Here is a 105,937-nt window from a genome sequence, read left to right as displayed (position 1 = left end):
AACTTAACGGCCTGCTCCCAGTTGGCTTGTTAGCTCAATTGGTAGAGCGCTGCACTAGTATCGCAGAGGTCAGTGGTTCGAGTCCCGTACAGGCCTGAATTTTTTTCAGGTCTGATTTTCGCTATTGCTTAAATAGCGCTATCTACTGCGAGGATCGTGCATCATACGTAATATATCACTATAGGTGAGGCAAACGGTAAATCTGGTACATTCACTATAAAACAACGGTCGGCTACACAAACAGATTGTATGGGCCCCCTGTGGTCTGACACGTAGCCGTGAACGAGATGTTTAGCTTTGACGACAACTCCAAACGAACCGCGTTCGACGATTCCAATTTCCTTAAAATCTTCATTCCGAAATTGCGGTAAATCAGTCACCTTATTCACAGTTGCCTACTTGGTAAAATAAGGCAACTTAAAAGCCATCTTCAAATCGGAAATTATGAATTATTTACCTGAAACCTTTGACCGCCATGCATGATCAAATGTAAAATGAAAGAGTGGCGGGAAAACACGTCACCAGAACTTTAATGATTAACGAATAGAAAGAGTGTTTTTTTTTTGGGAAAAGAACGAAAAATTTTACGTTTAACAAAAACGACTTCTCCTCGACCATTAATGGTCTATTCTGCTCAAAATTCAGTGCAGGAGACTCAATCGCGAGAATTTCTCGAAGTATAAGGACCGCGAAAGGTTATCTCCGCTACTGTCGCGTGACGCCGGTCCTGTATTTGTACAGGAAACCATCACGCAACACACCTCGCGAATGGCTTCTAACGACACGACACGTTGTGGATATAAACTTGGCTTATACGATAAAGAAAAGAAAAATCTATACGAATGTTGAGCATAATTTTCATGGTCGTTGCACGTATATCTAACACTGCAAGCTGTTTTTTCTTTTCTAGGCAGATAATTTTCATGATCAGTGCACGTAACAATAATAATAATAATAATAATAATAATAATAATAATAAGTAGATGCTTATAGGGTGCAATTCTAATCTGAATGCGCCTAACAACAGATTATTATAAGTATAAGTAACTAATTAACAGTAATGTTTTTTAAACAAAAATGTCTTAAGCTTAGTTTTGAATGTTTCTACTGTTTCCGCTCTTTTAATATATTCGGGAAATGAGTTCCATAGTTTCGGTGCAGATACTGAAAAAGCGCGTCCACCATAGGAATTGGATTTAATAGGTGGGATGCATAACTGTAAGCGAGTTGATGATCTCAGTGTTCTTGATGGGTGGTATTCTTCTATAATAGGTTCTAAATAACTAGTAGATTGCTCATTTAAGATCTTATAAGTTATAAGTAATATCTTAAAATTAACTCTTGCTTCGATTGGCAGCCAATGTAGATTCTTTAAAATACGTGTGATATGGTCAGTGTTTCGTGTTCCGGTTATCATACGAGAAGCGATATTCTGGATCCTCTGTAGTTTGTCCCTTTGATACTTTGGTATTCCATATAGAATGCTATTACAATAGTCTAGTCTAAAAATTACAAGGGAGTTGACTAGCATCTTCAAGGTATCATTGGGAAGGTATCGACGGATGCGTCCAATGGATCTTATAGCAAAAGTGGCTTTTTTGCGTGTTTAATTGATATGATCGTTAAAAGATAGATTTTTATCCATTACAATGCCAATATTCGTAGCTTTTCCTTTGATTCCTATTTCACTATTTGTTAATGTTACAGTCTCCAACAATGACGGTTGCGTCTTGAACCGGGAGGTGAAATGCAGAATTTCAGTTTTATCTGGATTGCTCTTCAGCATGTTCTGAGTGTACTATGCTAAAACATCATTTACACATGCTTGAAGAATATTTACAGACTCGGCAGAATGCTCAGGATCTTTAATAGTGCTGTAGATTTAGGTATCGTCGGCGTAGGACATACAATTTAAGTCATGAGTAAGTATAACTTCTTGAAGAGGTGCCAGGTAGAGAGTAAAGAGTAATGGGCCAAGTATCGAGCCCTGAGGTACTCCATATTCTAAGCATCGCGGTGAGGATGTAGAATCACTAATAGTCACTTGCTGGAAGCGATCAAGTAGGTACGAGGAGAACCATTGAAGAACAGTTCCAGTGAAGCTAAAGTATTTCCTTAGTCTCGTGAGCAGAAGATGATGGTCTATGGTATCGAACGCTGCTGATAGATCAAGTAGAACCAGAATTACTTCGCCTTGAGAGTCAAGTATCCTAAACATATCATTACTAACTCTAAGTAGAGCAGATTCTGTTGAGTGATGTTTCCTGTATGCAGATTGTAACGGGAAGGAAATAGTCCATGGTAGTTCAGACTTTTCAATTATCTTAGAGACAAATGGAATATTGGCTATGGGTCTATAATTGGCAAACAAATCAGGCTCAAGATTAGGGTTCCTCAGTTTCGGACGAACCAGTGAGGTTTTCAAAGAAGTTGGGAAGACTCCAGTTTCAACGGAGGTTTTTAGTATGTATATTAGATTTAACCACATATACAGAGGACAATTTATGTTGCATACTGAAGGAGTCGTCGTACCAAATGTACTTAAGTGGGACTCAAGGGCGCTTTAGTTTACTGAAGGCATTGTCACATCCACCTTCAGAAAAACAAATTCCTCCTGTAAAGACTCTTAATGTGACTAAAACAAGGAAGTATACTCCTGAAGAAAGAACTGATAGTGGAAATCAGGTGTAACATGATATAGCAATGTAGGAGTTGTTGGCTTGTTATCTAATAACCTGTTGTTTATCCCTTCTAAATTCTAATTGACAGGACCTTAGGAAATTTACAGAGAATGTAGACTTGAATGCTCGAATAAGTTTTTAATTTCACGAAAATCTGGTTTGACTGTACAAAAGGAAACAAACGTAAACAAAACGAAGCGGAATGAAAATACTACAGTGACAACATACTTACAAGATTTGTGGACTCGAAGGAAACGTAAAGAAAACATTCATGAGAAAAACAGACATTTAGGACCGAACTTTGACTTCTGGAGGTCCGAGCACATGGTTTATACCATAATATGAACAATACATGACGTAAATTACCAGTCCCGCGCGGACTGAACACGGGAAACGTTTTGTAACTTACAGAGAACAGTATGGAGAATATGCATACTGATGTTAACATCAGGTATACTGGGTCAATACTATTTGCAATATCAGATTCCCTTTGCAAAAGTAAAGCCTAAGGAGAAAGTTGCTAAGTTTCTATTGAACGTTTTCACGTGACCTCACATTTTTCGCGGGAAAGTTGAGTCGCCGTGTTGGTGTTCCACATTTTTCAACATGGCGGGATATCCTCTCTCAGATTATGCGAACACGCTCGATCCCCACGTGAAAATACGTTATTTAGAGAAGATTTCTTGTGTTGGAATCGATCCTCTCTTGTTATCAGACAAAAAATACGATCAGAGTGCCTGCCTCTGGTCGAATCGATGGATTTATTGTTGTTTTTGGTGCTTGACACGAGTTATTACAGTAAGGACCATTTTAAGGCGTATAGAAGTCTACAGAACATGGTTGTAAACATGAAAGTGTTGCTATTGAAACTTTTGAAAAGATCATGAAGGAAAAGCACATCAACTTTCAGGTAACTAAATGTGGCACGTTTATCAATAAACAATATCCATGGTTACATGCTACACCTGACTTTTTGTGTAGATGTGATTGCTGTGGGAATGGATGTGGGGAGGTCAAATGCCCCTATTGTTTAAAGGATACAGACTTGGAGCAGTATATTAACAAATACAACTCTTGTTTGAAGTCAGAAATGGAGATACAAGTCTGAAAAGGGAACATGCCTACTTTTACCAAATCCAGCAGTAAATATTCACTGCTGAAAAGCTTTATTGTGACTTTGTTGTTTGTGGTTTTCGTGAGCAAATTGATCTCTTCTGTGAAAGAATTTTTCCTGATGTCAGCTACTGGCACTGTGTTGTTTCCAAACTTAATCACTTCTGGAGATACTGTGTGCTACCAGAAATTTTGGGAAGGTGGTATACTCAAAAGTGAAGTTTGTCTCATTCATCTCCTGATGCCAATTCTGCTTGTTTTTGCAGACTGGGAACTAGAGGGCCCGTGGTAACATGTACAAACCAAGCATGTCCCATCTCTACTTTTCATTTATCTTGTTTGAAAATTACAAAAGTACCTAACAAGTGGATTTGTCCCCTGTGTCTAAAAACACCAGCAGCCAAAAATGAAAAATCAAAATGCAAACAGACGAGAGATATTTTGGATGAAGCTCTCAAATTAGATTTTATCTGCACATGCAAACAGAAGCCACTGTGTTCAGATAAACTACTGAAATGCCACAACCCATTTTGTCGAGGTAGAAAGTTTTTTCATTTGCCCTGCTTATACTTCAAGCAGATGCTGAACAATGCAATGACAACTTGGGAATGTATGGTGTGTAAATCAGGAGAAAAAACTGAACAAAGGTTGTTACAAGGGGGTAGCCAGGGCAGGGGGGTCCTGGGGTGCCCGTGACCCCCCCTTGGTAGGCCTTCTTTAGAGCAAACAACCTACAATATTCAGGTGGCGAAAACGCCATGACAATATCTTGGCCGTAAAAGCAATTGTTGAAAAGCCCACTTTTTTAAAATTTGTTTTTTTTGTAAAGTATTATCGTCAACGGCTCCTGTACTTAGTTAATATGGGCCTTCATGCCTCGATAATACGACTGAGCCAGCTGATACACGCGGGAGGGCAGCGGTGTAAATGGTGAGTAGCCTCTGTAACCCCCTGTTGTATCTCAGGAAACTCAAGGACGAAATTATAACCAAACCCGCAATGAACATGAACATTCCAAGATCTTTTTTATCCTGTTCTATCTCTGCGCAGGCGCATCCATGTACACGTAACACAACCATGATGTAACTTAATACAATGTAACACAAGTATAACAAAACAAGGTCACGATATAACATCTCCCCTTTTTTTTTTTACGAAAAATAGAATGTGAAAATACGCAATACAAAAAAAACAAAACAAAAGTTTTTAAGTCAATTACAGCTATTACTTCAACTCGTAATCTTTCAAGTGCCTCGGGGGCCTACGGGTTGTCCGAGTAGGATAACGCTTTTCCGCAGGTGATTCACATAAAGAACCCGGTTGAACTACCAGAGTGTCATTGACATTAGCAGAATCAAAATTCTCTGGCAAGGAAGCAGGTTGAGAATTCATAAGGGGGTCAGCAACAGACATTGATACTGTTGGTTGCTTGTTTGGAATACGAGAATCTCCAGAGCTGGCTAGAATGGATTCCTCCAACGTTGCTGTAGGAGGGATATAGGCAGACGGTATAGTTGAGTCGCGAACAATCTCACTGGGCTGATCTATGTTGGGAGATACATCAAGCGGCATAGACTGGTATTCAGATGCTAAAAAGCCACGCGTCGAAGCCACATCTGCAGGGCGTCTCAACAGCTGGTCTATGTGTCGTTTCCACAGATTACCTGCCACCTTGACCATATAATGACGAGAACCAAGGACCTCAGTAACGACTCCACGCACCCATTTTCCTCCCCTTCCAAAATTTCGAGCCAGAACAGAATCGCCGGCATTAAACTTGCGGAAGCCTCTATGTGCAGTGCAACTCAGCATGGTAGAGTATTGGCGAGCTTCGACATGTTTTTCAACTGAAGGTGTCAGCAAGTCCAGCCGGTTGCGCAGTCTCCGGCCCATGAGAAGCAGTGAGGGTGGTTCGCCTGTGGTAGAATGAGGAGTGGTCCTGTAAATCAATAAATAATTTGCAATAACAGCATCTACATCTGCATTGGTAAGGTGGGCTTGTTTAATGGCTGATTTCAAAATCTGCACGACACGTTCTGCTTGACCATTTGTAGATGGCTTGTACACCGCTGAAGTACGGTGTAGTAGTCCAGTGCTGGCACAAAATTGTTCAAATTCTGTAGAAGCGAACTGGGGCCCATTGTCTGACACGATAATTTCTGGCAAACCATGCCTGCTGAAGATGTCACGCAAGGTGGTCACAGTTGCTTTAGCTGAGGTAGTAGACATTTTGACTACCTCTGGAAATTTACTGTAAGCATCTACAACCACAAAGTAGGTACAGCCAGAGATTGGCCCCGCAAAATCCACATGAATGCGAGACCACGGTCGTGCTGGAAAGGTCCAGGGATGAATTTGAACTGGGGAAGGATTTGATCTCATAGACTGGCAAGTGCTACATGAAGAAACAGTTAATTCAATGTCAGAATCCATGTTGGGCCACCACACATAAGATCGTGCCAAAGCTTTCATTCGAGAGATCCCGGGGTGAGTGTCATGCAGTTCTTGCAACACATTCTCTTGGAGCGATGGAGGAACAATAACACGAGCACCCCATAATAAGCAACCATGACGTGTGCTTAACTCGTCTTGTCTTGTTTTAAATGGTACCAGACTGGGATCCACTAAATGTGGCCAACCACTAATGACGTAAGTGTACACTTGGGATAAGACTGGATCCAGTTGAGTCTCCTTGATCATCTGACTGGTCTCATTAGTGACAACTTCAGTGTCCAAAAAATAGCATTCAACATTTTCACATTTAGGGGACCATGTCAGAGGCAAGGGAAGGCGAGACATACTGTCTGCATCTACATGTGCTACACTGCTACGGTACTCAATCTTGTAATTGTATGAAGCAAGGATAAGAGCCCATCTTCGAAGTCGAGCTGCAGCATGAGCGGGAACCGGTCTCTGAGGACCCAAGAGAGTCAGCAAAGGTCGATGGTCGGTTAAAATTGTAAAGGAGCGACCATAGAGATACTGTCGGAATCTCTTTAGTCCAAAGATGATACTGAAGGCCTCCTTTTCTAGCTGAGAATAGTTTTGTTGAGCAGGAGTCAAAGTGCAAGAAGCAAAAGCCACCGGTCGAAATTGTCCATCAATTTGATGAGACAGGACTGCTCCAGCGCCATAAGATGAGGCATCACATGAAAGAAAAAGGGGCAAGGCATGATCATAATGTACCAGTGTCCGTGAGTTCAGAATGAGCTGCTTTGCTGCAACAAATGCATCCTCTTCAGCTTTCAACCATCTCCATGAAGTACCCTTTTTTAAGTAATTGGTGTAAAGGCGCTAGGACTGTAGAATGATGAGGCATGAACGGGGAATAGAACATTATGAGTCCCGAGAAAGATTTCAAGGCCGTTACATCTTTGGGCCTGGGAGCATCCCGAATAGCTTTAAGTTTATCCTGAGTGGGGTGTAGACCTTCTCCATCAATCATATGTCCCAGGTAGACCACTGATGATTGAAAAAACTTGCACTTTGCCTTGTTTAATCGGAATCCAGAATTAAGAAGTCGCTCTAACACCAGCGAAAGTGTGTGAAGGTGGTCCTCTGCATCTGTGCCAGCAACAAGAATATCGTCCAAACGACTAACAGCCTTTGGTACATCCGACAACAAATTATCCATGATTCTCTGAAAGATAGCAGGACCAGAATGAATGCCATTCGGCAATCTTTTGAATGCAAACAACCCAATGTGAGTGTTTATGGTAAGGTAAGACTGGGACTCTTTTGCAATCGGTACTTGATGATAGGCCTGCTTTATATCCAGGACACTGAACACCGTGCAACCTCTTAAAGCTGAATGCATATCCTCAATCTGAGGCATAGGGTAGGTTTCAACACGGGCACTTGCATTGTATGTTACACTAAAATCTCCACAAACGCGGACATCCTCTGAGTCTTTCTTGCCAACGACTACAATTGGAGCCGCACTGTTCGCAGATGTCACTCGTTCGATCACACCATCTTTTTCCATCTTAAGCAGAGCACTCTCAACTTTTGACTGTAATGCATAAGGAACGGGTCTGGCTTTATGAAATTTGGCTTCTTTACTTTCATTCAATATGACAGGATCCCCATTATAACATCCAAGTTGAGGTTGAAACAATTCACTGTAATTCTCAAGGACTGATGCTAATGTCTGGTTTCCTAGGGTTTCTGGTAGTGTAGAGGGATGGCATTGCAAGGGTTCAACGTGATTCAAACCTGGCAACTTTTTCCAATCCAGCTTGACATCTGTAAGCCAGTTTCGACCAAATAAGGCACCAGTCCCTTCGCGTACAATTAGCAAAGGCAGTGCGTGTTATGATCCCATGTACTCAACCTTCACATGCGCTTCCCCTAAGGGACGCACAGTCTCACCTGTGTATGTCGAAAGCACAACATTTGTAGATTCCATTTCAACGTCTGGGCAAACTTGTTTCACGAAAGTAATCGGGGCAAGAGACAATGCACACCCAGTGTCTAACTGCATCAGACAATCCTTGTGTTCAATCTTCAGCGGTACAGAAATGTCAGATCTGGACATTGCATGAACATCAGACACCACATACAACTCCTCTTCTTCAGATAATCGTCCCTGAGGTTGCTCTTCTTCAAAATCCATAACATTGACTCCCCCTTTCTTACACACTCGAGCAATATGTCCTCTTAACTTGCAGTGGCGACACACAGCATTCCTAAATTTGCATTTAGCTCTTGCATGATCAGAATTACCGCATGAAAAACAAGCATAAGAAGCTGCTGGCTGGGAACTGGACGAAATCTGGCTAGGAGGCGGCCGCGAAGTAGATGGTGTAGTCGAGTATCCACGAGAAGTGGAAGGTAAGCCTGAGAATTCCTTCTTCACTGAATTAACTGGTTGAGGCAATTGTTGCTGTTGAACTTGCAAAGTTTCTTTAGCCGCGATTTCGTCGGCGATAGCAACTTGGAGAGCCTCTTGAAATGTTCGATCTTCACTCAATAGTTTTTTTCGAGTCGAAGGGTTTCGAATCCCACACACAAACTGATCGCGGAGCGAGCGGTTCAGAAATTCGCCAAAATTACATGTGGCGGCCAAATGTCTTAAACGAGCACTGTAAACCGACACGCTCTCATTTTCTTCTTGACAACATCGATGAAATCTGTAGGATTCGGCAACTTCCAACCGCTTGGGCTTGAAATGTTGTTGCAGTAGTTCACATAATACCTCAAATGTTTTTTCTTTTGGGTTCTCGGGGCTGCATAAATCGCGAAGAGTGCTATATGTCTTCCTACCAATTACGGAGATCATCACGGCGACCTTTTTCTGACTAGCTGCCCGAACAACAGCCGCAGTGGCATCAGCAGCACATTTTCCAATATCGTTTGCTACAAAAAACTGGTCAAGTCTTTCATGGTAAGCCGTAAAAGACTCAGAGGAAGGATCAAATTCACCAACAGAACCAAACAACGGTGAAGCCATGGCGAGGAATTGCAAACGCACCAGCGAGCAGGTGCGTGGAAGCGTAAACGAACGAAACGAAGTGGAGTAAGATCATCCGGTGTAGGAAATAGCACGAAATAGCCATATAACACAAAAGGATCCCATCCTCGTCGCCAAAATGTTGTATCTCAGGAAACTCAAGGACGAAATTATAACCAAACCCGCAATGAACATGAACATTCCAAGATCTTTTTAATCCTGTTCTATCTCTGCGCAGGCGCATCCATGTACACGTAACACAACCATGATGTAACTTAATACAATGTAACACAAGTATAACAAAACAAGGTCACGATATAATACCCCCCTTTGAAAAATCCTGGCTACGCCCCTGTGTTATGACTCTTTCAATACATCTGACGATAGTGTAGTGATAACTGGTGTTTCAAAGTGCTCTTCAGAAAAGTCAGCATCACTTGCAAAGCTGAATGATGGGCATTACCAATTGATTTCGTCACCCAATGGCTGGCTTGACTGTGATATTATCCATGAAGTACATGTTTGTCTAAGAAACATTAATCCAGATGTGGAGGGCTTTCAGAGACCAACTTTGGGCCCTGTTAGAAACTTCAATCAGGTTATTGGGGAATTTATTCAGATTCTGCATACTGGTAATGCCCACTGGGAATGTGTAAGCTCAGTAGCGTGTGAAGATGGCACTTTCAACTTGTATGACAGTTTGTATTATAACATTATTCTAAATGAAGTACAATAGCAGGTACTCAATCTTGTTGGACGTTCAAATTTTACTAGCATTCAAGTTGTCCCTATGCAACAACAGACAGCAGTGACTGTGGAGTATTTGCTGCCACCTTTGCTGCATGCCTTGCTTATGGTATATACCCTGAAACAATGCAATTTGATGTCCCTAAATTGAGAAACCATTTATATCAGTCTTTCAAATCTGGTGTATTGAAAATGTTTCCTAAATTTTAGACTGCTTAAGGTACATCTACAGTTAAAAAACCTTTTGGAGAGAAAGAATACCCACTTAATTATAGTGAAAATAAAATAGTTGCCCGATGCAATGGACCTGCATACTTGAATGCCCAAGATGGAGGGTAGGGACCCAGTCTACGTTGAATAAATCTCAATCTTTCGCAGCTTCTCCTGAAACGAAGTGCTGGCTGCAGACCCTATCGCGTTCTTAAATATCATCAGTTAAGTCCATCTCTACTTATCGCACAGATCCACATTCTTCTTCGCTCAGAAGTAAGTTCTTCGGTGTACTCTCCTTGAATATACTGAACACGTGGGACACGAAAAAACATTACTTTTTCGACGTTAGACCACTTCTTCCCTGTTTTGTTCCCACAGCTGATGACAAGGCAAAGGACCGTGATAAAGAATATATAAATATTACACTATTGTCTTCTCAAAACCGTAAAATGTGCTTCAAATGTTTCCTCTCACAATACTCACAGCTGATTATCATGGAACACCAACATGGCGGATGAAGTCGGTTACCATGACGATAAAGAAATTTGGTTACGTGAGTGAAAACGCTCTATTTCTTCTTGTCAGATTTCCTTTTAAACAAGGAAAAAAATTACTCTGCTTGTAGAGGTACGGCTTGTGAAGGGAATACAGTAGACAAACACATACGATTTCTCTCCTCTTTTCTTTGATGTTCAACCTTTGACAAACGTATGGGCAAAAATCTTCTCATTGACAGGAACTTTCATGACCAGTACATGTACATGTTTACTGTGAAAAAAAAAAATGAAACAAAAATAATACTAAATACAAAACAGAAAAAAAAGTCAACGAAAAAAAAGGTGACATAACGGCAAATCCAGTTTAAGTGAATTACTGTCTAGAGCCCATCTGTCTGAGGAGGGACGTTGCTGACAACCCTTAGTCATCATCACCCAGCGTCAGCTTATCGAACTGGAATTCACCCAGTCCTGGACCAACACGTTTCAAGTTGGTGACGAAGTCAGAGAACTGCTTGATGGATTCCACTTGCTCCTTAAGGAACTCACCCTCAATGAAGTCCATCATCTATCCAGAGATAACAGATGATAATAGCAGTTCATAAACTACTGAACTGAAATTAAAAAAGCCCTGCGAGGGCTACTGTTAGGGAAACTTACGCAGCAAAATTACTGAGCGCCCAGCCACATAGAGAAATACAAAGCAACGGAAAAACTTCGCATCAGACATCTCTCAAAATTCTTTGACACATCCAGTTTATTTTTCCAACAGATCCTGACCATTATAGATGAATACGAAAGTTATCAAATAAAATGTTTGCAGCTCTCATTTAAGAATAATTAACTTCAATATATTATTAAAGGTTGCTTTGAGTGTACTGTCCAATATATATGCATTGTTAACATCGAAGCGCGAGGTAAAGATGGCTGGATATTGGCCAAGTTCCTTTTTTGCATTTTTATGAACCGGGACGAAGTCAAGGTCCATAAAAATGTGGAAAAAGAATGGGGCTAATATCCAGCCATCGTGACTGAACAAACTTGGTTGATAAAGGATTTATTATATTGCAAAAAGATTTCACTTTATTACGAATTAAGATTGACTTGTTCACTTAGATAGCCAGGAAAGAAAACCAACTATGTTTGTAGCACAACAAACTCAAGAGAGTCGTTTCTGTTTTCTTTGTTTTAACTAACTTCTGCCACTTTTTTGCGTTTACATCGCCGAAATTGAAGAATTATGAACGTAGTTCTGATTCAATTTTTTTTTTCATGCGTGGGTTCAATGCTGGCAATCCTAAGTGGGCAAGATGGGCCCATCTTGCCCACTCGAGTAGCCAATCAGAACAGAGGATCTGCTTCATCTTGCCCACAGGCACTGCGAGTGATGTAATACTTGATCCATCAAATTTTCTTGGAAATTTCAAGTTATTTGAAGTTAGTAAAACAAAGATGTGGGGTACGGAATTTTGATGATTAGACTAAAAAGCGGGAGGTAGATGTGGATTTCACGTCAGCACGGCTTATGAAATAGATTGCCCAAAAATGTTATTACCGATTTTTGAAGTCCAGTGATGGCTTTCACTGCCCATACAAGAATAAAGATCAGAAGGGGTTGATCATTGGAGATATTGAGCTTTAAAATACCCTAATTTTTGGACTTTGTCAAAACTGGAAAAAGTCGTTTACTTATTACCGAGAGGTAAGGGAAGAAATGAAAAGAAAAAGTTAAAAAAAATTCAATTTTCTTTAAGCATGATGGATATAGAATACAACCCAGTTGATTGAATTTGCAGATGGACTTTCAGTTTGTCAGCAGCAATGCAAAGTTAGCTAATTGATTATGCAAAAAAAGCAGGAAATGGGGGTTTTCCCAGGGGGACCCTATATGTCCTAGGGTATTAAATATTTTGACCAATTATTTTCACATAGCTCCTAGCTTTTGCAGGTTGATGGTGATAAGTTGTAGTTGGAGCTGTCAGTAGTCAAATGAAGTCGAACGTAGTTGAGGTTGAATTGGAGTAAGAGTTTAGAGTTTGAGTTAATCAGAGAAACTAGACGATGTAGCAGCAAGCATGATACATTACGAAAAGCTTTGTGCTTTGTGATCCAAGACTCTTCATGCCTTTCGCTTAACGAGTTTGCTTAAGGTAGTTTCTCCCTAGCGTACTAACATTGTTTTATACTCTGGTCGATTGCAGTATTCATGTATTCTGGAGCGATTCTAAAATAGCACGTAACGTTTTGAACACCGTGTGTTTGGTCCACGCTTATCACGAGGCAGTCGATGTGTTTTGGTGGTACAAATTGCAGACTTGTGTTGTGTAGTTCATAAAATGAAGAACGATTTTTTTGTGGTTTATGTGATCCGTTCTTGAATGTGTTATTTCTATCAGATCATCATTATTTTGAGTGTTTTAAAGATTTGTAGAAGACTTGAAGCATTTGATGAACGTAAGGTTCCCATGTGTGAGTTTATTCAGATTGTAGAGGTTATCACTAACTTTAACTTTTAGTGTTTCAGATTGTTTATCACACGGTCATATGTCCAGCTATTTGTTAGATGTGGTGTCCCCTTTCAACGTGAAGAATAGAAGGAAATGAGAACAAAAGTACGGAGCGTTTTTTTACATAAATAGGTTTTAGGCGGAGTTATAGTCTAATTTTGGAGTTAGAGATGGAATTAACCAGAGGGAAAATACGGGAGACTTTCTAGCAACAAGGCATGGTACAGCAAGGAAGAAGCTCTTGTGATTCAAGACTCTTTGTCTCTTCCTCTTAGCAAGTTTGCTTAAGCTAGTCTCCCCCACGGTATTCCCCCACTGTATTCTGGATCGAAGCCTCCTTCTTCAAATCAAGTTGTTATGTTTTTCTTAATGAGACTGCCTTTTCACATCTCATGTTTTGACTAGAGAAAATGCTCTTGTTGATTACAACTGAGTTTGGGCTATCTGTGCTTCCTGGTCCTTAGTATTTTGTATTTACTTTTCATCAACCGGATATCCCAGATGTACCGCTAAATCCAAAGGACTTACAGGAACAAACAGGATGCATGAAATATATCTCTATTTTTTCCGGCACAGTCTAAAATATTTCAGCTTAGCATTCGATTGGGCTCCCACGGAGAAAAATTTTAGAATCATGTCTAATTTCCTATCGACACACTTTCTAGTTTGATGGAGAATTACAGCAGTTGAAAAGCTTCTCCGATATAGGCCAGAGCCGTTCAAAAACTGTTTTACAATATATTATTTTGCCAAGCACGATGCTGATATAAGGATTCGTGAAAAAATCACCATATTACATATTTTGCCAATTTTATGCTGCATTGGCGATATTTTCAGCATCAAAACGTGCAGGGGGGGGGGGAGGGGAGGGTTGTTAGCCCCCAAAGTTCCACCAGTACTCCGGCGCCTATTTAGTGCTTTGCACTCAGCTTGTTTATTCAGGCTATAATGGTGGAACAGAAAATTAACTCTGAAAACTCTGTTCCACCATTTATGTTTATAGTGCTACGCAGTACATTATTTATTCAGGCTATAGTTTCCCCCTGGCGTCCCAATAAGTTGGCTTGCTGAGTATTTAATTAAACTGGAGCACTGATTGAGAAGAAATGTGATACCATTTAGTTAGTTTGACCCCTTTATCAAATGTCACAGATGACAGTGTTGTAATCAGCAACGAGCGGCTGGAGGTTATGTTCTAAAGAAATCTGATGCTGTGTCAGTGAGGGATATTACATGATAAGCAGGTTTATTGTTGACTTTTCTCGGGCTACAGAATTTATCTCTTGGTAAACTGTAACATCAAGGGAGTTTTAATGAATTGAGTTAAGTCATTATTCTGGCATAATTTATCTGACCTTTACTAACTAGTGCTCTTTTTCGGAGGGGACAAGTTGTTATTTACTCGTAAAGGCTTCTTTGGAATCGAGAGTACTTTTCTCTTCGTGAAATATATGATGCATTTCTCAGTGCTACGAAAGTAATAGTTTTTATCAGAGTAATAACTACAGATCTGGCTGATACAGTAACAAGTTACATGTATTCTATGGTCTATTTTCTAAAGTGACCCTCCACCTCTATTTCAAAATCAAGATTTCGAAAATTTAATAGCACATTGTATGTTAATTGGTTATATCAACTAAGTTGAAATTGTAAATTAGCCACCGTAACGACGAAGGGCTAACGCTCGAAACGTCAGCTTTTTTATTCGTTACGGTGGCCAATTTACAATTTCAACTTAGTTGATATAACCAATTATCTTATTATCCCCACCAACGCAGCACCACAGTTTCTTTAGGAACTTTCAGCCTTTATTCATTGTCAGTGTGAAGTCTGACGATTTCTTTGAGGTAAGTTCTTAGTAGTAAGAGGAAACGCCAATTATCTGTCACTCGATTTAGCCGGCCGGTCGAAAATTAGTGGCTGAAACACCATGCTTTATACCTGCAGAATGTTTCACCATGAAGAAGTTGAAGTAAAGGATAATTGTTTATTAAAAAGATTTCTTTGATAATAACATTAATGATAACAATAGTATTGACGATGACAATGATCATAATAATATAATTAACTATTATTCCACGAGCGCGCCTTGGATACAAGACAGATGATAGGCAGCGAGGCGCGTAGCGCCGAGTTGGCTACAATCATCTCATATCCAACAAGCGCGAGTGGAATAGTTGTTTTATTGAAAAAAAAAAAACACTCCTAAGATATTAGACAAATCTTCTCGACTTTATTTTGTAAGAAGAAACCGGATGTTACATTGTACAGATATTAAATTATCGTGTATTGGCTCATATACCATAATGGCTAAGCCAATAAAAAGTCTTGAATTGCATTATCCAATGATCCAGTTTTTAATATTAATTGCTATTATTAAAAACTGGATCATTGGATAATGCAATTCAAGACTTATTACATCAAGTCTTTTAAATGACGATGTGTTTGATTGAAGAGACAGCTAACATCCGTAATGAAGCACCAACTGACCAATGTTTCCTATGGATGCATCTAAATCATCTAGAAAACAAACGGGCAATGCCATCTTCCTAATGTGTTCAAACGTAGTCTGTGCTATGATGTTCATTTGTCTTTTCATGTATTTTTTTTGATGAATTCTAAATTAATAGTATAAAACATCGCGTGTTAGATCCACAACGTCGCGGTGTAAATATATTTCATCTTCAAAATCTGTTCATGTGATTTAATAATGTGTTTAATTGAGAAAACAGGCCGGGTGATGGCACACTCAGGTTAGTTTGACTTGTTATTCACAATTAAGAATGTTGTAGTTTGCAATGTGCGGTGGGATAAAAGTGGTCAAGTCCTTATGTCACTTAGGTGTTGAGGCAAGCAGCAGACCTGAAGCGTCCGATATCATATTTATTTGTACTTTGGTCGATTTCGATACTCATGTATTCTGGATCAATTCTGAAATTGGACAAAACTTTTTAAACACCTACTGTTTGATAAACTATTATCATGAGGCGGTGTGGTAGAATTTCATCTTCAAAACCTGTTAATGATACAAATTGCATATTTGTGTTGCGTAGTTCAAATTAAAGATGCTTTTTTTATGGTTCTTGTTGATCCGTTCTCAACTATGATATTTCTACAATTGTCATTAACTTATGTGTTTTATCTAGATAGGGCATTAAGCTGCTTTATTGTATGACTGTGTCTCACAAGGACTGGGAACTACCTAACTCACGAATTTGATTGGCTGAAATCAATATTGAAAGCGGTCTAGATTTTCCCATCTAGACCGGCATCTAAACCGGTCTAGAAAAAAAAAAAGGTAAAAAACCTGCATTTAAGACACGGCCATATAATAAACATCTTATTAACCGAGCTAGGTCGGTCTGTATGGGAGTATCTTGACCTCGGTCGCTGGTACAGGCATCACTGCGTTCGGTCTGTGGTGGCGACCTCGGTCAAGATTCTCCCATACAGACCTCCCGCTCGGTTAATAAGAACTAATTATTACATCGCTCAGAGCGTCCGTGGGCCACATGAAGCGAATCCTGTGTTCTGATTGGCTATCCGATCAGGAAGGAATGGGCCATCTTGCCCGCTCGGGATTGTCTGCATTGATCCCGCGCATGAGAAAAAAAAAAAAAAAAACACAAAAAAGAATAGAATTAGAACTACTTTTGTATTTCTTGGAGAATTTTGGCGATAGAAACGCAAAAAGCCGCGAAAGATAGTCACAACAACAAAAAAAAGAAGCAACTCTCGTGCGTTTGTTGTGCTACAAACACAGTTGGCTCTCTTTCTCGGCTCTCGAAGTAAACAATAAAGCGAAATCTTTTTGCTATATAATAAATCCTTTTTTAACCAAGCTTGTTCGGTCAAGATGGCTGGGTATTGGCCGGGTTCTTTTTTTCGCATTTTTACGGACCTCGACTTTGTCTCCGTTCGTAGATGCGACAAAAGAACTCGGCAAATTTCCAGCCATCTTAACCGAACAAGCTTGATTAATAACGCCTAGTTATCAGCGTAAGGCAAGAAACTTTGAACTGTTCATATTCTCTTACGTAAGGTTAGCATCAGTGATTGTTTTCTGATCGTGGACTTTATCACTGATTTAAGCCTCTGATGCGGTAGATTGTTTATCACACGGTCATATATGCCACTACCTCGCAAAAATCACAGGTGTGGTGTCAACCTTCAAAGTTAAGAGAGCACAACCAAGTGAGAATATAAGCGCCTAGCTTTCGATTGATAGTGATAAGTTGTATTTGGAGTTATCATGAAATCAAAAGTCAGGGGTTGAAGTTGAATTGCAGTAAGACTTTAGAGTTTGAATTAATCAGCGAGAGAAACCAGACGTTTGCAGCAGCTAGGTGTGATATATTAAAGAAAAATCTTTGATCTATGTGATCCAAGGCTCTTCTCGCCTTCCACTTGACGAGTTTGCTTAAGGTACTTTCCTACTAGCGTCCCAACATTGTTTTGAACTGCAGTCGATTATAGTGTTCACGTATTCAAGACAGATTCTAAAATAGCGCCTCCTAAAATCTTTCAGCTTCGCATTCGATTTCGCTCCCAAATTTCCTATAGATATGCTGTCCAGTTTAACGGAAATTGCTGCAGTTGAACTGCGGAGCTGTTCAAAAAATGTTTTACAACATATTATTTTGTCAAGCACTTTTGTCATTATTTTGCTGATATTAGGATTTGTGAAAAAAATCACGAGACTAAATACTTTGGAAATTTTAAGCGATATTTCGGGACCAAAACGTGGAGAGATCGGCTGTTTCCCCCCAAATTTTTGTTCTAAGGGGGAGGGGGCTACAGCCCCCATCGTCCCTCCATGCTCCAGCGCATAAATGGCGCCTTGGACTCAGATTTGGCTGATACAACAAGAAGTTACAGGTATTCCATGGTCAACTCGTCTTTCTAAACTTAGCATAGACCCCGCGCTTCTGTTCAAAATCTAGCCTCCAAGAGGCTGATAGCACACTTTATGTTAAGTTTGAGAAATTCTTTGAGGTAAGTTCCTATCAGTAAACGGAACCACCAATATATGTCACTTGATCTAGCCGGCTGGTCAATGAATAATGGCTGAAATATGACCAAGCTTTGTACCTGCAGGATGTTCGAGCACGATTAACTTTTATTTAAAAGAATTCTTTGATAATAACATTAATGACAATAATAGTACTGTTAATGACAATGATGATAATAATATAACTGCTATTGGTATTTACCGAGACACTGGATAGCGTTTAGGGCGCGCTTTGTTTGACCACTCAAGTTTCGATTATTTTTTGATATTCACCTCTTGGAAACGCACACGAAATTTGCGCCCGAAAATATCGTAAGCGTTGCAGGAATAAACGAGTTAAATTCATCTTTTTGTGCTATATTAAAATAACTTTTAAATTCTAGGGTGGATATTTACTCCACCCCTTCACAGCTCGTTAAACATCTACCACCTCCACTTTGGTGAAAACTTGTAAATTATAGACTACGAGTAGTCCCTCCATCTCGGCGAAGTCTAGCACGCGACTGAAAAGAGATCAGCAACCTTGTTAACTCTGTTAATAAAACGAAATTACCTTATATCTCATTCACGCGAAAAGTAGGGGACATGTTCAGAGAAAACATTTTAAACGACATAAAAGAATATATTTTTTACTTTGGGACTTCGATAATAGGAGAAAATCTTGAGAGCCAGGATGACGGAAAAAACAAAATGGAATAGTCTTCACCGTTTCTTGTATGAAAACGACAGGAGTAATTAGGACTGGGCTCTAGAGACTTCCTCGATCATTATTCGGGATACTGATTCCCATCCAGTGAGGGCATTACCCTGTGTATGACCACTGGGACACTTTCCTACCCATAACTCCACAGTAACCCTGCCTTGTGGGATGTTTTCACAGCATCCCTCAAATGATCTGTGGTAAAGCAGACTTGGATTCCTAGACGGCCAATTGTTGTACAGAGCAGCCTCAATTGCCATTGGTCCACTGCATTCATTTCCATTAAACTTGAAGAACCACCGGTTACATTGATCACTGCCATAGACTCTCATATTTCCCTGGAATGAGACTTTAATGGCTGTATCAGACTGCAGCTTGTTGAATGAGCAATCCTGGAACAAATGACAAGAAGACAGTATCAGTGCAAAAAACTTTTAAAATAATGGTACACATTAGGGAAAAATTCAATGACCTTGTACTTTTCCTGACTGCTATGAAGCAATGAATTGAATACAAATTAATTTTGTTAACTTCCATTTTAAAATTTTAAAAATGTTTATTTAATCCAACTCTCAAATTTTTTTTATGGTATTTTCTAGATATTTCTATACCTTGATCTTTCCACTATCTCTACTATCACGATTTTTTCACACACACTGTTTCCAGTTGGTCTGTGACACTGCACTATTCACACTTTCTCCTTTCTCTCCCTTAGGCCCCAGTCCTCCTTTCACACCCTTCATTCCTGGCGGTCCACCACTGCCACGTGACCCTTCATTGCCTTTATCTCCCTTTATTCCCATCATTCCAGGTGCACCATTTTTACCACGTGACCCCTGATTTCCTTTTTCTCCTCTTGTCCCTGTCATACCTCTCGGTCCCTTGACACCAGGCTCTCCCTTGGCTCCATCTTTTCCCTGTTGTCCTTGCAACCCCGGGGACCCAGGAATTCCCGGCATTCCTGGTATGCCATTGGATCCTGGAATCCCTGAAAATCCCCGAGCAAAGATGGATTTCTGGAAAGAAAAAAAAGGCAATTAGATCGACGTGAAAGATTGAGTGTTGAGTTACAAAAATACAAAGACTACGCTTTCATCCCTACAAACCTGTTTCGTGATTGCTCACTCATCAGGGGATTTTATAAAATAACATCATAGAATAAAAAAAAATACTTAATACTTAATACTGATCACTCTCACTTACACAATCATAAATTCTGGCAAAACAGTTTTTGCACTGAATGGAAAATTAACTGTGTGTTTGTAGAGGTCTAACTGTTGTTGGGTGCCTTAAACAAGGGGTCATCACACGTTTTCTAAGCAATTTCAGGTTTTTTTAATTTGTCATCACATTTTATTCAAGGTGTCCTAACACCTCCCCTGTGAGTAAACACATTGCCTTGTGTGAGGGAGGCTTTACCCCTACCTCCCCAGTCTAAGTGGTACTAATGCAATCACAACAAATGATTAAACGGATGTCCATGCGGCCGACTTTCAAAATTTTAAGGTCAGATTTTCCGTTCCTTTCCGACCTCGATGGACCTTCTGGAGCTCAAGATGAAAAGTGAATATGCTATCGAATACTCTGTTTGAAAATTAATGGATATCAAAGTCTTAGAAGCGATGGAATAAGTTTCCGAGTCAACGACATTCCGCTTCTTCGATGCGATGCGAATTATGGCTATAAAGTGAAACCCGAACTATACTACTTTAAGTAAGGTCCAGTGACAATTTGGCGTTTCCACAGCCCGGTAAATTAAATATCATGGTTACACTATGGTATGTCCGTAAAGTGCTGTTTGATTGAATGTGTAAAATATCATTTCTCATTTCATGTTGTTTTTCTATGGGAACCAATTATCCAATATATTTTCTTTTCAGTTTTGACCATAGGTAGCACGATTAACAATTGGACCCGTAAGTTATAGGGCTAAACATCCCTTTCATCGCGGCTGGTCTCTCTCGCGTGATCATTGCGGGAGACGAGTTTTTCCACCCGAACATGCACGACCATGGCTTATGCGCAGCTGGAGTGCGCAGTGGCAATAGCGAGAAAAATCCTCCATACACAGAACAATTATTCAGCTAATAGGTTGTATGGTAAACAGGGGTAATGAAAATTAAAGAAAGAGGCTTCACCGAAATATAATTACTTTATTTGCGTATATATAAAAAATGTAATTTAAAAAACTTTGAAACATTTATTGGTATCCGGTGTCACGATCCGACGCTTGTCAACGAGAGAAAGCGTAGGAAAAAAAGCCCAGAAAACGTTTAAATGAACATCAGGGCTGGTTTGGCACACAGACTGTAGTCAAATGACTGTCACGACGATCTTTTGTGTGTTGTTTCCTTCCATCGACGATCAATCTACGAAGATTGACCCCTGTTTAGTTTTCAATGGCAACGCAAGTCACTGTGATAAAAATGTAACTCTTTATGAAATCATATCTTTCAACAGATGTTCTAAAACTAATGATTGATAAAGGATTTGTCTTGCACTTGGCTTGGCAGACATGAGTGGTAAAAGTCTTTTTTCAGTTTTTAAATTTGTTAGTTTTTAAGAGCTCTAGAGTTGATTTGGTGGCAAATAGTGAGATTTTGGATCCCAAAGCCTTCGATTGCGACACCGCAGGCATTACTTTCTTGGAGCGGGTGGGGATATGGGACCATACTTCCCTATAAAATTTTTCAGTAAAAAAATAAATTAGTAGCTAAGACGTGCATTGCATTATTCTGAGCGAGACTTCCCACTGGCTGTTGGAAAATGTTCGAAGCGAGCACAAAGGGAACAAGGAGTTCCTTATAGGTAGAAGGAAAATGAATTTTATGGGTACTTAATTAAAGCAGTAGTTTGCCACGTCAACAAAACAGTTTTAGTCAAAAACATTAAATGCGTAAGAATAATAGTTTCAGCGCAGGAGCATAAGATTGAATTAATTGATTCACGCTCAGATCAATGCACGAGACTTGAGAGCTACGAGAATAAAGCACAAAGTTTACCTGACATGGCTCTTTGTCAGCGTCAGCCTGAGGATTCTGTTGTTGAGGACTGGTAGTTGTTCCCATTGAACTTACTCCTGGTTTGGACAAAAAATATAAAAAAGCAGCGAGCATTAGAAACTTCGCCATTCTCCGATGGTTACTTTGCGCGAATGCTTTGTGTTGGCTGTAAAATATCTTCTTATGTATGTGCCTATTTATATCCTGCAGAACTTCGTTGAATGTTAACTGTCTGTTACCTTGCTAAAATAGGAATCTTAATCAGGAAGCGACGGAGCTAAATGATAAGAAAGTCTGAAATCACTTGAAATCCCACACCGTCACGAGTAAACAGCTTAACTCTGATATCCTTTCAGCTTAGCACGTACTGATAAATCTTTCATATAAATTCAGGGAAAGTAACCAGAAGTAACTGGGCCACGTCATTTTCTTATTCTAATCAAACGTGACATATTGAGAAAGAACAGAAGTTTGATATGCATTGTGAAACATTTGTGAAACATACATCGTTGATATGCATTATAAATTAAATTCTTGTGGTTATTGTTGATCAGTTCTCGAATGTGATGTTTTTTTGATTATCTTCATTTAATTTGTTCTTTTTCCGAAAGACTTTAAGCCTTTTAATTTTATCAGCGAAGGGTGTACATCTGTGAGTGTTTTCTAATTAGGGAGGTTATCATTGATTTAAGCCTCTGGTGCTTTAGCTGTTTATCACACGGTCATATTTGCCGCTATCTCACAGAGAGCACAGGTGTGGTGTCACTGACTCCTAAGGTTGATAAAATAACCTTATCATATAAGGAGCAAAATTACTGAATTGTGATTGGTCAAGACGGAGGGCATTTTTTCTTAATTTTTGTAATTGCCCCGGGCAAAATTGCTTGAAAATGATTGGCTGAAAATCGCTTAGCAACGGCTGCCAAGGTAAAGAAATTTCTGTTTGTTTTGTAACAATGGCGTCCCGTTTTGTGCGAGATCAGTAAGAAAACACTTTGCCCCTTATATTATAAACAAGTAATCACATGGTTCCTCGTAAAAATAAGGATTAATATCACTTGTGATTTCGGAAGTTGCAGAAATTGCCCGAGTCGCGCAATTTTGCCGATACTCATAAAGAATGGAGAAACAAATTTACTTTTGTATATCAATCAACGAGAGACAACAATTTAAGACAGTTTTCATTTTGATTATTGCATAGACTTATAGTAACCAAAAAAGAACTGCACAAATTTCGATTAACTGATGATTCAACTTGTACCTTTTGCCCTTTCTCCGAGACAAAATCTTTTTATTATGAAGCGTTAAGGTGGTTTAACCGCGTAAACGAGACCGAAATTGAACTTTCTAACGAGCAAATTACCTTTAATGAAATACCCGACTTTCATCAATTATCAGAATACCCAAGACGCAGACTACACTTATTTGTTATTCTTTTGAAACAGTATGTCCACAGTTGTAAGTGTCTTGAGAAAAAACCGATTTCGAAAGAATTCCAAAATAAAATTTTGATGCAATGGCAAATAGAGAAATGTGCTCTTCACTAATTTTGCTTCTCCCCTTCGAAAAATCGATACTTTAAAAAGGAGGTAAAGACTCGAAGCGATATATCTATAGCTATACGTAAGCTCTACTGTAATAATGTAGGTTGTAAGTAACTCGTAGGTGCCTTTTGATTGATCTTCTGTAATTTTTTATTCTTTTTACTTGTTTTTTCCTTTCTTTTATTCCTCTATGCTGTATTGTACTGTATTGTTTTTTTTTTCTTCTTAGTTGTATCACGTTTTTTGTATTAGCCAATGTAATGTAAATTGTATATGTATGTGTGTGCATTAAAAAAAAAAAAAATATATTAAGGAAGAAGCCTGTGTGATCCAAGACTCTCGGTACCTTCCCCTTATGCGCCGATCAAGTGATGGAAACTGTATGAGAAGATAATTAGTTTTAAACTAATCAAAATAGTGGTGGATTTCGTTTATCTATTACATAATCAAACAATCTGTATGCGGCACGTGTTTTTCACCCATGTATGGCCTTGTTCCACGTGCCTGTGATACAACTTTGTTAATGTCTTTTTGTTCAGATATGCGAGGAGCTGTATTTAGGATTTAACAAAAGCGTTGTAACATAATTGTTAACTCAAGTGAATAAACCGTGACCTAAAAAGGAAGCATAATACAGCTTGTTCACGTTTTCGACATAGCTTCAACATCCCCCTCCCCAGAAAACTTATGGAATTTTACCGTCATCCATGCCCGGGAAGGGGAACTTGAACCTTGCCTGGCTGGGTTGGGGAATTTGAACCAGAAGCTTCAAGTATTTCCAGCGGATTTATAAAATATGGTGGGGTGATAAGTAAACAGTTCATTTTAGCAAACGAATGGCTAATAAGAATTGGTCTACAAGGTCTAGGTTTTAAAGCTTGGTCAATGTGTAGAAAGTAATAGTCGCTGATTTTTCCTCTTATAAAAACATTGGGTGCGGCATGTGAACACAATTTTTGCTAAGGGGGCCGGGAATTTGAACAAACCAGTCTTCCAAAGTTCAAATTCCCGGGGAGTTGTTGAAGCATCGAATTAATTGATGTATTTGAGAGATACTCCAAATAGTTCCCCTAACATCTCAATGTCCTCTGTCCTTTGGTCGATTACGGTAATCGTGTTTGTTGAATCAATTCTGAAATAGCGCAAAACTTTTCAAACACCTTCTTTTCGATGCACGCTGATCACGAGGCGGTGTGATAAACTTTCATCTTCAAAATCTGTTGACGTGTTTTAATGGCACAAATTGCAGACTTGTTTTGAGTAGTTTATTAAACTAAGAATAACATTTTTGTGGTTCTTGTTCATCCATTCTTGAATGTGATGTTTCTATAATTATTGCTATTTTAAGTGTTTATTTTTAAAAGACTTGAAACCTTTTTATCAGCATTAGGTTTTCATTAATAAATGTTTTCTAATTATGGAGGTTATCATAGATTTAATCCTTTTATTAAAATGCTTCAAATTGTTTATCACAGGTCAAATGTGCCGCTATCTTGCGTGGAGCACAGGTATGGTGTCAACTTTGAAGGTAAGAAAACACCACCAGGTGAGAATATAAGCACGTAAATACCTTTTTGTTGATAGCAATTCAGTAGGCTTAGCTGGAGCTGTAGTCTAAAGAAGTTGTTTTACGATTTAGATTCAGAGTTGAATTAATCATAGAGGAAATGTACAGTTGTAGGCTTTCGGATCCGAGACCGTCTTGATATATATATCTTATTAACCAAGCGCGAGGGCCGTACTGGGAGAATATCGGCCCGAGGTCTTGACAGTAAGGACCGAGCGCAGCGAGGTCCGTACAAAAAAGACCGAGGGCCGCTATTCTTCCAGTACGGTCCCGAGCAAGCTTGGTTAATAAGAGATTTATTATACGACTGAAGTTCAAAGGGACAGAAGTGCGGTATTATTCGGGACAATTCGGGACAGTGCCAGGTCCAATACTGAGAGAATATTGACCGGCAATATAGCATTTTGATTGGTTAATTTTAGTTATTGGCCCTCGGACTGCCCGAGTCGTGTAATAATTTCTGCTTTACATATTTGCCCAACCAAATTTCCCCCTAATATCTCACATCTTTTAACCTTTCAGTCAATAAGGGGATGTACGTATTCTGGATCGAGCATTAGGGACCTTAAGCAACCACGACGGCGACGGCAACGAGGACGTGGAAAAACAAGAGATCTAATTGGCAGAACAATAGCTCAGCACGTGCGTTTTGAAACTTTGTACATTTCTTAGCCGTCCAATGCAAAACAACAACGTGAAATCGCCAAAATTTGCGTCATCTGCGAACCGAAACCGCGACGGCAAATTATTTTAATTTTCATTTGGAACTAAACGCTACTTTCATACGTCATGCTGAAGTTGAGCTGTGGCGCCATATGAGACAGTAAGCTCCTGCAGCCATGTTTGAAATTCTAACTAAGAGTAGAAATTCATTTTTTAATCGGAGTCTTCCTTGGCGTTGCCTTCCTGACTGCTTAAGGTGCCTATTAACTAATAAAAAACGTGCTAAACACCATTTGTTTGCTCTACGCCGATCATGAGGCGGTGTCATGATTTCATCTCTAAACTCAATGAATGTGTTTTAATGTTACAAACTACAGATTTGTGTTGAGAATGATATTTTTGTGGTTCCTGTTAATCTTTTGTCACATTTGATGTTTCTACGATTATCATTATTTTATGTGTTATAAGCATTTTAATAAGTGTAAGGTTCACACTGTGAGTGTTTTCTGATTACGGAGGTTATCTCTAATGGTCATGTGTGCCTCTATCTCACACTGAGCACAGATGGTTCAGAAAACACAACAAGTAGGCATATAAGCAGTGACGGATCCAGGGGGAGGGTCCGTGGGGTCCGGACGCCCCCTATCAGACCTGACGCTTACAACTTTGAGACTGAAATTCTTTCATCGACAGGATCGTATATCAATTTTTAACTGGCTGATTTTTTTAATGAATCCAAGTAAACGGTAAGCGGCCAAGGCCGCATTATAACGTGCAACCGCGACTGGTGGAAGGGGGTTTGGGGGATGTGGGAGAGAAGTAATCTGCCTCAAAAGAGTCCAACAGTCCTTTCTGAACAAAAGTTTGGACCCTCCCAATCAAAACTTCCTGGATCCGCCCATGATAAGTGTGTATCTTTTTGGTTATAGGTGGAAGTCAGGTACGGAAACAGTGGGACAACCTCTCTAATGCTTCTAAAATGCAAAGAAGCTCATACTGTCATCATGTTGAATAACACCAGTCGAGAAGTTTTATTGTTTATTGTTATTGTTTTATTACAGAAACAAACTTCAACTCATTCAGGGAAAAAAATGAACAAACAATCCTAAATAACTATACAGTATGAATTAAAACATGTAAAAAAAAGTTTAATAGAGCAGAAGTTTTAAATCGGAGTAATGGAATCCTATTTTTGAGAAAAGTTCTTGTGACAAAAAGTAACTTTGATTTATTGGGGATGTGGGAAATATGAGAAAATTATGAAAACTGAAATAATGGCTGAATGAAAATGGAATATCCTACTGCATTTTTCAGAGAAAATAACATGGCTGATTAGGACTGGGCTCTAGACACTTCCTCTATCATTATTATTCCCATCCAGTGTAAGCATCACCCAAGGAACGAGCACCGCACTGCCCTACTCATAGTTCCACAGTAACCACGCCCTGTGGAATGTTTTCACAGTATCCATCAAATGATCTGTGATGAAGCAGATTAAGACTCCCAGATGACCAATCGTTGTACACAACAGCCTCAATTGTCATTGGTCCACTGCATTCATTTCCATTAAACTTGAAGAACCACCGATTACAATGAGTACTGCCAGAGACTCTCATAGTACACTGGAATGAGACTTTAACGGCTGTATCAGACTGCAGCTTGTTGAATGAGCAATCCTTTTACCAATAACAAGAAGACAATCTTACTTCAAAGAATTATTTTTAACAATAGCAAGACGGGGAAATAAAATGACCTTGTACTTTTCCTGCCTCATATGAAGTGCAGAATTGTACTAAAGTCAATTAATAGTTTAAGTTCAGTAGCATTTTACAAAATTTCTTTTTCCGATATGGTTGTTATAGAATGCTGAATTTATGTTTCATCGCATGCCTGTAGATATTTCTTCACCTTTATTTTTTCATTATTGGCAGCATTATTCATATTTTTCCACACACACTGTTTCCAGTTGGCTTGTGACACTGCACTATTCACACTTTCTCGTTTCTCTCCCCTAGGTCCCACCTCTCCTTTTACAATCTTCATTCTTGGCGGTCCTGTGACACCACGTGACCCTTGATCACCTTTATCTCGTTTTAATCCTATCATTCCAGGTGCGCCATTTTTTCCACGCAAGCCTTGATTTCCTTTTTCTTCTCTTGTTCCTGTCGTGCCTCTCGGTCCCTGGACACCAGGCTCTTCTTTAACTCCATCTTTTCCTTGTTGTCCTCGCGACCTCGGGGTTCCAGGAATTCCAGGCATTCCTGGTATGCCATTGGATCCTGGAATCCCAGAAAATCCTCGAGCGAAAATAGATTTCTGTAAAGAACAAGGAAAATTTAGTAATTGGCTCGACTTACTAGATATTCATTGATATTTACTTGCCAGCTGAGGTAACACAGTAGTTTCTTCGAGAAGTAATCACTTGGTAAACTTCAGGAGACAGCTGGGAGCAGTAAATGATCTCACAGTGTAGCGTAGACATCCCCGAAAGAAAATATTTATAGCACTATTCTACTTTGTCTTTAAAAAGCTATTATTGATAAGGGATTTGTTTTGCCCTTAGCTTGGAAATGAATACTTATATAATTAATGAGGTAAACATACGACGATCGCAATTCTAATTTGGTAAATAATCGTCATTAAGACATAAGGCGTACCTCCCATGGGTTTTTGTCAGCGCCAGCTTGAGCATTGTGTTGTTGAGGACTGGTAGTTGTTCCCATTAAACTTACTCCTGGAAAGAAAGACACCAAAACAGCCGTCATAAGAAGTGATGCCAGACTTTGATGATTGCTTTACCTAAAAACTTTGTTTTCTCTGTAAAATATCCCCTTCTGTAGGTGCGTATTTATATCATAGAGAATTTCAACAGATGTAGGATGTCAGTTACCATGTTTTAAAAAGAATTTTGATAAGAAGGCGCCGAAGCTAAATGATAACAAAGTTGTAAACTGCTCGAAAATCAAATACAGCCACGCGGAATGTTGAGAGAACACGAGTGTCTTCCCATTATTCCAAGTGACTTTATCACGTTATTGAACCCAGAAAATGCGTTCTCTTGCTTTCGTGACATAGCTAGTCACAAGCGAGCTCTGTAATCTGATAAAACATCCGCTTGGAAACTGAAATGACCAATCAGACAGTGCGTACTATGTTCATTATGTTATCATTAGCCATATGATCATGTGGTTTGAATTGAGCAAACGAGAATTTAGGGATACGATAGACCTTCGCGGGTGTCCTTCACAAAAAAAAAATGTTTTATGCGCTATTTGAAGCTTAACCATCATAAATGAGTATAGTCTCCTTCGCAGCCGTCTTTCGAGATGTCGCGCAACTCTCCCTCGAAAGAAACGGCTGCTCACATTTGAACCACATTCCTTTCCCGATTTTAGCCAATCACAGCCACAGTTCCATTTTCTGGAACTGTCGCGCGCGAAATTTTCTAAAGATGACTCGACCAATATTACTTCGCGTTTTATCGTTCCACGATCTCCTGAGATTACAAAATCAAGATGGTGGCCGTTAATGAAGCTTTTCTTCAAGCATCGTCAACTTTCAAAATCGCAGAAGCTTGCGATTCAAAAGTTTGTCGTCCAGAAGCAAGATGCATTAGTAAACCTGCCCACAGGCTCTGGAAAATCTCTAATTGAGCTCTTCCTATCGTGTTCGTGTTTGTGTAATAATATCGGTGGTGACGTAATCTAATTAGTATGAAGCACGTAGGTAATGCTGTGTAATGTACATAGGGCGAGTGTGCGAGAGAATAAAGGTAGCGTGGCAATGCGGATTCCGTGTGGTCGATAAGTTCCCTACAAGATACTAAATTTGGCGACGAGTGGTAGATTTTATACAAACATCTTCGGCCGCGATTTTCGAGGCTTTTGCTCGGATCGTTGAAGGCACCGGTAAATTTTGGATTCCGGCAGCTCTACTTTGCCCCCGACGCTCATTTCCGGCATCATGCACGCGCTTGGCTCTTGGCCTCCCTTGGAAAGATTCAAGCCGTGAATTTCCCTCCTCAGCTCTAGAACCTTTTCAGTTGCTCGTTGAAATTTCAGCAGCCGCTTCTAACACACAGCTTTGCATATAAACAACTTGCTGCTCGCATAGCAGCTAATATCGAAGTCCAACGAAGATCTGATTAGTTCCACAAAGTTATGGGTACTATTTCCGAAAATAAATACTCTTTCTTGGGCTGCTGAAGGCGAAGAATATATGAAACACTTTAAGATTTCCTCCACAACTTTTTACGGCGTTTCACTCTCCATAGCATGCGGCTGAAAGGAAATCTCACATAAACTTCGCGCGAAAATTGCATCACTCGCAGTACCCTGACTTAATTGGTTGTTTGAAACACAATGGGTAAGGAATGTGGTTCGAATGTGAGCAGCCGTTTCTTTCGGGGGAGCGTTGCGTGACATCCCGAAAGACGGCTGCGAAGGAGACTACCCCCCGTATAAATACAAAAGTTATCAATGCACTATTCGGAAAAAAATCATTGGATTTAAATTGATCTTCTTGTTAAGCGAATGGGGCGCGTCAATCCGAAATGGACGATGTTTCTTTGAGCGAATTAATAGCATATCAAATCTTACCGCACAAATAAAGCTTCTGTACCATTTCAATCCTGAAGAGTTGGTGTTAAAACTGTGTGGGAATTTTTTGATATTCTTACTGGTTACTTTGCAATTTATTTGGCAAGTTTGATAATGACAATTTTATCGATACGCATTGCGTCGGAGGCCATTTTGTAAAACGGAATTCCCCCAACCTGTTTTGTGGGTTGGTATCTTGGGAGTCTTAGGACTTAATTTCAAGGAAATTCGTAAGGTTTATTTTATACCGGCATGATTTATCTGACGTTAGCTAGCTAGTGCTCTTTAGAGGAGACAGGTTGTCATTTCCTCGTTAATTTTTACTGTAGCCTAAGTCTTCTTAGGAATTACGTGAGAGAATTTTTCTCTACGTGAAATATATAGAGCATTTATCAGTGCTACAAAGGTATTGAACAACTGAAGATTTGGTTGATACAGTTAGAAGTTACATGTATTCCATGGTCAACCCGTTTTTCTGAAATGAGGATAGTGACCGTCCGCTTATACTTTCAAAATCTAGCGTCCAAGTAGTTAATTGCACACTGTCTATTACATGAAGGTTTGACAAATTCTTTAAGACAAGTTCTTATTAGTAAACGGAACCACAGATTTTCTGTCGCTCGTTCTATCCGGCCGATCAATGAATAATCGCTGAAATACCAAGCTTTGTACCTGTAGAATAATTGATTACGAACACAGTTGAAGCTAAGGATAGGCACTGCCTTCGTAACTGTTTATTCAAAACATTTCTTCGATAATAACATTCATGCCAATAATAGTATTGATAACAATGATGATGATAAAAATATAATAATTGTTAGTATTTACAAGACTATGGATAGCGTTGAAGGTGCGCTCTGATTGGCTACTTAAATTCGGAATATGTTTTCGGTATTCACCTCCTAACCACGTGCGAGGAATTTGCACCCGAAAATATTGTTTTCGTTGCAGGAATAAACGAGTTAAAATCATCCTTGTGTGCCATATTACCTCACTTTTCTGGTATATACTAAAACAACAGTCAGTGCCGGTGGCTGGGGTGGATGTTTACCTCGCCACTTCACAGCTCGGGAAATATCTACCACTAGCCACCTCCTTTTTTATGAAAAATTTTTAATTAAAGACTACGGGCAGTCCCTCCTCGGCGAAGTCTATCTTGCGACTGGAAAGAGATCAGCAACCTTATCAGCTCTGTTAATAAAACGAAGTTTATCTGATATTTCATTCACACGAAAAGTAGGGGACGTATTCAGAGAAAAAATATTTTGCGACATAAAAGAATACAATATGTATTTTGGGATTTCGATAACAGGGAAAAATCTTGAAAGCTAAGATGATGAGAAAAGTCAAAAACAGAAAATTCTTCACCATTCCCCTTATAAAAACGACTGGAGCTATCAGGTCTGGGCTCTAGACACTTCCTCTATAATCATTCGGGATACTGATGACCATCCAGTGTAAGCATCACCCAGTGTGTTACCACTGAAACACTTTCCTACCCATATAACTCCACAGTAACCCTGCCCTGTGGGATATTTTGTCAGTATCCCTCAAATGATCTGTGATGAAGCAGACTTGTATTCCCTGATGGCCAATAGTTGTACACAGCAGCCTCAATTGTCATCGGTCCACTGCATTCGTTACCATTAAACTTGAACAACCACCGATTGCATTTACTTGAAGTGCCTCGAATTCTCGTGTTTCCCTGGAATGAGGCTTTAATGGCTGTGAAAGACTGCAACTTGTTGAAAGGGCAATCCTGGAACAAATGACAAGAAGAAAGTGTTAGCGCAAAAAAAGAAAACTTTCATGATACTGGTATAGGGAGGAATTGAATGACCCTGTATTTTTCCAGCCTGCTATGAAGCTCAGAATTGAATACAAATTAATTCTACAGCAATTAACTTCTCTTTTAACTCTTTTTAAACATTTTTATTACGCTAGCATTTCTAAAGGAGTCTTTTTCAGAGATGGGCTATTCAACTCTCAAATTTTGTTGTAGTTTTCTAGATATTTCTATACCTTGATCCTTCCACTACTGTCTATAATCATTCATATCACGGTCTTGCCGACCCCTGACATTTCCTAAAAGGAAAACTCACTTAAATTATATTTTTGTCGTAGTTTGCATTTAGTAGGCTTTCTTCTGATGTGTAGTTTGCAAGGATTTAATGAAAGTAGCGCGCGTACGAGTTTTTTCCTAAGGACGCCCGCGAAAGTGGAAGTAACCTAAGTCTTGATTGGATATTCGACCAAAGAAAGTCGGTGATAGTGTGACTATCACTGTGGCATTAGAGTCTAATAGATATATTCTTTTAAACTGATCCCATTATCATTCTTTACTGAATTGGATAACTTTGACATTGATGCATCCTTGTCCTTTACAAAAAATAAACATTGCTGATTTCCAAACACATACAATGTTGGCAGGTTGTTAAAAAATCACTGGATCTCGTGGTAAACTAGTTCCCCTAGTTCCTCCGTCTACGTGATCAACGCTGCGCCATCCTTTATCAAGCCGGAAATATTATTCAGCGGTCGAGCGTGTATCAGTCTTATAATCGGTTACAACGTGGCCGGGGCAAAGAGGCTGCCAGAATTATGCAGTCCGACGCAGTACACCGCAAGAGATTACATATCAAATGTATGCAGTAAACCTCGGATACAATATGTAAGTGATTTCTGTGAACGTGTCAGTTTTTTAACCATTTTCTTTCCAAAGGACTTACCGGAAAAAACAGGATGCATGAAATATATCTCTATAAAAAAAAGATAAGCGAATGCATTTCAATCGAAAAGGCCAACATTTTGAAAAAAGCGTAATGTGATTTTATCTCGAGGCCCGTCATATAGAGTTAAGTCTTTAGGTGTGCCTTTGCATGGGGCAAGGAGCATTGTCAATCACAGATCTTAAGCCAATCAAATGAGGTCAGATCAAATAGCACCAAGGTTATAGGCAAGGTCAGTTTCTCTCCTGGTCCTTCTCGCTTTCATTTCCATCGTGTTAACATCCGAACACAGATTTTCGGTGCTGTAGAAGATTTTTTTCAGGCAAGTCTAACTTTCTTCTTTCCTTCGTTTTTCTTTCTATTTTTGGTTCTTTTTTACCGTTTGACCTCAGCTGCGCAGGTTTTTCGGCCAATAGTTGGGGCATGTCTAACTCCACCCCACGTGTGCTGATTCTTGGGCATTCCTTTATTAAGCGTTTGAAGCAGTTCATTACGAATCATCCCGACGATTTTGATCTTGACTTTCAGATCTCGTCGCCTGTGCTAATACGTTGGCATGGCGTTGGGGGTAGAACAGTCGAAAAGACTTTAAAATTCGACAAACATTTCCTCCATTCCTTTCGCCCTGCTATCGTTATTCTCCAACTAGGCAGTAATGACCTCGTTACTATTTCGCCAGTGCATGTTGGTTCAGCTCTCGAAGAATTTATGACTTACACGAGTCATACGGGGTGAGGTTGATGTGCGTGTGCCAGACTGTTCGCCGAAACTCAGCTGAGGCTTTTAACACAAAGGTCGGCATGGTAACACGATACCTTAGGGTTGTGTTAGACCCTATACCATATGCCATATTCTGGGGCCATAGAGGGTTTTGGAAGGCGAAAGACAATTTTTATACACCCAATGGCGTTCATTTGAACTCTAGGGGGTCAGCATAAGCTGTATCGTAGTCTCAGAGGGGCAGTTCTGCGATCGCTGCGACTTTCACCACTTTCTCCGTCTCCGGAAGGAGTCTGTTAAGATTGCCTTCTTTTTCACATGTTTTGCCAGCTCCAATTTGTGCTCTATTCCGAGCCTTTGATGCTTTACTATTACATTCACCTTTTTTTTTTGTCAGCCTTATATATTTACCGTAAGCCGTTGTCCTTATTAGGCACGGCTACGTTTGACTCAGCTACAAAGCTGTTTGATTACACGACTTATTGATTACACGACTTATTATACTGCCGTTACTACGTACGAAACGTATGTACACCTTCTGGCTGCACACGTATACTTATTTTACTGGCTCCGGCTCCAAAGTTAGGTATTGGCTGTTACCACAAGAGTGTACAATCCTTTCCGACCGCTCAGTTTCTGGGTGTGTCCTTTGCACTCGGTATTCCGCCTTTACCTTAAACATGATATTACGTCTGGCGCTATTTCACAGGGATTTTTAAGTTCATTCCCGTCGCTACGGAGTGCATTATTTCCAGTGCTGCCCCTTTGCGATTCAATGTTAATCTTTATTTTACCGTAATCTCGTTTCTGATCAAAGAAATTTTCTTGATAAGCTATGCCACCCAGGAAGCGCGCAGATTCCTATCAATCCAACACGCAAAGGAAGAAGCGTGCACATTCCGATCAGTCCAACACGCAAAGGACGACGCGTGCACATTCCGATGAGTCCAACACGCAAAGACGAACGAAACGCACGCGAGGTTGCAACCTTTCTGAGGTTTCTCCAGACGTGGCTGTTGCCACTCAGACCCGGAGCAATGAACACAGCCAGAACTTGATCTCAGTTGATCTGCGAGCTCTGTCCACCTCCATCACGACGACCATTTCACAGGCGATACAACAAGCGTTGGGAACCGGAGGGACCCACAGCACAGACCCACAAGACCCCAGAGCACCTTCAATTCTTCCCGTTGAAAGTGATGGGGAGCGTTCCTCCAGCGGGGCCATTCAAGGGGAAATCACCGCTATCAGTGAAGGTCGACAAGTTCAAGGAACTGTGTCCGGGAGTGCACGAATTTCCCACGAAAGTGCCCGAGAGCCTTCTGCCAGAGAGTTGGTCACTAATTTGAGGGCTCTGCTTGAGTCGTCACTATCGTCCGCTACCCGGAAAATGTATCAGAGAGCGTGAGTAGTCTTTAACGATTTTTACAGCCATTATTTCAATTCAGCTTTCCCCTCTCTCCCCTTGACTTGCGCTTCCCTGGCCCTTTTCATTTCCTATCTAAACGCACGAAAATTGGCACCCGCCGCAGTAACGTCTTATCTCTCCGCTATTAGTTATGTGCACAAAGTAGCCGGTGTACACGATCCTACCAAAACATTTGTCATTCAAAAACTTTTGAAGGCTATTAGTCGCATGAAGTCGGCCGATATTCGGCTGCCCATTACACGATCTGTTCTCCATCAACTGGTTCGTTCGTTGCACCATACCAACTCTTCGGCCTCTCAGCGCACTACGTTTTCCACTATGTTTTTATTAGCCTTTTATGGGTTTTTGCGCGTCGGAGAGCTAGCGGCCAAAAGCCGTGATTGTTCTAGTAGCGCTGTCCAGTACTGCAACATCAGCTTTCTTGCGAGTTCAGCCGCCATCTGCAGGGTCAAGATCACACTCACTCGCTTTAAACATAACACAGACAACCGGCCCTACGACATCATTATTGCACGCGAAGATTCCCTTCCATTCTGTCCGGTCAAATCGCTTCTCTCCGACGCTCAAATCCGGGCTCTTGGTCGCTGGAAGTCCGACGCGTTCAAGCTCTACATCAGGTCGGGCACTTTACATGCCAACTAATTTCGTATTTGGGGATGAATGAATCATGATGTAGTTCAGACATGAGCTGCTACGCTCTTCCTGTTCTTACCTCCGGTGCATTCGCCTTAGCGTAATTTATCGATTGTACGGCTGTCCATTCCTAGTTTGCTAATTTTCGTTCGCCTGTTCCTTTTAGAATAACTTAACCTTTCATGCTGGACAAGCTGACATTTAATACTAGATTGCGTCCTGGATGAATCGAGTCAGGCATTGGGCTGTCGGTTCATTCTCGACTGCTTAACGACTACAGACATTTTATTCGGTTACGTTGTCTGTGTCTGGATAATGATACCCTTTCCACACTGCTTTCATCGTTAGTATGTCACTCGGGCTGTGCCCGCCTCCGCTCATCTCATTTACACAGCTTTATCGTTTTCATGTGGAACGTAACGATGGTCAGTCATGGGTTCGCATCGTTACGATTCTATTAGGTTTGTTCTATTAGGTTTGTTCTATTAGGTTTGTTACCGTTGCTCTCCAAGCTCTGCGGTCGTCTTGGTGGGGTTGCCACATTCTTGTGGCGGTGGCCGATATTTAACCCCACCTTTGCTTAAGAGATTGCGTGATGTTTATTATATCAATGTTCTTGGTGTGGGGTGAAATAAAAGCGTCGCTATTGTGGCCAATTTATACCGCATTAGCAGTAATTTTTATCTCCCGTCAATCTCGTCAGCAAACTAGCGCGACGGCACGCAGAGCTTCGGTCCCGTTTTAGGGAGATACGCGGGTTTCGTGATAAAAAAATATTGACTCAGGTTTTAGATTCCATGATATACATTTTCCCTATTGTTATCCATATTTGTGATCCATGATCTCAAAAGTTCGGATAATTTTGAACCTTGATCCGAAAGCTAGTCAGTGTGATGAGTGGTGCGTTTTGTTTTTTAAAGGTTCGGAAGTTTTTTTTTTTTTGTTAGAACGTTTTAATGCTAGAAGTACAGAAGCTCACGGAGTACATAGAAAAGTTGGTTGTTGAGAAATTAAACCGAAAACAGTTCATTCTTTAAGAATTTCCTGTGCCACGAAGTTATATAATTTAGGTGCTGAAGAAAAATTCATTCGAGAACTGGACTGGACGTAGGTCATATACCCTGTTTAAGTACTCAGGAACCCAGTTTAGAGCAGCGTGTTAAACCAGGAGCCCAATGGGCACCTGGTTAAACCACATGGACCTTGGTCATCCGCTAGCGAAACAGATAGCACGAGTATTACAAACGATGAACTTTTATAGTCAATTTTACAAAGTGAAAGTAGTGTGAGTGAAATGTTGAATTAGTTCAATCAATCAATCAATCAGTCAATCAATCATTTATTTTAACACGTTACGTCAAAGAGCTAAAAAAAACTCGTTCTGATACGAACGTGTAAGTTTAACCTGGAATATTCTTGGATTGCGATGTAAATGAAAATGTTTACTGGAAAGACTGATAATGATAACTGTAACCCTGGAAGTGAATAAACACGTCACACATGGGTTCACTTACCTTATGCATAATTAAAGAGTTTGATTGGTTTTCATAATTACCACTGTAAAGTTCACATCTGTGGAGGTTTTCTGGTTACGATGCTGCAGATTGTTTATCGCACGGTCATATGTGCCGCTATCACAGAGCACGGGTGTGGTGTCAACTTCCAAGGTTGAGAAAACAACTAAAGGAGGATATAAGCACATACCTTTCGGTTAATAGTGATTAGTTGTAGTCTAAAGTAGTTAAAGTTGAGGTTAGGTTGGAGTTGGAGTTAATTAGGGAGAAAATACTGTCGACGTTGCAGTAGCCAGGCATGATACATCAAAGAAGACGCTTTTGTCCTCTAAGCCTTGGTGTAGAGGTGGCAGGGCGTTTAGCAACGTGGGGGGGGGGGGGGTATCTTTCACACAGCCACAGGCACATTCCTACTCATTTTCAAAGCGCCGTATAGCTTTTCTCGGCTCTCGAAGTAAACAATAAAGTGAAATATTTTTGCTATATGATAAATCCTTTATTAACCAAGTATGTTCGGTCAAGATGGCTGGATATTGGCCGGGTTCTTTTTTCGCGTTTTTATGGACCTCGACTTTGTCTCCGTCCAAAGAAATGCGAAAAATAACTCCGCTAATTTCCAGCCATCTTAACCGAACAAGCTTGATTAATAACGTCTAGTTATATGCCTAAGGCAAGAAACTTTGAACTGTTCATATTCTCCTACGTAAGGTTAACATCTGTGATTGTTTTTTGACCGTGGAGTTTATCACTGATTTAAGCCTCTGATGCGGTAGATTGTTTATCACACGGTCATATATGCCGCTCTCTCGCAAAAATCACAGGTGTGGTGTCAACCTTCAAAGTTAAGAGAACACAACCAAGTGAGAATATAAGCGCCTAGCTTTCGATTGATAGTGATAAGTTGTAGTTGGAGTTATCATGAAGTCAAAAGTCAATAGTTAAAGTTGAATTGGAGTAAGACGTTAGAGTTTGAATTAATCAGCGAGAGAAACCAGACGTTGCAGCAGCTAGGTATGATACATTAAAGAAAAATCTTTGATCTATGTGATCCAAGGCTCTTCGCGCCTTCCGCTTGACGAGTTTGCTTAAGGTACTTTCTTACTAGCGTCCCAACATTGTTTTGAACTGCAGTCGATTATAGTGTTCACGTATTCAAGACAGATTATAAAATAGCACATCCTAAAATCTTTCAGCTTCGCATTCGATTTCGCTCCCAAATTTCCTATAGATATGCTGTCCAGTTTAACGGAAATTTTGGCAGTTGAACTGCGGAGCTGTTCAAAAAATGTTTTACAACATATTATTTTGACAAGCACGATGCTGATATAAGGATTTGTGAAAAAAAATCACGAGACTAAATACTTTTGGAAATTTTAAGCGATATTTTCGCATTTAAGCGATATTTTCGCATCAAAACACCAAATTTTTGTTCTAAGTGGGAGGGGGCTACAGCCCCCATCGCCCCTTCCTGCTCCAGCGCTTATGTGGTGCCTTGCACTCAGCGTGCTTGTTCAGGCGTGCTTGTTCAGGCGTGCTTGTTCAGGCGTGCTTGTTCAGGCGTGCCTGTTTCCCTCCTAAGGTCCTAATAAGTTGGCTTGCTGAGTATCTAATAAACACTGGAAGAATAACCGGTTTGATTGAGGAGATAACTGAAGTTTTACCACCTTCAGCGTTAATATCACAGATAACAGTGCTGTAATTTGAAAAACCGGCATGCGCAGGATAAAAGCGGGCAAGTACTTAGATGTTGAAAGAGGGTAGTTTTCTGAAGAAACCTGGGGCTGTATCAGTAAGGGGGTATTGCAAGATAATTGGTTTGATCAGTTGATTTGATTGGCCATCTTAGAGAGTTTCTAAAGCTGATCCCCTCCCCCTTGCTAACAATAAAGGTCTACCAGAGTTCAGAACACAACGTTTTACTGCATCAAATTTCTAGAGTGGAAACAAGAAAAGCAGACCAGGCTTACCATTGACATTCTCAGGCTACAGTTAACTGTAAATGAAGTTAAGTCATCATCCCGGCGTTAAGCTCGATACTTTGACCATTGCATTATGCCCAAAATTGCCGCCATGATTTATCTGACCCTAGCTAGCTAGTGTTCATTAGAGAGGACAAGTTTTAATTTCTTTGTTAATTTTCATTGTGGCCTTGGCCTTCTTTGGAATTAGAGAAGTTTTCTCTACGTGAAATATCTAGGGAATTTCTCAGCGCTACGAAAGTATTGGATTTAGCCGAGTAATAACTACAGATTTGGCTGATACAAGAAGTTACATGTATTCCATGGTCAACTCGTCTTTCTAAACTTAGCATAGTGACCTCGCGCTTCTGTTCAAAATCTAGCCTCCAAGAGGTTGATAGCACACTTTATGTTAAGTTTGACAAATTCTTTGAGGTAAGTTCCTATCAGTAAACGGAACCACCAATACATGTCACTTGATCTAGCCGGTCGGTCAATGAATAATGGCTGAAATATGACCAAGCTTTGTACCTGCAGGATGTTCGAGCACGATTAACTTTTATTTAAAACAATTCTTTAATAATAACATTAATGACAATAATAGTAATGTTAATGACAATGGTGATAATAATATAATTGCTATTGGTATTTACCGAGACTAGCGTTTAGGGCGCGCTCTGATTGACTACTCAGGTTCCGATTATTTTTTGATATTCACCTCTTGGAAACGCACACGAAATTTGCGCCCGAAAATATCGTAACCGTTGCAGGAATAAACGAGTTAAATTCATCTTTTTGTGCTATACTAAAATAACTTTTCAATTCTAGGGTGGATATCTACTCCACCCCTTCACTGCTCGTTAAACATCTACCACCTCCACTTTGGTGAAAACTTGTAAATTATAGACTACGAGTAGTCCCTCCATCTCGGCGAAGTCTAGCACGCGACTGAAAAGAGATCAGCAACCTTGTTAACTCTGTTAATAAAACGAAATTACGTCATCTCATTCACGCAAAAAGTAGGGGAAATGTTCAGAGAAAACATTTTAAGCGACATAAAAGAATATATTATTTACTTTGGGACCTCGATAATAGGAGAAAATCTTGAGATCGAGCTAGGATGACGGAAAAAACAAAATGGAATAGTCTTCACCGTTCCTTGTATGAAAACGACAGGAGAAATTAGGACTGGGCTCTAGAGACTTCCTCGATCATTATTCGGGATACTGATCGCCATCCAGTGGCGGCATCACCCTGTGTATGACCACTGGGACACTTTCCTACCAATAACTCCACAGTAACCCTGCCTTGTGGGATGTTTTCACAGCATCCCTCAAATGATCTGTGGTGAAGCAGATTGGGATTACCAGATGGCCAATCGTTGTACACAACAGCCTGAATTGTCATTGGTCCACTGCATTCATTTCCGTTAAACTTGAAGAACCACCGGTTGCATTTACTTGAAGTGCCATAGACTCTCATATTTCCCTGGAATGAGACTTTAATGGCTGTATCAGACTGCAGCTTGTTGAATGAGCAATCCTGGAACAAATGGCAAGAAGACAGTATCAGTGCAAAAAACTTTTATAATAATGGTACACATTAGGGAAGAATTGAATGACCTTGTACTTTTCCTGGCTGCTATGAAGCGCAGAATTGAATACAAATTAATTTTGTTAACTTCCATTTTAAAATTTTAAAAATGTTTATTTAATCCAACTCCCAAATTTTTTTATGGTATTTTTTAGATATTTGTATACCTTGATCTTTCCACTATCTCTGCTATCTTCTTTTTTCCACACACACTGTTTCCAGTTGGTCTGTGACACTGCACTATTCGCAATTTCTCCTTTCTCTCCCTTAGGCCCCAGTCCTCCTTTCACACCCTTCATTCCTGGCGGTCCACCGCTGCCACGTGACCCTTCATTGCCTTTATCTCCTTTTATTCCCATCATTCCAGGTGCACCATTTTTACCACGTGACCCTTGATTTCCTTTTTCTCCTCTTGTCCCTTTCATGCCTCTCGGTCCCTTGACACCAGGCTCTCCCTTGGCTCCATCTTTTCCCTGTTGTCCTTGCAACCCCGGGGACCCAGGAATTCCCGGCATTCCTGGTATGCCATTGGATCCTGGAATCCCTGAAAATCCCCGAGCAAAGATGGACTTCTGGAAAGAAAAAAAGGCAACTGTATCAACGTGCTAGATTGAGTGTTGAGTTAGAAAAATACAAAGACTACGCTTTCATCCCTATAAACCTGTTTCGTGATTGCTCACTTATCAGGGGATTTTATAAAATAAAATCATAGAATAAAATAAAATACTTAATACTTAATACTGATCACTCTCACTTACACAATCATAAATTCTGGCAAAACAGTTTTTGCACTGAATGGAAAATTAACTGTGTGTTTGTAGAGGTCAAACTGTTGTTCGGTGCCATAAAAAAAGGGGTCATCACACGTTTTCTAAGCTATTTCAGGTTTTTTTTAATTTGTCATCACATTTTATTCAAGGTGTCCTAACACCTCCCCTGTGAGTAAACACATTGGCAACCGCGTAGTGCGATTGCCTTGTGTGAGAGAGGCTTTTCCCCTACCTCCCCAGGCTAAGTAGTACTAATGCGATCGCAACAAATGATTAAACTGAAGTACATGCGGCCGACTTAAAATTTTAAGGTCGGATTTTCCGTTCCTTTCCGACCTCGATAGACCTTCTGGAGCTCAAAATGAAAAGTGAATATGATATCGAATACTCTGTTCGAAAAATAATGGATATCAAAAGTCTTAGAAGCGACGGAATAAGTTTCCGAGTCAACGACATTCCGCTTCTTCGATGCGATGCGAATTATGGCTATAAAGTGTTACCCGAACTATACTACGTTTAGTAAGGTCCAGTGACAATTTGGCGTTTCCACAGCCCGGTAAATTAGATGTCATGGTTACACTATGGTATGTCCGTAAAGTGTTGTTTGATTGAAGTTAATGTGTAAAATATCATTTCTCATTTCATCTTGTTTTTCTATGGGAACCAATTGTCCAATAGATTTTCTTTTCAGTTTTGACCTTAGGCTGCACGATTAAACCAATTTGACCCGTAAGTTATAGGGCTAAACATCCCTTTCATCGCGGCTGATCTCTCTCGCGTGATCATTGCGGGAGACGAGTTTTTCCACCCGAACATGCACGACCATGGCTTATGCGCAGCTGGAGTGCGCAGTGGCAATAGCGGGCAAAATCCCCCCTACACAAAACAATTATTCAGCGAATAGGTTGTATAGTAAACAGGGGTAATGAAAATTAAAGAAAGAGGTTTCACAGAAATATTACTTTATGTGCGTATATATGAAAAATGTAATTTAAAAAACTTTGAAACATTTTTTGGTATGTGTCACGATCCGACGCTCGTCAACGAGAGAACGCGTAGGAAAGAAAACCCATGAAATGTTTAAATGAACATCAGGGTTAGTTTTGACTCTAGTGAAATGACTGTCAAGACGATCTTTTGTGTATTGTTTCCTTCCATCGAGGATTAATCTACGAAGATTGACCCCTGTTTAGTTTTCAATGGCAAGGAAAGTCGCTGTGATAAAAATGTAAATGTTTATGAAATCATATCTTTCAACAAATGTTCTAAAACTAATGATTGATAAAGGATTTGTCTTGCACTTGGCTTGGCAGACATGAGTGGTAAAAGTCTTTTTCCAGTTTTTAAATTTGTTAGTTTTTAGAGCTCTAAAGTTGATTTGGTGGGAGATAGTAAGATTTTGGACCTCAAAGCCTTCGATTCTGACACCGCAGGCATTACTTTCTTGGAGGTGGGGATATGTGGCCATGCTTCCCTATAAAATTTTTCAGTAAAAAAATAAATTATTAGCTAAGGCGTGCATTTCATTATTCTGAGCGAGACTTCCCGCTGATGGAAAATGTTTGAAGCGAGCACAAAGGGAACAAGGAGTTCATTATATGTAGGAGGAAAATGAATTTTATGGGTACTTAATTAAAGCAGCATATTGATATTTCACCAGAACAGTTTTAATCAAGAATAATAGTTTCAGCGTAAAAAGCATAAGATTGAATTAATTAATTCACGCTCAATGCACGAGACTTGAGAGCTACTAGAATAAAGCACAAAGTTTACCTCACATGGCTCTTTGTCAGCGTCAGCCTGAGGATTCTGTTGTTGAGGACTGGTAGTTGTTCCCATTGAACTTACTCCTGGTTTGGACAAAAAATATAAAAAAGCAGCGAGCATTAGAAACTTCGCCATTGTCTGATGGTTACTTTGGGCGAATGCTTTGTGTTGGCTGTAAATTAACTTCTTATGTATGTGCCTATTTATATCCTGCAGAACTTCGTTGAATGTTAACTGTCTGTTACCTTGCTAAAATAGGAATCTTAATCAGGAAGCGACGGAGCTAAATGATAAGAAAGTCTGAAACCACTTGAAATCCCACACCGTCACGAGTAAACAGCTTAACTCTGATATCCTTTCAGCTTTGCACGTACTGATAAATCTTTCATATAAATTCAGGGAAAGTAACCAGAAGTAACTGGGCCACGTCATTTTCTTATTCTAATCAAACGTGACATATTGAGAAAGAATAGAAGTTTGATATGCATTGTGAAACATTTGTGAAATATACATCGTTGATATGCATTATAAATTAAATTCTTGTGGTTATTGTTGATTTGTTCTCGAATGTAATGTTTTTTTGATTATCTTCATTTAATTTGTTTTTTTTTCCGAAAGACTTTAAGCCTTTTAATTTTATCAGCGAAAGGTGCACATCTGTAAATGTTTTCTAATTAGGGAGGTTATCATTGATTTAAGCCTCTGGTGCTCTAGTTGTTTATCACACGGTCATATTTGCCGCTATCTCACAGAGATCACAGGTGTGGTGTCACTGACTCCTAAGGTTGATAAAATAACCTTATCATATAAGGAGCAAAATTACTGAATTGTGATTGGTCAAGACAGAGGGCATTTTTTCTTAATTTTTGTAATTGCCCCGGGCAAAATTACTTGAAAATGATTGGCTGAAAATCGCTTAGCAACGGCTGCCAAGGTAAAGAAATTTCTGTTTGTTTTGTAACAATGGCGTCCCGTTTTGTGCGAGATCAGTAAGAAAACACTTTGCCCCTTATATTATAAACAAGTAATCACATGGTTCCTCGTAAAAATAAGGATTAATATCACTTGTGATTTCGGAAGTTGCAGAAATTGCCCGAGTCGCGCAATTTTGCCGATACTCATAAAGAATGGAGAAACAAATTTTCTTTTGTATATCAATCAACGAGAGACAACAATTTAAGACAGTTTTCATTTTGATTGTTGCATAGAATTATAGTAACCAAAAAACAACTGCACAAATTTCGATTAACTGTTGATTCAACTTGTACCTTTTGCCCTTTCTCCGAGACAAAATCTTTTTATTATGAAGCGTTAAGGTGGTTTAACCGCGTAAACGAGACCGAAATTGAACTTTCTAACGAGCAAATTACCTTTAATGAAATACCCGACTTTCATCAATTATCAGAATACCCAAGACGCAGATTACACTTATTTGTTAGTCTTTTGAAACAGTATGTCCACAGTTGTAAGTGTCTTGAGAAAAAACCGATTTCGAAAGAATTCCAAAATAAAATGTTGATGCAATGGCAAATAGATAAATGAGCTCTTCACTAATTTTGCTTCTCCCCTTCGAAAAATCAATACTTTAAAAAGGAGGTAAAGACTCTAAGCGATATGTCTATAGCTATACGTAAGCTCTACTGTAATAATGTAGGTTGTAAGTAACTCGTAGGTGCCTTTTGATTGATCTTCTGTAATTTTTTATTCTTTTTACTTGTTTTTTCCTTTCTTTAATTTCTCTATTCTGTATTGTACTGTATTGTTTTTTTTTTCTTCTTAGTTGTATCACGTTTTTTGTATTAGCCAATGTAATGTAAATTGTATATGTATGTGTGTGCATTAAAAAAAAAAAATTAAGGAAGAAGCTTGTGTGATCCAAGACTCTCGGTACCTTCCCCTTACGCGCCGATCAAGTGATGGAAACTGTATGAGAAGATAATTAGTTTTAAACTAATCAAAATTGTGGTGGATTTCGTTTATCTATTACATAATCAAACAATCTGTATGCGGCACGTGTTTTTCACCCATGTATGGCCTTGTTCCACGTGCCTGTGATACAACGATGTTAATGTCTTTTTGTTCAGATATGCGAGGAGCTGTATTTAGGATTTAACAAAAGCGTTGTAACATAATTGTTAACTCAAGTGAATAAACCGTGACCTAAAAAGGAAGCATAATACAGCTTGTTCACGTTTTCGACATAGCTTCAACATCCCCCTCCCCAGAAAACGTATGGAATTTTACCGTAATCCATGCCCGGGAAGGGGAACTTGAACCTTGCCTGGCTGGGTTGGGGAATTTGAACCAGAAGCTTCAAGTATTTCCAGCGGATTTATAAAATATGGTGGGGTGATAAGTAAACAGTTCATTTTAGCAAACGAATGGCTAATAAGAATTGGTCTACAAGGTCTAGGTTTTAAAGCTTGGTCAATGTGTAGAAAGTAATAGTCGCTGATTTTTCCTCTTATAAAAACATTGGGTGCGGCATGTGAACACAATTTTTGCTAAGGGGGCCGGGAATTTGAACAAACCAGTCTTCCAAAGTTCAAATTCCCGGGGAGTTGTTGAAGCATCGAATTAATTGATGTATTTGAGAGATACTCCAAATAGTTTCCCCTAACATCTCAATGTCCTCTGTCCTTTGGTCGATTACGGTAATCGTGTTTGTTGAATCAATTCTGAAATAGCGCAAAACTTTTCAAACACCTTCTTTTCGATGCACGCTGATCACGAGGCGGTGTGATAAACTTTCATCTTCAAAATCTGTTGACGTGTTTTAATGGCACAAATTGCAGACTTGTTTTGAGTAGTTTATTAAACTAAGAATAATATTTTTGTGGTTCTTGTTGATCCATTCTTGAATGTGATGTTTCTATAATTATCGCTATTTTAAGTGTTTATTTTTAAAAGACTTGAAACCTTTTTATCAGCATTAGGTTTTCATTAATAAATGTGTTCTAATTATGGAGGTTATCATAGATTTAATCCTTTTATTAAAATGCTTCAAATTGTTTATCACAGGTCAAATGTGCCGCTATCTTGCGTGGAGCACAGGTATGGTGTCAACTTTGAAGGTTAAGAAAACACCACCGGGTGAGAATATAAGCACGTAAATACCTTTTTGTTGATAGCAATTCAGTAGTCTTAGCTGGACTTGTAGTCTAAAGAAGTTGTTTTACGATTTAGATTCAGAGTTGAATTAATCATAGAGGAAATGTACAGTTGTAGTCATCATACATAAAAGAAGGAGGCTTTCGGATCCGAGACCGTCTTGATATATATATCTTATTAACCAAGCGCGAGGGCCGTACTGGGAGAATATCGGCCCGAGGTCTTGACAGTAAGGACCGAGCGCAGCGAGGTCCGTACAAAAAAGACCGAGGGCCGCTATTCTTCCAGTACGGTCCCGAGCAAGCTTGGTTAATAAGAGATTTATTATACGACTGAAGTTTAAAGGGACACAAGTGCGGTATTATTCGGGACAATTCGGAACAGTGCCCGGTCCAATACTGAGAGAATATTGACCGGCAATATAGCATTTTGATTGGTTGATTTTAGTTATTGGCCCTCGGACTGCCCGAGTCGTGTAATAATTTCTGCTTTACATATTTGCCCAACCAAATTTCCCCCTAATATCTCACATGTTTTGACCTTTCAGTCAATAAGGGGATGTACGTATTCTGGATCGAGCATTAGGGACCTTAAGCAACCACGACGGCGACGGCAACGAGGACGTGGAAAAACAAGAGATCTAATTGGCAGAACAATAGCTCAGCACGTGCGTTTTGAAACTTTGTACATTTCTTAGCCGTCCAATGCAAAACAACAACGTGAAATCGCCAAAATTTGCGTCATCTGCGAACCGAAACCGCGACGGCAAATTATTTTAATTTTCATTTGGAACTAAACGCTACTTTTACACGTCATGCTGAAGTTGAGCTGTGGCGCCATATGAGACAGTAAGCTCCTGCAGCCATGTTTGAAATTCTAACTAAGAGTAGAAATTCATTTTTTAATCGAAGTCTTCCTTGGCGTTGCCTTCCTGACTGCTTAAGGTGCCTATTAACTAATAAAAAACGTGCTAAACACCATTTGTTTGCTCTACGCCGATCATGAGGCGGTGTCATGATTTCATCTCTAAACTCAATGAATGTGTTTTAATGTTACAAACTACAGATTTGTGTTGAGAATGATATATTTGTGGTTCTTGTTAATCTTTTGTCAAAGTTGACGTTTCTACGATTATCATTATTTTATGTGTTATAAGCATTTTAATCATCGTAAGGTTCACATCTGTGAGTGTTTTCTGATTACGGAGGTTATCTCTAGAATATAAGCCGCCAGTGCTTACATTGTTTTTCAAATGGTCATGTGTGCCTCTATCTCACACTGAGCACAGATGGTTCAGAAAACACAACAAGTAGGCATATAAGCAGTGACGGATCCAGGGGGAAGGTCTGGGGGGTCCGGACCCCCCTATCAGACCTGACGCTTACAACTTTGAGACTGAAATTCTTACATCGACAGGATCGTATAACAATTTTCAACTGGCTGATTTTTTTACTGAATCCAAGTAAACGGTAAGCGGCCAAGGCCGCATTATAACGTGCAACCGCGACTGGTGGAAGGGCGTGTGGGGGATGTGGGAGAGAAGTAATCTGCCTCAAAAGAGTCCAACAGTCCTTTCTGAACAAAAGTTTGGACCCTCCCAATCAAAAATTCCTGGATCCGCTCATGATAAGTGTGTATCGTTTTGGTTATAGGTGGAAGTCAGGTACGGAAACACTGGGAAAACCTCTCTAAACCTTCTAAAATGCAAAGAAGCTGATACTGTCGTCATGTTTAATAACACAAGTCGAGAAGTTTTATTGTTTATTGTTATTGTTTTATTACAGAAACAAACTTCAACTCATTCAGGGAAAAAACTGAACAAACAATTCTAAATAACTATACAGAATGAATTAAAACATGTAAAAAAAAGTTTAATAGAGCAGAAGTTTTAAATCGGAGTAATGGAATCCTATTTTTGAGAAAAGTGCTTGTGACAAAAAGTAACTTTGATTTATTGGTGATGTGGGAAATATGAGAAAATTACGAAAGCTGAAATAATGGCTGAATGAAAATGGAATGTCCTACTGCATTTTTCAGAGAAAATAACAGGGCTGATTAGGACTGGGCTCTAGACACTTCCTCTATCATTATTGTTCCCATCCAGTGTAAGCATCACCCAGGGAACGACCACCGCACTGCCCTACCCATAGTTCCACGGTAACCACGCCCTGTGGAATGTTTTCACAGTATCCATCAAATGATCTGTGATGAAGCAGATTTTAACTCCCAGATGACCAAGCGTTGTACACAACAGCCTCAATTGTCATTGGTCCACTGCATTCATTTCCATTAAACTTGAAGAACCACCGGTTACAATGAGTACTGCCAGAGACTCTCATATTACCCTGGAATGAGACTTTAACGGCTGTATCAGACTTCAGCTTGTTGAATGAGCAATCCTTTTACCAATAACAAGAAGACAATCTTACTTCAAAGAATTATTTTTAACAATAGCAAGATAGGGAATTAAAATGACCTTGTACTTGTCCTGCCTCCTATGAAGTGCAGAATTGTACTAACGTCAATTAATAGTTTAAGTTCAGTAGCATTTTACAAAATCTCTTTTTCCGTTATGGTTGTTATAGAATGCTGAATTTATGTTTCATCGCATGCTTGTAGATATTTCTTCACCTTTATTTTTCAATTATTGGCACCATTATTCATATTTTTCCACACACACTGTTTCCAGTTGGCTTGTGACACTGCACTATTCACACTTTCTCCTTTCTCTCCCCTAGGTCCCAGCTCTCCTTTTACAATCTTCATTCTTGGCGGTCCAGTGACACCACGTGACCCTTGATCACCTTTATCTCTTCTTATTCCTATCATTCCATTTTTTCCACGCAAGCCTTGATTTCCTTTTTCTTCTCTTGTCCCTGTCATGCCTCTCAGTCCCTGGACACCAGGCTCTCCTTTAACTCCATCTTTTCCTTGTTGTCCTCGCGACCTCGGGGTTCCAGGAGTTCCAGGCATTCCTGGTATGCCATTGGATCCTGGAATCCCAGAAAATCCTCGAGCGAAGACAGATATCTGTAAAGGACAAGGAATATTTTGTAATTGGCTCGACTTACTAGATATTCATTGATATTTACCTGCCGGCTGAGGTAACAGAGTAGTTTCTTCGAGAAGTAATCACTTGGTAAACTTCAGGAGACAGCTGGGAGCAGTAAATGATCTCACAGTGTAGAGTCTTTTTCAGAGATGGGCTATCCAACTCTCAAATTTTGATGTAGTTTTCTAGATATTTCTTTACCTTGATCCTTCCACTACTGTCTATCATCATTCATATCACGGTCTTACCGACCCCTGACATTTCCTAAAAGGAAAACTCACTCAAATTATATTTTTGTCGTAGTTTGCATTTAGTAAGCTTTCTTCTGATGTGTAGTTTGCAAGGATTTAATGAAAGTAGCGCGCGTACGAGTTTTTTCCTAAGGACACCCGCGAAGGTGGAAGTAACCTTAAGTCTTGATAGGATATTCGACCAAAGAAACTGTGGCATTAAAGTCTGATAGATATATTCTTTCAAACTGATCCCATTATCATTTTTTACTGAATTGGATAACTTTGACATTGATGCATCATTGTCCTTTACTAAAAATAAACATTGCTGATTTCCAAACACATACAATGTTGGAAGGTTGCTAAAGAATCACTGGATCTCGTGGTAAACTAGTTCCCCTAGTTCCTCCGTCTACGTGATCAACGCTGCGCCATCCTTTATCAAGCCGGAAATATTATTCAGCGGTCGAGCGTGTATCAGTCTTATAATCGGTTACAATGTGGCCGGGGCAAATAGGCTGCCAGAATTATGCAGTCAGAGACAGTACACCGCAAGAGATTACATATCAAATGTATGCAGTAAGCCTCGGATACAATATGTAAGTGATTTCTGTGAACGTGTCAGTTTTTTAACCATTTTCTTTTTTTTCCCTGTGCTGTGAGGAGACCAATATATCACAGACTTATTTGTTTTTCGGTGAACCAGCAACGATCTCAAGCTTAAAAAATAACAAGTCAAATATTTTGGTATAATTTCAATATATCAACAAAGTTGAAATGGTAAATTGGCCACCGTTAAGATTATAAAAGCTGACGTTTCGAGCGTTAGGCCTTCGTCGGAGCGAATTGAGGAATTGTGGGTTGTGTGTGCTTTTAAAGGCAGAAAATGGAGCTACGTGATTGGTGGCCGTATATCTTTGTTACATTTTAAACTTTGTAGACTAGAAACACAACATACCAAATAAATGTCAAAGTTGACCGCTGAACAAAATTGAAGGCGCGATCTGATCAAAGATGGCGGATTGGACAGAGCTGAATAATCAATGCTTACTTCAGTTGGTATACGGTCAACAACGCGGGCTCATGTGTTCTAGGTCTAAATTTAGCGAAATTATCGAAAAATAAGGGCTGACTTCTAAAACCGAGGAACTCTGTTTTCGTACAAGGCATTTTCCTATTTCCAGAGGTTTGAGGGAGGAAATTAATTTTTGAAAATTTTTAGGGGTGTACCAAGTTTTTGGAGGTTGTTCTGTAAAAGAAAAGCGGCAACGAAAACGACGCCTCGAAGCAACAGAATAAAAAAATCAACCATGCGAACGACTCAAAATCCGTGTTTCCGCGGTAAAACCTAGCGCATGCGCATACGTTATTCAGCTCTGTCGGCGGATTGTCCTTTTGATCAATATCAGCCTTTAGGGCATCAAATTAGCTTTTTGCCCCCAACACATATCATGTAAGTCGATAAGTATCACGCCGTAAAAGACCAATCATTTTGATGGATCTTTCCGAGAGCTGTCTGCGTTTAATATTTCAACAAGACAACGAAGAAAATCGAATCTGGTACATTGTTGACAATATGGCTACTTATCTAACAAATGATATCAAGCCAAAAGTTGCAACTGAGGCACCGCAGAGACATGTATGTAGTATCGAGTTTCTTCGTAGATTTATTTGTCAGAAAGTTCGACTAAATGCGTCCTTGATGTTCATCATCAACCGCTGCGTTTCCTCGAGAATAATCCAAATATGGCTGCAAAAAAAGGTTCTCAAAAAGGGCTCAATTTGCGCCATTCAAAGATTCTCTCCTCGTTCATGTTTAAACGATACTCTCTGGGAAATTTCTTGGAAATTTCAAGTTGTTTTAAGTTAGTAAAACAAAGATGTGGTGTACGGAATTTTGATGATTAGACAAAAAAGCGGGAGGTAGATGTAGATTTTATGTCAGCACGGGTTATGAAATAGATTGCCCAAAAATTTTATTACCGACTTTGGAAGTCCAGTGATGGCTTTCACTGCCTATACAAGAACAAAGATCAGAAGTAGTTGATCATCGGAGATATTGGGCTTTAAAATACCCTAATTTTTGGACTTTGTCAAAACCAGAAAAAAACGTCTTTACTTAAACGAGAGGTAAGGGAAGAAATGAAAAGAAAAAGTTAAAAAAAATTCAATTTTCTTAAAGTCTGATAGATATAGAATACAACCCAGTTGATTGAATTTGCAGATGGACTTTCAGTTTGTCAGCAGCAATGCAAAGTTAGCAAATTAATCATGCAAAAAATGCAGGAAATGGGGGTTTTTCCAGGGGTACCCTATATCTCCTAGGGAATTAAATATTTTGACCAATTATTTTCACATAGTTCCTAGCTTTTGCCGGTTGATGGTGATAAGTTGTAGTTGGAGCTGTCAGTAGTCAAATGATGTCAAACGTAGTTGAGGTTGAATTGGAGTAAGAGTTTAGAGTTTGAGTTAATCAGAGAAACTAGACGATGTAGCAGCAAGCATGATACATTACGAAAAGCTTTGTGCTTTGTGATCCAAGACTCTTCATGCCTTTCGCTTAACGAGTTCGCTTAAGGTAGTTTCCCCCTAGCGTCCTAACATTGTTTTATGCTCTGGTCGATTACAGTATTCATGTATTCTGGAGCGATTCTAAAATAGCACATAACGTTTTGAACACCGTGTGTTTGGTCCACGCTTATCACGAGGCAGTCGATGTGTTTTGGTGGTACAAATTGCAGATTTGTGTTGTGTAGTTTATAAAATGAAGAACGATTTTTTTGTGGTTCATGTGATCCGTTCTTGAATGTGTTATTTCTATCATATCATCATTATTTTAAGTGTTTTAAATATTTGCAGAAGACTTGAAGCATTTTGATGAACGTAAGGTTCACATCTGTGAGTTTATTCAGATTGTAGAGGTTATCACTAACTTTAACTTTTAGAGTTTCAGATTGTTTATCACACGGTCATATGTACAGCTATTTGCTAGATGTGGTGTCCCCTTACAAGGTGAAGAATAGAAGCAAACGAGAACAAAAGTATGGAGCGTTTTTTTATAGAAATAAGTTGTAGGTGGAGTTATAGTCTGATTTTGGAATTAGAGATGGAATTAACCAGAGGGAAAATACCGGAGACGTTCTAGCAACAAGGCATGACACATCAAGGAAGAAGCTCTTGTGATTCAAGACTCTTTGTCCCTTCCGCTTAGCAAGTTTGCTTAAGCTAGTTTCCCCCTACGGTATTAATGCACTGTATTCTGGATCGAAGCCTCCTTCTTCAAATCAAGTTGTTATTTTTTTCTTAATGAGACTGCCTTTTCACATCTCATGTTTTGACTAGAGAAAATGTTCTTGTTGATTACAACTGAGTTTGGGCTATCTGTGCTTGCTGGTCCTTAGTAATTTTGTATTTACTTTTCATCAACCGGAAATCCCAGATGTACCGCTAAATCCAAAGGACTTACAGGAACAAACAGGATGGATAAAATATATCTCTATTTTTTCCGGTACAGTCTAAAATCTTTGAGCTTAGCATTCGATTGGGCTCCGACGGAGAAAAACTTTAAAATCATGTCTAATTTCCTATCGACACACTTTCTAGTTTGAGGGAGAATTGCAGCAGTTGAAAAGCCTCTCCGACATAGGCCGGAGCCGTTCAAAAACTGTTTTACAATATATTATTTTGCCAAGCACGATGCTGATATAAGGATTCGTGAAAAAATCACCATATTACATATTTTGCCAATTTTATGCTGCATTGGCCACATTTTCAGCATGAAAACGTGCAGGGGGGAGGGTTGTTAGCCCCCAAAGTTCCACCACTACTCCGGCGCTTATTTAGTGCCTTGCACTCAGCTTGTTTATTCAGGCTATAATGGTGGAACAGAGAATTAACTCTGAAAACTGTGTTCCACCATTTGTGTTTATAGTGCTACGCGGTACATTATATATTCAGGTTATAGTTTTCCCCTAGCGTCCCAATAAGTTGGATATATCAACAAAGTTGAAATGGTAAATTGGCCACCGTAACGATTACAAAAGCTGACGTTTCGAGCGTTAGCCCTTCGTCGGAGCGACTAGAGGAATTGTGGGTTGTGTGTGATTTTAAAGGCAGAAAAAGGAGCTACGTTATTGGTGGGAACATGGCAACGAGAAAAACAAGAATGAATTAGTGGAATGAAAAGCGTTCGTTGATCCCTGTGGGATTTAAACTGGCGGTTTGAAAGATGAGCTTTTGTTCAAGATTTTTACAGCTTGCTGAGTATCTAATTAAACTGGAGTACTGGCCTCGGTTGTTGGAAGGGTGGATAACGCTATACACTGGATAAATCTCTATCCGGTGGATAGTGCAGTACGTTTTGGTAACACTTATCCGCTGGATAGCGATTTATCCGTTGGATAGCGTTATCTGCTCTTTGAACAACCGGAGCCAGATTGAGAAGAAATGTGATACCATTTAGTTAGTTTGACCCCTTTATCAAACGTCACAGACGACAGTGTTGTAATCAGCAACGAGCGGCTGGAGGTTATGTTCTAAAGAAATCTGATGCTGTGTCAGTGAGGGATATTACATGATAAGCAGGCTTAATGTTAACATTTCTCGGGCTACAGAATTTATCTCTTGGTAAACTGTAACATTAAGGGAGTTTTAATGAATTAAGTTAAGTCATTATTCTGGCATAATTTATCTGACCTTTACTTACTAGTGCTCTTTCGGAGGGGACAAGTTGTCATTTACTCGTAAAGGCTTCTTTGGAATCGAGAGTACTTTTTTCTTCGTGCAATATATAATGCATTTCTCAGTGCTACGAAAGTAATAGTTTTATCAGAGTAATAACTACAGATCTGGCTGATACAGTAACAAGTTACATGTATTCTATGGTCTATTTTCTAAAGTGACCCTCCACCTCTATTTCAAACTCAAGATTCCGAAAAGTTAATTGCACATTGTATGTTAATTGGTTATATCAACTAAGTTGAAATTGTAAATTGGCCATCGTAACGACGAAGGGCTAACGCTCAGCTTTTTTATTCGTTACGGTGCCCAATTTACAATTTCAACTTAGTTGATATAACCAATTATCTTATTATCCCCACTAACGCAGCACCACAGTTTCTTTAGGAACTTTCAGCCTTAATTCATTGTCAGTGTTTGGTCTGACGATTTCTTCGAGGTAAGTTCTTAGTAGTAAAAGGAAACGCCAATTATCTGTCACTCGATCTAGCCGGCCGGTCGAAAATTAGTGGCTGAAACACCATGCTTTATACCTGCAGAATGTTTCACCATGAACAAGTTGAAGTAAAGGATAAGCACTTCCTTCGTAATTGTTTATTGAAAACATTTCTTTGATAATAACATTAATGATAACAATAGTATTGACAATAACAATTATCATAATAATATACTTAACAATTATTCCACGAGCGCGCGTTGGATATAAGACGGATGATAGGCAGCGAGGCGCGTAGCGCCGAGTTGGCTACAATCATCTCATATCCAACACGCGCGAGTGGAATAGTTGTTTCATTTTTTTAAAAAAAAAAAACACTCCTAAGATATTAGAAAAATCTTCTCGACTTTATTTTGTAAGAAGAAACCGGATGTTACATTGTACAGATATTAGATTATGGTGTATTGGCTCATATTCCATAATGGCTAAGCCAGTAAAATGTCTTGAATTGCATTATCCAATGATCCAGTTTTTAATATTAAAAATATTAAATAATAAATATTATTAATTATCATTTTATTAAAAACTGGATCATTGGATAATGCAATTCAAGACTTATTATATCAAGTCTTTTAAATGACGATGTGTTTGATTGAAGAGACAGCTAACATCTTTAATGAAGCACCTACTGACCAATGTTTCCTAGGGATTCATCTAATTTTTCTAGAAAACAGACGGGCAATGCCATCTTCCTATTCTGTTCAAACGTAGTCTGTGCTATGATGTTCATTTGTCTTTTCATGCTTTTTTTTTCGATGAAATCTAAATTAATAGTATAGAACATCGCGTGTTAGATCCACACCGTCGCGGTGTAAATATATTTCATCTTCAAAATCTGTTCATGTGATTTAATAATGTGTTTAATTGAGGAAACAGGCCGGGTGATGGCACACTCAGGTTAGTTTGACTTGTTATTCACAATTAAGAATGTTGTAGTTTGCAATGTGCGATGGGATAAAAGTGGTCAAGTCCTTATGTCACTTAGGTGTTGAGGCAAGCAGCAGACCTGAAGCGTCCGATATCATATTTATTTGTACTTTGGTCGATTTCGATACTCATGTATTCTGGATCAATTCTGAAATTGGACAAAACTTTTTAAACACCTGTTTGATCAACTATTATCATGAGGCGGTGTGGTAGAATTTCATCTTCAAAACCTGTTAATGATACAAATTGCATATTTGTGTTGCGTAGTTCAAATTAAAGATGCTATTTTTATGGTTCTTGTTGATCCGTTCTCAACTATGATATTTCTACAATTATCATTAACTTATGTGTTTTATCCAGATAAGGCAATAAGCTGCTTTATTGTATGACTGTGTCTCACAAGGACTGGGAACTACCTAACTCACGAATTTGATTGGCTGAAATCAATATTGAAAGCGGTCTAGATTTTCCCATCTAGACAGGCATCTAGACCGGTCTAGAAAAAAAAGGTACAAAGAATATAAAAATTATATACACGGCCATATGATAAACGTCTTAATAACCGAACTAGGTCGGTCTGTATGGGAGAATCTTGACCTCGGTCGCTGGTATAGACATCACTGCGTTCGGTCTGTAGTAACGACCTCGGTCAAGATTCTCCCATACAGACCTTCCGCTCGGTTAATAAGAACTAAGTATTACATCGCTCACAGCGTCCGTGGGCCACATGAAGCGATTCCTGTGTTCTGATTGGCTATCCGAGCGGGAAGGATGGGGCCATCTTGCCCCCTCGGGATTGCCTGCATTGATTCCGCGCATGAAAAAAAGAAAAAAAAAAAAAAAAAAAAAACCACAAAAAGAATAGAATTAGAAATACTTTCGCAATTCTTGGAGAATTTCGGCGATGGAAACGCAAAGAGCGGCAGAAGATAGTCACAACAAAGAAAACAGAAACAACTCTCGTGCGTTTGTTGTGCTACAAACACAGTTGGCTCTCTTTCTCGGCTCTCGAAGTAAACAATAAAGCGAAATCTTTTTGCTATATAATAAATCTTTCTTAACCAAGCTTGTTCGGTCAAGATGGCTGGATATTGGCCGGGTTCTTTTTTCGAATTTTTATGGAACTCGACCTTGTCTCCGTCCATAGAAATGCGGAAAAAGAACTCGGCCAATTTCCAGCCATCTTAACCGAACAAGCTTGATTAATAACGCCTTGTTATCAGCGTAAGGCAAGAAAGTTTGAACTGTTCATATTCTCTTACGTAAGGTTAGCATCAGTGATTGTTTTCTGATCGTGGAGTTTATCACTGATTTAAGCCTCTGATGGTGTAGATTGTTTATCACACGGTCATAAAATCACGCAAAAGTCACAGGTATGGTGTCAACTTTCAAAGTTAAGAGAACACAACCAAGTGAGAATATAAGCGTCTAGCTTTCGATTGATAGTGATAAGTTGTATTTGGAGTTATCATGAAGTCAAAAGTCAGGGGTTGAAGTTGAATTGGAGTAAGACTTAAGAGTTTGAATTAATCAGTGAGAGAAACCAGACGTTGCAGCAGCTAGGTATGATACATTAAAGATTAATTTTTGATCTATGTGATCCAAGGCTCTTCGCGCCTTCCGCTTCACGAGTTTGCTTAAGGTACTTTCCTACTAGCGTCCCAACATTGTTTTGAACTCCAGTCGATTATAGTGTTCACGTATTCAAGACAGATTCTAAAATAGCACATCCTAAAATCTTTCAGCTTCGCATTCGATTTCGCTCCCAAATTTCCTATAGATGTGCTGTCCAGTTTAACGGAAATTGCTGCAGTTGAACTGCGGAACTGTTCAAAAAATGTTTTACAACATATTATTTTGACAAGCACGATGCTGATGTAACGATTTGTGAAAAAAATCACGAGACTAAATACTTTGGAAATTTTCAGCGATATTTCGGCTCCAAACGTGGAGATGGGGTTGTTTTCCCTCAAATTTTTGTTCTAAGGGGGAGGGGGCTACAGCCCCAATCGTCCCCCCCTGCTCTAGCGCTTATGTGGTGCCTTGCACTCAGCGTACTTGTTCAGGCTATAGTTTCCCTCCTAAGGTCCTAATAAGTTGGCTTGCTGAGTATCTAATAAAACTGGAACAATAACCGGTTTGATTGACGAGATAAGTGATAGCATTAGTTTTACCACCTTCAGTGTTAATATCACAGATAACAGTGCTGTAATTTGAAAAACGGGCATGCGCAGGATAAAAGCGGGCAAGACGTTCAAAGAGGGTAGTTTTCTAAAGAAACCTGGGGCTGTATCAGTAAGGTGTATTGCAAGATAATTGGTTTGATCAGTTGATTTGAACTGCCACCGTAGACAGTTTTTAAAACTGATCCCCTCCCCTTTGCTAACAATAAAGGTCTACCAGAGTTCAGAACACAACGTTTTGCTGCATCAAATTTCTAGAGTGGAAACAAGAAAAGCAGACCAGGCTTACCATTGACATTCTCAGGCTACAGTTAACTGTAAATGAAGTATAGTCATCATCCCGCCTTATGCTCGATACTTTGACCATAGCATTATGCCCAAAATTGCCGCCATGATTTATCTGAGCTAGGTGGCGTTCATTAGACAGGACAAGTTTTAATTTCTTTGTTACTTTTCAGTGGCCTTGGTCTTCTTTGGAATTAGAGGAGTTTTCGCTACGTGAAATATCTAGCGAATTTCTCAGCGTTACGAAAGTATTGGATTTAGCCGAGTAATAAATACAGATTTGGCTGATACAACAAGAAGTTACATGTATTCCATGGTCAATTCGTCTTTCTAAACTAAGCATAGTGACCCCGCGCTTCTGTTCAAAATCTAGCCTCCAAGAGGTTGATAGCACACTTTATGTTAAGTTTAACAAATTTTTTGAGGTAAGTTCCTATCAGTAAACGGAACCACCAATACATGTCACTTGATCTAGCCGGCTGGTCAATGAATAATGGCTGAAATATGACCAAGCTTTGTAGCTGCAGGATGTTCGAGCACGATTAACTTTTATTTAAAAGAATTCTTTGATGATAACATTAATGACAATAATAGTACTGTTAATGACAATGGTAATGTTAATATAATTGCTATTGGTATTTGCCGAGACACTGGATAGCATTTAGGGCGCGCTCTGATTGACTACTCAAGTTCCGATTATTTTTTGATATTCACCTCTTGGAAACGCACACGAAATTTGCGCCCGAAAATATCGTAACTGTTGCAGGAATAAACGAGTTAAATTCATCTTTTTGTGCTATACTAAAATAACTTTTCAATTCTAGGGTGGATATTTACTCCACCCCTTCACAGCTCGTTAAATATCTAACACCTCCACTTTGGTGAAAACTTGTAAATTATAGACTACGAGTAGTCCCTCCATCTCGGCGAAGTCTAGCACGCGACTGAAAAGAGATCAGCAACCTTGTTAACTCTGTTAATAATTGTTTTATTAAAAACGTTAAATTAAATTATTAAATTTTATTAAATTTTTAGCTCTCTTTTAATCTTAAGCTGACACGTACGCTTACCATATTTGTAGATTATGGTATATTGGCTGATATACCATAATGGCTAAGCCAATAAAAAGTCTTGAATTGCATTATCCAATGATCTAGTTTTTAATAAAACGAAATTATCTTATATCTCGTTCACGCGAAAAATAGGAGACATGTTCAAAGAAAACATTTTCAGCGACATAAAAGAATATATTATTTACTTCGGGACTTCGATAATAGGAGAAAACAAGAGCCATAACTGGTCCATAATTAGTCCCAATTATGGCTCTTGGAGAAAATCTTGAGAGCCAGGATGACGGAAAAAACAAAATGGAATAGTCTTCACCGTTCCTTGTATGAAAACGGCAGGAGTAATTAAGACTGGGCTCTAGAGACTTCCTCGATCATTATTCGGGATACTGATTCCCATCCAGTTTTGGCATCACCCTGTGTATGGCCACTAGGACACTTTCCTACCCATAACTCCACAGTAACCCTGCCTTTTGGGATGTTTTCACAGAATCCCTCAAATGATCTGTGGTGAAGCAGATTGGGATTACCAGATGGCCAATAGCTGTACACAACAGCCTCAATTGTCATTGGTCCACTGCATTCATTTCCATTAAACTTGAAGAACCACCGGTTACATTGATTACTGCCATAGACTCTCATATTTCCCTGGAATGAGACTTTAATGGCTGTATCAGACTGCAGCTTGTTGAATGAGCAATCCTGGAACAAATGGGAAGAAGACAATATCCTTGCAAAAAACTTTTATAATAATGGTACACATAGGGAAGAATTCAATGACTTTGTAATTTTCCTCCCTGCTATGAAGCACAGAATTGAATACAAATTAATTTTGTTAACTTCCATTTTAAAATTTTAAAAATGTTTATTTAATCCAACTCCCAAATATTTTTATGGCATCTTCTAGATATTTCTATACCTTGATCTTTCCACTATCTCTGTCATCATTCATATTTTTCCACACACACTGTTTCCAGTTGGTCTGTGACACTGCACTATTCACACTTTCTCCTTTCTCTCCCTTAGGCCCCAGTCCTCCTTTCACACCCTTCATTCCTGGCGGTCCACCGCTGCCACGTGACCCTTCATTGCCTTTATCTCCTTTTATTCCCATCATTCCAGGTACACCATTTTTACCACGTGACCCTTGATTTCCTTTTTCTCCTCTTGTCCCTGTCATGCCTCTTGGTCCCTTGGCACCAGGCTCTCCCTTGGCTCCATCTTTTCCCTGTTGTCCTTGCAACCCCGGGGACCCAGGAATTCCCGGCATTCCTGGTATGCCATTGGATCCTGGAATCCCTGAAAATCCCCGAGCAAAGATGGATTTCTGGAAAGAAAAAAAGGTAATCGGATCGACGTGGTAGACTGAGTGTTGAGTTAGAAAAAAAATACAAAGACTACGCTTTCATCCCTACAAACCTATTTCGTGATTGCTCACTCATCAGGGGATTTTATAAAATAAAATCATAGAATAAAATAAAATACTTAATGTTTAATACTGATCACTCTCACTTACACAATCATAAATCCTGGCAAAACAGTTTTTTCCCTGAATGGAAAATTAACTGTGTGTTTGTAGAGGTCTAACTGTTGTTCGGTGCCTTAAAAAAGGGGTCATCACACGTTTTCTAAGCTATTTGAGGTTTTTTTTAAATTTGTCATCACAATTTATTCAAGATGTCCTAACACCTCCCCTGTGAGAAAACACATTGGCAACCGCGTAGTGCGATTGCCTTATGTGAGAGAGGCTTTCCCCCAACCTCCCCATGCTGAGTAGAACTAATGCGATCACAACAAATGATTAAACTGAAGTCCATGCGGCCGACTTTCAAAATTTTAAGGTCGGTCCTTTCCGACCTCAATAGACCTTCTGGAGCTCAAAATGAAAAGTGAATATGCTATCGAATACTCTGTTCGAAAAATAATGGATATCAAAGTCCTCGAAGCGACGGAATAAGTTTCCGAGGCAACGACATTCCGATTCTTCGATGCGATGCGAATTATGGCTATAAAGTGAAACCCGAGCTATACTACTTTATAGTATACTATCAGCTTTTACTTTAAGTAACTAAGGCCCAGTGACAATTTGGCGTTTCCACAGCCCGGTAAATTAAATATGCGTACGATGCACGATCCTCGCAGTAGATAGCGCTATTTGTGCAATAGCGAAAATCAGACCTGAAAAAAATCAGGCCTGTACGGGACTCGAACCACTGACCTCTGCGATACTAGGGCAGCGCTCTACCAATTGAGCTAACAAGCCAACTGGGAGCAGGCCGTTAAGTTGATTTGTAATAAACCCGTGAAAGTGATAAATGAGATAGAATAAATATATGAAGTTCGTATATTTTTGAACTGCGGTATTAGATACGTATGATGCACGATCCTCGCAGTAGATAGCGCTATTTGTGCAATAGCGAAAATCAGACCTGAAAAAAATCAGGCCTGTACGGGCCTGCTCCCAGTTGGCTTGTTAGCTCAATTGGTAGAGCGCTGCACTAGTATCGCAGAGGTCAGTGGTTCGAGTCCTATACAGGCCTGATTTTTTTCAGGTCTGATTTTCGCTATTGCACAAATAGCGCTATCTACTGCGAGGATCGTGCATCATACGTATCTAATACCGCAGTTCAAAAATATATGAACTTCATATATTTATTCTATCTCAAATTAAATATGGTTACACTATGGCATGTCCGTAAAGTGCTGTTTGATTGAAGTTAATGTGTAAAATATCATTTCTCATTTCATGTTGTTTTTGTATGGGAACCAATTGTCCAATAGATTTTCTTTTCAGTTTTGACCATAGGTAGCACGATTAACAATTTTGATTTTGATTTGGGCATCGTACGCGAAATTGCTATTGTTTTTCAGTAATTATTGCCCTTTGTTGTCAAATATTTTAGCAGTGTCACAAGCCCGCCCAATTTGAAAAAATTCTCCACATTAATCATAGTTCATTCTTTTTTCGGAGTGAAATTCCTGGCGCTTATTCAAGCTGAAAGGTGCCAGAAAGAACAACTGTGCGCTCCAATATGCATCTTTCGTAATTAAAAGTTTCTCGATGTTACTTGAATTGTTTACGGTCGCCTGCACTTGATCAATGCATTGCTTAAATCATGTGGTGTTTTGTTGAAATGTACCGCTACTTCACAGGTCTTTTTCTTTGTGACCATAGCAGACTTATGGTTGCGAAATCTAACTCTAAAGTCATTTGTTGTGGAATCAGTGTATTGTAGGCAACATTTCTTGCGCGAAGCCAAATAAATGATGTTCTTAGAATCCCAGGAAAGTTTCGATCGTATCTTGTAACTTTTGCCTGTTTGAAAACTTTTAAAGTGAATTCGATTCAACCAAGAAATTGCGACAAAGATCGCATCTTGTTCTATTACATTTAAAACATCCCTTAACCTCAGCAGCCCCTTCTACAGTATTCCCTGTAGACATAAATTCAGTTGTGTATCGCTCCTTAAGCAACCCATTTTTACCTACTCATCATTGCAGAAGAAAAGGTTCAGTTTTTAGCCGATTATCATCGCTGGTTCGTTCTTATAGATCACAACTAATAATTAAGCAATGTAGGTGTTTAATTACTTCAGCGTATCACGATGATATTTAATGCTCAAGCACACAATTTCAATCTCGTGCTGATCTGAGGTAGCTGTTTCAGCGCTCTTTTGTATTAAAAATAGTTAGAGGTACACAACACAATTAAACAAAACTGAAAAGGCTTAAACGAGTTGTTTCTTGGCGATTCATAGCTAATATTTCGAAATTTCGAGACCATCAAGGATGTCGCAATATACCTTGCGCATGGTGAAAAGTTTATCGGTCGATTTTTTACTACATATTTCGTAGCTGTTCAAACAAAAACTTACGCTTCCATTGTATCAATGTGACCCGAATCAATTTCTGATAAAACAGCGGCTAAAGAACGATAACCTCTCTCCTATAATTTCTTTCTAGCGGGATGCTCGTAGTAGCCAACTCGAAAGCTTGGCTCCTTTGGCTACTACACACTCTTTCCACTCCTTTGTGTAAACTCATGTATAGTTAGAACTCTCTTCTTTTTTTTCTACTTTTTCTCTTTCTCGTTGTTGTATTTTTTAGTAGAATAAGTGTGAATAAAGAATGAATGTCATGTTTGCCCCGTGGCGGTCCCAGAAATCATTGCGCAAACTCAAGGATCGATTACTGGCAACTCATTCGTTTTTTGTCACATTTTTCTCAAGCTTTCCTAACACTTCCCCTATGAGTAAACGCATTGACACCCATGCAGCGCGATTGTCTCGTGTGAGAGGGGCTTTCCTCTACCTCCCCAGGCTAAGTAGTACTAATGCGATCACAACCGGCAAATGATTAAACTGAAGTCCACGCAGCCGACTTTAAAAAGTTTTATTCAGATAGGATTTTCCGTTCCTTTCTGACTTATGGGACTCAAAATGAAGAGTGAATATGCCATCGAAAACTCTGTTTGGAAAATAATGGATATCAAAGTCTTAGAAGCTACGGAATAGATTTTGAATCAACGACATTCCGATTCTTAGGTGCGATGCGAATTATGGCTATAAAGTGAAACCCGAACTATATTACTTCAAGTAAGGCCTAGTGAAATTTTGACCTTTCCACAGCCCAGTAATTATCATGTCTACTCTATGCTATGTCCGTAAAGTGCTGTTTGATTAAAGTCAATGGGTAAAATATTATTTCTCATTTTCCTCTTGTTTTTTTTTTATGGGGACCAATGGTCCAATAAATTTTCTTTTCCGGTTTTAACCAAAGACAGCCCGATTAAACCAATTTGACCCGTAAATTCTAGGGTTAAACATCCCTTTTATTGCGGTTAGTCTGTTGCGTGATCGTTACGAGAGACGAGTTTTTCCACCCGAGCATCCCCGAGCATGCACGACAATGGCATATGCGCAGATGGAGTGCGCAGTGGCAATAGCAAGCACTGTCCGGCAAAATCCTCCATAAACAGAACGATCATTCAACGAATTTGTAGTATAGAATACAGGGGCACTGTTAATTAAAGAAAGAGGCTTCACCAAATATTACTTTATTTGCGTATAATGAAAAATGTAATTTTCATTTTTAAGACGTACATTTCAAGCAAACTTTGAAACATATTTTGAACAAAACTGGTGTCACCATCTGACGCTTGTTAACGAGAGAAGGCAGATGAAAAAAAGCGCATGAAACTTTTAACAGAACAACAGCGCTGGTTTTGCACACAGACTCTAGTAAAATGACTTTCATTACGATCTTTTGTGTACTGTTTCTTTCCATCGAGGATTAATCTACGAAGATTGACCCCTGTTTAGTTTTCAATGGCAAGGCAACTCACTGTGATAAATATGTAAATGTTTATGAGACTATCTTTCAACAAATTTTCTGAAGCTAATGATGGATGAACGATTTTTCTTGCACTCAGCTTGGCAGACATAAGTGGTAATTTTTTTTTTAGTTCCTGGTTTTTTAATTTTCAGGAGCTCTAAAGTTGAGTTGGTGGCAAAGAGTGAGGATTTGGACCGCATAGCATTCGATTGCGACACCGCAGGGATTACTTTCCTGAAGGTGGAGATATGGGGCCATGCTCCCCTGTTAAATTTTTTAGTAAAAAATAAATTAGTTGCTAAGACGTACATTTCATTATTCTGAGCGAGACTTCCCACTGTTACAAAATGTTCGAAGCGAGCACAAAGGAAACAAGGAGTTCATTATATGTAACCAGAATTTAATCAGAAACCTTGAATGCGTGAGAAATAATAGTTTCAGCGCAAGAGCATAAGATTTAATTAATTCGCGTGAGTCTCAACCGCTCTTGAGAGCTACGAGAATAAAGTACAAAGTTTACCTGACATGGCTCTTTGTCAGCGTCAGCCTGAGGATTCTGTTGTTGAGGACTGGTAGTTGTTCCCATTGAACTTACTCCTGGTTTGGGTAAGAAAAATAACAAAGCTACGACTATCAGAAGCTTCGTCATACTAGGCCCGGATGGTTACTTTGCTTGAATACTTTATGTTCGCTATGAAATATCTTCCAATGTGTGTGCATTTTTATATCCTACAGAATTTACTTGAAATGTAAACTGTTAGTTACCAGGCTAAATCGAGAACTGAATTAAGGAAGCGACAGAGCTAAATGATAACGGGAAGTCTGAAACTACTTGAAATCACACACGGGTAAACACTTTAATTCTGATTTCCTTGTCACGTTCATTGGTCAAGCACGTATTGACAAATAATCCCCATAAGTTTAGAGAAACTACTCTCAACATCTGGGCCACGTGGTTAAGTTTCCACTTCTTATCAAACGTGACATATTAAGAAGGAAGAGACATTTGATGTGCTGTGTGACATGATCTTAGTTTGGTCTTTGGACAGTTTCACGTAGTCTGCATCAATTCTTAAACGTTTTAAACGCCGTGCGTTAGATTCACTCTGAGGCGAGATCATAGTTTTAATCCTTAAACTCCGTTCATGAATGAGTTTTGATCATCAGGTGCACATTGCAGACGTGTCTTACCAAATATCTTGTTTAACTGAAACAATAATGTGTCTGAATGAGGAAATAGCTATAGGTGATTAAGTTAGTTTGACCTAGCTCGTTATTAATATCACAGATAACCGTGTTGTAATTCGAAAAATGTGGGAGGACAAAAGCGGGAAAGCCTTCGGATGTAAAGTGTGGTGTTCCTGGAGACCTGAAGCGCGTTTTAGCGAAAAGTGCTCTATTTTCACTTCTTCCTAGATATAACTTCACGCTAACGTATGCGCATTAAACATTGGCGACATTTTGTTTGTAGTCAGTGCTCACCAGAAGGGGCTGGTGGTCGTTTTCTCGAAAACTATTGCAATGGCCTATGACTGTCTTCTAGTTAAATATATAGAGCAGTCCCAAGTGCTTCGAAAACAATGAATTTAGCAGATTGATGATCGCAAATCTGGCTGGTACAGTAGGGAATTAAATATATTCCATAGTTAATCCGCTTTTATTTAAAAATCTAACTTAATTCCGAGAAGTTAGAACACAAAATTTTCTTGAAACTTCCAGTGATGATAACAATAATTACGCTCATCAATAGTTTTAACTTAAAAGTTTTCATAATTATTTTATAAACGATCAGTGATTAGTTGTTGGCACGATTTATAGACCACTTTCATAAATGGCTGCCGGATTAATATTCTTTTGTTTAAATTTAAATTAGCCCTTCTGGCCTCGTTCTCCAGTACAAAATTCAAAAGAAAACATTATCTCAAGCGAGGCCAGAAGGGCTAATTTAAATTCAAACAAAAGAATATTAATCCGGCAGCCATTTATGAAAGTGGATAAAGGCTGATAGTTTCTAAAGAAACTGTTTGGGGCAGCGTCGGTGGGGGTAACGAAATAATTTGAATATATCAACAAAGTTGAAATGTTAAATTGGCCACCGTTACGATTATAAAAGCTGACGTTTCGAGCGTTAGCCCTTCGTCGGAGCGAATAGGGGAATTGTGGATTGTGTGTGCTTTTAAAAAAAGAGCTACGTGATTGGTGGGAACATGGCAACGAGAAAAACACGAATAAATTAGTGGAATGAAAGCGTTCTTTGATACCTGTGGGACTTAGACTGCCGGTTTGAAAGGTGAGCTTTTGTTCAAGAGTTTTCCGGCTTTCCGTGCTACCTAAGTGTAAGGAAAGACCGCAGATTGCCATGTGTTGCTTAGAATGGTTAGGTAAATTAAAATGTCTAGCGACTGGTTTCGATGTGTCCTTGTCATTCCTCTCCACGTCGCCAAGGTGTTCTCGGAATCGGTCACCTAGTCTTCTGCCTGTTTCGCCGATGTAAATCTTTTTGCAATAAGTGCAAGTTATGCAATAGATTACATTGGCGGAGGTGCACGTGAAGTGATCGGTGATCTTAATGGATCGTTTGGGTCCCGATATTTTCTCAGTGTTGTGAATGAAAGGACACGTTTTGCATCGTGCACGAGCGCATTTAAAAGTGCCTGGTTGGTCATTAGTCTGAAAAGAACTTCTGACCAAAAAATTGCCTATGTTTTTGTCGCGTTTGAATGAAATGAGCGGAGGCTGTGAAAAATAGTGCTTGTCTCTGGATCGTTTTGAAGTAATTTAAAGGTTTTAAGAATGATGGACTTAACTGAGTGGTTATGAGGGTGAAACGTGGGAGGGAATGGAATGCGGTCGGAATCTTCCTTTTGTGACGTTTGTAGTGCTGAATGTCGATCAATAAGTTGGGCGCGGTGGTAACCCGTTTGAACGACAGAATCAGGGTAACCACGTTTATCGAAAAACTGGCACATTGACTTTGATTTGTGGTGGAAATCAGAGTCATCACTACATAAACGATGAAGTCTTAGAAACTGAGAAAAAGGAATGGAATTCCTAATGTGAGATGGATGCGGCGAAGACGAATACAACAAGTAATTATGCGAGTCTGTAGGTTTGTAATACACACTAGTGCATAAACCGTTGCCTTCAATTGAAACTTTGATGTCTAAAAAGGATAAAGAATTGTCAGAAATTCCCCAGGTATATTTCAGAGCCGGGTGAAAAGAAGTGACTGCGGTTATGAATTGAATCAGCTCCTCTCTGGTAGAGAAGGTGGCGCCGATACAGTCGTCGATGTAGCGACCCGGTAGAGTTCAGGTTTGGAGCCGTTGTATTGGCTGAAAAATTGGTGTTCGACAAAACCTACAAAAAGATTGGCATAGCTAGGTCCCAGTAGCCATGGGTATCATGACCTAGCTAGCTTGTTTTACATTTGAATGATAAGGTAGCGTCACGATAGTACAGGATAATTGTTTTTACCGGTAGCCAGCGTAGATACCCTAATGTGGAAGAAATATGATCGTACCTCTTTACATTGCAAATAATTCGGGCGGCAAAATTTTGAACATATTGTAGCTTATGAACATTACAAGCTGATGTGGAAGACCATACTGACGAACAGTAGTACATCTTACTAAAAACGAGGGCGTTAATTATAGTTTCAAGCAGATCTTTGTTAAAGGCGAATCTAATGGGACCTAGTTGGGATAGTCTCGACATGCAAGATGAGACAGTCGCAGAGATATGATTGTCAAAGGATAGTGTGGGATCGAAAATAACACCAAGATCCTTGACTGTTTGAGCTGGGATGATTTCCTTTCCGAGCAGGGACAACTTAAAGTCTGGAACTTTACGAGACATTCTTCGACTGCCAAAGACCATCAGTTTAGTCTTCTCCGGATTAAGCATTAAGCAATTGTCGAAACACCAATCGCGTATACGTTGTAGATCAGAGTTCACTCTTTCTATAGGTTTGGCAGAATCATTCGCACTAAAGGATAATAGAAGTTTTGTGTCGTCCACATAGCATTGAGTTGAACAATTCTGACATGTTTGGAAGGTCGTTTACATAAATGCTAAATAATAATGCTCCTAGTACACTCCCTTGCGGTACACCACTGATTACTGGTAATCTATCAGATTTTTCCCCAAAGTCTGTTTCTTTGCACATGTTGGGGTTTTCCTGCAGTTCTTTGGAGAGATCTTCTTCGCTTGTAATGTTGTTATAATGTTGGTTACTCACCAACACATTAGCAGTTTTCAGGTCTCTATGCACAATGTCAGTAATGTCCTTACTGTGGAGGTAACGCAAGCCACTGGCCACATCTTTGGCAATTTTAGCGACGAATCCACACTCATTAAAGCTTTCCAATGCATCTTGTTTATCCACGAAACCCAGGAAAAATCAAAACATACATATTCCAACATACATATGATGCACGATCCTCGCAGTAGATAGCGCTATTTAAGCAATAGCGAAAATCAAACCTGAAAAAAAAAAAAAATCAGGCCTGTACGGGATTCGAACTACTGACCTCTGCGATACTATTGCAGCGCTCTACCAATTGAGCTAACAAGCCAACTGTGAGCAGGCCGTTAAGTTGATTCGTAATAAACCCGTGAAAGTGATAAATGAGATACAATGAAATATATGAAGTTCATATATTTTGTACTGCGGTATTAGATACATATGATGCACGATCCTCGCAGTAGATAGCGCTATTTAAGCAAGAGCGAAAATCAGACCTGAAAAAGTAGAGCGCTGCACTAGTATCGCAGAGACCTTGATGCTGCGAAGTTTGAAAGCGGAGCGATGCGATTTTCGGGTTCAAAATCGCGCGGGCGCTTGAACCCTTTCAAAACAAGGCTGCCACCCTTGTCTTCCTTTAATGCATTACATTAACGTCGAAATCAGACTTATTCAAAATCGCTCAAAAAAAAAACATTTTTGAGGCAAAAGGACGACTACGCACCACAGGTAAAGCAATTCAACGTTTATTTATCAATGATTTATGTACATAGTCAGCAATATATTACTATAGGTGAGGCAAACGGTAAATCTGGTACATTCACTATATAACAACGGTCGGCCACACAAACAGATTGTATGGGCCCCCTGTGGTCTGACACGTAGCCGTGACCGAGATGTTTAGCTTTGACGACAACTCCAAACGAACCGCGTCCGACGATTCCAATTTCCTTAAAATCTTCATTCCGAAATTGCGGTAAATCAGTCACCTTATTTACAATTTCCTTCTTGGTAAAATAAGGCAACTTAAAAGCCATCTTTAAATCGGAAATTATGAATTATTTACCTGAAACCTTTCACCGCCATGCATGATCAAATGTAAAATGAAAGAGTGGCGGGAAAACACTTCACCAGAACTTTAATGATTAACGAAAAGAAAGAGTGTTTTTTTTTGGGAAAACAACGGAAAATTTTACGTTTAACAAAAACGACTTCTCCTCGACCATTAATGGTCTATTCTGCTCAAAATTCAATGCAGGAGACTCAATCGCGAGAATTTCTCGAAGTATAAGGACCGCGAAAGGTTATCTCCGCTACCGTCGCGTGACGCCGGTCCTGTATTTGTACAGGAAACCATCACGCAACACACCTCGCGAATGGCTTCTCACGACACGACACGTTGTGGATATAAACTTGGCTTATACGATAAAGAAAAGAAAAATCTATACGAATGTTGAGTATAATTTTCATGATCGTTGCACGTATCTAACACTGCAAGCTGTTTTTTCTTTTCTCGGCAGATAATTTTCATGATCAGTGCACGTAATAATAATAATAATAATAATAATAATAATAATAATAAGTAGATGCTTATTGGGCGCAATTCTAATCTGAATGCGCCTAACAACAGATTATTATAAGAAGTAATTAATTAACAGTAATGTTTTTTAAACAAAAATGTCTCAAGCTTAGTTTTGAATGTTTCTACTGTTTCCGCTCTTTTAATATATTCGGGAATTGAGTTCCATAGTTTCGGTGCAGATACTGAAAAAGCGCGTCCACCATAGGAATTGGATTTAATAGGTGGGATGCATAACTGTAAGCGAGTTGATGATCTCAGTGTTCTTGATGGGTGGTATTCTTCTATAATAGGTTCTAAATAACTAGTAGATTGCTCATATAAGATCTTATAAGTTATAAGTAATATCTTAAAATTAACTCTTGCTTTGATTGGCAGCCAATGTAGATTCTTTAAAATAGGTGTGATATGGTCAGTGTTTCGTGTTCCGGTTATCATACGAGCAGCGATATTCTGGATCCTCTGTAGTTTGTCCCTTTGATACTTTAGTATTCCATATAGAATGTTATTACAATAGTCTAGTCTAGAAATTACAAAGGAGTTGACTAGCATCTTCAACGCATCATTGGGAAGGTATCGAGGGATGCGTCCAATGGATCTTATAGCAAAAATGGCTTTTTTACATGTTTCATTGATATGATCGTTAAAAGATAGATTTTTATCCATTACAATGCCTAGATTCGTAGCTTTTCCTTTGATTCCTATTTCACTATTTGCTAATGTTACGGTCTCCAACAATGACGGTTGCTTCTTGAACCGGGAGGTGAAATGCAGAATTTCAGTTTCATCTGGATTGCTCTTCAGCATGTTCTGAGTGTACCATGCAAAAACATCATTTACACATGCTTGAAGAATATTTACAGACTCGGCAGAATGCTCAGGATCTTTAATAGTGATGTAGATTTGGGTATCGTCGGCGTAGAACATACAATTTAAGTCACGAGTAAGTATAACTTCTTGAAGAGGTGCCAGGTAGAGAGTAAAGAGTAATGGGCCAAGTATCGAACCCTGAGGTACTCCATATTCAAAGCATCGCGGTGAGGATGTAGAATTGTAGAATCACAATCAATTTGAAAAACGGGCATGCGCAGGATAAAAGCGGGCAAGACGTTCAAAGAGGGTAGTTTTCTAAAGAAACCTGGGGCTGTATCAGTAAGGTGTATTGCAAGATAATTGGTTTGATCAGTTGATTTGAACTGCCACCGTAGACAGTTTTTAAAACTGATCCCCTCCCCTTTGCTAACAATAAAGGTCTACCAGAGTTCAGAACACAACGTTTTGCTGCATCAAATTTCTAGAGTGGAAACAAGAAAAGCAGACCAGGCTTACCATTGACATTCTCAGGCTACAGTTAACTGTAAATGAAGTATAGTCATCATCCCGCCTTATGCTCGATACTTTGACCATAGCATTATGCCCAAAATTGCCGCCATGATTTATCTGAGCTAGGTGGCGTTCATTAGACAGGACAAGTTTTAATTTCTTTGTTACTTTTCAGTGGCCTTGGTCTTCTTTGGAATTAGAGGAGTTTTCGCTACGTGAAATATCTAGCGAATTTCTCAGCGTTACGAAAGTATTGGATTTAGCCGAGTAATAAATACAGATTTGGCTGATACAACAAGAAGTTACATGTATTCCATGGTCAATTCGTCTTTCTAAACTAAGCATAGTGACCCCGCGCTTCTGTTCAAAATCTAGCCTCCAAGAGGTTGATAGCACACTTTATGTTAAGTTTAACAAATTTTTTGAGGTAAGTTCCTATCAGTAAACGGAACCACCAATACATGTCACTTGATCTAGCCGGCTGGTCAATGAATAATGGCTGAAATATGACCAAGCTTTGTAGCTGCAGGATGTTCGAGCACGATTAACTTTTATTTAAAAGAATTCTTTGATGATAACATTAATGACAATAATAGTACTGTTAATGACAATGGTAATGTTAATATAATTGCTATTGGTATTTGCCGAGACACTGGATAGCATTTAGGGCGCGCTCTGATTGACTACTCAAGTTCCGATTATTTTTTGATATTCACCTCTTGGAAACGCACACGAAATTTGCGCCCGAAAATATCGTAACTGTTGCAGGAATAAACGAGTTAAATTCATCTTTTTGTGCTATACTAAAATAACTTTTCAATTCTAGGGTGGATATTTACTCCACCCCTTCACAGCTCGTTAAATATCTAACACCTCCACTTTGGTGAAAACTTGTAAATTATAGACTACGAGTAGTCCCTCCATCTCGGCGAAGTCTAGCACGCGACTGAAAAGAGATCAGCAACCTTGTTAACTCTGTTAATAATTGTTTTATTAAAAACGTTAAATTAAATTATTAAATTTTATTAAATTTTTAGCTCTCTTTTAATCTTAAGCTGACACGTACGCTTACCATATTTGTAGATTATGGTATATTGGCTGATATACCATAATGGCTAAGCCAATAAAAAGTCTTGAATTGCATTATCCAATGATCTAGTTTTTAATAAAACGAAATTATCTTATATCTCGTTCACGCGAAAAATAGGAGACATGTTCAAAGAAAACATTTTCAGCGACATAAAAGAATATATTATTTACTTCGGGACTTCGATAATAGGAGAAAACAAGAGCCATAACTGGTCCATAATTAGTCCCAATTATGGCTCTTGGAGAAAATCTTGAGAGCCAGGATGACGGAAAAAACAAAATGGAATAGTCTTCACCGTTCCTTGTATGAAAACGGCAGGAGTAATTAAGACTGGGCTCTAGAGACTTCCTCGATCATTATTCGGGATACTGATTCCCATCCAGTTTTGGCATCACCCTGTGTATGGCCACTAGGACACTTTCCTACCCATAACTCCACAGTAACCCTGCCTTTTGGGATGTTTTCACAGAATCCCTCAAATGATCTGTGGTGAAGCAGATTGGGATTACCAGATGGCCAATAGCTGTACACAACAGCCTCAATTGTCATTGGTCCACTGCATTCATTTCCATTAAACTTGAAGAACCACCGGTTACATTGATTACTGCCATAGACTCTCATATTTCCCTGGAATGAGACTTTAATGGCTGTATCAGACTGCAGCTTGTTGAATGAGCAATCCTGGAACAAATGGGAAGAAGACAATATCCTTGCAAAAAACTTTTATAATAATGGTACACATAGGGAAGAATTCAATGACTTTGTAATTTTCCTCCCTGCTATGAAGCACAGAATTGAATACAAATTAATTTTGTTAACTTCCATTTTAAAATTTTAAAAATGTTTATTTAATCCAACTCCCAAATATTTTTATGGCATCTTCTAGATATTTCTATACCTTGATCTTTCCACTATCTCTGTCATCATTCATATTTTTCCACACACACTGTTTCCAGTTGGTCTGTGACACTGCACTATTCACACTTTCTCCTTTCTCTCCCTTAGGCCCCAGTCCTCCTTTCACACCCTTCATTCCTGGCGGTCCACCGCTGCCACGTGACCCTTCATTGCCTTTATCTCCTTTTATTCCCATCATTCCAGGTACACCATTTTTACCACGTGACCCTTGATTTCCTTTTTCTCCTCTTGTCCCTGTCATGCCTCTTGGTCCCTTGGCACCAGGCTCTCCCTTGGCTCCATCTTTTCCCTGTTGTCCTTGCAACCCCGGGGACCCAGGAATTCCCGGCATTCCTGGTATGCCATTGGATCCTGGAATCCCTGAAAATCCCCGAGCAAAGATGGATTTCTGGAAAGAAAAAAAGGTAATCGGATCGACGTGGTAGACTGAGTGTTGAGTTAGAAAAAAAATACAAAGACTACGCTTTCATCCCTACAAACCTATTTCGTGATTGCTCACTCATCAGGGGATTTTATAAAATAAAATCATAGAATAAAATAAAATACTTAATGTTTAATACTGATCACTCTCACTTACACAATCATAAATCCTGGCAAAACAGTTTTTTCCCTGAATGGAAAATTAACTGTGTGTTTGTAGAGGTCTAACTGTTGTTCGGTGCCTTAAAAAAGGGGTCATCACACGTTTTCTAAGCTATTTGAGGTTTTTTTTAAATTTGTCATCACAATTTATTCAAGATGTCCTAACACCTCCCCTGTGAGAAAACACATTGGCAACCGCGTAGTGCGATTGCCTTATGTGAGAGAGGCTTTCCCCCAACCTCCCCATGCTGAGTAGAACTAATGCGATCACAACAAATGATTAAACTGAAGTCCATGCGGCCGACTTTCAAAATTTTAAGGTCGGTCCTTTCCGACCTCAATAGACCTTCTGGAGCTCAAAATGAAAAGTGAATATGCTATCGAATACTCTGTTCGAAAAATAATGGATATCAAAGTCCTCGAAGCGACGGAATAAGTTTCCGAGGCAACGACATTCCGATTCTTCGATGCGATGCGAATTATGGCTATAAAGTGAAACCCGAGCTATACTACTTTATAGTATACTATCAGCTTTTACTTTAAGTAACTAAGGCCCAGTGACAATTTGGCGTTTCCACAGCCCGGTAAATTAAATATGCGTACGATGCACGATCCTCGCAGTAGATAGCGCTATTTGTGCAATAGCGAAAATCAGACCTGAAAAAAATCAGGCCTGTACGGGACTCGAACCACTGACCTCTGCGATACTAGGGCAGCGCTCTACCAATTGAGCTAACAAGCCAACTGGGAGCAGGCCGTTAAGTTGATTTGTAATAAACCCGTGAAAGTGATAAATGAGATAGAATAAATATATGAAGTTCGTATATTTTTGAACTGCGGTATTAGATACGTATGATGCACGATCCTCGCAGTAGATAGCGCTATTTGTGCAATAGCGAAAATCAGACCTGAAAAAAATCAGGCCTGTACGGGCCTGCTCCCAGTTGGCTTGTTAGCTCAATTGGTAGAGCGCTGCACTAGTATCGCAGAGGTCAGTGGTTCGAGTCCTATACAGGCCTGATTTTTTTCAGGTCTGATTTTCGCTATTGCACAAATAGCGCTATCTACTGCGAGGATCGTGCATCATACGTATCTAATACCGCAGTTCAAAAATATATGAACTTCATATATTTATTCTATCTCAAATTAAATATGGTTACACTATGGCATGTCCGTAAAGTGCTGTTTGATTGAAGTTAATGTGTAAAATATCATTTCTCATTTCATGTTGTTTTTGTATGGGAACCAATTGTCCAATAGATTTTCTTTTCAGTTTTGACCATAGGTAGCACGATTAACAATTTTGATTTTGATTTGGGCATCGTACGCGAAATTGCTATTGTTTTTCAGTAATTATTGCCCTTTGTTGTCAAATATTTTAGCAGTGTCACAAGCCCGCCCAATTTGAAAAAATTCTCCACATTAATCATAGTTCATTCTTTTTTCGGAGTGAAATTCCTGGCGCTTATTCAAGCTGAAAGGTGCCAGAAAGAACAACTGTGCGCTCCAATATGCATCTTTCGTAATTAAAAGTTTCTCGATGTTACTTGAATTGTTTACGGTCGCCTGCACTTGATCAATGCATTGCTTAAATCATGTGGTGTTTTGTTGAAATGTACCGCTACTTCACAGGTCTTTTTCTTTGTGACCATAGCAGACTTATGGTTGCGAAATCTAACTCTAAAGTCATTTGTTGTGGAATCAGTGTATTGTAGGCAACATTTCTTGCGCGAAGCCAAATAAATGATGTTCTTAGAATCCCAGGAAAGTTTCGATCGTATCTTGTAACTTTTGCCTGTTTGAAAACTTTTAAAGTGAATTCGATTCAACCAAGAAATTGCGACAAAGATCGCATCTTGTTCTATTACATTTAAAACATCCCTTAACCTCAGCAGCCCCTTCTACAGTATTCCCTGTAGACATAAATTCAGTTGTGTATCGCTCCTTAAGCAACCCATTTTTACCTACTCATCATTGCAGAAGAAAAGGTTCAGTTTTTAGCCGATTATCATCGCTGGTTCGTTCTTATAGATCACAACTAATAATTAAGCAATGTAGGTGTTTAATTACTTCAGCGTATCACGATGATATTTAATGCTCAAGCACACAATTTCAATCTCGTGCTGATCTGAGGTAGCTGTTTCAGCGCTCTTTTGTATTAAAAATAGTTAGAGGTACACAACACAATTAAACAAAACTGAAAAGGCTTAAACGAGTTGTTTCTTGGCGATTCATAGCTAATATTTCGAAATTTCGAGACCATCAAGGATGTCGCAATATACCTTGCGCATGGTGAAAAGTTTATCGGTCGATTTTTTACTACATATTTCGTAGCTGTTCAAACAAAAACTTACGCTTCCATTGTATCAATGTGACCCGAATCAATTTCTGATAAAACAGCGGCTAAAGAACGATAACCTCTCTCCTATAATTTCTTTCTAGCGGGATGCTCGTAGTAGCCAACTCGAAAGCTTGGCTCCTTTGGCTACTACACACTCTTTCCACTCCTTTGTGTAAACTCATGTATAGTTAGAACTCTCTTCTTTTTTTTCTACTTTTTCTCTTTCTCGTTGTTGTATTTTTTAGTAGAATAAGTGTGAATAAAGAATGAATGTCATGTTTGCCCCGTGGCGGTCCCAGAAATCATTGCGCAAACTCAAGGATCGATTACTGGCAACTCATTCGTTTTTTGTCACATTTTTCTCAAGCTTTCCTAACACTTCCCCTATGAGTAAACGCATTGACACCCATGCAGCGCGATTGTCTCGTGTGAGAGGGGCTTTCCTCTACCTCCCCAGGCTAAGTAGTACTAATGCGATCACAACCGGCAAATGATTAAACTGAAGTCCACGCAGCCGACTTTAAAAAGTTTTATTCAGATAGGATTTTCCGTTCCTTTCTGACTTATGGGACTCAAAATGAAGAGTGAATATGCCATCGAAAACTCTGTTTGGAAAATAATGGATATCAAAGTCTTAGAAGCTACGGAATAGATTTTGAATCAACGACATTCCGATTCTTAGGTGCGATGCGAATTATGGCTATAAAGTGAAACCCGAACTATATTACTTCAAGTAAGGCCTAGTGAAATTTTGACCTTTCCACAGCCCAGTAATTATCATGTCTACTCTATGCTATGTCCGTAAAGTGCTGTTTGATTAAAGTCAATGGGTAAAATATTATTTCTCATTTTCCTCTTGTTTTTTTTTTATGGGGACCAATGGTCCAATAAATTTTCTTTTCCGGTTTTAACCAAAGACAGCCCGATTAAACCAATTTGACCCGTAAATTCTAGGGTTAAACATCCCTTTTATTGCGGTTAGTCTGTTGCGTGATCGTTACGAGAGACGAGTTTTTCCACCCGAGCATCCCCGAGCATGCACGACAATGGCATATGCGCAGATGGAGTGCGCAGTGGCAATAGCAAGCACTGTCCGGCAAAATCCTCCATAAACAGAACGATCATTCAACGAATTTGTAGTATAGAATACAGGGGCACTGTTAATTAAAGAAAGAGGCTTCACCAAATATTACTTTATTTGCGTATAATGAAAAATGTAATTTTCATTTTTAAGACGTACATTTCAAGCAAACTTTGAAACATATTTTGAACAAAACTGGTGTCACCATCTGACGCTTGTTAACGAGAGAAGGCAGATGAAAAAAAGCGCATGAAACTTTTAACAGAACAACAGCGCTGGTTTTGCACACAGACTCTAGTAAAATGACTTTCATTACGATCTTTTGTGTACTGTTTCTTTCCATCGAGGATTAATCTACGAAGATTGACCCCTGTTTAGTTTTCAATGGCAAGGCAACTCACTGTGATAAATATGTAAATGTTTATGAGACTATCTTTCAACAAATTTTCTGAAGCTAATGATGGATGAACGATTTTTCTTGCACTCAGCTTGGCAGACATAAGTGGTAATTTTTTTTTTAGTTCCTGGTTTTTTAATTTTCAGGAGCTCTAAAGTTGAGTTGGTGGCAAAGAGTGAGGATTTGGACCGCATAGCATTCGATTGCGACACCGCAGGGATTACTTTCCTGAAGGTGGAGATATGGGGCCATGCTCCCCTGTTAAATTTTTTAGTAAAAAATAAATTAGTTGCTAAGACGTACATTTCATTATTCTGAGCGAGACTTCCCACTGTTACAAAATGTTCGAAGCGAGCACAAAGGAAACAAGGAGTTCATTATATGTAACCAGAATTTAATCAGAAACCTTGAATGCGTGAGAAATAATAGTTTCAGCGCAAGAGCATAAGATTTAATTAATTCGCGTGAGTCTCAACCGCTCTTGAGAGCTACGAGAATAAAGTACAAAGTTTACCTGACATGGCTCTTTGTCAGCGTCAGCCTGAGGATTCTGTTGTTGAGGACTGGTAGTTGTTCCCATTGAACTTACTCCTGGTTTGGGTAAGAAAAATAACAAAGCTACGACTATCAGAAGCTTCGTCATACTAGGCCCGGATGGTTACTTTGCTTGAATACTTTATGTTCGCTATGAAATATCTTCCAATGTGTGTGCATTTTTATATCCTACAGAATTTACTTGAAATGTAAACTGTTAGTTACCAGGCTAAATCGAGAACTGAATTAAGGAAGCGACAGAGCTAAATGATAACGGGAAGTCTGAAACTACTTGAAATCACACACGGGTAAACACTTTAATTCTGATTTCCTTGTCACGTTCATTGGTCAAGCACGTATTGACAAATAATCCCCATAAGTTTAGAGAAACTACTCTCAACATCTGGGCCACGTGGTTAAGTTTCCACTTCTTATCAAACGTGACATATTAAGAAGGAAGAGACATTTGATGTGCTGTGTGACATGATCTTAGTTTGGTCTTTGGACAGTTTCACGTAGTCTGCATCAATTCTTAAACGTTTTAAACGCCGTGCGTTAGATTCACTCTGAGGCGAGATCATAGTTTTAATCCTTAAACTCCGTTCATGAATGAGTTTTGATCATCAGGTGCACATTGCAGACGTGTCTTACCAAATATCTTGTTTAACTGAAACAATAATGTGTCTGAATGAGGAAATAGCTATAGGTGATTAAGTTAGTTTGACCTAGCTCGTTATTAATATCACAGATAACCGTGTTGTAATTCGAAAAATGTGGGAGGACAAAAGCGGGAAAGCCTTCGGATGTAAAGTGTGGTGTTCCTGGAGACCTGAAGCGCGTTTTAGCGAAAAGTGCTCTATTTTCACTTCTTCCTAGATATAACTTCACGCTAACGTATGCGCATTAAACATTGGCGACATTTTGTTTGTAGTCAGTGCTCACCAGAAGGGGCTGGTGGTCGTTTTCTCGAAAACTATTGCAATGGCCTATGACTGTCTTCTAGTTAAATATATAGAGCAGTCCCAAGTGCTTCGAAAACAATGAATTTAGCAGATTGATGATCGCAAATCTGGCTGGTACAGTAGGGAATTAAATATATTCCATAGTTAATCCGCTTTTATTTAAAAATCTAACTTAATTCCGAGAAGTTAGAACACAAAATTTTCTTGAAACTTCCAGTGATGATAACAATAATTACGCTCATCAATAGTTTTAACTTAAAAGTTTTCATAATTATTTTATAAACGATCAGTGATTAGTTGTTGGCACGATTTATAGACCACTTTCATAAATGGCTGCCGGATTAATATTCTTTTGTTTAAATTTAAATTAGCCCTTCTGGCCTCGTTCTCCAGTACAAAATTCAAAAGAAAACATTATCTCAAGCGAGGCCAGAAGGGCTAATTTAAATTCAAACAAAAGAATATTAATCCGGCAGCCATTTATGAAAGTGGATAAAGGCTGATAGTTTCTAAAGAAACTGTTTGGGGCAGCGTCGGTGGGGGTAACGAAATAATTTGAATATATCAACAAAGTTGAAATGTTAAATTGGCCACCGTTACGATTATAAAAGCTGACGTTTCGAGCGTTAGCCCTTCGTCGGAGCGAATAGGGGAATTGTGGATTGTGTGTGCTTTTAAAAAAAGAGCTACGTGATTGGTGGGAACATGGCAACGAGAAAAACACGAATAAATTAGTGGAATGAAAGCGTTCTTTGATACCTGTGGGACTTAGACTGCCGGTTTGAAAGGTGAGCTTTTGTTCAAGAGTTTTCCGGCTTTCCGTGCTACCTAAGTGTAAGGAAAGACCGCAGATTGCCATGTGTTGCTTAGAATGGTTAGGTAAATTAAAATGTCTAGCGACTGGTTTCGATGTGTCCTTGTCATTCCTCTCCACGTCGCCAAGGTGTTCTCGGAATCGGTCACCTAGTCTTCTGCCTGTTTCGCCGATGTAAATCTTTTTGCAATAAGTGCAAGTTATGCAATAGATTACATTGGCGGAGGTGCACGTGAAGTGATCGGTGATCTTAATGGATCGTTTGGGTCCCGATATTTTCTCAGTGTTGTGAATGAAAGGACACGTTTTGCATCGTGCACGAGCGCATTTAAAAGTGCCTGGTTGGTCATTAGTCTGAAAAGAACTTCTGACCAAAAAATTGCCTATGTTTTTGTCGCGTTTGAATGAAATGAGCGGAGGCTGTGAAAAATAGTGCTTGTCTCTGGATCGTTTTGAAGTAATTTAAAGGTTTTAAGAATGATGGACTTAACTGAGTGGTTATGAGGGTGAAACGTGGGAGGGAATGGAATGCGGTCGGAATCTTCCTTTTGTGACGTTTGTAGTGCTGAATGTCGATCAATAAGTTGGGCGCGGTGGTAACCCGTTTGAACGACAGAATCAGGGTAACCACGTTTATCGAAAAACTGGCACATTGACTTTGATTTGTGGTGGAAATCAGAGTCATCACTACATAAACGATGAAGTCTTAGAAACTGAGAAAAAGGAATGGAATTCCTAATGTGAGATGGATGCGGCGAAGACGAATACAACAAGTAATTATGCGAGTCTGTAGGTTTGTAATACACACTAGTGCATAAACCGTTGCCTTCAATTGAAACTTTGATGTCTAAAAAGGATAAAGAATTGTCAGAAATTCCCCAGGTATATTTCAGAGCCGGGTGAAAAGAAGTGACTGCGGTTATGAATTGAATCAGCTCCTCTCTGGTAGAGAAGGTGGCGCCGATACAGTCGTCGATGTAGCGACCCGGTAGAGTTCAGGTTTGGAGCCGTTGTATTGGCTGAAAAATTGGTGTTCGACAAAACCTACAAAAAGATTGGCATAGCTAGGTCCCAGTAGCCATGGGTATCATGACCTAGCTAGCTTGTTTTACATTTGAATGATAAGGTAGCGTCACGATAGTACAGGATAATTGTTTTTACCGGTAGCCAGCGTAGATACCCTAATGTGGAAGAAATATGATCGTACCTCTTTACATTGCAAATAATTCGGGCGGCAAAATTTTGAACATATTGTAGCTTATGAACATTACAAGCTGATGTGGAAGACCATACTGACGAACAGTAGTACATCTTACTAAAAACGAGGGCGTTAATTATAGTTTCAAGCAGATCTTTGTTAAAGGCGAATCTAATGGGACCTAGTTGGGATAGTCTCGACATGCAAGATGAGACAGTCGCAGAGATATGATTGTCAAAGGATAGTGTGGGATCGAAAATAACACCAAGATCCTTGACTGTTTGAGCTGGGATGATTTCCTTTCCGAGCAGGGACAACTTAAAGTCTGGAACTTTACGAGACATTCTTCGACTGCCAAAGACCATCAGTTTAGTCTTCTCCGGATTAAGCATTAAGCAATTGTCGAAACACCAATCGCGTATACGTTGTAGATCAGAGTTCACTCTTTCTATAGGTTTGGCAGAATCATTCGCACTAAAGGATAATAGAAGTTTTGTGTCGTCCACATAGCATTGAGTTGAACAATTCTGACATGTTTGGAAGGTCGTTTACATAAATGCTAAATAATAATGCTCCTAGTACACTCCCTTGCGGTACACCACTGATTACTGGTAATCTATCAGATTTTTCCCCAAAGTCTGTTTCTTTGCACATGTTGGGGTTTTCCTGCAGTTCTTTGGAGAGATCTTCTTCGCTTGTAATGTTGTTATAATGTTGGTTACTCACCAACACATTAGCAGTTTTCAGGTCTCTATGCACAATGTCAGTAATGTCCTTACTGTGGAGGTAACGCAAGCCACTGGCCACATCTTTGGCAATTTTAGCGACGAATCCACACTCATTAAAGCTTTCCAATGCATCTTGTTTATCCACGAAACCCAGGAAAAATCAAAACATACATATTCCAACATACATATGATGCACGATCCTCGCAGTAGATAGCGCTATTTAAGCAATAGCGAAAATCAAACCTGAAAAAAAAAAAAAATCAGGCCTGTACGGGATTCGAACTACTGACCTCTGCGATACTATTGCAGCGCTCTACCAATTGAGCTAACAAGCCAACTGTGAGCAGGCCGTTAAGTTGATTCGTAATAAACCCGTGAAAGTGATAAATGAGATACAATGAAATATATGAAGTTCATATATTTTGTACTGCGGTATTAGATACATATGATGCACGATCCTCGCAGTAGATAGCGCTATTTAAGCAAGAGCGAAAATCAGACCTGAAAAAGTAGAGCGCTGCACTAGTATCGCAGAGACCTTGATGCTGCGAAGTTTGAAAGCGGAGCGATGCGATTTTCGGGTTCAAAATCGCGCGGGCGCTTGAACCCTTTCAAAACAAGGCTGCCACCCTTGTCTTCCTTTAATGCATTACATTAACGTCGAAATCAGACTTATTCAAAATCGCTCAAAAAAAAAACATTTTTGAGGCAAAAGGACGACTACGCACCACAGGTAAAGCAATTCAACGTTTATTTATCAATGATTTATGTACATAGTCAGCAATATATTACTATAGGTGAGGCAAACGGTAAATCTGGTACATTCACTATATAACAACGGTCGGCCACACAAACAGATTGTATGGGCCCCCTGTGGTCTGACACGTAGCCGTGACCGAGATGTTTAGCTTTGACGACAACTCCAAACGAACCGCGTCCGACGATTCCAATTTCCTTAAAATCTTCATTCCGAAATTGCGGTAAATCAGTCACCTTATTTACAATTTCCTTCTTGGTAAAATAAGGCAACTTAAAAGCCATCTTTAAATCGGAAATTATGAATTATTTACCTGAAACCTTTCACCGCCATGCATGATCAAATGTAAAATGAAAGAGTGGCGGGAAAACACTTCACCAGAACTTTAATGATTAACGAAAAGAAAGAGTGTTTTTTTTTGGGAAAACAACGGAAAATTTTACGTTTAACAAAAACGACTTCTCCTCGACCATTAATGGTCTATTCTGCTCAAAATTCAATGCAGGAGACTCAATCGCGAGAATTTCTCGAAGTATAAGGACCGCGAAAGGTTATCTCCGCTACCGTCGCGTGACGCCGGTCCTGTATTTGTACAGGAAACCATCACGCAACACACCTCGCGAATGGCTTCTCACGACACGACACGTTGTGGATATAAACTTGGCTTATACGATAAAGAAAAGAAAAATCTATACGAATGTTGAGTATAATTTTCATGATCGTTGCACGTATCTAACACTGCAAGCTGTTTTTTCTTTTCTCGGCAGATAATTTTCATGATCAGTGCACGTAATAATAATAATAATAATAATAATAATAATAATAAGTAGATGCTTATTGGGCGCAATTCTAATCTGAATGCGCCTAACAACAGATTATTATAAGAAGTAATTAATTAACAGTAATGTTTTTTAAACAAAAATGTCTCAAGCTTAGTTTTGAATGTTTCTACTGTTTCCGCTCTTTTAATATATTCGGGAATTGAGTTCCATAGTTTCGGTGCAGATACTGAAAAAGCGCGTCCACCATAGGAATTGGATTTAATAGGTGGGATGCATAACTGTAAGCGAGTTGATGATCTCAGTGTTCTTGATGGGTGGTATTCTTCTATAATAGGTTCTAAATAACTAGTAGATTGCTCATATAAGATCTTATAAGTTATAAGTAATATCTTAAAATTAACTCTTGCTTTGATTGGCAGCCAATGTAGATTCTTTAAAATAGGTGTGATATGGTCAGTGTTTCGTGTTCCGGTTATCATACGAGCAGCGATATTCTGGATCCTCTGTAGTTTGTCCCTTTGATACTTTAGTATTCCATATAGAATGTTATTACAATAGTCTAGTCTAGAAATTACAAAGGAGTTGACTAGCATCTTCAACGCATCATTGGGAAGGTATCGAGGGATGCGTCCAATGGATCTTATAGCAAAAATGGCTTTTTTACATGTTTCATTGATATGATCGTTAAAAGATAGATTTTTATCCATTACAATGCCTAGATTCGTAGCTTTTCCTTTGATTCCTATTTCACTATTTGCTAATGTTACGGTCTCCAACAATGACGGTTGCTTCTTGAACCGGGAGGTGAAATGCAGAATTTCAGTTTCATCTGGATTGCTCTTCAGCATGTTCTGAGTGTACCATGCAAAAACATCATTTACACATGCTTGAAGAATATTTACAGACTCGGCAGAATGCTCAGGATCTTTAATAGTGATGTAGATTTGGGTATCGTCGGCGTAGAACATACAATTTAAGTCACGAGTAAGTATAACTTCTTGAAGAGGTGCCAGGTAGAGAGTAAAGAGTAATGGGCCAAGTATCGAACCCTGAGGTACTCCATATTCAAAGCATCGCGGTGAGGATGTAGAATCACTAATAGTCACTTGCTGGAAGCGATCAAGTAGGTACGAGGAGAACCATTGAAGAACAGTTCCAGTGAAGCTAAAGTATTTCCTAAGTCTCGTGAGCAGAAGATGATGGTCTATGGTATCGAACGCTGCTGATAGATCAAGTAGAACCAGAATTGCTTCGCCTTGAGAGTCAAGTATCCTAAAAATATCATTACTAACTCTAAGTAGAGCAGATTCTGTTGAGTGATGTTTCCTGTATACAGATTGTAAGGAAGGAAATAGTCCATGGTAGTTCAGACTTTTCAATTATCTTAGAGACAAATGGAATATTGGCTATGGGTCTATAATTGGCAAACAAATCAGGCTCGAGATTAGGTTTCTTCAGTTTCGGACGAACCAGTGAGGTTTTCAAAGAAGTTGGGAAGACTCCAGTTTCAATGGATTTTCTAACGATTTTGCTGATAAGAGGTAGTAATAAGTTCATGTTGTCTTTAATGTAATGCCATTGTATCGACGAACAGTAAACAAGTCGGCTCGCGGCATTCACGCGGTGTAAATATGTTTTATTTTTCGGGTCGAGTTTTCGAGACACCCAGAGGGTCTGAGTTTTTCGGGTCTGGGGTCTAAGTTTTCTAGGTCTGAGTTTTTGAGACACCCTTGTCATTTCCCATGGAAGGGCTATCCTAGTTGATATGTTTGACTGCAAGGCTACCAAAAAGAACGTCTGAGACTGCAAGGACAGAAAAATGATATTGATATGATTAATTAAAAATTGTTTATCATTTCATTTGTGTTAATGAAAGAAATATTACTGTTGGCTTGCATCTGTTTGAATTGAGGTACTGCTGGATGGTACCGCTGTTACTGGGAAGCGGGGGAAGATTTTAACAACTGAGGAGAGGTTATTGTAAGAGTCAAGTTGGGATGTTTCATTAAAGTTGTTTTATATTCATTTTCGTGACACTTTACATTTCATTTGTGTCTTAGATTCTCAATGTTTTGGTCGAAGTTTTAGTTTTGTGGCTGAATGATTAGTTCAGCTATGGTTTAATGGGCTAGCTGACTGTCCACTTTTGACAGTCTCATTGGAGACAGAATTGGTGTTGTGAAATGTGTCTCCTTTAAGAATGTTTTGAGTTACTTGTGGGCACCCCTTAAATCTCTGGTTGTGGGGGGTATTTTAAGTAAAACAATCCTCACACACAGGGGTGATGGTACATAATAACAATTTTATTCACTCACAATCACATAATTAAATTTAATGCAGAGCCACACTCACAAACTGGTCATTTTAGTACATTAAACCTCGCCTGCCCTCACTTCAATTGCAAAACCAAGGGAGGGAGGACCTTCAGCATATCCGAGATAACGCTGTGGAACCAGATACCTACTAACCTAGAAAGAGGCAACAGCAGTTGCTGCGTAAAGAAAGGCCCTGTACAGACATTTCCTAAAATGCTATGATGAAGTAGAACATTTTAGTCGGAATGGGGAGTGGCGAAAACCTGGCCTAGGCCATGGCCTACCCTGTGGCCTACCCTGTGGCCTACCGGTGGTCAGATTTTTAAAAGGATAGCATTGCTGGAAACCTTTCAACGTTTTCCTGAGTACTGTCTAACCAACGACTTTCTTCTGCTGTTTTGGTGGCCACATTCTGATCAAAATTTCTTAACCTTCTGATAGAATAAGGAAATCGAGGAACAGAAGCCGGTTAAACGCAACTTTTGGGCTAACATCATCATATCAGCTCTCCTTTCAAATTAGTGCAATACTGGCCCTTTCTTTGGAAAAGCAAGTAAAGTTTGCGAAATGTTTACGACGGCGATGCGTGCGTGTCCGGGGGTGCACGTTGCAAATTCAATACTCTACAGCAATTGAGGGCACTTAAAAAATTGGGCTGGCACGTAATGTTTGCGTTTTCTTACCTGGAGATGTATGCCCTCCAATACAACGCCGTTCATTACATTTTTACACCAGCACTCCACTATATGTTACCAACTGACAGCCTGCATCATAAAGCCGCCATTTTGTATATCCTATGCGACCACGCAATATTGGCCCCTCCTCTCCCCTCCCCCTTAACCTACCGTTATGGTTGAGTGCTGTGATATTTGCAGCGTTTCGTTCCCTCGGACGTTGAAAATCGTGTTAGCGACCTCTTAGTATACCCTTTTCAGAGACAGATAATTGTACACCAGCGTATTCGTTCAACTCTTACTGAGTTATTTTTATGTTCTTAAAAATCTGACCACCGGTAGGCCATAGGGTTGGCCATAGGGTAGGCCACAGGGTAGGCCATGGCCTAGGCCAGGTTTTGTCCACACCCGTCGGAATGTGATTGTAAATTAAATCTCACCTGCCCTCGTTTGAATCGTGAAACCGAGGCAACCCAGGCAGCATAATGTATTTTAACCCAACCCATGTGGCATAGATTATTTTCTATAGTTTTCAGCTTGCATTCTATTTAGACCTGTTTATAATCCTCAAATTAATTCATATACACTCTAATTATGGTATTTTTAGGATTGAGGGTCACTAATTCATCAATTGAATTACTGTCATGCGTTACCCTCCTTAAATAAAGTTATCCTCATGTTTCAAGGTCATGCTTTCCGGAAGATGCACGTGACAAAGAGATGGTTTTTAGTATGTATATTAGATTTAACTACATATACAGAGGACAATTTATGTTGCATACTCAAGCAGTCGTCCTACCAAATGTACTTAAGTGGGACTCAAGGGCGCTTTAGTTTACTGAAGGCATTGTCACATCCACCTTCAGAAAAACAAATTCCTCCTGTAAAGACTCTTAATGTGACTAAAACAAGGAAGTATACTCCTGAAGAAAGAACTGATAGTGGAAATCAGGTGTAACATGATATAGCGATGTAGGAGTTGTTGGCTTGTTATCTAATAACCTGTTGTTTATCCCTTCTAAATTCTAATTGACAGGACCTTAGGAAATTTATAGAGAATGTAGACTTGAATGCTCGAATAAGTTTTTAATTTCACGAAAATCTGGTTTGACTGTACAAAAGGAAACAAACGTAAACAAAACGAAGCGGAATGAAAATACTACAGTGACAACATACTTACAAGATTTGTGGACTCGAAGGAAACGTAAAGAAAACATTCATGAGAAAAACAAACAGACATTTAGGACCGAACTTTGACTTCTGGAGGTCCGAGCACATGGTTTATACCATGATATGAACAATACATGACGTAAATTACCAGTCCCGCGCGGACTGAACACGGGAAACGTTTTGTAACTTACAGAGAACAGTATGGAGAATATGCATACTGATGTTAACATCAGGTATACTGGGTCAATACTATTTGCAATATCAGATTCCCTTTGCAAAAGTAAAGCCTAAGGAGAAAGTTGCTAAGTTTCTATGGAACGTTTTCACGTGACCTCACATTTTTCGCGGGAAAGTTGAGTCGCCGTGTTGGTGTTCCACATTTTTCAACATGGCGGGATATCCTCTCTCAGATTATGCGAACACGCTCGATCCCCACGTGAAAATACGTTATTTAGAGAAGATTTCTTGTGTTGGAATCGATCCTCTCTTGTTATCAGACAAAAAATACGATCCAGAGTGCCTGCCTCTGGTCGAATCGATGGATTTATTGTTGTTTTTGGTGCTTGACGCAAGTTATTACAGTAAGGACCATTTTAAGGCGTATAGAAGTCTACAGAACATGGTTGTAAACATGAAAGTGTTGCTATTGAAACTTTTGAAAAGATCATGAAGGAGAAGCACATCAACTTTTATGTAACGAAATGTGGCACGTTTATCAATAAACAATATCCATGGTTACATGCCACACCTGACTTTTTGTGTAAATGTGATTGCTGTGGGAATGGATGTGGGGAGGTCAAATGCCCCTATTGTTTAAAGGATACAGACTTGGAGCAGTATATTAACAAATACAACTCTTGTTTGAAGTCAGAAATGGAGATTCAAGTCTGAAAAGGGAGCATGCCTACTTTTACCAAATCCAGCAGTAAATATTCACTGCTGAAAAGCTTTATTGTGACTTTGTTGTTTGTGGTTTTCGTGAGCAAATTGATCTCTTCTGTGAAAGAATTTTTCCTGATGTCAGCTACTGGCACTGTGTTGTTTCCAAACTTAATCACTTCTGGAGATACTGTGTGCTACCAGAAATTTTGGGAAGGTGGTATACTCAAAAGTGAAGTTTGTCTCATTCATCTCCTGATGCCAATTCTGCTTGTTTTTGCAGACTGGGAACTAGAGGGCCCGTGGTAACATGTACAAACCAAGCATGTCCCATCTCTACTTTTCATTTATCTTGTTTGAAAATTACAAAAGTACCTAACAAGTGGATTTGTCCCCTGTGTCTAAAAACACCAGCAGCCAAAAATGAAAAATCAAAATGCAAACAGACGAGAGATATTTTGTATGAAGCTCTCAAATTAGATTTTATCTGCACATGCAAACAGAAGCCACTGTGTTCAGATAAACTACTGAAATGCCACAACCCATTTTGTCGAGGTAGAAAGTTTTTTCATTTGCCCTGCTTATACTTCAAGCAGATGCTGAACAATGCAATGACAACTTGGGAATGTATGGTGTGTAAATCAGGAGAAAAAACTGAACAAAGGTTATTACAAGGGGGTAGCCAGGGCAGGGGGGTCCTGGGGTGCCCGTGACCCCCCCCTTGGTAGGCCTTCTTTAGAGCAAACAACCTACAATATTCAGGTGGCGAAAACGCCATGACAATACCTTGGCCGTAAAAGCCATTGTTGAAAAGCCCACTTTTTTAAAATTTGTTTTTTTTGTAAAGTATTTTCGTCAACGGCTCCTGTACTTAGTTAATATGGGCCTTCATGCCTCGATAATACGACTGAGCCAGCTGATACACGCGGGAGGGCAGCGGTGTAAATGGTGAGTAGCCTCTGTAACCCCCCCTTTGAAAAATCCTGGCTACGCCCCTGTGTTGACTCTTTCAATACATCTGATGATAGTGTTGTGATAACTGGTGTTTCAAAGTGCTCTTCAGAAAAGTCAGCATCACTTGCAAAGCTGAATGATGGGCATTACCAATTGATTTCGTCACCCAATGGCTGGCTTGACTGTGATATTATCCATGAAGTACATGTTTGTCTAAGAAACATTAATCCAGATGTGGAGGGCTTTCAGAGACCAACTTTGGGCCCTGTTAGAAACTTCAATCAGGTTATTGGGGAATTTATTCAGATTCTGCATACTGGTAATGCCCACTGGGTATGTGTAAGCTCAGTAGGGTGTGAAGAGGGTACTGTCAACTTGTATGACAGTTTGTATCATAACATTATTCTAAATGAAGTACAATAGCAGGTACTCAATCTTGTTGGACGTTCAAATTTTACTAGCATTCAAGTTGTCCCTGTGCAACAACAGACAAATAGCAGTGACTGTGGAGTATTTGCCGCCACCTTTGCTGCATGCCTTGCTTATGGTATATACCCTGAAACAATGCAATTTGATGTCCCTAAAATGAGAAACCATTTATATCAGTCTTTCAAATCTGGTGTATAGAAAATTTTTCCTAAATTTTAGACTGCTTAAGGTACATCTACAGTTAAGAAACCTTTTGGAGAGAAAGAATACCCACTTTATTATAGTGAAAATAAAATAGTTGCCCGATGCAATGGACCTGCATATTTGAATGCCCAAGATGGAGGGTAGGGACCCAGTCTACGTTGAATAAATCTCAATCTTTCGCAGTTTCTCCTGAAACGAAGTGCTGGCTGCAGACCCTATCGCGTTCTTAAATATCATCAGTTAAGTCCACCTCTACTTATCGCACAGATCCACATTCTTCTTCGCTCAGAAGTAAGTTCTTCGGTGTACTCTCCTTGTATATACTGAACACGTATGACACGAAAAAACATTACTTTTTCGACGTTAGACCACTTCTTCTCTGTTTTGTTCCCACAGCTAATGACAAGGCAAAGGACCGTGATAAAGAATATTTAAATATTACACTATTGTCTTCTCAAAACCGTAAAATGTGCTTCAAATGTTTCCTCTCACAATACTCACAGCTGATTATCATGGAACACCAACATGGCGGATGAAGTCGGTTACCATGACGATAAAGAAATTTGGTTACGTGAGTGAAAACGCTCTATTTCTTCTTGTCAGATTTCCTTTTGAACAAGGAAAAAAATTACTCTGCTTGTAGAGGTACGGCTTGTGAAGGGAATACAGTAGACAAACACATACGATTTCTCTCCTCTTTTCTTTGATGTTCAACCTTTGACAAACGTATGGGCAAAAATCTTCTCATTGACAGGAACTTTTATGACCAGTACATGTACATGTTTACTGTGAAAAAAAAAATGAAACAAAAATAATACTAAAAACAAAACAGAAAAAAAAAGTCAACGAAATAAAAGGTGACATAACGGCAAATCCAGTTTAAGTGAATTACTGTCTAGAGCCCATCTGTCTGAGGAGGGACGTTGCTGACAACCCTTAGTCATCATCACCCAGCGTCAGCTTATCGAACTGGAATTCACCCAGTCCTGGACCAACACGTTTCAAGTTGGTGACGAAGTCAGAGAACTGCTTGATGGATTCCACTTGCTCCTTAAGGAACTCACCCTCAATGAAGTCCATCATCTATCCAGACATAACAGATGATAATAGCAGTTCATAAACTACTGAACTGAAATTAAAAAAGCCCCTGCGAGGGCTACTGTTAGGGAAACTTACGCAGCAAAATTACTGAGCGCCCAGCCACATAGAGAAATACAAAGCAACGGAAAAACTTCACATCAGACATCTCTCAAAATTCTTTGACACATCCAGTTTATTTTTCCAACAGATCCTGACCATTATAGATGAATACGAAAGTTATCAAATAAAATGTTTGCAGCTCTCATTTAAGAATAATTAACTTCAATATATTATTAAAGGTTGCTTTGAGTGTACTGTCCAATATATATGCATTGTTAACATCGAAGCGCGAGGTAAAGATGGCTGGATATTGGCCAAGTTCCTTTTTTGCATTTTTATGAACCGGGGCGAAGTCAACGTCCATAAAAATGTGGAAAAAGAACGAGGCTAATATCCAGCCATCGTGACTGAACAAGCTTGGTTGATAAAGGATTTTTTATATTGCAAAAAGATTTCACTTTATTACGAATTAAGATTGACTTGTTCACTTAGATAGCCAGGAAAGAAAACCAACTATGTTTGTAGCACAACAAATTCAAGAGAGTCGTTTCTGTTTTCTTTGTTTTAACTAACTTCTGCCACTTTTTTGCGTTCACATCGCCGAAATTGAAGAATTATGAACGTAGTTCTGATTCAATTTTTTTTTTCATGCGTGGGTTCAATGCTGGCAATCCTAAGTTGGCAAGATGGGCCCATCTTGCCCACTCGAGTAGCCAATCAGAACAGAGGATCTGCTTCATCTTGCCCACAGGCACTGTGAGTGATGTAATACTTGATCCATCAAATTTTCTTGGAAATTTCAAGTTATTTGAAGTTAGTAAAACAAAGATGTGGGGTACGGAATTTTGATGATTAGACTAAAAAGCGGGAGGTAGATGTGGATTTCACGTCAGCACGGGTTATGAAATAGATTGCCCAAAAATGTTATTACCGATTTTGGAAGTCCAGTGATGGCTTTCACTGCCCATACAAGAATAAATATCAGAAGTGGTTGATCATCGGAGATATTGAGCTTTAAAATACCTTAATTTTTGGACTTTGTCAAAACTGGAAAAAGTTGTTTACTTATTACCGAGAGGTAAGGAAGAAATGCAAAGAAAAAGTTAAAAAAAATTCAATTTTCTTTAAGCCTGATAGATATAGAATACAACCCAGTTGATTGAATTTGCAGATGGACTTTCAGTTTGTCAGCAGCAATGCAAAGTTAGCTAATTAATTATGCAAAAAAAGCAGGAAATGGGGGTTTTCCCAGGGGGACCCTATATGTCCTAGGGTATTAAATATTTTTCCCAATTATTTTCACATAGTTCCTAGCTTTTGCAGGTTGATGGTGATAAGTTGTAGTTGGAGCTGTCAGTAGTCAAATGAAGTCGAACGTAGTTGAGGTTGAATTGGAGTAAGAGTTTAGAGTTTGAGTTAATCAGAGAAACTAGACGATGAAGCAGCAAGCATGATACATTACGAAAAGCTTTGTGCTTTGTGATCCAAGACTCTTCATGCCTTTCGCTTAACGAGTTTGCTTAAGGTAGTTTCCCCCTAGCGTCCTAACATTGTTCTATACTCTAGTCGATTACAGTATTCATGTATTCTAGAGCGATTCTAAAATAGCACGTAACGTTTTGAACACCGTTTGTTTGGTCCACGCTTATCACGAGGCAGTCGATGTGTTTTGGTGGTACAAATTGCAGACTTGTGTTGTGTAGTTTATAAAATGAAGAACGATTTTTTTGTGGTTCATGTGATCCGTTGTTGAATATGTTATTTCTATCAGATCATCATTATTTTAAGTGTTTTAAAGATTTGCAGAAGACTTGAAGCATTTTGATGAACGTAAGGTTTACATCTGTGAGTTTATTCAGATTTTAAAGGTTATCACTAACTTTAACTTTTAGTGTTTCAGATTGCCTATCACACGGTCATATGTGCTGCTATTTGTTAGATGTGGTGTCCCCTTACAAGGTGAAGAATAGAAGCAAATGAGAACAAAAGTACGGAGCGTTTTTTTATATAAATAAGTTGTAGGTGGAGTTATAGTCTAATTTTGGAGTTAGAGATGGAATTAACCAGAGGGAAAATACCGGAGACGTTCTAGCAACAAGGCATGATACATCAAGGAAGAAGCTCTTGTGATTCAAGACTCTTTGTCCCTTCCGCTTAGCAAGTTTGCTTAAGCTAGTCTTCCCCTACGGTATTAATGCACTGTATTCTGGATCGAAGCCTCCTTCTTCAAATCAACTTGTTATGTTTTTCTTAATGAGACTGCCTTTTCACATCTCATGTTTTGACTAGAGAAAATGCTCTTGTTGATTACAAGTTTGGGCTATCTGTGCTTGCTGGTCCTTAGTAATTTTGTATTTACTTTTCATCAACGGGAAATCCCAGATGTACCGCTAAATCCAAAGGACTTACAGGAACAAACAGGAAGGATAAAGTATATCTCTATTTTTTCCGGCACAGTCTAAAATCTTTCAGCTTAGCATTCGATTGGGCTCCCACGGAGAAAAATTTTAAAATCATGTCTAATTTCCTGTCGACATACTTTCTAGTTTGATGGAGAATTGCAGCAGTTAAAAAGCTTCTCCGACATAGGCCGGAGCTGTTCAAAAACTGTTTTACAATATATTATTTTGCCAAGCACGATGCTGATACAAGGATTCGTGAAAAAATCACCATATTACATATTTTGCCAATTTTATGCTGCATTGGCGACATTTTCATCATCAAAACTTGCAGGGGGGGGTGGGGGGTGAGGGGAGGGTTGTTAGCCCCCAAAGTTCCACCACTACTCCGGCACTTATTTAGTACCTTGCACTCAGCTTGTTTATTCAGGCTATAATGGTGGAACAGAGAATTAACTCTGAAAACTCTGTTCCATCATTTGTGTTTATAGTGCTACGCGGCACATTATTTATTCAGGCCATGGTTTCCCCCTAGCGTCCCAATAAGTTGGCTTGCTTAGTATCTAATTAAACTGGAGCACTGATTGAGAAGAAATGTGATACCATTTAGTTAGTTTGACCCCTTTATCAAATGTCACAGATCACAGTGTTGTAATCAGCAACGAACGGCTGGAGGTTATGTTCTAAAGAAATCTGATGCTGTGTCAGTGAGAGATATTACATGATAAGCAGGCTTAATGTTAACATTTCTCGGGCTACAGAATTTATCTCTTGGTAAACTGTAACATCAAGGGAGTTTTAATGCATTAAGTTAAGTCATTATTCTGGCATAATTTATCTGACCTTTGCTAACTAGTGCTCTTTCGGAGGGGACAAGTTGTCATTTACTCGTAAAGGCTTCTTTGGAATCGAGAGTACTTTTCTCTTCGTGAAATATATAATGCATTTCTCAGTGCTACGAAAGTAATAGTTTTATCAGAGTAAAAACTACAGTTCTGGCTGAAACAGTAACAAGTTACATGTATTCGATGGTCTATTTTCTAAAGTGACCCTCCACCTCTATTTCAAAATCAAGATTCCGAAAAGTTAATAGCACATTGTATGTTAATTGGTTATATCAACTAAGTTGAAATTGTAAATTGGCCACCGTAACGACGAAGGGCTAACGCTCGAAACGTCAGCTTTTTTATTCGTTACGGTGGCCAATTTACAATTTCAACTTAGTTCATACAACCAATTATCTTATTACCCCCACCAACGCAGCACCACAGTTTCTTTAGGAACTTTCAGCCTTTATTTATCGTCAGTGTTAGGTCTGACGATTTCTTTGAGGTAAGTTCTTAGTAGTAAAAGGAAACGCCAATTATCTGTCACTCGATCTAGCCGGCCGGTCGAAAATTAGTGGCTGAAACACCATGCTTTATACCAGCAGAATGTTTCACCATGAACAAGTTGAAGTAAAGGATAGGCACTTCCTTCGTAATTGTTTATTGAAAACATTTCTTTGAAAATAACATTAATGATAACAATAGTATTGACAATAACAATGATCATAATAATATAATTAACAATTATTCCACGAGCGCGCGTTGGATATGAGACGGATGATAGGCAGCGAGGCGCGTAGCGCCGAGTTGGCTACAATCATCTCATATCCGACAAGCGCGAGTGGAATAATTGTTTTATTAAAAAAAAAAAAAACACTCCCAAGATATTAGACAAATCTTCTGGACTTTATTTTGTAAGAAGAAACCGGATGTTACATTGTACAGATATTAGATTATGGTGTATTGGCTCATATACCATAATGGCTAAGCCAATAAAAAGTCTTGAATCGCATTATCCAATGATCCAGTTTTTAATATTAATTGCTATTATTAAAAACTGAATCATTGGATAATGCAATTGAAGACTTATTACATCAAGTCTTTTAAATGACGATGTGTTTGATTGAAGAGACAGCTAACATCCTTAATGAAGCACCTACTGAGCAATGTTTCCTATGGATTCATCTAAATCATCTAGAAAACAAACGGGCAATGCCATCTTCGTATTCTGTTCAAACGTAGTCTGTGCTATGATGTTCATTTGTCTTTTCATGTATTTTGTTTTGATGAAATCTAAATTAATACTATAAAACATCGCGTGTTAGAGCCACACCGTTCTGGTGTAAATATATTTCATCTTCAAAATCTGTTCATGTGATTTAATAATGTGTTTAATTGAGGAAACAGGCCGGGTGATGGCACACTCAGGTTAGTTTGACTTGTTATTCACAATTAAGAATGTTGTAGTTTGCAATGTGCGGTGGGATAAAAGTGGTCAAGTCCTTATGTCACTTAGGTGTTGAGGCAAGCAGCAGACCTGAAGCGTCTGATATCATATTTATTTGTACTTTGGTCGATTTCGATACTCATGTATTCTGGATCAATTCTGAAATTGGGCAACACTTTTTAAACACCTTCTGTTTGATCAACTATTATCATGAGGCGGTGTAGTAGAATTTCATCTTCAAAACTTGTTAATGATACAAATTGCATATTTGTGTAGCATAGTTCAAATTAAAGATGCTATTTTTATGGTTCTTGTTGATCCGTTCTCAACTATGATATTTCTACAATTATCATTAACTTATGTGTTTTATCTAGATAAGGCAATAAGCTGCTTTATTGTATGACTGTGTCTCACAAGGACTGGGAACTACCTAACTCACGAATTTGATTGGCTGAAATCAATATTGAAAGCGGTCTAGATTTTCCCATCTAGACCGGCATCTAGACCGGTCTAGAAAAAAAAAAGGTAAAAAACCGGCATATAAGACACGGCCATATAATAAACATCTTATTAACCGAGCTAGGTCGGTCTGTATGGGAGTATCTTGACCTCGGTCGCTGGTACAGGCATCACTGCGTTCGGTCTGTAGTGGCGACCTCGGTCAAGATTCTCCCATACAGACCTCCCGCTCGGTTAATAAGAACTAATTATTACATCGCTCACAGCGTCCGTGGGCCACATGAAGCGAATCCTGTGTTCTGATTGGCTATCCGAGCGGGAAGGATGGGGCCATTTTTCCCCCTCGGGATTGCCTGTATTGATCCCGCGCATGAGTAAAAAAAAAAAAAAAAAAAAGAAAACACAAAAAAGAATAGAATTAGACCTACTTTCGTAATTCTTGGAGAATTTCGGCGATGGAAATGCAAAGACCGGCAGAAGATAGTCACAACAAAGAAAACAGAAACAATTCTCGTGCGTTTGTTATGCTACAAACACAGTTGGCTCTCTTTCTCGGCTCTCGAAGTAAACAATAAAGCGAAATATTTTTGCTATATCATAAATCCTTTATTAACCAAGCTTGTTCGGTCAAGATGGCTGGATATTGGCCGGGTTCTGTTTTCGCATTTTTATGGACCTCGACTTTGTCTCCGTCCATATAAATGCGAAAAAGAACTCGGCAAACTTCCAGCCATCTTAACCGAACAAGCTTGATTAATAACGCCTAGTTATCAGCGTAAGGCAAGAAACTTTGAACTGTTCTTATTCTCTTAGGTAAGGTTAAAATCTGTGATTGTTTTCTGACCGTGGAGTTTATCACTGATTTAAGCCTCTGATGCGGTAGATTGTTTATCACACGGTCATATATGACGCTATCTTGCAAAAATCATAGGTGCGGTGTCAACATTCAAAGTTAAGAGAACACAACCAAGTGAGAATATAAGCGCCTAGCTTTCGATTGATAGTGATAAGTTGTATTTGGAGTTATCATGAAATCAAAAGTCAGGGGTTGAAGTTGAATTGGAGACTTTAGACTTTGACTTAAGACTTTAGAGTTTGAATTAATCAGCGAGAGAAACCAGACGTTGCAGCAGCTAGGTATGATACATTAAAGAAAAATCTTTGATCTATGTGATCCAAGGCTCTTCGCGTCTTCCGCTTGACGAGTTTGCTTAGGGTACTTTCTTACTAGCGTCCCAACATTGTTTTGAACTCCAGTCGATTATAGTGTTCACGTATTCAAGACAGATTCTAAAATAGCACATCCTAAAATCTTTCAGCTTCGCATTCGATTTCGCTCCCAAATTTCCTATAGATATGCTTTCCAGTTTAACGGAAATTACTGCAGTTGAACTGCGGAGCTGTTCAAAAAATGTTTTACAACATATTATTTTGACAAGCACGATGCTGATATAAGGATTTATGAAAAAAAATCACGAGACTAAATACTTTGGAAATTTTAAGCGATATTTCGGCATCAAAACGTGGAGAGGGTGTTGTTTTCCCCCAAATTTTTGTTCTAAGGGGGAGGGGGCTACAGCCCCCATCGTCCCTTCCTGCTCCAGCGCTTATGTGGTGCCTTGCACTCAGCGTGCTTGTTCAGGCGTGCTTGTTCAGGCGTGCTTGTTCTGGCGTGCTTGTTCAGGCGTGCTTGTTTCCCTTCTAAGGTCCTAATAAGTTGGCTTGCTGAGTATCTAATAAACACTGGAAGAATAACCGGTTTGATTGAGGAGATAACTGAAGTGATAGCATTAGTTTTACCACCTTCAGTGTTAATATCACAGATAACAGTGCTGTAATTTGAAAAACCGGCATGCGCAGGATAAAAGCGGGCAAGTCCTTAGATGTTCAAAGAGGGTAGTTTTCTGAAGAAACCTGGGGCTGTATCAGTAAGGGGTATTGCAAGATAATTGGTTTGATCAGTTGATTTGATTAGCCATCGTAGAGAGTTTCTAAAGCTGATCCCCTCCCCCTTGCTAACAATAAAGGTATACCAGAGTTCAGAACACAACATTTTACTGCATCAAATTTCTAGAGTGGAAACAAGAAAAGCAGACCAGGCTTACCATTGAAATTGTCAGGCTACAGTTAACTGTAAATGAAGTTAAGTCATCATCCCGGCGTTATGTTCGATACTTTGACCGTAGCATTATGCCCAAAATTGCCGCCATGATTTATCTGACCCTAGCTAGATGGTGTTCATTAGAGAGGACAAGTTTTAATTTCTTTGTTAATTTTCATTGTGACCTTGGCCTTCTTTGGAATTAGAGAAGTTTTCTCTACCTGAAATATCTAGCGAATTTCTCAGCGTTACGAAAGTATTGGATTTAGCCGAGTAATTACTACAGATTTGGCTGATACAAGAAGTTACATGTATTCCATGGTCAACTCGTCTTTCTAAACTTAGCATAGTGACCCCGCGCTTCTGTTCAAAATCTAGCCTCCAAGAGGTTGATAGCACACTTTATGTTAAGTTTGACAAATTCTTTGAGGTAAGTTCTTATCAGGAAACGGAACCACCAATATATGTCACTTGATCTAGCCGGTCGGTCAATGAATAATGGCTGAAATAAGACCAAGCTTTGTACCTGCAGGATGTTCGAGCACGATTAACTTTTATCTAAAAGAATTCTTTGATAATAACTTTAATGAAAATAATAGTACTGTTAATGACAATAGTGATAATAATAAAATTGCTATTGGTATTTACCGAGACACAGGATAGCGTTTAGGGCGCGCTTTGATTGACTACTCAAGTTCCGATTATTTTTTGATATTCATCTCTTGGAAACGCACACGAAATTTGCGCCCGAAAATATCGTAACCGTTGCAGGAATAAACGAGTTAAATTCATCTTTTTGTGCTATATCAAAATAACTTTTCAATTCTAGGGTGGATATTTACTCCACCCCTTCACTGCTCGTTAAACATCTACTACCTCCACTTTGGTGAAAACTTTTAAATTATAGACTACGAGTAGTCCCTCCATCTCGGCGAAGTCTATCACGCGACTGAAAAGAGATCAGCAACCTTGTTAACTCTGTTAATAAAACGAAATTACGTTATATCTCATTCACGCGAAAAGTAGGGGACATGTTCAGAGAAAACATTTTCAGCGACATAAAAGAATATATTATTTACTTTGGGACTTCGATAATAGGAGAAAATCTTGAGATCGAGCCAGGATGACCGAAAAAACAAAATGGAATAGTCTTCACCGTTCCTTGTATGAAAACGACAGGAGTAATTAGGACTGGGCTCGAGACACTTCCTCGATCATTATTCGGGATACTGATGACCATCCAGTGTAGGCATCACCCTGTGTCGTACCACTGGGACAATTTCCTACCCATAACTCCACAGTAACCCTGCCTTGTGAGATGTCTTCACAGTATCCCTCAAAGGATCTGTGGTGAAGCAGATTGGGATCCCGAGATGACCAATAGTTGTACACAACAGCCTCAATTGTCATTGGTCCACTGCATTCATTTCCATTAAATTTGAAGAACCACCGGTTGCATTTAGCTGAAGTGCCACTGACTCTCATATTTCCCTGGAATGAGACTTTAATGGCTGTATCAGACTGCAGCTTGTTGAATGAGCAATCCTGGAAAAAATGGCAAGAAGACAGTATCGGAGCAAAAAAATTTTATAATAATGGTACACATTAGGAAAGAATTCAATGACTTTGTACTTTTCCTGCCTGCTATGAAGCACAGAATTGAATACAAATTAATTTTGTTAACTTCCATTTAAAATTTTAAAAATGTTTATTTAATCCAACTCCCAAATTTTTTTATGATATTTTTTATATATTTCTATACCTTTATCTTTGCACTATCTCTGTCATCATTCATATTTTTCCACACACACTGTTTCCAGTTGGTCTGTGACACTGCACTATTCACACTTTCTCCTTTCTCTCCCTTAGGCCCCAGTCCTCCTTTCACACCCTTCATTCCTGGCGGTCCACCGCTGCCACGTGACCCTTCATTGCCTTTATCTCCTTTTATTCCCATTATTCCAGGTAAACCATCATTACCACGTGACCCTTGATTTCCTTTTTGTCCTCTTGTCCCTGTCATGCCTCTCGGTCCCTCGACACCAGGCTCTCCCTTGGCTCCATCTTTTCCCTGTTGTCCTTGCAACCCCGGAGACCCAGGAGTTCCCGGCATTCCTGGTATGCCATTGGATCCTGGAATCCCTGAAAATCCCCGAGCAAAGATGGATTTCTGGAAAGAAAAAAAAGGCAATTAGATCGACGCGAAAGATTGAGTGTTGAGTTAGAAAAATACAAAGACTACGCTTTCACCCCTACAAACCTGTTTCGTGATTGCTCACTTATCAGGGGATTTTATAAAATAACATCATAGAATAAAATAAAATACTTAATACTTAATACTGATCACTCTCACTTACACAATCATAAATTCTGGCTAACCAGTTTTTGCACTGAATGGAAAATTAACTGTGTGTTTGTAGAGGTCTAACTGTTGTTCGGTGCCATAAAAAAAGGGGTCATCACACGTTTTCTAAGCTATTTCAGGTTTTTTTAATTTGTCATCACATTTTATTCAAGGTGTCCTAACACCTCCCCTGTGAGTAAACACATTGGCAACCGCGCAGTGCGATTGCCTTGTGTGAGAGAGGCTTTCCCCCCTACCTCCCCAGTCTAAGTACTAATGCGATCACAACAAATGATTAAACTGAAGTCCATGCGGCCGACTTTCAAAATTTTAAGGTCGGATTTTCCGTTCCTTTCCGACCTCGATAGACCTTCTGGAGCTCGAAATGAAAAGTGAATATGCTATCGAATACTCTGTTCGAAAAATAATGGATATCAAAGTCTTAGAAGCGACGGAATAAGTTTCCGAGTCAACGACATTCCGATTCTTCGATGCGACGCGAATTATGGCTATAAAGTGAAACCCGAATTATACTACTTTAAGTAAGGTGCAGTGACAATTTGGCGTTTCCACAGCCTGGTAAATTAAATATCATGGTTACACTATGGTATGTCCATAAAGTGTTGTTTGATTGAAGTTAATGTGTAAAATATCATTTCTCATTTCATCTTCTTTTTCTATGGGAACCAATTATCCAATAGATTTTCTTTTCAGTTTTGACCATAGGTAGCACGATTAACAATTTGACCCGTAAGTTATAGGGCTAAACATCCCTTTCATCGCGGCTGGTCTCTCTCGCGTGATCATAGCGGGAGACGAGTCTTTCCACCCGAACATGCTCGTACATGGCTTATGCGCAGCTGGAGTGCGCAGTGGCAATAGCGGGCAAAATCCTCCATACACAGAACAATTATTCAGCTAATAGGTTGTATGATAAACAGGGGCAATGAAAATTAAAGAAAGAGCCTTCACTGAAATATAATTACTTTATTTGCGTATATATAAAAAATGTAATTCAAAAAACTTTGAAACATTTTTTGGTATCCGGTGTTACGATCCGACGCTTGTCAACGAGAGAAAGCGTAGGAAAAAAAAGCCCATAAAACGTTTAAATGAACATCAGGGCTGGTTTGGCACACAGACTGTAGTCAAATGACTGTCACGACGATCTTTTGTGTATTGTTTCCTTCCATCGACGATCAATCCACGAAGATTGACCGCTGTTTAGTTTTTAATGGCAAGGCAAGTCACTGTGATAAAAATATAATCTTTACGAAATCATACCTTTCAACAAATGTTCTGAAACTAATGAATGATAAAGGATTTGTCTTGCACTTGGCTTGGCAGACATGAGTGGTAAAAGTCTTTTTTTCAGTTTTTAAATATGTTAGTTTTTAAGAGCTCTAAAGTTGATTTGGTGGCAAATAGTGAGATTTTGGATCCCAAAGCCTTCGATTGCGACACCGCAGGCATTACTATCTTGGAGGTGGGGATATGGGACCATGCTTCCCTATAAAATTTTCACGAAAAAAAAATGAATTAGTAGCTAAGACGTGCATCGCATTATTCTGAGCGAGACTTCCCATTGGCTGTTGGAAAATGTTCGAAGCGAGCACAAAGGGAACAAGGAGTTCATTATAGGTAGAAGGAAAATGAATTTTATGGGTACTTAATTAAAGCAGCAGTTTGCTACCTCAACAAAACAGTTTTAATCAAAAACATTAAATGCGTAAGAATAATAGTTTCAGCGCAGGAGCATAAGATTGAATTAATTGATTCACGCTCAATGCACGAGACTTGAGAGCTACTAGAATAAAGCACAAAGTTTACCTGACATGGCTCTTTGTCAGCGTCAGCCTGAGGATTCTGTTGTTGAGGACTGGTAGTTGTTCCCATTGAACTTACTCCTGGTTTGGACAAAAAATATAAAAAAGCAGCGAGCATTAGAAACTTCGCCATTCTCCAATGGTTACTTTGGGCGAATGCTTTGTGTTGGCTGTAAAATAACTTCTTATGTATGTGCCTATTTATATCCTGCAGAACTTCGTTGAATGTTAACTGTCTGTTACCTTGCTAAAATAGGAATCTTAATCAGGAAGCGACGGAGCTAAATGATAAGAAAGTCTAAAACCACTTGAAATCCTACACCGTCACGAGTAAACAGCTTAACTCTGATATCCTTTCAGCTTAGCACGTACTGATAAATCTTTCATATAAATTCAGGGAAAGTAACCAGAAGTAACTGGGCCACGTCATTTTCTTATTCTAATCAAACGTGACATATTGAGAAAGAATAGAAGTTTGGTATGCATTGTGAAACATTTGTGAAACGTACATCGTTCATATGCATTATAAATTAAATTCTTGTGGTTATTGTTGATCTGTTCTCGAATGTGATGTTTTTTTGATTATCTTCATTTAATTTGTTTTTTTTCCGAAAGACTTTAAGCCTTTTAATTTTATCAGCGAAAGGTGCACATCTGAGAATGTTTTCTAATTAGGGAGGTTATCATTGATTTAAGCCTCTGGTGCTTTAGCTGTTTATCACACGGTCATATTTGCCGCTATCTCACAGAGAGCACAGGTGTGGTGTCACTTACTCCTAAGGTTGATAAAATAACCTTATCATATAAGGAGCAAAATTACTGAATTATAATTGGTCAAGACAGAGGGCATTTTTTCTTAATTTTTGCAATTGCCCCGGGCAAAATTATTTGAAAATGATTGGCTGAAAATCGCTTAGCAACGGCTGCCAAGGTAAAGAAATTTCTGTTTGTTTTGTAACAATGGCGTCCCGTTTTGTGCGAGATCAGTAAGAAAACACTTTGCCCCTTATATTATAAACAAGTAATCACATGGTTCCTCGTAAAAATAAGGATTAATATCACTTGTGATTTCGGAAGTTGCAGAAATTGCCCGAGTCGCGCAATTTTGCCGATACTCATAAAGAATGGAGAAACAAATTTTCTTTTGTATATCAATCAACGAGAGACAACAATTTAAGACAGTTTTCATTTTGATTGTTGCATAGAATTATAGTAACCAAAAAACAACTGCACAAATTTCGATTAACTGATGATTCAACTTGTACCTTTTGCCCTTTCTCCGAGACAAAATCTTTTTATTATGAAGCGTTAAGGTGGTTTAACCGCGTAAACGAGACCGAAATTAAACTTTCTAACGAGCAAATTACCTTTAATGAAATACCCGACTTTCATCAATTATCAGAATACCCAAGACGCAGACTACATTTATTTGTTAGTCTTTTGAAACAGTATGTCCACAGTTATAAGTGTCTTGAGAAAAAACCGATTTCGAAAGAATTCCAAAATAAAATGTTGATGCAATGGCAAATAGATAAATGTGCTCTTCACTAATTTTGCTTCTCCCCTTCGAAAAATCAATACTTTAAAAAGGAGGTAAAGACTCGAAGCGATATGTCTATAGCTATACGTAAGCTCTACTGTAATAATGTAGGTTGTAAGTAACTCGTAGGTGCCTTTTGATTGATCTTCTGTAATTTTTTATTCTTTTTACTTGTTTTTTCCTTTCTTTAATTCCTCTATTCTGTATTGTACTGTATTGTTTTTTTTTTCTTCTTAGTTGTATCACGTTTTTGTATTAGCCAATGTAATGTAAATTGTATATGTATGTGTGTGCATTAAAAAAAAAAAAAAAAAAAAAAAATTAAGGAAGAAGCCTGTGTGATCCAAGACTCTCGGTACCTTCCCCTTATGCGCCGATCAAGTGATGGAAACTGTATGAGAAGATAATTAGTTTTAAACTAATCAAAATAGTGGTGGATTTCGTTTATCTATTACATAATCAAACAATCTGTATGCGGCACGTGTTTTTCACCCATGTATGGCCTTGTTCCACGTGCCTGTGATACAACGATGTTAATGTCTTTTTGTTCAGATATGCGAGGAGCTGTATTTAGGATTTAACAAAAGCGTTATAACATAATTGTTAACTCAAGTGAATAAACCGTGACCTAAAAAGGAAGCATAATACAGCTTGTTCACGTTTTCGACATAGCTTCAACATCGCCCTCCCCACAAAACTTATGGAATTTTACCGTCGTCCATGCCCGGGAAGGGGAATTTGAACCTTGCCTGGCTGGGTTGGGGAATTTGAACCAGAAGCTTCAAGTATTTCCAGCGGATTTATAAAATATGGTGGGGTGTTAAGTAAACAGTTCATTTTAGCAAACGAATGGCTAATAAGAATTGGTCCACAAGGTCTAGGTTTTAAAGCTTGGTCAATGTGTAGAAAGTAATAGTCGCTGATTTTTCCTCTTATAAAAACATTGGGTGCGGCATGTGAACACAATTTTTGCTAAGGGGGCCGGGAATTTGAACAAACCAATCTTCCAAAGTTCAAATTCCCGGGGAGTTGTTGAAGCATCGAATTAATTGATGTATTTGCGAGAT

The 105,937-nt window shown here is 39.1% G+C and overlaps 4 protein-coding genes and 3 pseudogenes across 5 annotated transcripts; all 7 read right to left on the bottom strand.

Annotated features, from left to right (window-relative positions):
* Window positions 1-18,311: 18,311 nt before the first annotated feature.
* LOC148730530 (uncharacterized) lies at window positions 18,312-22,213 on the bottom strand (annotated as a pseudogene). Its single transcript, XR_016001778.1, has 3 exons — window positions 21,924-22,213; window positions 19,533-19,937; window positions 18,312-19,313 (listed from the first exon to the last, which is right to left on the bottom strand). The product of XR_016001778.1 is annotated as an uncharacterized LOC148730530 (transcript).
* A 4,425-nt stretch (window positions 22,214-26,638) lies between these two features.
* Window positions 26,639-28,471, bottom strand: LOC148730529 (collagen triple helix repeat-containing protein 1-like; annotated as a pseudogene).
* Window positions 28,472-39,220: 10,749 nt separating this feature from the next.
* LOC148730528 (uncharacterized) lies at window positions 39,221-43,593 on the bottom strand. Its single transcript, XM_088761315.1, has 3 exons — window positions 43,415-43,593; window positions 41,039-41,443; window positions 39,221-40,820 (listed from the first exon to the last, which is right to left on the bottom strand). The coding sequence occupies exons 1-3, from the start codon at window positions 43,541-43,543 to the stop codon at window positions 40,461-40,463; spliced, it is 894 nt and encodes a 297-aa protein (XP_088617441.1). The 5' UTR covers window positions 43,544-43,593; the 3' UTR covers window positions 39,221-40,460.
* A 4,981-nt stretch (window positions 43,594-48,574) lies between these two features.
* LOC148730527 (collagen triple helix repeat-containing protein 1-like) lies at window positions 48,575-49,532 on the bottom strand (annotated as a pseudogene).
* Window positions 49,533-59,841: 10,309 nt separating this feature from the next.
* Window positions 59,842-65,479, bottom strand: LOC148730526 (uncharacterized). Its single transcript, XM_088761302.1, has 3 exons — window positions 65,351-65,479; window positions 60,416-60,823; window positions 59,842-60,198 (listed from the first exon to the last, which is right to left on the bottom strand). The coding sequence occupies exons 1-3, from the start codon at window positions 65,477-65,479 to the stop codon at window positions 59,842-59,844; spliced, it is 894 nt and encodes a 297-aa protein (XP_088617428.1).
* Window positions 65,480-73,392: 7,913 nt separating this feature from the next.
* Window positions 73,393-79,030, bottom strand: LOC148730525 (uncharacterized). Its single transcript, XM_088761303.1, has 3 exons — window positions 78,902-79,030; window positions 73,967-74,374; window positions 73,393-73,749 (listed from the first exon to the last, which is right to left on the bottom strand). The coding sequence occupies exons 1-3, from the start codon at window positions 79,028-79,030 to the stop codon at window positions 73,393-73,395; spliced, it is 894 nt and encodes a 297-aa protein (XP_088617429.1).
* Window positions 79,031-99,103: 20,073 nt separating this feature from the next.
* Window positions 99,104-103,507, bottom strand: LOC111325091 (uncharacterized). Its single transcript, XM_088761297.1, has 3 exons — window positions 103,335-103,507; window positions 100,923-101,330; window positions 99,104-100,705 (listed from the first exon to the last, which is right to left on the bottom strand). The coding sequence occupies exons 1-3, from the start codon at window positions 103,461-103,463 to the stop codon at window positions 100,346-100,348; spliced, it is 897 nt and encodes a 298-aa protein (XP_088617423.1). The 5' UTR covers window positions 103,464-103,507; the 3' UTR covers window positions 99,104-100,345.
* Between the last annotated feature and the right edge of the window lie 2,430 nt (window positions 103,508-105,937).

Source organism: Stylophora pistillata, chromosome 5 (genome assembly GCF_964205215.1).
Source record: "Stylophora pistillata chromosome 5, jaStyPist1.2, whole genome shotgun sequence".
Taxonomy (NCBI): Eukaryota; Metazoa; Cnidaria; class Anthozoa; order Scleractinia; family Pocilloporidae; genus Stylophora; species Stylophora pistillata.
Note: the sequence above shows the minus strand (reverse complement) of the source record. Positions and strands in the feature narration are given on the sequence as shown.

Coding starts and splice junctions, on each gene's coding strand:
- LOC148730528 (XM_088761315.1), bottom strand. CDS start 43,543: ATGGCGAAGTTTCTAATGCTCGCTGCTTTTTTATATTTTTTGTCCAAA. Junction 41,444..43,414: donor CTGACAAAGAGCCATGTGAG/GTAAACTTTGTG, acceptor TTTTCTTTCCAG/AAGTCCATCTTTGCTCGGGG. Junction 40,821..41,038: donor GAGATAGTGGAAAGATCAAG/GTATACAAATAT, acceptor CATTTGTTCCAG/GATTGCTCATTCAACAAGCT.
- LOC148730526 (XM_088761302.1), bottom strand. CDS start 65,479: ATGACGAAGCTTCTGATAGTCGTAGCTTTGTTATTTTTCTTACCCAAA. Junction 60,824..65,350: donor CTGACAAAGAGCCATGTCAG/GTAAACTTTGTA, acceptor TTTTCTTTCCAG/AAATCCATCTTTGCTCGGGG. Junction 60,199..60,415: donor GAGATAGTGGAAAGATCAAG/GTATAGAAATAT, acceptor CATTTGTTCCAG/GATTGCTCATTCAACAAGCT.
- LOC148730525 (XM_088761303.1), bottom strand. CDS start 79,030: ATGACGAAGCTTCTGATAGTCGTAGCTTTGTTATTTTTCTTACCCAAA. Junction 74,375..78,901: donor CTGACAAAGAGCCATGTCAG/GTAAACTTTGTA, acceptor TTTTCTTTCCAG/AAATCCATCTTTGCTCGGGG. Junction 73,750..73,966: donor GAGATAGTGGAAAGATCAAG/GTATAGAAATAT, acceptor CATTTGTTCCAG/GATTGCTCATTCAACAAGCT.
- LOC111325091 (XM_088761297.1), bottom strand. CDS start 103,463: ATGGCGAAGTTTCTAATGCTCGCTGCTTTTTTATATTTTTTGTCCAAA. Junction 101,331..103,334: donor CTGACAAAGAGCCATGTCAG/GTAAACTTTGTG, acceptor TTTTCTTTCCAG/AAATCCATCTTTGCTCGGGG. Junction 100,706..100,922: donor GAGATAGTGCAAAGATAAAG/GTATAGAAATAT, acceptor CATTTTTTCCAG/GATTGCTCATTCAACAAGCT.